At 39.0% G+C, this 106520-nt stretch overlaps 1 protein-coding gene across 4 annotated transcripts; it reads right to left on the minus strand.

Moving 5' to 3' along the window:
* Positions 1-2540: 2540 nt before the first annotated feature.
* On the minus strand, positions 2541-97889 carry LOC139161325 (ABC-type organic anion transporter ABCA8-like). 4 transcript variants are annotated; one of them, XM_070740304.1, is made up of 40 exons: positions 97762-97889; positions 95636-95915; positions 94929-95175; positions 93813-94014; positions 92736-92912; positions 89758-89858; positions 89041-89267; positions 87834-87972; positions 84911-85096; positions 84483-84615; positions 82911-83082; positions 81064-81122; positions 80431-80541; positions 77835-78010; positions 74126-74245; positions 71752-71890; positions 70522-70612; positions 67572-67711; positions 64694-64813; positions 62446-62629; positions 57128-57291; positions 55720-55847; positions 48689-48826; positions 41373-41486; positions 35977-36153; positions 33870-33983; positions 32703-32828; positions 22856-22927; positions 20864-20955; positions 19592-19715; positions 18999-19131; positions 16303-16394; positions 14789-14955; positions 14442-14517; positions 12877-12971; positions 9787-9906; positions 8557-8697; positions 5604-5683; positions 5222-5277; positions 2541-4722 (listed from the first exon to the last, which is right to left on the minus strand). In XM_070740304.1, exons 3-40 carry the CDS (start codon positions 95031-95033, stop codon positions 4645-4647), a joined length of 4869 nt encoding a protein of 1622 aa, XP_070596405.1. In that variant the 5' UTR covers positions 95034-95175; positions 95636-95915; positions 97762-97889; the 3' UTR covers positions 2541-4644. The 4 variants fall into 4 exon arrangements, 3 of the variants coding, with proteins under 3 accessions (XP_070596405.1, XP_070596404.1, XP_070596406.1); XM_070740303.1 differs by having other exon boundaries at positions 94929-95044; positions 97762-97874; XR_011558093.1 differs by lacking the exon at positions 14789-14955 and having other exon boundaries at positions 94929-95044; positions 97762-97874.
* Between the last annotated feature and the right edge of the window lie 8631 nt (positions 97890-106520).

The following is a 106520-nucleotide window of genomic DNA, read 5'->3' on the forward strand; positions in this document are numbered from 1 at the left end:
CAGTACAAATCTTGGTAGGGGAGCTCGTTCCATAAAGCCGGGGCCATCACAGAAAAGGCTCTTCCCCTAAGCCTCACCAGATGGGGAAGAGGGGAAGAGGCTTCTCTGTGGGGCCTTGGCCCTCTGGAATCAGATCCTCCCAGAGATTCATACTGCCTCCACCTTTCCGCAAGAGTCTTAGGGGCCATGTATGCCACCAGGCTTGGGGCCACTAGACTCTAGCCCCATGGCATGTGTTTGAATGTACCTGGAATGTATCTTCAGAAGAGAAGGATTTAGGGGTAGTGATTTCTGACACACTCAAAATGGGTGAACAGTGCAGTCAGGTGGTAGGGAAAGCAAGTAGAATGCTTGGCTGCATAGCTAGAGGTATAAAAGCAGGAAGAGTGAGATTGTGATCCCACTGTATAGAGCGCTGATGAGACCACATTTGGAATACTGTGTTCAGTTCTGGAGACCTCACCTACAAAAAGATATTGCTAAAATTGAACGGGTCTAAAGATGGGCTACAAAAATTGTGGAAGGTCTTAAGCATAAAACTTATCAGGAAAGACTTAATGAACCCAATCTGCATACTCTGGAGGACAGAAGGGAAAGGGGGGACATGATCGAAACATTTAAATATGTTAAAGGATTAAATCAGGTTCAGGAGGGAAGTGTTTTTAATAGGAAAGTGAACACAAGAACAAGGGGGCAGAGTCTGAGATAGTTGGGAGAAAGAAGCAACGTGAGAAAATACTATTTTACTGAAAGAGTAGGAGATGCTTGGAACAAACTTCCAGCAGACATGGTTGGTAAATCCACAGTAGCAGAAACGGGCCGGAAAGGGTATCAGGAGCAACTGTGTTATCCCTTGGGCATCTTTTGGAAGATGATGGGCTCCCCCATTACACAACTCATGCTGCCTATCCGGCCAGAGTGATGGAAAGAGGGTATCCTTGGGGCTCACTTACATCATTTCCAGTCCCAGGTCATGGGAGTGAACCTTTCCACACACTTGAGGCATGGCTTACATGGCTGGGCACAGGCCGGACATAGCCTCGCACTGCCCAGGCAAGGAGTTACGGCCATTAGTTACCCAAGTATGTTGTATTGGGGAAATTCTGCCCCATTTAGTGACCTCTGCAGCTTTCTTCATAAATATGTTAATAAAGTGACCCTTTATTACCCAGCTCGGTGTCTGAGTGTTCATTTTGTGTCCGACGCAAATCTGAGTAATTATTACCTAAGGTTCCTTGCATTTGCTATCATACATTTCTAATGGCCAGAAAATCTCAGGAACTCTTGAATTGCTGTTGGGAATTTGGGATCATATGCTGCAACATCCTGCCTGTCGGCGACTATTTCAGCTTCAACCACAACAACACAAGAGCACACAACAGATTTAAACTTAATATTAACCGCTACAAACTTGACTGTAAAAAATATGACTTCAGTAACTGAGTTGTCGAAGCGTGGAACTCATTACCGGATTCCATAGTGTCATCCCCAAACCTCCAACACTTTACCCTTAGATTATCTACAGTTGACCTATCCAGATTCCTAAGAGGTCAGTAAGGGGCGAGTACAAGTGCACTAGAGTGCCTTCCGTCCCCTGTCCTATTGCTCTTCTATATCTCCTATACCTTTCCTCTATTCCTATATCTCTTCTTCTATTCTTTCATTGATACATTCTATTCCTATATCTTCTTTTCTATTATTTCTTAGATATATTTTACTATGAGTATCTCCTCTATAACCTTCATCATGTATTTTACTATGTGTATATTGATATATACCCACTAAAACCCTCATTGTGTATTGGACAAAATAAATAAATAAAATTAAATAAATTCATCTAACCACCAAGTTGCCTTCTTTAAAAAGTCTTAATACAGAGTTTAAGCTCTGATGATGCATCCAACAACAATATTTGGATTAGGAACCAAGTTGACATATAAATGAAACATGAAATATAGTAGTTAAATGTATAAGATAACATAACATAGGATACAACAGGATAAGAGCTAATGTAAAGTATTTATGAGGATAGCAATCTTTTGACTGTATTTTTAACTAATTCTAAATTTTAAGGCAATTTTTCTAATTCTAGGGCAAGAAAATTAAAGTGCAGTTTGAAACAAATGGTACATAAATTGTGTTTAAAGAAATAACTCTGTAGCATTTCAATAACATACAAAGTAGCTATTAGTTAAACAAGTTATTTTCCATATAATGTTCAGTAATGATACAATATTATTATAAACTTCAGCTTCTTTGCCATCCAGTAAAAACTTTCATGATTATATGTATTAGTCTTTACAATCTAATAGGGAAAGAGTAAATTTCGCTGCAAATTTATCTTTCAATAAAAATATCACCCATCTTGTATTGTGACCATATTAAAGGTATGTATGCAATATATTTGATTTCCCACATCCAAGATGGAGGACTAGAAAAAACTTTCACAAGCAACATGGCTGAATTTGTTCTCAAATAATGCAGATAGGAGACCAAACGGAGCGCCTATCTATAGGGCTTTGATGTCAGAATATATAGAATAGAATAGAATTGAATTTTATTGGCCAAGTATGATTGTATACACAATGAATTTGTCTTGGTGCACATGCCGTCAATGTACATTAAAAAAAAAAGATAAGTTCATCAAGAATCATAAGGTACAACACTTAATTATTTATTCAATTTTTACGCTGCCCTTCTCCTTAGACTCAGGACGGCTTACAATGTGTTAGCAATAGCACTTTTTAACAGAGCCAGCCTATTGCCCCCACAATCCAGATCCTCATTTTACCCACCTCAGAAGGATGGAAGGCTGAGTCAACCTTGAGCCGGTGATGAGATTTGAACCGCTGACCTACAGATCTACAGTCAGTTTCAGCGGCCTGCAGTACAGCACTCTACCTGATGCGCCACCCCAGCTTAATGATAGTCCAGGTACAAATAAGCAATCCAATCACATTAGGAACCAGTCAATATAAATTATAAGGATACAAGCAACAATGTTACAGTCATACAGTCATGATGAGATTAATAGTAGTGCTTGATATGTAGAAAGGGGAGTCATAGGATTTTTTGTGCTTAGTAGTAATGAAAAATTAAATCCTTTTAACATTTTATATTGTTCTCTTTGTTTTGTGTATTTTTCCCTATCTCTATCCCCATAAAAATTACAACCACATTAAGATTTGTATTAGAATTTTTCTCCAATAGTATTAGAATTAGCACTAAGATAACTGAAGAAAACATTACATTTATCCAACAATTAAGACACAAGAATTCAATTAAAGGCATACTAGATACTAAATCTGTTAAAATTTAGTCTGTGTTATCATCAATGGACCAAAGTCCGTATCGATGTATGGGTACTTTTGAGGCCATACACTTAGTTATAAATCTCAATAGCATGTAAAACAATTGGAATAACACCTCCTCTCTAAACTGTACTAAATTTTTAAGCATAACTGTTTAGTTTCTTGAGTTACTGTGTTTCTTTAAATGCAGTTATTTTTTACAAGAATATTGTCTCTATTTAGTTACCGATTTTGTGTGCGCATAATAGTTTGAAAACTGTAACTTTGTCTTCTGGTAATTTATCAATAGACTGTTCTCCTTACAAAGAGATAAAGCACATAATATCTTCTACCCAGTCGGTGCTAATAAATATGTCTATATGTGACAAAACTGCTTTAAATCAGTAATGCTCTTTTTTGATAATTCCTAATATAAAATATAAAAATTAGGCAAAGTCTATGTAAATATGCAGTCTTCCTTAAGTCCTCCCTTCCATAAGATGAGGAAGAAAATTATCCCTGTTATTACTTCTAATCTGAAGTGAAACATCCACTTCCACTGTTTATTCAATTAGAATCCCCCAATAATCTTTTGAGATCTTTTCAGATTCCTTTGAGACGTATCACAGAGAATGGAATCCAAGGCTGGTTTTAAATCTATAAAGACAACATAAAATAATCCCTTAGATAGAACAGTATATTTTTCCTGCCAAATTGTGGTATATGGGGATTTCTCTTATTAAAAAGCCTGTTATCTTGTTTTTCTAGTCATTTCACAAGAAGCAGATTGACAAACAATATGTGATGATATACAGCTATATTATTATTTCTTAAAATGGAAGATGAGGTTGGCAGCAATATTTAGAGTATGGAATATAGAGTATATACAGTACTGTATATTTAGAGTATGGCTGTTTATATATCCACCCAATAAACACTGGGTATACATTGAATTATTATCTGAATTAGAAATATTAACAGATTCTGAGAAAAATATCCCATCTATAAATGTTTGTGTGCTAGGCTATAAACAATACATATATTAAATATATATATTTCCATTTCCAGTTTTTCTCATGAAAAACAAAATAGTGCAGAAACATTCATTTTGCCTCTCGTTGTGAAATATTAAGAAATGCTATATCTTTAGACATGATCAATATGAGGGTTAATCTAACAGACAAATTGACATACTTGTTAAACATACAGAAGACTACAGAATATCTTTTATCCATCAGATGTCCAGACGCAACATTCCCTAGAGTGTTCAACCTATTTGTCCTTCATTTTTGCTGGAGGAAGAAACTGGTGTTTCCCTTGGTTGTTGATTAGTCTTTCAATTATCTTGTTTGTGCTACAATTCTCTCCATTCAAACATTGGAGCCAATTCAAGATAATCTCGCTCATGTTCTTTACACAGTTCCAGGAATACCTGAACAATGCAATAAATCAATAACTATAAAGGAATTGAACGTACAGTACATTAGCTTTATAAACTACTAGCATTGATTCTGGTTTCTATCTAGGCACATGTGAGAATATAAAATTGTTGCACAATGGATTATAGCATCTTATCTCTGTGTTTTGCTTGAAGTGGAAACACAAAGGTAAATTTATCTATGCAAAGTTAAAGCATTAAAATATTTTCTTTTTTCCAAGGATGCATCTGATGTTTCTCGCTACAAAGGTACCATAGGTCTTAAGATCCTCCCTTAACCTAGATAAGGCTGCTAGTTTAAAATGTTTTATGAGTAGCAAATTTTCCCCTTGGCCTTTTAAAAATTTAAAATAAGTCTTACAATTATTTCAGTCATCTCCTACTCCCAAATAGTCAATATATCTTATAGACCAACTTTTTTTAATTCTAGTATGTAAGAGAGTACTTTCTCACTAAAAGCACCACTATATTATTTGAATATCTAAGCCATTACCTGTTCCAAAGTGTTCAAAGAAAAGCTGTACTCTTCAAGGCTGAAGCGTTGTTTAGCTGTGTAAATAAAATAGAAAGTCAGTTATAACTGATTGGTTTACCCCTAACTTAGGTGATAATTTGCTTTCCTTCCTCTTTTCATAATTACTTTTTCTATCCAACATATATCTCTTTACTCAGTGTGATAGCATCTAGACAGATTTTTAAGAGTTAACTTAGTGCCTCATTCAAAGTATGTTTTTGACATGGAAAATCACTCTTTTTTATTACCCTTTTTGAGAAACTCATACTGAAGACTGTTCATTGTGGGTGGTTGCCCCTGTTCTAACTGCCAGGCAGTCTGCAGGCCCTTACAAATAATTGAAAAATTTATTCCAACCTACCATCTTCTAGCATGGCAAAGGCTCTAGAAAGAGGCAGGGCATCTTCCATTGGGATCTTATAGGCCAACAATGTGGATATCCTAAGAGGAAGGGAAACCAATCATTAGTTATTAAATTAACACAAAATGCTAACATACAGTAACCAAGGCAACTTGTACTGAAAAAGAAAAGTTGGCAAGGAAGGGAATATAAGGAATAAGCCCATGGCAATATTTTGGGGTGGAGTTATGACTGTTTATTTGAGATAGAATCTGCATGTAAGATGCCTCATCTGGCAAGGAAATGGCATCCCTGTCATGGCCCCATCAGAGCAGGGTCTGAGGTGGTGCAGGAGGGGGACCCTGGGCCTATGGAAGGAAATGGTACAATCTCTATGGCCCATGAGGAATTACCTGTAAGCAAAGATGAGGCAGTCCTGGGTCCCTTGGGCTTTGGAAGAATACGCAGGGAGGAAGAGAGGGTGCCCGAGGAAGAGGAAGGAGATAGAAAGGACAGGCAGCAGAGCAGAGGAGCAGTGAAGATTTATTTATTTTATTTATTTATTTTGTCCAATACACAATGAGGGTTTTAGTGGGTGGGTATATATCAATATACACATAGTAAAATACATGATGAAGGTTATAGAGGAGATACTCATAGTAAAATATATCTAAGAAATAATAGAAAAGAAGATATAGGAATAGAGGAAAAGTATAGGAGATATAGGAGAGCAATAGGACAGGGGACGGAAGGCACTCTAGTGCACTTGTACTCGCCCCTTACTGACCTCTTAGGAATCTGGATAGGTCAACCGCAGATAATCTAAGGGTAAAGTATTGGGGGTTTGGGGATGACACTATGGAGTCCGGTAATGAGTTCCACGCTTCGACAACTCGGTTACTGAAGTCATATTTTTTACAGTCAAGTTTGGAGCGGTTAATATTAAGTTTAAATCTGTTGTGTGCTCTTGTGTTGTTGTAGTTGAAGCTGAAGTAGCCACCGACAGGCAGGACGTTGCAGCATATGATCTTGTGGGCAATACTTAGATCTTGTTTAAGGCGTCTTAGTTCTAAACTTTCTAGGCCTAGGATTGAAAGTCTAGTCTCATAGGGTATTCTATTTTGAGTGGAGGAGTGAAGGGCTCTTCTGGTGAAGTATCTTTGGACATTTTCAAGGGTGTTAATGTCTGAGATGAGATATGGGTTCCAAACAGATGAGCTGTATTTGAGGATGAGTCTGGCAAAAGTTTTGTAAGCTCTGGTAAGCAGTGTGAGATTGCCAGAGCAGAAGCTACGTAGGATTAGGTTTACAACTCTTGAAGCCTTCTTGGCTATATTGTTGCAGTGGGCTTTGGCACTTAAATCTTTTGTTATTAGTATACCAAGGTCTTTAACCGAATGGGGATTATCTGTGATAATTTGATTATTCAGTTCGTATTTGGAGTTCAGATTCTTCTTCCCAATGTGTAGGACAGAGCATTTGCTAGTTGAGATTTGGAGTTGCCATGTGTTAGACCACTCAGAAACAGCGTCAAGGTCTTTTTGGAGAGTAGTTGTGTTATCGGTGGTGTTGAAGAGTTTTACATCATCGGTGAAGAGGGCACAGTTGCTTGTGATGTAATCGCAAAGGTCATTGATGTAGAGAATGAAGAGCGTTGGTCCCAGGACACTACCTTGGTGAACACCGCTTTTAACTGGGACGGGGGTGGATATGGTGCTTCCTATTTTGACCACTTGTTGTCTGTTTGACAGGAATGCTGTAATGCAAATGCCTCCCCCACTCAATCCCCGAGGATGGAGAATAGAGGCAGAGTCAGCCCAGGGTGAACTAACTACTTTGGAGAAGGGCACCCCGACCCTCCTCATGAAGTTCACCTGGAGAGTGGAATTTAAGGAGATGCTGAAAGGAAGGGCTTTTGCCAGGAACAAATGTTGGGTTTTTTAAATTGCATTCTCCAGGCTTTGACTCTCACCTTTTGCCTTGCTTTGAGGAGTGTTTTTGCCTTGCTTTGAAGACTGCTTTGCCTTGTTTTGGGAACTGTTTTTGTCTTGCCTGAGCCCTGAAGTCTTTGCCTTTAAATCTGCCTTTGTTTTATGTCTGGATTTTTGTTTCTGGACTTGCCGGGTAATGTAGGGGCTGTTGTTTGGGGGACTGAGGGTGGAGCAGCCAGGGGTGGGTTGTTACCAGTACACCCCGGCACTCCATTCCAGTAGCAGTCCATGGATTGTGCAATTTGCACATGATGGCTCCGGTGGGGTCTTCACCAGTCCATCGTGTTCCGTCATCTGTTTTTTTTAAAAAAAATCACTTTATTTTGCTTCCTGTGCATGCGTGGAAGCAAAATCTTACAAGGGGACACATGTGCATGTGTGAATTCAGCATTTTGTTTGCTTCCTGTGCATGTGCAGAAGCAAAATCACGTGGTGGGAATGTGGATGTGCTTCATCATGATGCATGTGCAGCACACCGGTATTCAGGTAAGAGCAACCCGCCTCTGGTGGTCTTATTGGTCGATGGAGGGCCATTTTATTTAACCACTCTGAAGAAAAATAGAGAACTCTCTGGAGGTCTGCCTAACCGTGACCACCTGGGTCATGACAGTACCCAGGTAAATGAGTTTTCCACAATATTAAAACTTCCTGTTTAATGTGAGGTTGAGAGAAAGGAACATTTACACTTCCATTTACTTAAAACTCTCCTAATATATAGTAGTTGATAGTAATTTCAGAAAACAGCTTCATGTGAGAGTCTTAATTCAGCTTACAAAATGCAAAATAAAATAAATAAGGCTAAATTAGCTCTTTAATCAAAGGCTGATTCAACATAGGCAACAGATGAAAGCCATATTCAGCTGGTTAATTTGACACATCCCAAAAGAAAAAAAAAGAAAAAAAACGTCACTATCAGAATAATATGGAATGTACTAATTAATAAGGAAGAATTGAAACATTTTTTTAAACTGCAGAGTTGTTACCTTTCTTGACGTGCTGCTTGTGGGAAAATCTTTAGAATCTCAGTATTCACAAGTTCTCCTTGTTCTACTCCCTTTACTTTTATTTGCAACAAGTAATTTTTCCCAAATTTGCTTTTCAAATACTGAATTGAACCAAGGCACCTGCAGAAAGAAAGGATTATCATATACCATTCAGACATAGATAGTCCTGGCTTAACAGCAGGCATTGGGACTGGAATTTCTATTGCTAAGAAATATGGTTGTAAAGCAAGATGCCATCTGACCTTATTGCTTAGTACAGCAATTCCTGTACTCCCTGTTGCCATTGTTAAGCAACAATTATGGGTTGTTCAGCAATTAGCTCTTTCCCACTTCTTCCTGACTTCCAACAAGCAGATCATGGGCAACTAAATGGCTGCTGCCAGGGTTGGGATGTGACACTGATGGTATTTGTGAATTCTATTTTGAAATGTAGTTTATTTCCACTAGTATTTCATGCAGCTGCCCTTTCCCATGCATTCAAATGAAGTCATCGGATCTCGTGGGCTCTCCCAATGGGAAGTGGCTTTACTTAAGTAATTATTATTCAAGGTGAAGGCATACTTTGGCCCAGTTTGGGCATTTGTTCATGTGGAAGTTCTTTGCCCATAACAAAAAAACCCACTTCACCCCAGAGCACCTGCTATCTGTATCAAACATGCATAGGACATCTGTTACCATTGCCCATATATGATTTTTCTCTATGTGATGTGGTATTTGTGTAATATCCATGATATCTTCTCTAGTCTATTGTGGAATCATCTGAACTCCCATGAAACTCATTCAGTTTCAGCATTTGTCTTTGTGTCCTCACAACCCACTTGGAAATAGAAAATTGCTACTTAAGCAATTGCTACTAGAAAACATATTGATATCACCAACAGAAGAAAACAAGCTTTGATATGTTCTATTACTATACCTTCTTTTCTATTCATTCATTGACATATTTTACTATGAGTATTCTCTCTATAACCTTCATCATGTATTTTACTATGTGTATATATACCCACTAAAACCCTCATTGTGTATTGGACAAAATAAATAAATAAATAAATAAATAAAATAAATAAGTTTCCTTGAATTAAAAAATAGAAGCAGAACAAGAACTATACTTCATTCACTTTGCTTCATGCAATTCTCTTTTTGGATTTTATCTATACTTTCTCTATTTGGATAGTCTGTTACATAGGTGTAACATTTAAAGAAACCCACCTGAGTTGTCCAGACACCATGATAGCTACTCGATCACACAGCACCTCTGCTTCCTCCATGTGGTGAGTTGTCAAAATGACTCCTTCATCCTTCTCCTGCAGCATAGCGTGAATTGCTCTCCTGTTGACAACAAATGGCTGAGTATTTATTTATTTATTTATTTATTTATTTATTTATTTATTTATTTATTTATTTATTTATTTATTTATTTATTTAGTTAGTTAGTTAGTTAGTTAGTTAGTTAGTTAGTTAGTTAGTTAGTTAGTTAGTTAGTTAGTTAGTTAGATTGTTCTGAGTTCGGGTTTTGCCCTGTGTAATATTTTGCATGTCTATGTGACGTTTCGGTGAAATCACATTTCACCAAAACGTCGCATAGACATGCAAAATATTACACAGGGCAAAACCCGAACTCAGAACAATCTACATACATATACCCGTGAAAATCTACGAAAACAAATATATATATATATACACACACACACACATAGTAAAATACACGATGAAGGTTATAGAGGAGATACTCATAGTAAAATATATCTAAGAAAGAATAGAAAAGAAGATATAGTAATAGAACATATCAATGAAAGAATAGAAGAAGAGATATAGGAACAGAAGAAAGGTATAGGAGATATAGGAGAGCAATAGAAACATAGAAACATATAAGTCTGACGGCAGAAAAAGACCTCATGGTCCATCTAGTCTGCCCTTATACTATGTCCTGTGTTTTATCTTAGGATGGATATATGTTTATCCCAGGCATGTTTAAATTCAGTTACTGTGGATTTATCTACCACGTCTGCTGGAAGTTTGTTCCAAGGATCTACTACTCTTTCAGTAAAATAATATTTTCTCATGTTGCTTTTGATCTTTCCCCCAACTAACTTCAGATTGTGTCCCCTTGTTCTTGTGTTCACTTTCCTATTAAATACACTTCCCTCCTGGACCTTATTTAACCCTTTAATATATTTAAATGTTTCGATCATGTCCCCCCTTTTCCTTCTGTCCTCCAGACTATAGGACAGGGGATGGAAGGCAAACTTCAAACTTCAAAGTTTAAGCAACTTTGAAGCAGCTCCAAAGGCCTGCTTCAGCCTTTTTCTTTCTGTTCTGATCCTGCATAACTGACAGGCGCATCTTCTATGGCGGAAGGAAAAATACCCCCATCTAATCCCAAATTAATTTGTATGAAGGAATTGTAAAGAGGGGTAAGAAAACCTGCATCTTTTCCTTCTTACCCACCCCCCACCATGGAAAATGACTAAAGTCTTCTCAAGGGAGACACAAGAGTTTTCTCTTTTGATCTTTGGGATCATGAGAAGATGGAAGAGAATCTGCCATTTAGGAGGAAACCAGTTTTCCTCAGCATGAGTCAGATTCTTTATCTGCACAGATATTTTTTATTTGTTTGTTTGTTTATTTATTTTATTTTGTCAAGTACAGTATGTATTGGTGGTATACAGAGATATAATAATAATATTTATATATATGATACTAGTAAAAGAGAAACATTAGGACAGGGGACAGAAGGCACTCTGGTGCACTTATGCACACCCCTTACTGACCTCTTAGGAATTGGGAGAGGTCAACAGTCAAAGGGTAAAGTTTTGGGGGTTTGGTGATGATACTACAGAGTCTGGTAGTGAGCTCCATGCATCAACTATTGGGTTACTAAAGTCGTATTTCCTGCAGTCTAGTTTAGAGCGGTTTACTTTAAGTTTGTATCTGTTGTGTGTTCTTGTGTTCTTGTAGTTGAAGCTGAAGTAGTAGTTGACAAGAAGGACGTTGTAGCAGATGATTTTATGGGCTATGCTTAGGTCATGTTTAAGGCAATGTAGTTCTAAACTTTCTAAACCTAGGATTGTAAGTCTAGTTGCATAGGGTATTCTGTTGTGAGTAGAGGAGTAGAGGGCTCTTCTACTAAAGTATATCTGGACATTTTCTAGAGTGTTTATGTCTGAAATGCGGTGTGGATTCCAGACAGATGAGCTGTATTCAAGGATTGTATTTGTATGCTCTGGTTATTAGTGTGAGATTACCAGAGCAAAAGCTAAGTAGGATTAGGTTAACAACTCTTGAAGCCTTTTTGGCGATCTTGTTGCAGTGGGCTTTGGCAGTTAGGCCATTTGATATGAGTATTCCAAGGTCTTTTACAGAGTGAGGGTTGTCTGTAAGGTCTTGTTTATTCAGCTTGTATTTGGTGTTCTGATTCTTTTTGCCAATGAGTAGGACAGAGCATTTTTTGGTTGAAACTTGGAGTTGCCAGATGTTTGACCATTCAGATGCATAGTCAAGGTCTTTTTGGAGAGTAGCTGGGTTATTGGTGGTGTTGAAAAGTTTTACATTGTGGGCGAAGAGAATGCAGTTGCTTGTAACATGATTACAAAAGTCATTTATATAGAGTATGAAGAGTCCACATATGCTGGAAGGGTCCACATATGCTGCCTTGGGGTACACCGCTCTTAACTGGAACAGGATTAGATATGGCACTCCCTATTTTGACAACTTGTTGTCTGTTTGATAGGAACACAGTTATCCAACTAAGGAGGGATCTTAAGATGCCATAGTATTTGAGTTTTAAAAGTAGTTTGTCATGAACCACTGAGTCGAAGGCTTTACAGAAGTCAATGTAAATTGCATCTATTAATTTCCCCTGATTGAGATATGTAGTCCATATGTTTTCTCAGTGAAGGAGGATAGGAACATAATATTTTCCAACAGTGGCTGAGGTACACCTGGCAAACTGGCAACCCATAGGCTGGATGCATCAGGTGTAGCCACACCCACTCCAGCTCTGCAAATGTTGAAAATATCATGATACATCACAATATATCATGTGACATGGTCAAGTTTAATATCCATGTTCTAGAGGTATGAATTGGAAGTATTTTCTCTTGTAATATTGTTAGATGCTTTCTCTGTATTCAGGTGTAAGAAGTAATCATAGGAGTTAGATATTATTTGTAGAAAATCTCACCACCCTATACAATAGAATTAAAAGAAAAGGGGAGTAGGGAAATGGGGAGAATGAATATCTGTATTTTTTATAAGAGTGCAATTTCGATTTATAGGGTAAATCCCTGAGTCACTTACCACACCTGGCGCTTCCCTTTTGGATCCAGGCCTGTGGTTGGTTCATCCAAAAGCATCAGAGTGGGATTACCCAACACACTCAGAGCAAAGCACAGCTAAAATGTAGAACAGGAATCTTATCTTAGAAATCACAATATTTCATATAAACACAAAACAGAAATGTGAAGACATAATTTTAAAAAGATATTTATAAAGTGCTCTGCATTGCTCTACATTTTTGAATCTGTAAAGCTCCATAGGAATTAGGGGTGGGTTCTTCCCAGTTTGGACCAAATCCACTGGTGATGTGATGGATCATGGATCTGGTTCAGTCAGTGCTGGTCAGTAAGCACCACCATCTTTTTTCATGATTTTTTTGTGAAATTCTCTTTTTCATGATGGCTTTTGCACTTTTGCAGCTTGAAAAAGAGCCCTCCCACCTATCCCTGGGTTAATACTTAACCTTATTCCTTCACCCAAAGCATAGATGATCAATTCCTCAGCTGTGTTTCGGCCGATTCCAGCTACTGAGCATGCATGGAAACCAAATTGGATGATGGAATATGCACACATGTGAACAGAGCATGCGTGTGCATGCAAAATACTGCAATGCGAACCAACAAGTTAAGTAGGAACCCACCCTTGATAGGAATATGTTAGAAAAAAAGACTGCTAAAATGTTCAGTAGGCTTCAATCAACCAACCAGAAAATGTCAAAAGATCTTGTTAGTTTTACATGAAATTATCATGGACCAGGATGAATAAAGTTTTTATTAATAATGAATGCAGATACCTTACGTTGAAAACACATAAACAGCATCAAGAAATTAAAAATGTTAATTATGCCTCAGCACTCTATTAAATCCTAATATTAACATTCCTCATCTTTCACAGTTTGTTCTGGACAGCTAAAATCACCTTGACAAAACAAAATAATGAAATATGATTTCACATTTCGTGCCATGTTTAATTCTCCTACAGAAATATACCAAAATTTGAAATATTTTACAGCATGCATGAATCAAGTTAAATGGATTTTTGAGCATACTAGAGGATAATTTCCCCATCAATAATTTTTAATTGCATGCTATGCAGAACAGAACACGTGTTAAGCAAAGTCAATGTTTAATATGTTAGTATTGTTTAACTAGATGGTCTGGGTCCATCAGCTCATCTCATTATTCCCACTGTCAAACAGATTTAAAAATGTAATATTTCCAAGCAAAATATAAGGCAGTCATGTGCCATATTATAAGGTTTGATGCTTAACAAAGACTGAATCCAGGTTTCCAGGTTCATGGAATGCGGATTCCAAGCATGGCTGTCCATGCCATTAGTGCCGCCATACTGTATTAGGCATTCTCTCTTTGCTACCATCTTATTGAAATTTGCTTTCAAACAGCACCAACATACTGGACTTTTTCACACTCAAAAAGAGATCACATAATGCAAAATATCAAGCAGTAGAATGGCTGAGAGAAATAAGGGGGAAATAACAAAGAACAGCAACTCAATTGTTCCTGATGCTGCTACCAAATGTTTAGTATTTGTCCATTAGTACCAGAATAACAAAATGTTGAACTTACTTTTCTGGTTAATCCAGCTCCTAAAGTCTTTATTGCCTTCTTTAAATGCCCTCGGAATTCTAGAGCTTGAGATATTCTAAAAACAAAACAGAATTTACAATGTTTGATATATTCTCCAATGATAAACATATTAAGAAAATAAAAGACATTCCATTATAATATTGGATCATATGTGAAATTTTAATTGTGATGTTCAATAGCCAAAACAGAATAGTCAAAACTAAAAATAACCACTTAATAACTTACAATAATTAATATATTTCAGTTTTGAATGTACAAACTGACTTCTATTAATAATAAATCTGGTGGCAGGGATCTAATTATTAAACAGGGCTCTTTGTCCATACCGATTAATGGCCATAATAGCATCATCTTTCCTGATCCCTTTTACAGCTGCAAAAATCTCCAAATGTTCTTTCATGGTCAGGTTGGACCAGAGTGCATTCTCCTGAGGGCAGTAGCCAAGAGCCATATTTTCCCCTGCCACAGCTCCATCAGCTCCTTTAATCTGCACCTGTTCCAAATAGATAACATATGTATTTCATTTGCTTTTGTTCAATGTGAGAATATACTTTGAAATATCAGTGAGGTGACAAGGAATACATATGAAATATATTCCATACCAAAATAGTGCACTCAGAACCAAGTTCAGGAAAGATGAAGAGGCATAGCATGCCATAGGGCTACACTTAATCTCAAACTGCAGCTATTAACCAGAGCAAAAGATTTGACGGACAACAACATATGAAACTTCACAAGAATTTTTTTTAATAAAGTATTAACTTTAATATTTTAATAGTTTAATATAGCTTTCCAATGTGCTAGTTTAACATTATTTCATTTTCTTTATTCTCCTAAATTAAATACGTTTTACAATAAATAGGAGGAAGAGCAAGACATTCTCAAGCTTTACTTTTCGTTCTTTCCAATTCAATGATATAGAAAATATGAAATGGACTCTGGTCTTGGCCACCCATTGACCTTTTTTTCAGAAGGAAGGAAGGAAGGAAGGAAGGAAGGAAGGAAGGAAGGAAGGAAGGAAGGAAGGAAGGAAGGATACAAAGAAAACAACATTTCAGATAGAAAAACCTCCAAGTGGGTGAGTGAATTGGGCAACAACTTGTTTTGTTTTGTTTTTTGAAATGCCTTCATTTTAAAAAGCAAAGAGATTGAACAGATTATCAATTTGCTCTATGAATTAATTTCAAATCTTGAAATTTTTGGAATATACATATATATATATATATTAAAATTTTAAAAAGGCTTTATTTAAACCTTTGAATGTTGCCATCTGCTCCATTCTTAGCCACATACTCCATCCTTCCTCTTGATCATATGACCCAGAGTCAGGGTATTTCATGAGCTGGAATAGGCAGAGCAACAAGTCAGCCAATGACTAAGGCACAAGGTTTGTTGTCTGAGCCATGCCAGATGTCTTGGAGCCTGGGCGTGGTTTAACTGTTCTGTATACAAGGAGCATGTAGATGCTTGTATTAGCTAATAAATCTTCTTCCACATTGCAAGAGCTGCATGGGTATTGTATACCTGCATCATGTCTTATATTATTGTATATAAAGAAGTTTCTTCTATATAATAAATCTTGCTGAATTATTTGTTTGTGTGCTGGCTGGATCACTACAAAGTCTGACAAAATATATGTAGCCTACCTACTCCTCTCTCCTATGTAGGTATATTCACATACAAAGATATCAAGGGAAATCAAAAATAAAAGACAGACACAATATGTTACTTTGTTATACAGAAAAAAACCCCTCCAGATGCTATGACATCAGCTAGAAGAATACTAGAAGCTATTCTCTGCCAGTTCTTTCTTTTTAAAAATGGTTAAAATTACATTTACCTGTCCAGCACTTGGCTCTGTGTCTCCTGTTATCAAGTTAATTGTTGTACTTTTACCAGCTCCATTGGGTCCCAGAAGCCCTAAAACTTCTCCTACGAAATAAAATATTTCCATTAAAATAGAGCCAAGTGAACTGATAAGCAATAAATTAATAAGAACTCAATAGAAACTCATAAGAATACCAACTGGTTTATTACATTATCAATTTAATGAGTATTGGAGTAACATTTTGAGTTGTATTCAAAATATCAATGAAGAAAATCTTAAGGCAAAGAGATACAATACTCATATGTTCCTGGAAAAGAAGTGTTCAAGAATGAATGTGTTCTCGTCTGGCAGTTGTAGCCTCCCACCGCAATCCCAACTTGTACAATTCATTCAATTCCCTGTTGTAAAGATTGAGGAAAACATCCAGGAGGAAGAAGGAAGAAGAAAATTCCATTGCTTCTTGAGGTTTGACTTACATACCACATGGATGTACCTCTTTAACAAAACAAGCCTTGCTTCCAATTACATGCACACTAGTATATTATAAGAGAGAAAATGAAAGATGTTCTATTTTTGCCTTGGTTATTTTTATTTTATTTTAAGTTATTCTCTTTAATATATCAGTCAGATATGATGAATCAGTTAGAATTATTGAGCAAAAAGCTCAGTCTCACCATCCCAGCTCTGTTCTAAAATAGATAAAAATATGTATATGTTGCCATTGGATTGGGTTGAAACCTTGATAGAATGCTTAAAAATGAAAATGTCATGGAGTACTTATTTTCTTGTTTCTCTTTTTGGAGTACTTATTACAGTTCTTACAGTACTTACTTGTTCAGCCGGGTTCTATGGTATGAGCCTCCCAAAAATTCAAGGGTAAAAATTCAGACACATACTCACTTGAAAATTCAAAAACAATGTTGGTTATCACAAAATTCAAAAGAAACAAAGCACCCTTTTTGTATTGCAAAGAGCGCTTTTCCCAAAACAAACTTTTAGGCTGTAAAAACCTCTTAAGCAGTCCTTAGGTACTTAGCTAGCAGCTGTGAAGAAACATCACAGCCCTCCTTCTTCCACGAGTTGAAAAACACACACTTTGCTCTGCCTTGGTTTCAAAGTCTTGAAAAATCAACAGAGTCCTGAAATACGGTCCAAACCAGTATGATCACATAATCTCCACACTGCGAGGCCAGCATGCTGCCAATTTAACAGCAGCCCTAATTACTTGAACCCCACCCAACCATAGGTAGACTCAATTATCTCCTATGTTTAAGTTTAAGTTTAAGTTTAATCAGATTTGTATGCCGCCCCTCTCCGCAGACTCGGGGCGGCTCACAGCAATAACAATACAATGTAAAACAAATCTAATATTTAAGTTAATTTAAAAAACACCACAAATTAAAACCAATCATACACACTAGCATACCATGCATACATTTTTTAAGCCTAGGGGGAGGGAACATGTCAATTCCCCCATGCCTGACGACATAATACTTTTGAAGCTGTTCACTCCTATGCATAGCTCTATGCATGCGTGGGTCTATCATTATTTCCTCATCCAAATCTAAGGAAGATATAGGATGATTGACTTCTTCCTGGGCTGTCTTCCAAGCCCCCCTCTTCCATCTCACCGTCACTTCCTTCTGCAGAGGACAATTCACTGTCTGACTCTGTCGGCAGCAAAACAGGCCTATAACATGTTGATGTTTCCCCCATATCCACCTCCTCAGTCTTTGGGGCAGGAGCTGGGCCAGAGCTAACCACAACACTGACTTATTACAGTGACTTCCAATATTCATTTAATAACTGTTCAAAGTTATAATGGCACTGAAAAAGGTGACCCATGACTTTTTTCACACTTATGACTGTTACAGCAACCCCGTGGTCATGTGATCAAAACTTGAATATTTGGCAATTAAATCGTATTTATGATGATTATTGCTCCCCAGAGTCATGTGTTCACCTTTGGCAAAAAAACAAAGTCAAAGGGGAAGCCAGATTCATTTTACAACCATGATATTAACTTAACAACTGCAGTGATTCACTTACCAACTATGGCAAGAAAAGGTCATAAATTGGGTCCAAACCTATTTAACTTGTGAGCCGCCCCGAGTCTGCGGAGAGTGGTGGCATACAAATCTAATAAATTATCATCATTATTATTATTATTATTAACTGTCTCGCTGAGTAACAGAAATTTTGGGCTGAATTGTGGTTGTAAGTCAAGGATGAAGTATATACTTTTTGTTAAGTTTACATTAAAAAATAAGTAGAAAACTTTCTTTTTTCCAATGAATTTTATGTTTCCCAATGGATTTTATGGATGGGCATTAACTATCTTCATACACTGAAGCAAGAAAAAACCAAGTCGGCCTTATTGTCTGCTGTGTGCTATATTCACAGAATATACTCTGGTCCTCAATCATCACTCCAAAGTGGGGACTGAGAAAAGGTGTAGTGTCTGACCTTAATCGGATAACAGTTTAACTGAATTCTATGGTTCAATAATAGAATCTGATGGGAAATATATCACATTTAATCTACCCTTACAGATCATTTGCTTGGTGAAATTCTGAGCATTACTCTCCCTAATCTGACATCGGTGTTTCAAACCCCACAATTCTTCTCCAAATGTTTGCTGAACAGTGATTATACTAGATTTGTAATAGAGATGTGAGTTAAAAGAATATTGTTTATTCCAATCAAACCTTTTTTAACACAAAAGGAGACGTTTCTGGTAGCCACTTTTTTTTCTTCCTTCTTCTTTTTGAAGCAAGAAGAGGAACAAACCTTCCCCTGTTTGTATTCCTTGCGCAAGTCATGGACAATGATCACTGGTTTCTAAGTAGAGAAAAGATATTGCTTACACTATATACACATGGCCATTTTGCAGTCTTAGTTGATCTAAGTATGGTGAAATCTAAAAAAGTCCCCTATCGGTTCTGTGGGCATGGCTTGGTGAGCATGACTCAGTGGTCATGGCCATGTGACCAGGTGAGCTCAAAAGCAAACTTTCACACTTCACATACAAACAACACAAAAGCCACACAACTGACTCACATACAGTGCAAAAGCAGTTGTCTTCACACAAAATGGCCCCTGCAAAAAAGCAGGAACCTCACAAAGTCACAGAGAGTTCAAAAAACAACTGACATACTTTGCCCCAAAATAACACAAAAGCCACACAATATACAGTGCAAAAACACCCAGAAAGCAGGATTTTTCATTTAGCTATATTTCATGAGCAAATCAAATATATTATTTTTCCCAAAATAAGAAAAGCACAATAGTTATGCTATACCTCTTCTTCATTGACAGAAGCCAGTGCACTCTGAGCTCTGGTCCTTTCATCTAGGACATCGCTGTCATCTTCTTGGCTGAGCTCTTCAGGATTCTGATGGGTTCTTTTTCTTTGTGGAGAAATCCTAGGGGCCAAAGATATAGCAAGTGATTTAATATCAAAGAATAAAGGTAATTTAAATTAGGAAGGCTTTGATATGGTCAACTGACTAATCAATGAAGTATACTATTACTATCACAATTAGGAAGGTTATCACAATTAGGAAGAGCTTTTGAACCATTTTGAGATTAAATGAGAAACGATTGGAAAAATCCCTCAACAAAAATGATCATGGGAAGGACCTTAGAAAGGAAATAAACTTGATACTTTAGATGATTTCTGGCTTCTGTGTCTGCAAGAAATAGAGGACTTTTTGTCACCTGCTTCTTCCCAGATTGTAACTGGCCTTCCACCCATCTCTCCCCACAATCAAAATCATATTTTGTGGACCTTTGGCTTTCTCCCTCACTGAGCTACCATAAATGGGTAGCCTACATCTAAATGACTACTTTATTGTGGCAACAAGTTCAACCAAACAGGAGGGACCTACAACAGGTAGTCTTCAACTTACAAGCACAATTGAGCCCAAAATTTATGTTGCTAAGTAAGAAATTTTTTAAAGTGAGTTTTGCCCCATTTTACGACTTTTCTTGCCACATTTGTTAAGTGAATCACTGCAGTTGTTAAATTAGTAACATGGTTGTTAAATGAATCTGGTTTCCCCATTGACTTTGCTTGTCAGAAGGTTGCAAAAGGGGATCATATGACCAGGCGGGGCTTCCTCTTTGCCCCACTCTCAGAACGCAATCAGCAACCAGCATGTCGGCATGAGATTCGGCTTCTGTGCATGTGCTGGAATCTTGTCTGAAGACGCATGCAAGAGCATGATTTTGGTGATTTTTGCTGATATTTTTGCTTCTACACATGCGTGGAAGCAAAAAACACCGGAAATGAGTGAAATCTCACCCGCGAGATCATCCTTGTGCAAGATTTCACTTTTGGATCATGCACAGAAGCCAGCTTGATGGCATGCAATCAGCTTTATTATTAATATAATTGCTTTCATCCAACTAACATACATATCCAAAGCACACTGCATGCCTGTTACAATATATACAAACCTAAAAATGGGATCTCTTCTCATAACTGTCTGGTCATATTAATATAATTGCTTTCATCCAACTAACATACATATCCAAAGCACACTGCATGCCTGTTACAATATATACAAACCTAAAAATGGGATCTCTTCTCATAACTGTCTGGTCATATTTCTTCATGAGATAACGTAGTAAAAATATGAGGATTATACAATGCAAGTAGGGCTAAATACAAGCAAAAATAGTGTGGTTATACAGATTATATGGAACACAGTTCTGATTGGTTCAGCAGGAATCATAATAATCTTCAATTCACATTATGCTTCTATTCAATCCAAAGTGTGATTCTCTCCACCAGAGTTATAAATTACATTAGGACAGGGACGATAGGCATGCTGGTATGCTTATGCACGCCCCTTAATGACTGCTTAAGAATGGGTGAGGTCGAGAGTAGACAGTCTAAGGGAAAAGTTTTGAGGCAGTTGGGGAAGAAACCACAAAGTTGGGGAAGAAATCACAAAATCAAAGTATTCCAGGCATTGATGACTGTGTTACTGAAGTATTTTCTGCAATCAAGTTTGGCACAGTTTATCATGTTTGTATCTATTATGTGCTCATCTATTGTTGTGATTGAAGCTGAAGTATTTATTGACAGGTGTAGCAGATAATTTTATGTACTACGCTTAGGTCGGATCAAAGATGGTGAAATTCTAAATTGTCTAAGTCCAAAATTTCATGTTTGATGGTATAAGGTATTTTGTTCTGAGCGGAGGAGTAGAGGACTCTTCTCGTGAAATATCTCTGGATTCCTTCGATTGTATTGATTGGCATGAAGTTTATTGTGTGATCCTGGTCTCATAACTAAGCAAAAAGTCTGAGTTTTGAAACATCTATCTAGAAGATGTTCTCCTTCTCTGTTGGCCATTGACAGGGAAATAAAAATAATAAAAGGAACTTGTTCCATTCTTCTCCGAGCTCTGCTTTGCAACCTCTTCACAAGTTCAGATAGAAAATATTCTGTTAAATCAGGTAAACAGAGCTGGACTCAATGTAGTTGTAAACTGTTTAATGAATACAAACTGTAATGGCAGCAACTACAGTGATACCTTGTCTTACGAACTTAATTGGTTCCAGGATGAGGTTCGTAAGGTAAAAAGTTCGTAAGACAAAACAATGTTTCCCATAGCAATCAATGGAAAAGCGATTAATGCATGCAAGCCCAAAATTCACCCCTTTTGCCCCCCGAAGTGCCCGTTTTCATGCTGGTGGGATTACCCTGCAGCATCGCAAAATCCAGAGGTGGGGTTTCCCATGGAGGGGAGCCTCAGGGGAATCCCACCAGTGCAAAAATGGGTGCTTCAGCTGGCAATGGAAGTCCAGAGGTGCGGCATCCCGGCGGCAACGGCAGGTTCATAAGGTGAAAATAGTTCAGAAGAAGAGGCAAAAAAATCTTAAACCCCGGGTTCGTATCTCTAAAGGTTCGTATGACAAGGGGTTCGTAAGACGAGGTATCACTGTATATAGATTCAGGCTTGGCAGCAAAAGACGTGTGCAAAACCAACTGGTACCCTTTTATACACAGTTCGTAGTAGAGGCGTGGCTTGAAAGCCATTTGAAATTGGCGCCCCCATTGTTAGCCAATCAACGGCTAATATTAAAATTACAGCAGACATAACACATTCAGGCCTATCACATTCTCAGGAACCCTATACTCATGACAATATTAATTCCCTGCAAACCCTAGAAAGCAAATCTGCTTGCTTTCATAGTGTGCCAGTGCTATCACTTAAAAGTTGGGCAGTGTACTGTATAATATTAATGACTGCCTTTGTTTTGGCAATGGCTGTATATTGAAGTCTAGGCCAAAACTCTTCCCCTCCATCTCACATCAATGCTATACAAGTGGGTGGGTGTCTTTTGAGGGAATTCACAGGTGGAATTTCATGGTTTATGGCAAACTCCTCCCCTCGCTCTCATAGTGAATATTATTATTTTCCTAATGCCTCAGGAGGGCTAAAGAAATAATGCAAAATCTATTCCCAATAACAAAACCATTCCATTGAAAGTCTGTGTATATATACGAACATGGGCCCTGGTACTATAAATAGATACATTCAGTTCTCACCATGAAAGTAGGTATAAAGAGCTCTGTCTGATCTGAATCATGATGGTCACCAACATAATACCATTCCAGCAGCTATTTAAAAAGCAGAAGGAATAAAAAAGAACAGTTATTTTCCATATTTCTATTTCATCAAAGAAAGAGCAAACTGCCAGAGCAAATTCCAAATTCTAAATTCTTATGCTTGGGGGGGGGGAGGGGGGTGTATAATTTTTGCTGGGCAAAAAAAGTTACCAATGTTACCCTCCGGGTCCTTTTAGACCTGGAGTATAAAAGGGTTAGTTCTAGCTACTGGAACGGTCTTTTTGAATACTTTTTTCAGTAGTATACTAATTTGAACATTTCTGAACACAATGATATGAAAATTGAAATGAAAAAACTAATGCCTATTTGTTTATTTTGCTCAGAAAAGCCCGCCCCCCATTTTTGTGAACTTTTGTTCATTTTCATGTAGATTAGGCTGCAAAATCTTACTTTTTTGACCATCTTTGGCATTGAATTACTAATTTGAACATTTATGAACACAATGATATGAAAATTAAAATGAAAAAAATGATGCTTATTTGCTTAGTTTTCTCAGAAAAGGGCCTCCCCCCCACGGCTGTGTGCACTTTTTTCAATTTATAGATATAGTTGCCTGCCAAATAGAAACATAGAAACATAGAAACATAGAAGACTGACGGCAGAAAAAGACCTCCTGGTCCATCTAGTCTGCCCTTATACTATTTTCTGTATTTTATCTTAGGATGGATATATGTTTATCCCAGGCATGTTTAAATTCAGTTACTGTGGATTTATCTACCACGTCTGCTGGAAGTTTGTTCCAAGGATCTACTACTCTTTCAGTAAAATAATATTTTCTCATGTTGCTTTTGATCTTTCCCCCTACTAACTTCAAATTGTGTCCCCTTGTTCTTGTGTTCACTTTCCTATTAAAAACACTTCCCTCCTGGACCTTATTTAACCCTTTAATATATTTAAATGTTTCGATCATGTCCCCCCTTTTCCTTCTGTCCTCCAGACTATACAGATTGAGTTCATTAAGTCTTTCCTGATACGTTTTATGGTTAAGACCTTCCACCATTCTTGTAGCCCATCTTTGGACCCGTTCAATTTTGTCAATATCTTTTCGTAGGTGAGGTCTCCAGAACTGAACACAGTATTCCAAATGGGGTCTCACCAGCGCTCTATACAGCGGGATCACAATCTCCCTCTTCCTGCTTGTTATAACTCTAGCTATGCAGCCAAGCATCCTACTTGCTTTCCCTACCGCCTGACTGCAGTGCTCACCCATTTTGAGACTGTCAGAAATCCCTACCCCTAAATCCTTTTCTTCTGAAGTATTTGCTAACACAGAACTGCCAATACAATACTCAGATTGAGGATTCCTTTTCCCCAAGTGCATTATTTTACATTTGGAAACATTAAACTGCAGTTTCCATTGCTTTGACCATTTATCTAGTAAAGCTAAATCATTTACCATATTACAGATGCCTCCAGGAATATCAACCCTATTGCACACTTTAGAGTCATCGGCAAATAGGCAAACCTTCCCTACCAAACCTTCCCCTATGTCACTCACAAACATATTAAAAAGAATAGGACCCAGAACAGACCCTTGTGGCACACCGCTTGTAACCTGACTCTGCTCAGAATACTCGCCGTTAACAATAACTCTCTGATGTCTACGCTTCAGCCAGCTGCAAATCCATTGAACTATCCAGGGATTAAGTCCAATCTTAAACATAGAAACATAGAAACATAGAAGTCTGACGGGTAGAAAAAGACCTCATGGTCCATCTAGTCTGCCCTTATACTATTTTCTGTATTTTATCTTAGGATGGATATATGTTTATCCCAGGCATGTTTAAATTCAGTTACTGTGGATTTATCTACCACATCTGCTGGAAGTTTGTTCCAAGGATCTACTACTCTTTCAGTAAAATAATATTTTCTCATGTTGCTTTTGATCTTTCCCCCAACTAACTTCAGATTGTGTCCCCTTGTTCTTGTGTTCACTTTCCTATTAAAAACACTTCCCTCCTGGACCTTATTTAACCCTTTAATATATTTAAATGTTTCGATCATGTCCCCCCTTTTCCTTCTGTCCTCCAGACTATACAGATTGAGTTCATTAAGTCTTTCCTGATACGTTTTATGCTTAAGACCTTCCACCATTCTTGTAGCCCGTCTTTGGACCCGTTCAATTTTGTCAATATCTTTTTGTAGGTGAGGTCTCCAGAACTGAACACAGTATTCCAAATGTGGTCTCACCATCATTCTATATAGTGGGATCATAATCTCCCTCTTCCTGCTTGTTATACCTCTAGCTATGCAGCCAAGCATCCTACTTGCTTTCCCTACCGCCTGACTGCACTGTTCACCCATTTTGAGACTGTCAGAAATCACTACCCCTAAATCCTTTTCTTTTGAAGTATTTGCCAACACTGAACTGCCAATACAATACTCAGATTGAGGATTCCTTTTCCCCAAGTGCATTATTTTACATTTGGAAACATTAAACTGCAGTTTCCATTGCTTAGACCATTTATCTAGTAAAGCTAAATCATTTACCATATTACAGACGCCTCCAGGAATATCAACCCTATTGCACACTTTAGAGTCATCGGCAAATAGGCAAACCTTCCCTACCAAACCTTCCCCTATGTCACTCACAAATATATTAAAAAGAATAGGACCCAGAACAGATCCTTGTGGCACACCGCTTGTAACCTGACTCTGCTCAGAATACTCGCCATTAACAATAACTCTCTGATGTCTACGCTTCAGCCAGCTGCAAATCCATTGAACTATCCAGGGATTAAGTCCAATCTTCACTAATTTATCTATCAGCTCTTTATGTGGAACCGTATCAAAGGCTTTGCTGAAGTCCAGGTAGGCAATATCCACGGCACCACCTTCATCCAACACCTTTGTGACATAGTCAAAGAAATCAATGAGATTAGTCTGACATGATTTGCCTTCAGTAAAGCCATGCTGATTTGGGTCTAATAAGTTATTGTTTTTTAGGTGCTGATTTATCCTCTTTTTGAGTAGAGTCTCCATCATTTTAACTACAACTGATGTCAAGCTAACTGGCCTGTAGTTACCAGCTTCTTCTCTACTGCCCTTCTTGTGAATAGGCACAACACTGGCCATTCTCCAATCCTCAGGAACTTCTCCTGTTAACAAGGATTGGTTAAACAAATCAGTCAGGGGGGTAGCAATGACAGATCTGAGTTCTTTAAGAACTCTGGGGTGGATGCCATCTGGACCCATTGCCTTATTTATCTTTAATCGTTCAAGTTCTTCTAAGACATCGGCTTCTAAGATCACTGGAGCTGAATCCGTACAGCTGGAAGCAATGCTATATCCCTCTATAGTATTATTTTGTAATGTGTCTTTTGAGAAAACTGAACAGAAGTAGCTATTGAAATGGTCAGCGATCTCCTTATTCCCATTAATGCATGTATTATTCCCGGTACTAAGCTTCGTGATGCCGCAGTTTTTCTTCTTCTTATCATTAATATATCTGAAGAAGGTTTTATCCCCCTTCTTTACAGATTTGGCAATTTCTTCCTCTTTTGAGGCTTTAGCAGCATATATTATCTGTTTCGCCTCCTTCTGTCTCATTTTATATACCTCCCTATCAGCTATACTTCCAGACTCTTTATACCTCCTATAGGCAGCCTTTTTTTCATTGACTATAGCCCTTACATCATTGCTAAACCATAGCGGTTTCTTCTTCCTTTTACCTTTAGTTATTTGTCTTACATACAGTCCAGTGGCTTTTAAGATGGCCTTTTTTAATACAGTCCACTGGATACTCGCTCCTGCCATTTTATCCCTCCCCTTTAATTCATTATCTAAATATTCTCCCATTGCATTAAAATTTGTTTTTCTGAAATCCAATACTTTGGTTGCATTATAGGATTGCTCACAATGAGTTTTTACATCAAACCACAAACATAGATGGTCACTGCAACCTAAATTTTCTCCCACCTTGACATCTGAAACCCAATTCCCATTCGTAAAAACTAAATCTAGAATATTCTCCCCTCTAGTTGGTGTCTTAACCAGCTGTGCCAGAGCTGCTCCTGTAAAGGCCTCTACTATATTCATACTTTTGCATGTAAGGGCACTGGGGATATTCCAGTCAACATCAGGCATGTTGAAATCACCCATAACCACAATATCTCCCTTTACTGCCATTTGGGTAATTTCATCCACCATCTTGTTGTCATATTCCTCGGATTGCCCTGGAGGCCTATAGATCACCCCAATTCTAATGACAGAACCTTCTTTATTTTGCATGCAAATCCAGAGAGTCTCTAGATCTTGACACGTATTTTGAATTAGTGTTGTTTTTAGACTTTCTTTAATATAAATGGCTACTCCACCTCCCCTTCTCTCTATTCTATCCTTCCTATACAGTGTATATCCTGGTATGGATATTTCCCATTCATTAGAATCCTTAAACCATGTCTCAGTTATGGCAACCAGGTCCAAATTATCTCTAGATATTATGGCCATTAATTCACAGAGCTTGTTGCTCAAGCTTCGAGCATTTGTGCACATTACCCGAAGAACATTATTTTCGTTATTAGTTTGCCCCTTATCATCAACAACTACATCTATATTATTTGCAGCTCCCTTTTCATAAGCTTCCAAAAACTGCTTTATCCTCATTGGTCGGGGACAGAAATCCTCCACATCTGGTACATCTCTGTCCCCTTTACCTAGTTTAAATGCCTGTCCAAAAAAGTTCTGAATTCCTCACCGAGCACCTGGGTACCTCTGTATTCACTAATTTATCTATCAGCTCTTTATGTGGAACTGTATCAAAGGCTTTGCTGAAGTCCAGGTAGGCAATATCCACGGCACCACCTTAATCCAACACCTTTGTGACATAGTCAAAGAAATCAATGAGATTAGTCTGACATGATTTGCCTTCAGTAAAGCCATGCTGATTTGGGTCCAATAAGTTTTTGTTTTTTAGGTGCTGCTTTATCCTCTTTTTGAGTAGAGTCTCCATCATTTTAACTACAACTGATGTCAACCTAACTGGCCTGTAGTTACCAGGTTCTTCTCTACTGCCCTTCTTGTGGATAGGCACAACACTGGCCATTCTCCAATCCTCAGGAACGTCTCCTGTTAACAGGGATTGGTTAAACAAATCAGTCAGAGGGGTAGCAAGGACAGATCTGAGTTCTTTAAGAACTCTGGGGTGGATGCCATCTGGACCCATTGCCTTATTTATCTTTAATCGTTCAAGTTCTTCTAAGACATCGGCTTCTAAGATCACTGGAGCTGAATCCGTACAGCTGGAAGCAATGCTATATCCCTCTACAGTATTATTTTGTAAGGTGTCTTTTGAGAAAACTGAACAGAAGTAGCTATTGAAATGGTCAGCGATCTCCTTATTCCCATTCGCACCAGTTGCGGCCCTATTTGGACCGGGAGTCACTGCTCACAGTCACTCATGCCCTCATCACCTCGAGGCTCGACTACTGTAATGCTCTCTACATGGGGCTACCTTTGAAAAGTGTTCGGAAACTTCAGATCGTGCAGAATGCAGCTGCGAGAGCTATCATGGGCTTTCCTAAATATGCCCATGTCACACCAACACTCCGCAGTCTGCATTGGTTGCCGATCAGTTTCCGGTCACAATTCAAAGTGTTGGTTATGACCTATAAAGCCCTTCATGGCACCGGACCAGAATATCTCCGGGACTGCCTTCTGCCGCACGAATCCCAGCGACCAGTTAGGTCCCACAGAGTTGGCCTTCTCCGGGTCCCGTCAACGAAACAATGTCGTTTGGCAGGACCCAGGGGAAGAGCCTTCTCTGTGGCGGCCCCGACCCTCTGGAACCAGCTTCCCCCAGATATCAGAGTTGCCCCCACCCTCCTAGCCTTTCGTAAGCTCCTAAAAACCCACCTCTGTCGTCAGGCATGGGGGAATTGACATTTTCCCTCCCCCTAGGCTTATAAAATTTATGTATGGTATGCTAGTATGCATGATTGGTTCTAAATTGGGGTTTTATAAATTAATTAAATATTAGATTTGTTACATTGTATCATTATTGCTGTGAGCCGTCCCGAGTCTGCGGAGAGGGGCGGCATACAAGTCTGATAAATAAATAAAATAAATAAATAAATAATGCATGTATTATTCCCGGTACTAAGCTTCGTGATGCCACAGTTTTTCTTCTTCTTATCACTAATATATCTGAAGAAGGTTTTATCCCCCTTCTTTACAGATTTTGCAATTTCTTCCTCTTTTGAGGCTTTAGCAGCATATATTATCTGTTTCGCCTCCTTCTGTCTCATTTTATACACCTCTCTATCAGCTATACTTCCAGACTCTTTATACCTCCTATAGGCAGCCTTTTTTTCATTGACTATAGCCCTTACATCATTGCTAAACCATAGCGGTTTCTTCTTCCTTTTACCTTTAGTTATTTGTCTTACGTACAGTCCAGTGGCTTTTAAGATGGCCTTTTTTAATACAGTCCACTGGGTTCTCGCTCCTGCTATTTTATCCCTCCCCTTTAATTCATTATCTAAATATTCCCCCATTGCATTAAAATTTGTTTTTCTGAAATCCAATACTTTGGTTGCATTATAAGATTGCTCACAATGAGTTTTTACATCAAACCACAAACATAGATGGTCACTGCAACCTAAATTTTCTCCCACCTTGACCTCTGAAACCCAATTCCCATTCGTAAAAATTAAATCTAGAATATTCTCCCCTCTAGTTGGTGTCTTAACCAGCTGTGCCAGAGCTGCTCCTGTAAAGGCCTCTACTATATTCTTACTTTTGCATGTAAGGGCACTGGGGATATTCCAGTCAACATCAGGCATGTTGAAATCACCCATAACCACAATATCTCCCTTTAGTGCCATTTGGGTAATTTCATCCACCATCTTGTTGTCATATTCCTCAGATTGCCCTGGAGGCCTATAGATCACCCCAATTCTAATGACAGAACCTTCTTTATTTTGCATGCAAATCCAGAGAGTCTCCAGATCTTGACATGTATTTTGAATTAGTGTTGTTTTTAGATTTTCTTTAACATAAATGGCTACTCCACCTCTTCTCTCTATTCTATCCTTCCTATACAGTGTATATCCTGGTATGGATATTTCCCATTCATTAGAATCCTTAAACCATGTCTCAGTTATGGCAACCAGATCCAAATTATCTCTAGATATTATGGCCATTAACTCACAGAGCTTGTTGCTCAAGCTTCGAGCATTCGTGCATATTACCCGAAGAACATTATTTTCATTATTAGTTTGCCCCTTATCATCAACAACTACATCTATTTTATTTGCAGCTCCCTTTTCATAAGCTTCCAAAAACTGATTTATCCTCATTGGTCGGGGACAGAAATCACCCACATCAGTTACATCTCTGTCCCCTTTACCTAGTTTAAATGCCTGTCCAAAAAAGTTCTGAATTCCTCACCGAGCACCTGGGTACCTCTGTATGATGGATGCAAACCAACCCTCTTAAACGACTCCCTATTAGACCACCTACTGACATCATGACTTACATAGCCAAAACCTTCAGCTTTACACCACTGCCTTAACCACACATTAAACTCTCTGATACACATTGTTTTATCCTCTTGGCCACAAACCGGTAACACCTCTGAGAAAGTCACTGAATCAGTTATTTTACCCAGCTCCACACTTAGACATTGAAAATCTCTTTTTACTACATTAACATTTCTCTGGGACAAATCATTTGTGCCAAGATGCACCACCACATCAACGTTATTACCTTTACTCACAGGCTTGACAATGTTTGTAATCCGCCTCCTGTCCCTGCTGGCAGTGGCCCCTGGGAGACACCTCATCTCCTTCACCACATCCTTACTCTGTCCCAAATCAACACCTCTAACAGTCAAATCACCCACAAGAAAATGCGTCCTCTTTTTATTTCTACTAACTGCACTTGATGGTTTGGTGACACTATGTACCTCACTTAGAGCAACTTCCCCTTTGAACATCCCCTCATTCTCTGGCTGAGGGACCTTGCTAATATCTCCAACATCCTTACTATTTAAATCCGCAAGATCAGAATTTTTTGACCATCTTTGGCATTGGCATACTAATTTGAACATTTCTGAACATAATGAAATGAAAAAAAAAATGTTTTGAACACTTGGAGTCCTCCGGGTCATATGTGACCCAGAGTAAAAAAGGTTGGTTCTGAGAAAAGCCTGCCCCCCTGGCTGTGTGCAATTATTTCAATTTATAGATAGATTAGCCTGCAAAATCCTTTTTTTTTTCATTTCATTTTTCATTTGTTTATGATCACGGATGTTCAAATTAGTGTAGTAGTGAAAAAAGTATTCATAAAAACCATTCCAGTAGCTAGAACCAACCTTTTTATACTTCAGGTCTAAAAGGATCCGGAGGAGCACAAGTGTATAATGTTTGTGAACATCATTTTTTCTCATTTCAATTTTCATTTCATCATGTTCAGAATGTTCAAATTGGCCAATGCCAAAGATGGTCAAAAGGTTCCGATTTTGCAGGCTAATCAAGATAAAAATGAACAAAATTACACAAAAATGGGGGGGGGTGAGCTTTTATAACCAAAATAAACAAATAAGCATTAGTTTTTCCACTTTAATTTTCATTTCATTGTGTTCAGAAATGTTCAATTTAGTATAATAGTGAAAAAAGTATTCAGAAAAAACATTCTAGTAACTAGAACCAACCTTTTTTTACTCCAGGTCACATATGACCTGGAGGACTCCAAGTGTTAAAAACATTTTTTTTTTCATTTCATTATGTTCAGAAATGTTCAAATTAGTATGCCAATGCCAAAGATGGTCACAAAATTCTGATTTGGCAGGCTATTCTATCTATAAATTGAAAAAAGTGCAGCTGTGGGGGGAGGCCCTTTTCTGAGCAAAATAAACAAATAAGCATTATTTTTCTTCACTTCAATTTTCATTTCATTGTGTTCAGAAATGTTCGAATTAGTATACTAGTGAAAAAAGTACTCAAAAAGACCATTCCAGTAGCTAGAACCAACCTTTTTATACTCCGGGTCTAAAAGGACCTGGAGGGTAACAAGTGTATAGTAAATTGGAGGAGAATACCAGGATTAAAATAGATGAAGCTGTTAATAATTTAAGATTCTTTTGTGAGGGAAGTGGAGAGGTAGCTTTGTTTTGTAAAGCCAGTTTCCTCCAGCCATTGAACAGATCCAAAATCCAACCAACTTTCAAGTATTATGTGTCTATGGAGTCTGGGTGAATCTGGCTATTATTAGTTCAAAGAAGAACCTGTGGGGGGGTTGATATTTTGGGGATTGATAAAACTTTAGTAGAACTTAGAACTAAGACTGGGACTTGAGATGTTTGGTCAGATAGGGTGCAAATCTCCCATCTCTGTTATACTAAGATTGACCCATTCTTTTGGGCTTTCCAGCCCATTCTCTACATAGACTTAAGCAAATGGGCTTATGACTGAAGTTGACACCCATTTAAGCTTGAGGTAGGATTACAATATTGCTTTGTCTAACTGTCCACTACCCTGCATCCAATGAGGCAAAAGGAAACCAACTGACACAGAGCTCCCAAAAAGAAAGAAAGAAAAAAGCTTTTGCTAGAATTCAATTTAAAGGAAAAAATAATTAGTTAAATTTTAGTTTTGGGAAGAGACAGTCCTGCTCTTGAGAAATTATTGGTGAAGTTCTGTTTCCTGAGAAAAATTCAGAGAACTTTTTTTTACCCAATTATTGTATTTCCTGTACAAATTGAGTGGATAAAAAACTGTTTCTGCTCAGATCTAGTTTTCATAGGAGGCTATGATATTGCACTTACAAATGTAAAATTCATTATAAAAACTGAAACTGGAAACATAGGAAGAAAAAAACTTAAGAGGTGACTTGTGTAGTGCTCTAAAATTGACGCTGTCAGCAAATATACTGTGGAGAAAAACAGCATGACCTAAAATGAAAGGAAAATATTTTAATACTTTTTCACAAATGAAGTCACTTTACCAAATTTTCTTTTCTATAACCTCCGCCTTGACTTGACACATTATATGGTGATTTCAATTAAACTACTGTAGCTTTTCCATTTCATCATTGCTATCCATAAGTCAGAGACTAATTTTCTTCTAGTGTTTCCCTTTTTTTTTTGCTTCTATAAGTTACAGAATCTTTCAAGACTGATTATGCTTTTTCTGCCCTCTTGCTACACCCCAAAGAAACAGAGTGGAGCCAGCCTGAGTCTCTTCTTAATACTATCTCTCTTCCTAGAACGTGTTTGCTCCAAGGCTATTTCTCTGTCTGTCTAGCGCTTCCCTGGCTGCTCCTCAGCCCATTGGTGCCCCGTGCACCGCGGTGATGTCACTGTGGTTCCGGTGATGATGCGGGGCCGCAGGCCCCGCCCCCAAAAATGGCGGCCTCCTTCCCCACCCACGCTGCAAACACCGCCGGCCTGGTAAGAGGCCAATGGCCCTAACCATCATACACCAAACAGCAAAAATTCTGTCCCACAAAACCAATTTGTCTCCAGGGGTGGGCTACTACCCGGATTGGGGGGGGGGGAACACAGTGGGGTAGCAAAAATGGAGCCTCACCCCAGAGCACCCAATTTGCACTGAAAGATGTTGAAAGAAAGTGCAGTGCGTCCTGCATAAGCCACGCCCACAATGTGGTAGTAAAAATTTTGGTAGCCCTTCACTGTCTCCCTCGGAAACAGTGACTGCAGCTACATGCCTGGTACATGGCAGGAAGTGGCAACAGAATGGTGCAATGCGTAGCCTTCTTTTAAAGCCCCAATGCAGATCATACAAGTCCACTTTTGAAAGACAGATTCCACCTTCTAATTGGTTCTCCCAACTGGAGCCTTTCTAGCCAGCAGTGTGACCATGTAACCTTGAAGGCCACATAGTTGTCAACCAAGAATACATCAAGCTGCCTCCAACCATCCCCTTGCTAAGAAGCGGCCCCTGGCATATGGATACATTGGGCACATACTTACTAAAATAGAGGTGACCGACCAAAAACTGGCAGTATGCTTTGTTTTGCGAAATATGAAGGCGATGATGTAAAGGAATAAAACAATTGACATGCTGTAACCGATGAAAAATGCCACCTACACAGAAGAAAGCTTTGTATTAACAATTGGCTAAAAAAAAGCAAAAATATTTATTCCATTTTAATAGCTCATAGAGATGTTTTTTTAAATTCTCTTCAATCATTTATTTATGGGATTAATCTGGCGCTCAACTCCAATTGGACTCTGTTTGAGTCTTGCCTGGACAAGCCCCTACAGTTTTCTTGGCAAGGTTTTTCAGAAGTGCTTTACCGTTTCCTTCTGAGAGCTGAAAGTGTCGGACACAAGGCCATCTAGCTGGTTTTGCCTAAAACAGTACTAGAACTCAGAATCTCCCGGTTTCCAGCCTGGTATCTTAAACATTATACCAAACTGTCTCTTTTACAATAATTTCATACAATGCTTTACATATAAAGAACTTATTTACCAAGTTGACATAGAAAGTATTTTTGTTGAGTGAAAGTAATTCATTGTAAATCAATTAGTAACTATTTATGTGTACACTGCAAAGTCAGAGAAAACCCACACCCTAGAAAGAAAATCTTTGCAGCGTGAAGGAAAAGAAGAGTAGCAAAAGATTTTAGGAAATGCTACTGTAAATTGAGACTCCATTACACTACACTATTTTGAATCAATGTATTTCCTTTTATTTCTATGCCTAATACCTGGCAATATTTTTTTCCAAAGTTCTATATTCCTTACTATTTTTTCCTCATTATATGAGATGAATCAGTAAGAATGTTATACCACATCGACCAATTCAATTTACTTTTGCTTTCCTTACAGGTAGTACTCAATATACAATCACCAATTTAACAATGGCCTCAGAAAAGGTGACATGATCCATCCTCAAAGTTATGACCCTCACCCCACCCCCATCAGTCCTGTGATTGCAATTTAGATGTTTGACAATCAATTCAAATTTACAATGGTTGCTTTCTCCCTGCATGATTTGGAACCTTCTCAGCCAGCTTCTGACAAGCAAAGTCAATTGGGAAACCAGATTCACTTAATCACCATGTGACTTATTTAACAATCAGGGTATAATGCTTGGGAAATTGGGTCCTGTCATGTGAGGTCTCTCCTACTGACTGCATTGCTTAGCGGCCAAAATTCCAGTCCTGATTGTGATCTTGTGTTGAGGACTACTACTGTACTTAACTTTCTTGCTGGTGGTAGGGAGTTTGAGCAAAGCTATGGCCATGGGTATAAATGAATACTTTTGTGGTAGTGGAGGGTCCAGGGAAACCCCCTCCCCTGAATCCTCTGATTGTTTTAGTCAGCCTGTACATTAGTGGAAACAACCAGTTTCTTAATTAACTTTGTTTATTTCCAAGATATTTCCAAATCTAAGTTTGCATTTGGCTTCACTTATGGTTACCAACCCTCCAAACCCCGCCGGCCATTAACCACCACTGTCTTCTAGAGGTGATGAACTGGTTTACCTGCTGATTTATTGCTAGTTCAGGGTTGGGAAGTGGCTTTTTCAGACTGTTGGTGATTAAAGATACATTCCTGCTATTCAAAGTTTGTGAAATGAACTACAAGTATACCTGCCACTGAGCCTCAAATTTCTGTTGCTAAGTGAGAACTTTTTGAAGTGAGTTTTGGCTCACTTTACGAACTATTTTGCCACAGTTGTTAGGTGAAACACTGCAGTTATTAAACTAGTGACACAGTGGTTAAATTAATCCGAGTTCCCCATTGATTTTGCTTATCAGGAGGTTGCAAAAGGTGATCCCATGGATACTGGAACCATAAATATTAATCGGTTGCCAAGCATCCACATTTTGATCATATGACCATGGGGATGCTGCAGGGATTGTAAAGTGTGAAAAATGGTCATAAGTCACTTTTTTTCATTACCACTGTAACTTTGTTAGTTGAGGACTACCTGTATTCCAATTATTATAAAAGGATCATTGTCATTAAAAATTGCCATTATTATAAAAGGGTCACTGTCGTTAAAAATTGCAAATGTGAAAGCTGACTAAAAAAACACACACGTTAAAAATGAAGGAAATTCAATTACCAAGCAGAAAATCAAGCGGGGTATAAGCTGAGGATTTACACCTCCTATTTTTAAAAACCATGGCCAAAAAACTAAAAGAAGTAGAATGCAATGCAAGGGCATGTCCACCAGAGCTTGTCCACACCAGTAGGCAGAAGGAAAAAGTCCTGCAATCCGCAGCTGGGAGCGAGTTCTTATCTAGAGAAAAAAGGGAATGAAATTACCAAATAATGATTGAACTATTTAATTAAAGGTTGCATAAGTTCAATTCACGAATGTGACAGACATAAATACAATACTACTTTTTCCTTCCCTCCCACTACTTTCATCAGTATGTTGATACATCACAACAAAGCCTAACCGCTTTTCAAGGCCAACAAACCTGGAAAATGAAAGTTTTGTAGGCCACTACTACTTAAAGTTGTAGTAAACATGTCTTACAAGTCTGAATGCCCCTCCTTCCTCTCTCATTTCTTTCTATTTACAAATATTGTCATACCAAGACACTTAGTTACTTATATCCATTGTTTAATATTATAGAAGAAAGGTTAAATTTTATCCTAGTAAAGCTCGCTCTTGCTTAGGGCAAAACCCAAAAAAGGCTGACTCCTAGTAGATATTTTTTTCTAGATATAATCATAGCCTGTGTGGAATGAGTTGACACCTTCATTAAACATCAGCAGCAGTAGCCAAGCTCTTAAGAGAAAGACTTGTTGCAGTGTGTAGATTCCCTTCAGACCTTTACTTTGGATCTGATGACAGATGACTGTTTTTCCCAAAAAATTGCACTTAGAGGAAAAGGAGGATGGAGGACAAAAACACTATTTCTGACATTATTACTGGTTTTACTTATGAATTGACCTTTCTGGATAAACTTGTTCCTTTAATACACTTTTAGATATAAGCTCCTTTTTATAGTCTCAAGTCCTCTAAAATCTTGTTACAACAATTATATCTTTTCTTTTTTACATTGTGCATTGTTTCTCAATGTAAGATTTAATTTCTTTCAGTGTTGCATCACTCTTCAATTTAATAGTCATGTTATGACCGCCACTGTTCCACGTAATAAGCGCGCGCTCGCCCATGCAAGCAATGGGAAATCTTAGTGCAGCACTTTCAAAGTGCTGCACAGTCATGCCTTGCCGCCTGTCGCAGTCTGGCTCCTCCCCGCTCTGCCCCTGTTGAGCGCAGCACTTTCCAAATGCCACGCGCAGTCATGCCTCCCTGCCCATCTTGATCAGCGGCAGTGGTGGAAGGAAATGGTTGCCCAGGAAGAAGCGTGTTGCGGTGAAAGAGAGAGAGAGACACAGGAAGGTTTTTCTTTTTTTTTCTTTTAAGGGCAACATGGAAAGAAGGGAAATGCTGTGTGTGGTGGGTGCGCTCAGGGATCGAGGTGTAAGCATAGGTGGGCGGGCGACCCACCCTGGGTCTTCCCGGGGATCTCGCTGCATCTGAGCAAGCCACTCACACTTCTGGAGGGAGGCGTGGGAAGAGGTAGGCTGAGTGAATAATGTAGATCAGCAGTGGCAGAGTCTGCCTCCCCAGCAGGCAGAGACATTTTTTGGGGGGGAGGGGCTGGCCCCCTCTGCTCCCTCCTCTCGGCAGCAGTCAAACACCATCCAGCAGGGAAAGCTTACAAAAGCGCAGATCCCTCTTCCTCGGTTCCCCTCTATGTCCCCTTTCTTCTTCTTCTTCTTCTTCCTCCTCCTCCTCCCTTCTGCTGGATGATGATTGACCAGCACCAAGAGGAGGGTGGTGGAGGGGGCCAGCCCCTCCCTGAAGAAAATGGCTCTTTGCCTGTCAGGGAGGCGGACTCTGCCACTGCCATCACATCTGCAGCCCCTACCGGAAGAAAGTCTGCCTCTTCCCGTGCCTCCCTCCGGGTCCTGCAGTTGCTGCTTCTGGATTACAACTAGAGAAAGAAAAAGGGAGAGAAAAGAGAGAGAAAAACAGAAATGAAAGTGAGAGAAATGAGAGCAAAAAAGGAGGAGAAATAAATGAGAGAGACAAGGGGGTGAGAGAGGGAGAAGTACACAGAAATGAGAGAGATCTGGAGGGAAAGAATGGGAGAGATGGAAAAGAGGGAAAAGAGAGAGAGAAGTGGAGAGAAAGAAAGAAAAGGGGAAAAGAGGGAGGGAAAGAGAGAATTGGAGAGGAAGGAAGGAGGGAGGGAAGAAGGGAAGGAAGGAAGGAGAAATGAAATGAATGGACTGACAGAGGAAGGAAAGACTTTGGGGTAGGGTGGGGTTTAATTTTTTTAATTTTTCTCTTGACATACATTCAAACCATGCAGTGTACCATCTAATTTTCCGTGAATAAAATGCTGTATTTTTAGTAGCTAATATCAATCATCAAATAAGTTTTTGCAAAAGTTTTTTTCTAATTTTGTCATCCAGTTACATACATTTTCTTTTAAATAAATTCCCTCTTTAATATTCCTTCAAAAAGTACAACACCAATTATATTTCTAAATTATTAACCTTTATGCCAAAGTGCTTTCTTTTTTCTTTATACATTTTTCTATAAACCAAGAAAACCTTGTATGAGGTTTCAGATCAGATGTTAACAAAAGAAAATTTAAAACAAAACATAAACATATATGAATTTCAGACTTCTTCCCCACCCCCAAATAGTGCATTTACCTAATCCCAAATTTAAACATTATTTCAGCCCAACTAACATTTAGCCAATTATTTCTTACTTAATTATTAATCTTAAATTTCAGTCAATTTGAGAAAAGAAATAAAGAAAAAAATTCTAAATATTCTCTATTTTCAATCAATTAAAAATCATTAACATCATTAATCTTCCCAATAATTCTAAATTCAATTCCATTTATGCATTAATCCCAATCAGTATCACCTACTACATGTCTTATTATAATCAATACTTCTAACTTTATTAAAACAGATTGGCAATTCCTAAATTCATATATCTAAATAGAAAAAATAATTAAAGTTTAAAAAGAGCAAACAAAACAATACACCAAGCTTAATCAACCCTTCTCAAACTCCAATTTCTTTAATCTGAACAGAATTTTGAACCGAACCCTTTTATTTTTTATTTTTTTTGTATCCCTTTTAATCCCCTTTTCCATTTTATTCTTTCTATTCTTCCTTCTAGGAGGGAAGGACTTTGTTAGAAAAATAAAAGGGTTATTGGGTCAAACTTTGGACACTTGACAACATAGTTCCCTCTAAGCTGAGCAGTGAGCTATGGATCACTTAAAAATCTTCATCAACTCAGAGTTTTTCAAACCTGCCCAGAAGCCGAGAGGGAAAGAGTGAGAGGGAAGGAGAGAGAGAGGAAGAGAGGAAGAGAGAGAAACAGATAGAAAAAAGAGAGGAAGGAAAAGAGAAAGAAAAAGAATGGGAGTAAGGAAGAGAGAAAGAAAATCAAAATCTAGTTTGAAACTAGCTCAACTATTTAAGTGGCATTTTGATATTGATAGAGTTGCCCTATTATGAGCTCACTGTTATAGACACACAAATTCTCTGAGGCAAAACAGGGTGGGTTTTTTGTTTGTTTGTTTGTTTGTTTGTTTGTTTATTTATTTATTTATTTATTTATTTATTATTTCTGTGCCGCCCAGTCCCGAAGGGACTGCCGCTCAGACACTATACTTTTCCGCCCACCCCCCCAAAAAATTAGAGGGAACACTGCTTGACAACTGGTCCGTAGTTATGATGGTGGCAATGTCCCAGGGTTATGTGAACATCTTTTGGGATCTTCTGACAAGCAACTGCAGGGATTCACTTAAGGACTGTGGCACGAAAGGTGTTGACCCCCTTTTGTGACCGTATCACAAGCAAAGACAATGGAGGGGGGGAAAGCCAGATTCACTTAACAACCAGGTTTCTAACTGATCCATGACCAGGCATGAAAATGTGCCACTCAGACATTATATTTTTCCGCCCACACTGAAAAAAATTAGAGGGAATATTGATGACCGCCTTCTGCCACATAGCTCCCAGAGAACGATAAGGGCCCACAGGGTTGGCCTTCTCTGGTTCCCATTGGCTAGACAGTGTCATCTGGCAGGGCTGTGTGGGAGGGCCTTCTCTGTGGCAGACTGGTTCTCTGGAACCAGCTAGCTCTGGAAGTCCATACTGGCCCACCCTGCTAGACTTCTGGAAAGTTCTGAAAACCTGGCTCTGCGGCAGGCCTGGGGCCTTTGAGCAATGGTACCACCTAAATTTAGTTGAAAAAGATGTGAATGACTTTTATTTTATCTAAGGTTTTATACTGTTTTTATAGTGTTTTTAGATGTTGTACACTGCCTAGAGTCCAGAAGGAGTTTGGCGGCATATAAATTAAATTAAATTTAAATTTAATGAATAAATAAATAAAAGAAAGAAGAAAAGAAAGAAAGAAAGAAAGAAAGAAAGAAAGGGCAAAGGACAAAGGACATGTGCAGCAAAACCTTCACACTTGCCTCAAATATCCAGTTGCATTGGCATGATAATGTCACTATTTGCATATCATCAATTTGCCATAATCATGGTATGATAATGAAATTCTGGAAGAGCATTCTCTCAGAAATACATATGGCTTTTTCCCTTCAAATGTTCTGGAAGTCATTCAGGACCAGACTCTCTTCCCATGCCTGGGTTTAACATTTTTTGGCACCCCTCGTGATTTTCCTCAGGCATTATTTATGTAGTTTTAAACTTTTGAAATTATGTATGTGTTATTTGAAATATTTTAAGCTGCCCAAAGAGTTGTTTTTGTTTTGTTTTTTGGAGTTTGGGCAACCTTGAAATCCAATTTTTTTTTTTTAATAATACATTTGTATTAGATAACATCAGCACAAAGTCAAGAAAATTTCAATGATATTTTAAAAACCATGTCACGGTTCCAAATAGCATCCAAAATTAAATCAGAGTCCAAGGCATAGTATACCTCAAAGTTCCAATTTATTAACAGAGCTATGTTGGCACATCTATGAGAAACCCAAATCTAAAGCTATGAAGATTTCTTTACACAGTTTAAACTTCATTCCATTGTTCCCACACCCACAAGTTCATCACATTGACCAGTCGTCTTCTGCCAATGTGTCCATTACTCCCATCAGCTTCTGGACAGATACTGAACAAAGGATGACCTTGAGAATCTAGAAAGAATTTGTTATGGCTACATCTCTACATTCCTCATGCAACAGCCCCTGCCAAGTTCCCACAGCAGGAATACGTTCCGAAGCATAAAGTGTGGCAGGCCAAAGTCTCCAAGTCAACGATGGCTTCATAGCTATAATGATCAATGAGAGATAAAATCTGAATACAGATACTGTCCACCTGTGGCAGTTGACAGAACCTTTTAACTCCCTTCTGCTGTCGTTTGCAGATGCCACATGGAAGTACAATATAGGCACATCTTCAAAAAACTTTGAAGAAATCAACGAAATATAATTATTTTACCATGTAATCTTGATTGCTTCGCATTGCAAATTGTGCTGGAAAAGCAGGTAACAAAACTATCGCCGCAACCATGTAAATTTTCATAAAGATCCAGAAGACAATATTGAAATCATCCTGAGGAATAAATTAAAGTATGTTTTAATTCCATTGTGATAAAATGTCCTAATATAATAGTTATTAATTATCTAGTCAGTAAGCTTAGAAACAACAAAGAGAGGGGTGGCATACAAATCTAATAAATAATAATAATAATAATAATAATAATAATAATAATAATAATAATAATAATATGTACTTATTTTCTTTAAAATAAGTACAACCACAGCTGGAGGATCTTGACTTTCTAACTCTGACCTTTGGCCTCCCTGCTGCTCAGTTGCATGTTGCACCTTTTGATTATTGATTATGTAGTACTTTGGTGCATTCATTACAACCCCCCGGGGAAGGGGTGGGTGGGTTAGGATCGGTGACCTCGAGGGCAGGGAAATGGGGAGGTCAAGAAGAGAAGAAGGAAGGATAGAAGAGAAGACGTAATGGGAGAACCTGGGCTTTCCAAGTTGAAATGCATGTGGACTCGGAGCTGCTTGAGGAGCACAGGGAGATCTTGACTTGGCTTGTTGCCTCTTCTGCCTCCTCGCCAGCCAGGATGGCTAGAATCCTTGCTGCATGTTGGGGGCTTCTCAGGCTGCTGAGGTGGGTGGGGGGGAGGAATGGACATAGCTCCTGCATCTCCCCCCCCTCCACAGCAGCCCAAGAAGCCCCGAAAATGTGCTCTTTTTTGCAATCCAGAGGGGCTTCTGACAGGTAACCAGAAGTGTATTTATCCGAACTTTTGCTTGAGTGATTTTTAAAAATCTACCAAGCTGTGTGCATGTGCGGGGCAGTGCGGGGTGGGGTGCACATATGCGGGGGACGGAAGGGGTGTGGGCGCATGCTAGCACCCCCCCCCCCTTTTTGGCATGAGAACCAAAAATGGTTAGCCATCACTGCTCTGTGCTGTAGATGAGTCCTTTTTTTCTTCTGGAACTGCTGAGACTTTTTATTTATGATGAAACTCTTTAATTTCACATCATATGGACAGACTTAATCATAGATTCAACTGGGAAACTGTGACCATCCTACACCAAGTCAAATTCTCTCTCTCTCTCTCTCTCTCTCTGTGTGTGTGTGTGTGTGTGTGTGTGTGTGTGTATACTAGTGTCCCTTAATTTTCAAATTCAGCAAAACACACACACACACACACACATATATATTCGTAGATTTTCATGGGTACAGGTATGACGGTCTTGGTATATTCGGGTTTCTTCCCGTGTAGGATTTAGAAATTTCTGGTGACGTTTCGACGAGGTCCCACTCGTCATCTTCAGGCTGGTGCTTCTGTCCTTGTTCTAGGGTGAACACAGCGAGACCTGAGCTGCCTTCCTTCTATAAATACTGGTGGCTGGGTGTGGTTTGATGGCTCAGCAATTGCCTGCTGTGTAGAAACTTCCTGGTGAGTCAGTGGGGTAACACCTGGGGTCGTTGATTTAACTGAGGTATGCTGATTAGTTAATTATTGAGGATTAGGGGTGATATCCTGAGTAGGTGGAGCTTGCAGGCTACTTGGTTGTTTTGCAATGTGTGTCCTGAGTCTGGTTTCAGTTTCTATGGCTGGGATACGTTTTTTAATGAGGGCTGGTTTCCAGGTGTCTGGTAGGCAAAATATGAACAAGCGGGATGATACGCCTATATACCAAACCCGAATATACCAAGACCGTCATACCTGTACCCGTGAAAATCTATGAAAACAAATATATACATACATATATATATATATATATATATATATATATATATATATATATATATATATATATATATGACGGTCTTGGAATATTTGGGTTTCTTCCCGTGTAGGATTTGGAAATTTCTGGCGATGTTTCGATGAGGTCACACTCATCATCTTCTGGCTGGTGTTTCTGTCCTTGTTCTAAGGCGAACACTGTGAGACCTAAGCTGCCTTCCTTCTATAAATACTGGTGGCTGGGTGTGGTTTGATGGCTCAGCAATTGCCTGCTGTGTAGAAACTTCCTGCTGAGTCAGTGGGGAAACATCTGGGGTCATTGATGTAGCTGAAGTATGCTGATTAGTTAATGGTTGTTGATTAGGCGTGATATCCTGAGTAGTTGGAGCTTGCAGGCTACTTGATTGTTTTGCAATATGTGTTCTGAGTCTAGTTTCTGTTTTTATGGCTGGGTTACATTTGAGGGATGGTTTCCAGATGTCTGGTAGGTGGGAGGTATCATCGAAACGTCGCCAGAAATTTCCAAATCCTACACGGGAAGAAACCCGAATATACCAAGACTGTCATACCTGTACCCGTGAAAATCTACGAATATATATATATTTGTTTTCATAGATTTTCATGGGTATATGTATGTAGATTGTTCTGAGTTCGGGTTTTGCCCTGTGTAATATTTTGCATGTCTATGCGACGTTTCGGTGAAATCACATTCACCATCATCAGGCTGAAGTTTTAAGCTTCGTGTTGCTGTAAATATGGAATATATATTTGTTTTCGTAGATTTTCACGGGTATATGTATGTAAATTACTTTCCAAAACAGAAAATTTATACAGAAGAATTACTAGAGAAGCTATAGAGATTGAGAAACGCCCCCTATGCATGAATAAAAGAGATGATACGTCCCGCCTACCAGAGATTTGGAAACCAGCCTTAAACAAAAAAACATATCAGAATAATCACCATATCAATCTTTCAAGTAAGTGTGATTCCACCAACCAATCAAATCACTAAAACATAGTCACCCAATCTATTTGCTACATTCAAACCAAATCTCCACCCCCAACACTATATATAAGGAAGAAATGGCAGTTACAAACATTCCATATTTACAGCAACACGAAGCTTAAAACTTCAGCCTGATGATGGTGAATGTGATTTCACCGAAACGTCGCATAGACATGCTATATATATATATATATATATATATATATATATATATATATATATATATATGTAGATTGTTCTGAGTTCAGGTTTTGCCCTGTGTAATTTTGCATGCAAAATATTACACAGGGCAAAACCCGAACTCAGAACAATCTACATACATATACCCGTGAAAATCTACGAAAACAAATATATATATATATATATATATATATATATATATATATATATATATATATATATATATATATGTGTGTGTGTGTGTGTGTGTGTGTGTGTGTGTGTGTGTGTGTGTGTGTAGATTGTTCTGAGTTCGGGTTTTGCCCTGTGTAATATTTTGCATGTTTATGCGACGTTTCGGCGAAATCACATTCACCATCATCAGGCTGAAGTTTCCAAGCTTCGTGCTGTTGTAAAATGGAATGTTTGCAACTGTCATTTCTTCCTAATATATAGTGTGGGGGTGGAGATTTGGTTTGAATGTATATATATATATATACACATATATACATACATACATACACACACACACACACACACATTTATACATACACACACGGAGAGATGTATGTATGTATGTATATGTATATGTATACAGCAAAAAAGAAATGCCTGGAAAAAAACAACCAAACTCAGAGAACACAAGAGACCCTGCATTTCAACCCAGAGCTACAAATATTAGAAACAGAAACACAGAAGCCTGGTGGCAGAAAAAGATCTCATGATCCATCTAGTCTTCTCTTATACTATTTTTTGTAATTTATCTTAGGATGGATATATGTTTATCCCAGGCATGTTTAAATTCAGTTACTGTGGATTTACTAACCATGTCTGCTGGAAGTTTGTTCATATTCTCCTTTATTGGTAAAAGAATTTTCTATTTGGGGTGCAAATGATTTCAGTGATGCTTCTTGACTATTTTTCATTGTGGCAATTGTACAAGAACTGAGTGGGAACCATGCTTATGATGGTTGAAGAAGTTGTGCTTGCCAAAAAATTTCAAATCTCAGAACTCAGATGTAGTATTCTGCAAAGCCCACAATGTAGCAACAGCATTTAATAGCCAGAGAGCAAACAAGTACTGATGAATATAGATGTAGTTCTTGATGATAAGGAGCAAACTAATAACGAAAATAATGTTCTTCGGGTAATGTGCACAAATGCTCAAAGCTTGAGCAACAAGCTCTGTGAATTAATGGCCATAATATCTAGAGATAATTTGGACCTGGTTGCCATAACTGAGACATGGTTTAAGGATTCTAATGAATGGGAAATATCCATACCAGGATATACACTGTATAGGAAGGATAGAATAGAGAGAAGGGGAGGTGGAGTAGCCATTTATATTAAAGAAAGTCTAAAAACAACACTAATTCAAAATACGTGTCAAGATCTAGAGACTCTCTGGATTTGCATGCAAAATAAAGAAGGTTCTGTCATTAGAATTGGGGTGATCTATAGGCCTCCAGGGCAATCCGAGGAATATGACAACAAGATGGTGGATGAAATTACCCAAATGGCAGTAAAGGGAGATATTGTGGTTATGGGTGATTTCAACATGCCTGATGTTGACTGGAATATCCCCAGTGCCCTTACATGCAAAAGTAAGAATATAGTAGAGGCCTTTACAGGAGCAGCTCTGGCACAGCTGGTTAAGACACCAACTAGAGGGGAGAATATTCTAGATTTAGTTTTTACGAATGGGAATTGGGTTTCAGATGTCAAGGTGGGAGAAAATTTAGGTTGCAGTGACCATCTATGTTTGTGGTTTGATGTAAAAACTCATTGTGAGCAATCCTATAATGCAACCAAAGTATTGGATTTCAGAAAAACAAATTTTAATGCAATGGGAGAATATTTAGATAATGAATTAAAGGGGAAGGATAAAATGGCAGGAGCGAGCATCCAGTGGACTGTATTAAAAAAGGCCATCTTAAAAGCCACTGGACTGTATGTAAGACAAATAACTAAAGGTAAAAGGAAGAAGAAACTGCTATGGTTTAGCAATGATGTAAGGGCTATAGTCAATGAAAAAAAGGCTGCCTATAGGAGGTATAAAGAGTCTGGAAGTATAGCTGATAGGGAGGTATATAAAATGAGACAGAAGGAGGCGAAACAGATAATATATGCTGCTAAAGCCTCAAAAGAGGAAGAAATTGCCAAATCTGTAAAGAAGGGGGATAAAACCTTCTTCAGATATATTAATGATAAGAAGAAGAAAAACTGCGGCATCACGAAGCTTAGTACCGGGAATAATACATGCATTAATGGGAATAAGGAGATCGCTGACCATTTCAATAGCTACTTCTGTTCAGTTTTCTCAAAAGACACATTACAAAATAATACTATAGAGGGATATAGCATTGCTTCCAGCTGTACAGATTCAGCTCCAGTGATCTTAGAAGCCGATGTCTTAGAAGAACTTGAACGATTAAAGATAAATAAGGCAATGGGTCCAGATGGCATCCACCCCAGAGTTCTTAAAGAACTCAGATCTGTCATTACTACCCCCCTGACTGATTTGTTTAACCAATCCTTGTTAACAGGAGAAGTTCCTGAGGATTGGAGAATGGCCAGTGTTGTGCCTATTCACAAGAAGGGCAGTAGAGAAGAAGCTGGTAACTACAGGCCAGTTAGCTTGACATCAGTTGTAGTTAAAATGATGGAGACTCTACTCAAAAAGAGGATAAATCAGCACCTAAAAAACAATAACTTATTGGACCCAAATCAGCATGGCTTTACTGAAGGCAAATCATGTCAGACTAATCTCATTGATTTCTTTGACTATGTCACAAAGGTGTTGGATGAAGGTGGTGCCGTGGATATTGCCTACCTGGACTTCAGCAAAGCCTTTGATATGGTTCCACATAAAGAGCTGATAGATAAATTAGTGAAGATTGGACTTAATCCCTGGATAGTTCAATGGATTTGCAGCTGGCTGAAGCGTAGACATCAGAGAGTTATTGTTAATGGCGAGTATTCTGAGCAGAGTCAGGTGACAAGCGGTGTGCCACAAGGGTCTGTTCTGGGTCCTATTCTTTTTAATATATTTGTGAGTGACATAGAGGAAGGTTTGGTAGGGAAGGTTTGCCTATTTGCCGATGACTCTAAAGTGTGCAATAGGGTTGATATTCCTGGAGGCGTCTATAATATGGTAAATGATTTAGCTTTACTAGATAAATGGTCTAAGCAATGGAAACTGAAGTTTAATGTTTCCAAATGTAAAATAATGCACTTGGGGAAAAGGAATCCTCAATCTGAGTATTGTATTGGCAGTTCTGTGTTGGCAAATACTTCAAAAGAAAAGGATTTAGGGGTAGTGATTTCTGACAGTCTCAAAATGGGTGAACAGTGCAGTCAGGCGGTAGGGAAAGCAAGTAGGATGCTTGGCTGCATAGCTAGAGGTATAACAAGCAGGAAGAGGGAGATTATGATCCCACTATATAGAATGATGGTGAGACCACATTTGGAATACTGTGTTCAGTTCTGGAGACCTCACCTACAAAAAGATATTGACAAAATTAAACGGGTCCAAAGACGGGCTACAAGAATGGTGGAAGGTCTTAAGCATAAAACGTATCAGGAAAGACTTAATGAACTCAATCTGTATAGTCTGGAGGACAGAAGGAAAAGGGGGGACATGATCGAAACATTTAAATATATTAAAGGGTTAAATAAGGTCCAGGAGGGAATTGTTTTTAATAGGAAAGTGAACACAAGAACAAGGGGACACAATCTGAAGTTAGTTGGGGGAAAGATCAAAAGCAACATGAGAAAATATTATTTTACTGAAAGAGTAGTAGATCCTTGGAACAAACTTCCAGCAGACGTGGTAGATAAATCCACAGTAACTGAATTTAAACATGCCTGGGATAAACATATATCCATCCTAAGATAAAATACAGAAAATAGTATAAGGGCAGACTAGATGGACCATGAGGTCTTTTTCTGCCGTCAGACTTCTATGTTTCTATGTTTCTATGAATATGTTAACTGGAAAGTGTAAAATCAATGTTATTTTTGTAAGAGACACACTATGCTCTCTTGCTTCAGGAGTAACTTTGTGGAACTCTATCAGACTTAACATAAATACTACTCTAGCTCTGTCACATGATTCTTCTTTTAACCACATACTATTGTGTCATTAAAACAACATTCATAAAATTCAACTTCCCCATGAATGACTAGGGACAACATTGCAGGAGATATTCCTTGAACATTTTAAGCACTCCCACCACTGATGCTTCCTTTACATTTACATAACGTCCTGAAAACTATGAATCGATTATATTGAAAAGTAAACAGGAATATTTTCCTAATGGTTCCTGCAGACAAAAAAGTCATTTGTTATTCCTCTGGATCACTTACTATGACAAATACATGATTCCAAGTTCGAAGATGGGCAGTAGAATTAAACATATGCAAAAATGCATTACTGATGGTGTTGACAAGCACAGGATAGCAGTTAGTTATCTCCATGTGGCAGATAAGTGTGAACCTGTATTTCTGAACCAAGGTAAAAAGTCAGAACACAAGGGACCCAAAATAAGAACATTTCTAAAGAATATAATTTACATAATTGTAAATTTAACTACTAATAAAAGTTATTTCATTTTTTTCTAATTTGAAAAAAGGCAAAAAATATGAATGCACTTTTTTAAAATTAAGGTCTAATTTGGTCTTTGAACTGAGATCTTAATTTCCTCCCAAAATATGTAGGATCATAACAAAGGATTAGGCAGGATCAGGACAAATTAGTAAGAGTATAATTATTTTATACTTTATGTACTTACAGACCTATTTTTTTTACTTTTCTCCTTATAGAATATTAAAAAATTCAATTTAGCAGTTACTATGGCCATTCACTGTGGCCAATATATTGTGGACCTCTGGCATACGTATGCTATGTCTTTTTTTAGAATGCAAAAGAAACCACTTGATCAATTAAAAAAAACAGATTTTAACATAGTAAAATAAAAATTCATTTGGTGGCCTGGGTCGCTAGAGCCAGCAGTGACCCAGGCTTGTCACACTCCCAAAATGCCCCTGAACATAGCACATGAAGGAGCGAACTGGCAATGAAGAAAAGACACCGCCCCCCCCGCTGATTTATACAATGTTGTTTGAATCCCTACTAGAAATACTATATACTTCTATTACTCTTGTTACTGTTACTGTTCTTTAGTATCTCTCTAGGATTTGGGGTCCATTTTCGATTATGGACCAAAAAGTAGTCTTCCTTTTCTTTTGTGTTGTTATGACTCTACTAAAGTACCAGAGGGTTTTCTTGAAGAGAAGTTATCATCTCTTCAGGCAGTTATATTAAATTCCTTGATAAATTCTCAGAAAGGTGGAAAAGAACTTATAATTACTATCAAGATTCCAAGGAATGACCCCATGTCAAAACTGAACTCCAAAGCTGATTCTCAAAGAACAGTTTTTATTTAGGAGACAACATTTTAGCATTAACTGGTGGAAAGCCAATTCTGAATTTTTCCAGACTTCCCACCTCATTAAAACTGAAAGTTTCACTTTTCCCCAAAACAATAAATCATATTGTCCAATCTGGGCACTGGCTGGTTAGCTGGCAATTCCTTCCTACACTTCCAGCCAACCAGCAGTTGGAATGATCTTGACCCAGGAATGAAGCAATTAATTTTCGTTACAAGTCCCACCTCCACTTTGGCTCCAAGCTTTGTCAAGCCTGAAGCCACATGAAATAATCTCAAATAGAAAACTACAGAAAAGGGAAAAACAACAACCCCATAGCCAGAACAGAATTGACAGGTTGCCCCCCTTCATCAGAAAGAACCCTCCTACAAAGAGAGTTGGAGTACAGTGGAGCATTACAGTGGTACCTCGAGATAAGAGTTTAATTCGTTCCGGACCTGGGCTCTTAAGTCGAGCAGCTCTTATCTCGAACGACTTTTCCCCATAGGAATTAATGTAAATAATTTTAATTGGTTCCAGCCCTCAAAAAACTCACAAAGTTAGTCTAAATTATGCAGAAAGACATGTTTTTAATGAAGAAATGTACATGTATATATAAATGAATAATGAAGTTTCTTTCACTTAACTTGTAAACTTTCTTAAACTTTTAAATTTACATATGTTCAAATTCTCTGCCACCCAATCCTGTAGGACAGAGGTCCCCAACCCTTTTTGCACCAGGGACCGGCTTTAAGCGATCAAGAGAGGAATGGGTGAATGAATGGACGGAGGGTGGGAAGGAAGGAAAGAGGGAAGGGACAGGAACAGAGGAAGGAAGCAAGGAAACTTATGAAAGGGGAGAGTAAGAGAGGAATGAGTGAAGGGAGGGAGGGATGGAAGAAGGTGGGAAGGAGAAAGAAAAGAAGAAATAGAGGAAGGGAAGGTAAAAGAGAGAAAGAAAAAGAGCAAGAAAGAAAGAAAGAAAGAAAGGGGGAAGGGACAGGAACAGAGGAAGGAAGCAAGGAAACTTATGAAAGGGGAGAGTAAGAGAGGAATGAGTGAAGGGAGGGAGGTAAGAAAGTGGGAAGGAGAAAGAAAAGAAGAAATAGAGGAAGGGAAGGTAAAAGAGAGAAAGAAAAAGAGCAAGCAAGCAAGCAAGCAAGCAAGCAAGAAAGAAAGAAAGAAAGAAAGAAAGAAAGAAAGAAAGAAAGAAAGAAAGGGGGAAGGGACAGGAACAGAGGCAGGAAGCAAGGAAACTTATGAAAGGGGAGAGTAAGAGAGGAATGAGTGAAGGGAGGGAGGGAGGGAGGGAAGAAGGTGGGAAGGAGAAAGAAAAGAAGAAATAGAGGAAGGGAAGGTAAAAGAGAGAAAGAAAAAGAGCAAGAAAGAAAGAAAGACAGAAAGAAAGGGGGAAGGGACAGGAACAGAGGAAGGAAGCAAGGAAACTTATGAAAGGGGAGAGTAAGAGAGGAATGAGTGAAGGGAGGGAGGTAGGGAAGAAGGTGGGAAGGAGAAAGAAAAGAAGAAATAGAGGAAGGGAAGGTAAAAGAGAGAAAGAAAAAGAGCAAGAAAGAAAGAAAGAAAGAAAGAAAGAAAGAAAGAAAGAAAGAAAGGGGGAAGGACAGGAACAGAGGAAGGAAGCAAGGAAACATATGAAAGGGGAGAGTAAGAGAGGAATGAGTGAAGGGAGGGAGGGAGGGTAGAAGGTGGGAAGGAGAAAGAAAAGAAGAAATAGAGGAAGGGAAGGTAAAAGAGAGAAAGAAAAAGAGCAAGAAAGAAAGAAAGAAAGAAAGGCAACTTCAAAGAAAGGCTCACTGAGCATCTCTCACTCTCTCTCTCTTTCTATCCCTCTCTTCCTCTCTCTCCCCCCCCCCTCTCTCTTTCTCTTTCTCTCCCCCTCCTGGACTCCCGGATCGCTCGCGTGTGGCAGCGAACATGCTTTGGGGGTTTAGCTGGGGAGGAGAAGTAGCACCTTCCAAACCCCCAAAGCATGTTCGCTGCCACACGATTTAGCCAGGAAAGGAGCGAAGGAACGTGGAGGATTGGGGAGCTGAAAACACCCGGTTTCAGCTTTCCAATCCTTCACTTTACTTCGCCGCTAAATCGTGTGGCAGTGAACATGCTTTGGGGGTTTAGCTGGGGAGGAGAAGTAGCACCTTCCAAACCCCCAAAGCATGTTCGCTGCCACACGATTTAGCGGCGAAGTAACGTGAAGGATTGGAAAGCTGAAACCGGGCGTTTTCAGCTCCCCAATCCTCCACGTTCCTTCGCTCCTTTCCTGGCTAAATCGTGTGGCAGTGAACATGCTTTGGGGGTTTGGAAGGTGCTACTTCTCCTCCCCAGCTAAACCCCCAAAGCATGTTCGCTGCCACACGATTTAGCGGCGAAGTAACGTGAAGGATTGGAAAGCTGAAACCGGGCGTTTTCAGCTTTCCAATCCTTCACGTTACTTCGCCGCTTGGAAGCTGGGAGGGGGGCGGAACGTCTTTGGCCACTTAGCTTTTCCGCCCCCCTCCCAGCTTCCAAGCGGCGAAGTAACGTGGAGGATTGGGGAGCTGAAAACGCCCGGTTTCAGCTTTCCAATCCTTCACGTTACTTCGCCGCTTGGAAGCTGGGAGGGGGGCGGAATGTCTTTGGCCACTTAGCTCTTCCGCCCCCCTCCCAGCTTCCAAGTGGCGAAGTAACGTGGAGGATTGGGGAGCTGAAAACGCCCGGTTTCAGCTTTCCAATCCTTCACGTTACTTCGCCGCTAAATCGTGTGGCAGCGAACATGCTTTGGGGGTTTAGCTGGGGAGGAGAAGTAGCACCTTCCAAACCCCCAAAGCATGTTCGCTGCCACACGATTTAGCGGCGAAGTAACGTGAAGGATTGGAAAGCTGAAACCAGGCGTTTTCAGCTCCCCAATCCTCCACGTTCCTTCGCTCCTTTCCTGGCTAAATCGTGTGGCAGCGAACATGCTTTGGGGGTTTGGAAGGTGCTACTTCTCCTCCCCAGCTAAACCCCCAAAGCATGTTCGGTGCCACATGATTTAGCGGCGAAGTAACGTGAAGGATTGGAAAGCTGAAACCGGGCGTTTTCAGCTTTCAAATCCTTCACGTTACTTCGCCGCTTGGAAGCTGGGAGGGGGGCAGAACGTCTTTGGCCACTTAGCTCTTCCGCCCCCCCTCCCAGCTTCCAAGCGGCGAAGTAACGTGGAGGATTGGGGAGCTGAAAACGCCCGGTTTCAGCTTTCCAATCCTTCACGTTACTTCGCCGCTTGGAAGCTGGGAGGGGGGCGGAACGTCTTTGGCCACTTAGCTCTTCCGCCCCCCTCCCAGCTTCCAAGCGGTGAAGTAACGTGGAGGATTGGGGAGCTGAAAACGCCCGGTTTCAGCTTTCCAATCCTTCACGTTACTTCGCCGCTAAATCGTGTGGCAGCGAACATGCTTTGGGGGTTTAGCTGGGGAGGAGAAGTAGCACCTTCCAAACCCCCAAAGCATGTTAGCTGCCACACGATTTAGCGGCGAAGTAACGTGAAGGATTGGAAAGCTGAAACCGGGCGTTTTCAGCTCCCCAATCCTCCACGTTCCTTCGCTCCTTTCCTGGCTAAATCGTGTGGCAGCGAACATGCTTTGGGGGTTTGGAAGGTGCTACTTCTCCTCCCCAGCTAAACCCCCAAAGCATGTTCGGTGCCACACGATTTAGTGGCGAAGTAACGTGAAGGATTGGAAAGCTGAAACCGGGCATTTTCAGCTTTCCAATCCTTCACGTTACTTCGCCGCTTGGAAGCTGGGAGGGGGGCGGAACGTCTTTGGCCACTTAGCTCTTCCGCCCCCTCCCAGCTTCCAAGCCGCATTCGCCTTCCTCCGCCGCCGTGGTTCCGAGTTGGGGGGTGGGTGCTGGCAAGTCCCCCAGGTTGGCTGCAGTCTTTTAAAACAGCCCCGCCGCTTCTCAGCTGACTCCTAAAGCGCGGAAGTTCGCCTTTGGCTTTTGGCTTCAGGAGTCAGCGGAGAAGCGGCGGGGCTGTTTTAAGAGACTGCAGCCGACCTGGGGGCTTGCCAGCACCCACGAAACCGCTGCTTATGCCGGGCGGCTTGCCTGGAACGCCAGCAATGCCGCCCGGCCGATTGCCGAGCGGGGGCGGGAGGAGGCAGCGCCGCACCGGACCCTTCAGGCCGCTCCACCCGGGTCGAGCCCCATCCCGGGCGGAGCGGCCTGAGGGGTCCGGGGGGGCGCTGCCTCCTCCCGCACCCCGCCCCCACTCGGCAATCGGCCCGGTGGCATTGCTGGCGTTCCAGGCGAGCCGCCCGGCATAAACAGCGGTTTCGTGCCTCGGGCCGGGCAGACAAGAGGTCTGGCGCTCCCACAGGGAAGGGAAAAGGCGGTGGCTTAAGCCCTTCCCTGTGCTTTGGAAGCCGCCGAACGCCGTCAGAGGGGCGCGTCAGCGGCGGGAGCCGGACCCGGCCGCCGCCCCCCCCTAGCAGAAGCCAAGCCCCCCCCCAGCCGAGCCTGGTGGCAAGCTCGCCCCCAACCCCCGAGATCGAGCGCACGAAGAGGCATCTCTCGCCTTCTGCCGCTGGCCGCCCGCTCTCTTTCACCCAGCGCTGCTTTGGAAGGCGTGACGGGAAGAAGGAAAGCACGGCGGGCGGCCAGCGGCAGAAGGCGAGAGATGCCTCTTCGATGTGCGCGGACCCCCCCACCCCCAGCAGAAGCCAAGGACCCCCAGAGTGGGGCAGCAGGGGAGGCGACCGCCTCTCCACTCACCAACTGCCGGGATAGGAGCCGAGAAGAGCCGGGCTGGTTTACTTTCCTTCCTTTCCGGAGTGAGCCACTCGAACAAAGCGTCACGCCCCCCTGACGCTTTTGGCGGCAAAAGAGCCCAGCGTCGCTTCGGAAGCCGCCGAAAGCGTCAGGGGGGCGTGATGCTTTATTCGGCTCTGCATCAGCTCGGGAAGGAAGCAAAGCAAGCCAGCCCGGCTCTTCTCGGCTCGTATCCCGGATTTGAGCTCGGGAGTCGAGCAAAAATTTCTCTCCTCTCCCAGCTCGTATCTCGAGTAGCTCGTAAGTAGAGCTGCTCGTATGTCGAGGTTCCACTGTATTCCTAACCTCTTCCCCCTCCCCCAGGAAGACCTTTCAGTTTTTGGGGGTACATCATGGAATTGCTTTACTAGGCTATCTGCATTCACCTTCCAACTCTTCACCCAAGTGGCCTCCGAAATGGGGTATCCCTTCAAGTGCAACAAATACTGCAAATGACCCCTATATACCCTTGAGTCTAAGATCTTATTTACCTTGTAATGTGTTTGATTCTTGATTACAAGTGCTTGGATGGTGCCCAGTTTGCTGATTGGACTTGGGAACTCACTGCCGACTTTAATAGGCTACTGTGAAAAACCAAATGCACTTTGCCTAGTAACCTGGGGAGTTTGAGTTGTACAATGACCGGGTTGGTTACTTTCACTATAGGGAATGGCCCTAAAACTTCAAACCAAGTTTCTTCAAAGCTAGTTTTAACTTTAAGTCCTTTGTGGATCCCCCATCTTATATTGTGGTTGCAGAGATTGTTTCTTGTTGGCCTGCTCTTTATGGGATTTTGCTGCCTCCCTTATAGCTTGCTTGGTATTTACACATGCTTTTTTCAACAACTTCATCAATTTCACCAGTGACTCCATGTTAGTGGTGACTTGGGAAGGAGTCAGGCCAGTACTACTGTGTCCCACATTGTTGTATGCTACCTCATGGTAGTAACTCTGCTGAGATTGTTTCCTGATAGTTGACAAAGCACTTCAAATATTGCTCCACTATGGCAGAACAGTTTCGGAGCCAGCAGTTGGAATGTCCAAGAATGAACCAGTTTGTTTTAATTAGAAACAGCCCCCCCCCCTTTTGGTTTTAAGCTTTGTCAAGCCTGAAGCCATGTGAAAGAATGTAGAAAACTACAGAAAAGGGAAAAAAGGGGGAGACAGAACAGTTTCGGAGCTGGCAGTTACCTTGTTTTCAATGTCTACTTTTATGGCCCCATTGTGAACCAGCTGGTCACTGACTATGTCACCAGAGATGACGTCCATCAGGATGTTTTGACTTTTCAGTGCCTGGATAAAATTATCAATTTTTTCACCTGGAAAAGAAAAAAAATGATAAAATGAATTTGCAGAGCAAACAGAGAGCATCCAAACAATGAACAATACGGAATTTAAATGAAATTATATCTGTAAAGCCATTAGGATGGAAAAATATTGGCCTCCAAATGTTGCTGAATGAAATTTCTCAGCCAGCATAATCCTCCTTAATGAAGCTCATATAAGGTACATTTCTTACACACTGACTTTATGTTTTTAAGCAGTAATTTAGATTTGTTGTAAATTGTTTTCACTTTGTTGTGAGCCGCCCCGAGTCTGCGGAGAGGGGCGGCATACAAATCTAAATAATAAATAATAAATAAATAATAAATGATAATATAATTCAGTAGGTATTGTCTCTAGGAAATTAAATATGCTGAGGGCGCCAATCACTATAAGAAGATACACAACTTTAGAAGGAACAATTTTAGAAAGGTTTTCTAATTATTGAGTTGTCCATGTTGCTTAATACAGTATTTTATGAATGATAAGCTGGTTTCTAAATGCCTTTTAAGAATAAGAGAGATTGCACAATTTGCTCAATGAACTGACCCTCCACTGCAGTATAGACATTTTCTGCTCCTCTTTTTAAAATTTGTGTTTTGCAAACTAGCACTAAGGGCAGAGATTCCCAATTTGAAAATCATAAATTGTGGTACTTATGCATTTTAGATATTTTAAGCCAACAAACTGCTGAATTCTAAATTGCTAAAACATGGTTGAAACTGTTTTGGAGCAAAATGTATCCTAGCTCAGCAAAGGAATGGGAGGGAATCTCCTTTTAGATTTATTGTACTGTACCTGAGCTAAACTTTTTGTTATAGTTCAGGTATCCTCTTGAGGTTTCAGTGTGAGATTCAATTTCTTTGTCACCCAATCCCCTCTCTGTCTTTTTTGCCTTTTCTTTCTTTGGCTGGTAGAAAGGGGTTGGATCTCCAAGCATAAACCACTTGGATTCATCCTGATTTTCTCCAATCAGATCATTTTAAAATAAGACTGTGCCCAAAGTTCTTAAAAGTGGTATTATTTAGCAATGCCTATGAACAGAGATGGTTCAGTTTAGAATTCTACTAGGTCTTACTCTTGTATCCTGAAGCTAAATATAAAAAAATCAGTAAGGCACCAACTATCTCACCAGTCTCTGACTTTATTCTTCAGCAGGTTTAAGTTCAGCTCATGTTCATGAGAAAGTTCTTAAGCCAATTTAGGAGCCAACAGAATTGAACCCCAGTTAGGAATATCATAAAACAATGTCTCAAATTTTGTTTTGCATTCTTACCTGTATTATTAAGGACCAGAAGTCCTGATGTCCATTTGAAAGACTGTTTCCCTGGCTCAAAATAAAGCCCAGGATGAATCTCTTCATAGTGAAGATTGGACGAAAGAGCATAGCTTGCAAGTTGGAAAATATAAGGTGATGATAAAACTGCAGTAAGTAGTAGCCTATGATAATGAAATACTGATTAAGTATAGGAAAAAAGTGAAGTTTGATCAGTTCCATTCCATTGCATTTATAACATTAGGCATTATAGAGCAGAAACATTTGATAATGAATGAAGTGTGTTATCAGAATTCTTGAAGGACTGGAGAGCAACTTCAGTCATCCATAAAGATTCCTATTTACTGTATTTTTCTGAGTATAAGACACACCTTAGTTTTGGAGGGGAAAATAGAGGAAAAAGTCTACCTACCAGGTATTTATCTGGCTAGCGTTCTTAGTCTGGTCAAATTCAGCAGATCATTTTATCCCTTGGTTAGGGCTGGAAAAAAATCTTATTCAGAGGGCATAGCACTGAAACCAAGCCTACAAAGACTTAGGGCTGGGAAAAAAACCTTCAGAGTAAGAATGAAAAAATCCTGCAAATCGGGAAGGTTGTTAGCACCTTGTTAGGGTTGAAACAAACTTTTTTAAATGGGAATAGCAATGAAAACAAGTTTGCAAAAGACTTAGGGCTAGAAAAAAACTTCAGAATAGTAATGAAAAAATCCTGAAAGCTGAGAAGATCATTAGCACCTCATTAGGGCTCGGGAAAAAAACTTGGAAAAAGCTACATTCGGACCATAAGATGCACCCAAATTTTCAGCCTCTTTTTGGGGGGGGGGGGTGTGTGCATCTTATACTCTGAAAAATACGGTATATCAAAGTTTTAAAATGTTTTGTCAGATTGCACACAGTGTGACTATTTTTGAGACAATCCAGGAGCAAAATACAACAAACATATAGTAGTTTATTTACAAGGAATATATATACTGCTCAAAAAATAAAGGGAACACTCAAATAACACATCATAAATCTGAATGAATGAAATGTTCTCATTGAATACTTTGTTCTGTACAAAGTTGAATGTGCAAAAGTTGAAACATCATTACCCTGATATGTCTTTAAGAAGCAAAGTAGTTTTGTTAAAGTAGAAACCAAAGTAGATGTTTACTACTTGCTGAGATCTCCTTTTCTGTGCTCTGTATATAGAAGGAAGCCGTAAACAAATCCTAAAAATTACTTTGGTCAGATCTACCAACACTACAGTAATCTTCTGGGGAATTTCATTGAATGAATATTCTATTCATAACTAAGTACAGGTAGTCCTCACCTTACAACCACAATTGAGCCCAAAATGTAATTTATTAAGTGAGTTTTGCCCCAGTTTACAACCCTTCTTCCTATAGTTGTTAAATGAATCATGGCAGTTGTTCAGATAGTTATACATTTGTTAACTATCTAATGTAATCATTGACTTTGTGTTAGAGCTTCCAGAAATCCAAGGCACCAACTATCTCACCAGTAAAGAATTCAGTAGGATTTGTTTATAAAATAAATTTCTTTATATACAGTAATAGAAAGCATGATGCATGTATACAATACCCATGGAGCAGAAACCAGAACCAGAAATCACAGAAGCACAGAATCAGCATAATAATCTATATATCTATCTCTATTTCTACCCCTATTTATATCTCTATATTTATTTATTTTTGTAGATTTTCATGGGTACAGATATGAAGGTCTTGGCATATTTGGGTTTCATCCCGTGTAAGTTTCAGAGATTCCTGGTGACGTTTTGACAAGGTCCCACTCATCATCTTCAGGCTGGTGCTTTTGGCTTTGTGCTAGGGTGAACAAAGCGTGATCTGAGCTGCCTTTCCTCTACAAATATTGGTTGGTGGGTGTGGAGTGCTGGCTCGGCTGCTGCAAGATGTGTTGAAACTTCCTGGTTAGTTGGTGGGATAACACTTTGAGTAATTGATGTAATTGATGTATGCTGATTAGTTGATGCTTGCAGAGTAGGGGGGATATCCTGAGTAGTTGGAGCCTGCAGACTAGTCAGATGTTTTATAATGCATGTCTGTGGTGTAACATCCTGGGTTTTGGTTTGGCTGCGAGTTTGTTTTCTGGTCATGTGTTTATGGTGTGTGTCAGTTTGTTTTGGGTGTGTGTCAGAGAGGGGTGCAGCAGTTTATTTATTAATTGGATTAATTGGAGTTGAAGGCGCTGCTGTGGTTTGGCTTCTCAGTGGTGGTTGTATTTGGTCTGTAAGTTGGGTGTGGGTTTGGGTCTGGTGAGGGTGATTGGTGGTGGTATCCTCTGTTGTTCTGGGTCTGGTTTTAGTTTTCATGTCTGGGATACGTTTCCAGATGTCTGATAGCATCACGTTTATTCATATTGTGGGGGTGTTTTTCAATTTCAAAGAAGCAATATAAATATGCCAGCTCTAGGCTGGGGTAGAGTAAGTGCTGGGGTAGTTTGGAAGCATAGCAAGGAAAATGAAGTTCAGTGATACCTCTACCTACAAACACCTCTACTTATGAACTTTTCTAGATAAGAACCAGGTGTTCAAGATTTTTTTGCCTCTTCTCAAGAACCATTTTCCACTTACCAACCTGAGCCTTCAAAACTGTAACTGGAAAAGGTAGGAAGAAGCCTCAGTGGTGCCTCTCTGGGAATCTCCTGGAAGGAAACAGTGCCTCCACCTTCCCTGTGGTTTCCCTAATTGCATGCATTATCTGCTTTTACATTGATTCCTATGGGGAAAATCGCTTCTTCTTACAAACATTTTTATTTAAGAACCTGGTTAGGGAACAAATTAAGTTCGTAAGTAGAGGTATCACTGTAGCTGGAACAATTGATTAATGCCCCCTATCCCACGGGGTGAAATGGCTGTGGGAGCCTGGAGTCTCCCCTCTGCGTTGGGGGGGGGGCTCTGTCTGGGGGTTCTGTTTCTCTTGAACCAGACTCAATCCTCCCTGGAGGGGAGGTGACACAGGGGACACTACAGAGGGTCTGGTTAGGGGTTGGCATACCCCACCAGATGAATCGGCCTAGTCTTGCGCCGGCGGTGGTGTGAAGCCAGCCAGGCAGCCATTCCTGAGCAGGCACCAGATGCGGAGACAATGGAAAACAAGTGGTAACACCTGGAAAGAGGATGATTCAAAGCACTGGCAAGGTGAAGAAAAGATCAAATGATGTGCTGGTGAGTGAGGACGGCCAAAAGGATTTCAAATTTATTTTTTTAATATTTTTATTTTTAACGGAACTAAAGTTCCTGGAAATGGAAGCAGAAGTGGCTATTTAGTGATGGGGCGAATAGCAAAAAAAGCTTCAGAATGCAGCAAACTGCCCAAGATCGGATTACTAAGAGGTTTAACGATTTTCAATTTGGATTGTTAAATTGGAGACTAAATTACTTCTTTCTTATTTTTATTATATTTTTATTTATTTATTTATTTTATTATTTAGATTTGTATGCCGCCCCTCTCCGCAGACTCGGGGCGGCTTTATGGAAGCTATTTTATTTTAGCTTTATGGAAGCTATTTTCTCTTTCTTTTTTACATTAAATGAAGAGGAGTATTTTACACTGAGAGATATGAAAGACTGCCATCTTTTGGTTGGAGGACCTATTGCAAGGAGTTATTGTAAAGATGTTTCTAACAGATGCTGGCATTGGTGGAGGTGTTATGGCTACATATTTATTTTTGTGAAGAAAGGAGGTCGTCAGCTTCAGTTTGGAAGGAGGGAATTTTTGAGAGATGAGATAACTGAACTGACTGAGGATACATTGGAAAATATTACCGGAAAAGAAGCTTAAGGTACTATAAGGAATATGGATATGGAAAATACAGATGGCAGCAGTAGTGTTAAAAAGAAGAAGTCTGAGTCTTACTATAAAGTTATAAATCTACAAAAGAATAAGACTATGCAAAATGATGAACTGGAATTATGGGAACTAAATAATGAATTTTAAATTTAATTGGAATTTTATTATAGGAAAATACATGGGAAAAATGAATATAGAAATGGGTGATAGGATTGGGAAATATGGAGGGGAAGTGAATCTGCAAGAAATATGTTATGTATGTAACAATGTTCAATTAAGATGTGTTTTGTTTTTTAATTTTTTAGGGATAAACAATATAAAAATGGAATGATAAAATAAGGAAGAGAAAATTGAAAATGGTTATGATTATTAAGAATGATTAATATTTTTAATATCTTTAGTATGAGTAGGAGAAAGGTGGAAAATTTTGAGAAGGAATCTCATATGTGAGAAGGTTTAATCAAAAGATAAGATTGCTGATAAGATAGGCAAAGTCTATGAGAATAAGGTATGTGGATGAATTATGATAATTATGATATAATGGGATATAGGATTTCTAAAATTCTATTATTAAAATAAGAAATAATGTTGATTACAATGGTTGTCTGCTATTCTTTTTTCTAAGAAAGTTTTCTAACATAAAATATGGTTTAGGTTTAATTATAAGATAAGCAAATATCATGTAATTATGTATAAGGATGAATTATAATATAATGGGATAATAGAATTATCAAAGTAAGAAATAAGAAATAATGATGATTATAATGGATGATTTTTATCTTTTTTTATCTTTAAGGAAGTTTATTAATGATGATATGTAACATCGATTCTAGGAATACTATAACTACAAAATCTAAGTAAGGTTTTGGAGTTTGGATTATAATATGTAGTTTATGGCTTTCTGTAAATGTGCAGAAAGTTATAAATTATGTTAATACAAAATGGAGTGGGTATGATGTCTATATTACGGTTACAGTGATTTATTTTTGATTAGGTTATGAGGTTTTTATTTGATTAGAAAAGAAGCAACTTAAAAATTGTATTAGTTAATAGCACTTAAAATATACAAAAGAAATTTGAGTAATTATTCTTGTCCAGATGTCAATTGTATTTGAGGCAGCATTGGATCGATCATGAATACCACAGTTAAAAGAAAATATTATTGTAATGTATTTTCAGATTGATGGTATGTTATTTTGCATATGTCATTGGAGTGAAAAATAAAAAAAATTCTTGCCTTGCATGCCCCCTATCTGAGATCATTTTTCTCTTTCCAAACTTAGAAGGAGAAATGCGAAATATCATTAACTTCTCTTGAACTTTCTTCTAACCACTGTAGGTTTGCAACTTTGAAGGGTTACTAAAACCTGTTTTTTCTTTACCTTACTCAAGGTTAATGGAGGCAAATTTACTCTGTAATCAGAGCCTATGATCTAGTCTTCCATACTAGTCTTTTGCATTAAATATAAAATGGATAAATTGGTTTTTTTTAAAGACACTCACAAGGCTCCCCATATTTTGCCCTCTCTTTTGAGACTTAGAAAGTGCATTCTTGCAATGGCGTAAACTTGTTGTCTCCAGAGCTCTGTGCCTTTCATGGTCACCTTTCCCATGTCTGAGAGCATCAGCTGATCCTGTTCTGTTTCATCCTTCCCAGCCGCTTCCCCTCCATGAAGAATTCCATAATCTAAAAGCATTTTCAAAGTCAAACCATTATTTTAAGTCCAACTGAAGGAAAATCTTGTTTATCCATGCTTGCTCTGTCCCCTTACCACATCCTATTCTTCCTATTGGCTATCTCACCTGTTACTGAAAGATCAGTCCAGCACAGGAACTTGCAACCTTAAACACTCCAAGAGTCACTTGGGCCCGTTTCCCATAGAAAACAAAACACTAGGACCCACAAAACCAAGGTGTGCATGGCCAACTTGATGTTACTCACTCCCACCCAGTCACATGACAAACTGCCCCTCCCAGACATGCCTCTCTTGGTTTTTTTGTCTCCCCATGTTTTCTATGGGAAATAGGTATTGCCCTATCTCTATCCCTTTCCCTCTCTCATCTCCCTCTCTCACCCCTCCCTCCAGTGATGGGCTCCTATGGGTACGGTCAGGAATGCAGTACTGGTAGCAAAATTTGGAACTCCACCCCAGAGCACCCAATTTGCACTGAAAGATGTTGAAGGAAAATGCATAAGCGGTGTGGTAGTAAAAATTTTGGTAGCCAGAACTGTTCCTTTTAGGCATTTTTAGACAGAAATTAAATAAAGAAGACAGATACCTTATTATCCAAATACTGACTGCCGCTAGACTAACATATGCCCAACAATGGAAAAAAGAAGATATCCCGACAAATTTAACTATTATCAGTAAAATTATGGAATGCGCTGAATTATCCAAAATAACAATGGAAATACAAAACAAAAATGATTCTGAGTTCTACAAGGCCTGGGAGAAATGGTACAGATGGCTATCTAATCTTAAAAATAATAAAACAGAAACCAACTAAAACTCCTTATCCTACACCAAAAGAAAAATATATACAATAAAAATACCGACTAAAATCAAAACACACGCTCTGTCTAAGTTTAATCCAACCGATATCTATCGACAACCTACTAACAACATAACTCACAAGTATCTTTAATACACAAACTTAATAAATATAACCAAAACTAAGTTGTCAAAATATATACGCCTGCTATCTAGCAGGTACTACCCCCCCTCCCTTATCCCATCTAAAACTTCTACTATATCATCTATCTCTTAACACATATATCAAAGCACTACTTTATCCTTAAATTAACACATTTCATAGATATGAGATTAAATAATTACGAATACTGAATACAATGTAAATATCTATAGATAAATGCTTGAAATGAATATACAACAATTTATATATGTAATTATGTAAAAAGATCTCTTGTTTTGCACCCCTCTTATTCTTTTTGTATTCCTATTCCCCTTCCCCATTCTTAATAAATTAATAAAGTATATTTTTAAAAAAATTAAAAAAAATTGGTAGCCCATCAGTGCCTCCCGCTCATCTCTTTCTCCCTCTCTGTCTATTTCCTTCTTGCTTTTTCTCACTAAAAAGTACAGTATTTTAGCTCTCTCTCTCTGTCTCATCTATCCGCCGTGAGATAGAGGGGAGAAGAGAGAGTGCTGCCAGGGGTAAGTGGGGCAGGGAATGGGCTCCAGAAGGAGGAGGGAATCCAATCTCCCCCATTGTGAAGGTGGTGTGAGAGAAATGGCAGGACATGAAGGGGGTATTGGGTCTTCCCTCCAGCTGGGCTATTGTGTTCGGCACTCAGCAGGGGAAGGGAGCAGTTCTCCATGCCACCCCCTTCTTTCTCTTGGCTCCGCCAACAAGGGAGGAAGAAGGCCAGGCTTGGGGGATGGCACCCACACAGAAAGATCCACTCCCTTCATTCTCTTCCAGCAGTCTTTGCAACAGCAAATCTCCCAGGTGGAATGCTATTGCTGCACAAAGGCAAATGCAGGGATGCACAAAGGCTCCAACCATGCCACTGCCACAATAGGACGATGGCTCTTTTATCCCTCTCCCATGACAGGATGATAGGGAACCAGGGCAGAGGGCCCAAAGAGCCCCCTGCAGCTCTGGAGCTGCAGATTACTGAGCCCCAGTCTAGCACCTTCCTTGAGTTTTCTGATAGTTCTCTGCCCAAATACACCATTTTCTCAGCAGGAAGCCTGAAAATAATACAATACTGAAAACAATACTCTACCTTCTTCCTTCATATTTTCATTTCCTTCTAGCCTCAAGAAGACATCTTCCAGAGTCGTCATGGTAACTCCATAATTAATGACCCCTAGGTTTCTTTGAAGATCCATATCACAGAACAAATCTATGTGTTGGGCAAGATAAAACATATCTATTGACACATTCTTTCCACTTAAAGGAAAGGAGAAAATACTCGTTGGAATTTTGTGTAATTTCATTTAATTGAAAGAAAGTGAAATGTTAGGTGAACTGTTCTTAAGATTTGCTTTTAATGTTTACTTCCTGAGCCTATGAAAAACCAGTTGTAATATGATTGAGAAAATTAATCAATATATCCAAAGTGACACCTTTTCAGAAACATAAAAACAATCAATCCAATAAAGGTAAAGTTCATTTTAAAAATTTGGTTTATTTCACTCTACCTACAGAATCTTTTTTAAAAAAAATACTATTCTTTGTTTATAAAGTGATTGTTCGTAAACCAAAAGATAACACTGTCTCTTGACTGCCCAGGACAGAAAAAGAGATTTAAAATATAATGGAAGTTTTTATTTACTAATTAATAGACAATGGTATTATGTGATTATATAAAAAGCAGACTAATTTAATAAGAAGTATGCTGGTTAATTTAGTGCAGAAACTTCATCAAAGGATTGTGAAATGGACATTAGATAATATGCTAGCATTTTTAAAAGAAAATCCATTGAAATCATTGTATTCTTTAATATATTCATTCCTCCCAAAGCAACTTTATTTCAGTAGATCACTAAAAAGTACAGTATTTGGAAGATACATATTAATTTAAACTGAGCCTGGGAATAAACTGAGCTCCTCCTGTCTTAGCTTATACCAAGGAAGAAGTATATATATATTTTCTCTCTCGAACCACCCTGGTATATCCTACTATGAGAGGGAGCGTACTGCTTCCCTTTTGCCTCTCAGCCCCCCCAGAGGCCATATCCAAGCCAGTTAAATTTTTATAGCCAACAAACTATATTCTATGTGTAACATATTTTTGCTGATAAGGAAGTGTAGGTGTGTGTGTGTATATATACATATATACACCAGAACAAGGCCGAAATAGCGCTATCCTAGTCTCCCTTAATTTTAAATATTCAGCAAAAATATGTGATATATATATATATGTGTGTGTGTGGGTGTGTGTGTTTCCGTAGATTTTCACGGGTACAGGTATGACGGTCTTGGTATATTCGGGTTTCTTCCCGTGTAGGATTTGGAAATTTCTGGCGACGTTTCGACGAGGTCTCACTCGTCATCTTCAGGCTGGTGTTTCTGTCCTTGTTCTCAGGCGAACACTGCGAGACCTGAGCTGCATTCCTTCTATAAATACTGGTGGCTGGGTGTGGTGTGATGGCTCAGCAATTGCCTGCTGTGTAGAAACTTCCTGGTGAGTCAGTGGGGTAACAATTGGGGTCGTTGATGTAGCTGAGGTATGCTGATTAGTTAATGGTTGTAGATTAGGCGTGATATCCTGAGTAGTTGAAACTTGCAGGCTACTTGATTGTTTTACAATGTGTGTTCTGAGTCTGGTTTCTATGACTGGGATACGTTTGAGGGCTGGTTTCCAGATGTCTGGTAAGTGAGAGGTATCATCCCGCTTGTTCATATTTTGGGGATGTTTTTCTATCTCGATGGCTTCCATGATTATTCTTTTGCTGTAGTGTTCTGTTTTGGAAATTAATTTGGTACTGTCGAAATCAATTTCATGTCCTGTAGCTTTGACGTCAACTACTCAGGATATCACGCCTAATCTACAACCATTAACTAATCAGCATACCTCAGCTACATCAACGACCCCAATTGTTACCCCACTGACTCACCAGGAAGTTTCTACACAGCAGGCAATTTTACAACAGCACGAAGCTTGGAAACTTCAGCCTGATGATGGTGGATGTGATTTCACCGAAACGTCGCATAAACATGCAAAATATTACACAGGGCAAAACCCGAACTCAGAACAATCTACATACATATACCCGTGAAAATTTACGAAAACAAATATCTTACCTCTACGGGGAGGACACTTTCCTACTTCCATTTTACAACAGCACGAAGCTTGGAAACTTCAGCCTGATGAAGGTGGATGTGATTTCACTGAAACGTCGCATAAACATGCAAAATATTACACAGGGCAAAACCCGAACTCAGAACAATCTACATACATATACCCGTGAAAATTTACGAAAACAAATATATATATATATATATATATATATATATATATATATATATATATATATATATATATAATGTTTTCATAGATTTTCACAGGTACAGGTATGAAGGTCTTGGCATATTCGGGTTTCTTCCCATGTAGGATTTAGAGATTTCTGGTGATGTTTCAATGAGGTCCCACTCGTCATTTTCAGGCTGGTGCTTCTGTCCTTGTTCTAGGGCAAACACAGTGAGACCTGAGCTGCCTTCCCTCTATAAATACTGGTGGGCGGGTGTGGTTTGATGGCTCAGCAGCTGCAAGCTGTGTTGAAACTTCCTGGTTAGACAATGGGGTAACAGCTAGGGTCGTTGATGTAATTGATGTATGCTGATTAGTTGATGTTTGTGGACTGGAGGTGATATCCTGAGTAGTTGGAGCTTGCAGGCTACTTAGCTGTTTTGTAATGTGTGTCTGGGGTGTGGTTAATATGAAATGTTAATTACGAACTTGATTTTTAAATGGATTTTATTATGTTTTAATTGTATGTTGCTCAAAGGATCGAACTTAGGGTAATACCAAATTTTATCTGGCTTCATTTCAACCTTCCTCTGTTGTCCAGGAAAGGATGGTTCATATGATCTCAACTATTTGGGTCCTTTAAGAAGCTACAGTTAAATTCATTTTGTTTATACAGCTTGAAAATTACCTGAAAACGTATCCACATTTTGTAAGGGCAGGATATAGCTCAGTTCATTCTCACGTTGTCCTGATTTTTTTGCAGCAGGGATGTGGTGTTTGACCAGTGATGTTATCCTCTCAAAGTCACAAAAATCATTTATATGCATCCTATTGATATTAAACAAAAATTTAGGTCTGAAGCAGGGGTGAAATTCAGTAGGTTCTAACAGGTTCTGGAGAACTGGTAGCAAAAATTTTGAGTAGTTCAGAGAACTGACAAATACCACCTCTGGCTGGCCCCAGAGTGGGGTGGGAATGGGGATTTTGCAATATCCTTCCCACAGGAGTGAGGAGGGAATGGGGATTTTGCAATATCCTTCCCCTGCTGCACCCACCAAGCCACACCCACAGAATGGGTAGGGAAAAATTTTGAATTTCTCCCCTGATCCACAGCAAAGTCCAATTTATTCAGAGTATTCAATGAACCCTTTCAACGAAAAATAAAGTTCAGCTTATCTCATGCATCCATGAAGCAACTTAGTGCTGGTACCAGAGTTGACTTGCTACAATTAAAACATTTTTTAAATAAAATAGGCTATAGCCTAGCTTACAATTGTCTCACTAATGCATCTTCCTTTATATTTAATTAAAACAATAGCATATAAAAATCTTTGTTTTCTTTCAAATGCACTTTAAACCAGATTTGATTGGAGTATATGTGATATACTCAAAACATTTGGCAAATATGAAAGTAGATCATAAAACATATTTTCATCGTTTCACCTTGAAGGCAGGGTATGTTAAAGTATATTTATATTGGAATTCAAAAATACTGGATTCTTAAAAGAATTTTAAATAATGACTCATCTTCTTACATTAATTTTATAAAATGAGTAATCCTGTTGGATCAATAGTCCAGTATTTTGTTTCCCATAATACCTAATCAAGGGCTTTTGGGAGTTTTGCAATCAGTGTACAGCCAAATGATATTCCCAATGATATTTGGAGGCAAAATTGAATATTTAGAATTCATAGCTCTTAGTAGACTTTTCCTCCATGAATTCATCTATTCCTTTTGGAAAAAAAATTCCAAATTAAGGACCATCACCATCTGTTAAAACAATTAATACCTACAGGTTAAGGATGCATTATCTGTTCTGAAACCTCTTCCACTCACTTCTAGTCCTAGTGTTTTTCAGTGGATCAAACTTTTCCTGTATGTGCCCTCTGTGCCATTCATAATGTTAAATCCCTGAGTTGTCTTTTTTCTCCAATACAGTGTTCCCTCGATTTTCGTGGGGGATGCGTTCCAAGACTGCCCACGAAAGTCCAATTTCCGCAAAGTAGAGATGCTCCCTTTCTTTCCTTCCCTCCTTCCTCCCCCTCCCTCCTTCATTCCTGGTTTTACTTACCCACAGAACCCACAGTGGCAACAGGGCGGCAAGCAGGGGGCTTTGCTGCTTTTGCTGTAGTGGCGGCGGGCAGCAGTAAGGCTCGGGTTCAATTGGAGCGTACCAACGCTCCGAGAATTAAAGGGGTGGGATCAGAAGGCTGGGGTGGAAATGGAGCTTTTATTTAAAGAAGCAGGACAGTTGAGGTGGAGTGGGGAGGAGGAGAGTTAAAACGCACAGTATTGTACACCGGGCAGCTCCAGAAAACCCTTGGTGTGCAAAAAAACCATAGTGTATTTTTTAAATAATATTTTTTGAAAAAACGTGGTATAGACTTTTCGCGAAGTTTGGACCTGCGAAAATCGAGGGAACATTTTATAGAGTACTTTACATTATAGCCAAACCTTACAACAAAACTCAACACACAGAAACACACATTTCTACTTGTCCTCTTCTGCACTTTACCCAACTTTATCATATAGCTTTCAAAATATAGTGACCCAATTCTACATAGTATTAGAGATACATTTTGTCTGATTCATCTTGTCCTATGATGGCAAACCTAAGGCACGCGTGCCACAGGTGGCATGCAGAGCCATATCTGAGGGCACATGAGATGTCGCACTATGTCAGCTCCAGTATGCATGCACGTGCTGGCCAGTTGATTTTTGGCATTCCGGAGGAGGAGGAGGAGGTATTTTTCACCTTCCTTAGGCTTCAGGAAAGCCTCCAGAACCTGAGGAGAGTGAAAAATGGACCCAACAGTCCAACCATCTGTTTTTTGCCATCACAGATTCCAGAGGCTTTCCTGAAGCTTGGAGAAGGCAAAAAGGACCTCTCCCTCACTGTCTGGAAGACCAAAAATAAGCCAGAATCAGTTTTTCACCATCCAGAGGCTTTGGAGGCTTCAGTACACATGCAGGTGGGGGGCAGCATGGGGAGAGTATGTGCGCATGTGCAGGGGGGTGCAGGGCATTGCATTATGGGTGTGGACAGAACAGTTTTGTCCCCCAATCAAATTGAGCCGCTCTGTTTTGAAGTCTTGCCTTTGTGAGGCCCTTCTATACATTTCTGCACACATTTAATTGATATGACTAGTGGAAACTCCAAACTTCCTCTTCAAGTATGCTGCTCAGTGTCTTTCTTACTTACAATTCAAGCACACCTTCAAACAAACTTTAAATATATTTATTATTTCACTATTTTTATTCTTAATATGGTTCTATATTACTTTTCTCCATTTTGTTTTTGCATTTAATTAAATTGCCTTAAAGTGTCTGTATTTCAAAATTGAAAAGCAAAATGTAAATCTGAAAAGAACAAATGAAGGACTGAAATAATTGATTAAATATTCCAGCATAAAATTAATATTAAGCTTTTACACTACAACAAAAGTATATCCATAACACTAATACTCAGCCTTCCATCTTTCCGAGGTGGGTAAAATGAGGACCCGGTATGTGGGGGCAATATGCAGGCTCTGTTAAAAAATGTACTATTGCTAACGTGTTGTAAGCAACCCTGAGTCTAAGGAGAAGGGTGGCATAAAAAATATCGAATAAATAAATAAATAAATATTACTAGTACCTTAAATGATAGCCAATGCCCCATTTTTTCTTCAAGAACAGGGATGAACCAACACATTGAAGCCTCCCATGTGAGATTATAGCTTTCCTGTCTACAGAAAGAGCAAACAGCATTTTTTTGTTTATCTCATTTGATAATAAACTCTATTTTCCAAATTCAATGATTAGAACGGCCCCCACCCTCCTTGTCTTTCGCAAATTACTCAAGACCCAGCTTTGTCACCAGGCACGGGGGAGTTAGGATATTCCTTCCCCTAGGCCATTACAAGTTATGTATGGTATGTTTGTGTGTATGTTTGGTTTTTATAATAAGGGTTTTTAGTTGTTTTATTAAATTGGATTGTTGCATGTTGTTTTTTATCATTGTTGTTAGCTGCCCCGAGTCTGCAGAGAGGGGCGGCATACAAATCCAATTAATAATAATAATAATAATAATAATAATAATAATAATAATAATAATAATAATAATATAATTGTTGGAGATTTAGTGGAGTTGATACAGAAAATAAAGCACTGGTTTGGCATAAAATATTCATAGTGATTGGCATAGGATTCGACCTAATTCTTACTGACATAGAAAATGAGAAAATTAAAAGTAGACAAGCTACCTAGCATGCACTTTTAAGATAGGATGAGCTAACAGTGGCTAAATGGTAACTTTTACATATCCACATCAAAATGTTTTTATTTGAGATTTCATTGAATTGGGGATGGGAATAGAATCATAGAGGTGGAAGGACTTTGGAGATCTCAGGGGAAGGGCAGTAGGAGGGATAGATAGATAGACAGACAGACTGACAGACAGACAGACAGACAGACAGACAGACAGACAAATAATATCTGCAGATAGAAAAACCAATATACAAGTAAAAAGAAAGGAAGTAACATTGACAGATCTAAAAAGTAAGTAAAAGTAAAAGATGAGTAAAGTAAAAGATGAGTAAAAGGTTCAATGGGCTTAGTAGGGGAGAGAGGAACAGCTGCAATGCATGAAAATTCTGAAATTGGCAGGAGAAGCAGACTGATGCATAGTGTGTGTTATATGTGTGACTGGATTTAAGAAGTTACATGGATCATCTGACTTAGTGCATTTGAATAAAATACCTTTCTGATCGATGAGAACAGAAGGAGAAATAATGGTAGGTGAAGAAATAAAATTACAATAAGTACTATTTCTATAGTTTCTCTTGGTTCCTACATTCTGATCTACTTCAGTGTGAGGTCTGCTCACCAGAAAGGATATCAGCTTCATCCATGAACTGGGTAGTGAATAAAATGACTCGATCTGCTTTGCGTTCATTCAGGAGAGACCACACTTGGTGTCTAGAATACGGATCCAATCCAGAAGTTGGCTCATCTAATAATAATACCTAGAGTAGGCATTTGATTGCATATCTTAAATTCAACACATTAAAACTTTACATAGCATTAATTGTTGGTGTATAGTTTCTCATTGTGAAGACACAATAATATTGCAGTTTGGGGCTTTTGAAATGACATTTAGAAGATTTTATTTTTATAATAGAAAATAATTCTATTAAAATGATTGCAAATTTGATTTAATTTGCAAAAGTCAAGAAAATATTAGGAAGGGGGTCGAGATGCTAAAGCTGAAAGAAAGAGAAACATCAAAATCAGGGATTGGATAACAGAGTGGACTGACAACAAGTCAGTCGAGGTGACTGGGGCCCGTACTTGTCCACCTGTCTGGGAAGAGTTTGATCTGGTGACACCTGATGAAGTGGACAAGGCCATTGGAGCTGTGAGCTCCGCCACCTGCTTACTGGATCCATGTCCTTCCTGGCTGGTTTCGGCCAGCAGGGAGGTGACACGGAGCTGGGTCGCTTCTTTGGGGAGGGGGTCCTTTCTGGATCCCTACAAGGAGGCACTTGTGCGCCCCCTCCTCAAGAAGCCTTCCCTGGACCTAGCCATTCTCAACAACTATCATCCAGTCTCCAACCTTCCCTTTATGGTGAAGGTTGTTGAGAATGTGGTGGCACTCCAACTTCAGTGGTCCTTGGAAGAAGCCAATTATCTAGGCCCTCAGCAGTCAGGATTCAGACCCGGCTACAGCATGGAAACTGCTGTGGTCGCATTGATGGATGATCTCTGGCAGGCCTGGGACAGGGGCTTGTCCTCTGTCCTGGTGCTTCTTGACCTCTCAGTGGCTTTCGATACCATCGACCATGGTACCCTTCTGCGCAGCTGGAAGGGTTGGGAGTGGGAGGCACTGTTCTTCAGTGGTTCTCCTCCTACCTCTCCGGTTGGTTGCAGTCGGTGTTAGTGGGGTGCCTCAGGGGTCAGTCCTCTCCCCCCTGTTATTTAATATCTACATGAAACCACTGGGTGAGATCATCCAGGGACATGGGGTGAGGTATCATCAGTATGCTGATGATACCCAGTTGTACAACTTCACCCCATGTCCAGTCAACGAAGCAGTGGAAGTGATGTGCCGGTGCCTGGAGGCTGTTGGGGTCTGGATGGGTGTCTAAACTAAAGCTGCTATGTCCCTTTAGGTCATTGCTGGAGGCATCAAATCAAACTCAACCCAGATAAGATGGAGTGGCTGTGGGTTTTGCCTCCCAGGGACAATTCCATCTGTCTGTCCATAACCCTGGGGGGGAATTATTGACCCCCTCAGAGAGGGTCCACAACTTGGGTGTCCTCCTTGATCCACAGCTCACATTAGAGAACCATCTTTCAGCTGTGGCGAGGGGGACGTTTGCCCAGGTTCGCCTGGTGCACCAGTTGCGGCCCTATCTGGACCGGGACTCACTGCTCACAGTCACTCATGCCCTCATCACCTCGAGGCTTGACTACTGTAATGCTCTCTACATGGGGCTACCTTTGAAAAGTGTTCGGAAACTTCATATCATGCAGAATGCAGCTGCAAGAGCAATCATGGGCTTCCCTAGGTATGCCCATGTTACACCAACACTCCGCAGTCTGCATTGGTTGCCGATCAGTTTCTGGTCACAATTCAAAGTGTTGGTTCTGGCCCTTCTTGGCATCGGGCCAGAATATCTCTGGGACCGCCTTCTGACGCATGAATCCCAGCAACCGATTAGGTCCCACAGAGTTGGCCTTCTCCGGATCCCATTAACTAAACAATGTCGTTTGGCGGGACCCAGGGGAAGAGCCTTCTCTGTGGCGGCTCCGACCCTCTGGAACCTGCTCCCCCAGAGATTAGAACTGCCCCCACCCTCCTCGCCTTTTGTAAGCTTCTTAAAACCCACCTATGCCACCAGGCATGGGGGAATTGAAACATCTTCCCCAGGCCTATACAGTTTATGTATGGTATGTTTGTATGTATGTTTGCTTTTAATAATGGGGTTTTTAGTGTTTCTCTTAAATTATTAGATTTGTTATATATTGTTTATTATTGCTGTGAGCCGCCCCGAGTCTTCGGAGAGGTGTGGCATACAAATCTAATAAATAAATCTAATAAATGAATGAATGAATGAATGAATGAATGAATGAATAAATAAATAAATAAATAAATAATATCTATGCAAGTCATCAGTAAGGATGAAAGCACTGCATTCATACACACACACACACAAACACATGCACACACAGGACTTTTTGCGTAATAGTGGGTTTACCTGTGGCTCTCCTAAAAATGTAATCCCAAGAGATAATTTCTTTTTCTGTCCACCACTTAAATGGTTAGCCTGGGTGTTTTGGATGGCCTTGATGTCCAATAGTGTCAACAATTTTTCAACCTGTAATATATTGTATATAAATTTCATTTATTTTGCACTTCTTTTTTAAAAAGTTTTTTATTTTTATTTTTCTCCACCATACATCAAATAGTTACATCACCGTAAAAAAAGCATAATAAAGAATCACCAAAAATATCTTCCTTTAGCTTCAATCTAAATCATTACTATCAGTGTCTGCCAATCTGAGCATCCATTATCTTTTCACTCAACCATCCTTTCCCTTCCCTTTCTTTTCTCCCATCAACTTTCTTTGACTTTCTCTCCTCCTACTTCCTCTCATTTCCTGAATGAAATATCTCTAATTCTAACAATTGTTTATTGAAATAGACTAACAGTTTCTTTGTGCAATCTTATAGTCTTGACAAAGCTTTTATTATTGTGTTATTATTTTCAATCTAACATTAAAATTTATCTTAGATGTATAATCTTTATCAGTGCTGCCTGCCTGCTCCCTGCTATTCTGGTCACCTGGGTTAATAATTGTTCTACTCTCGGGTCTGCATTCTGATTAACCAATCCATCTGTATTCCATTTCTCAAAAGTTTGTGCAGATTTTAGTTCGCTCTTCTTTGTTAAAATGTCCTTATACCTTGGGATATAATCCCAATTAACTTGACTTGGGTGTGATAAGGTTTCAATAAGAGATATCCAATGTGGCACACTCAAATAATGTTCAGATTTTATTTTTTCCCATACTAAGTATAGTGAGTTTCTAATTGCATGCATCTGGAAGTAGCTACGTATTTTATTCTTGCCATAGAAAATAAGTGCGTGCCATCCCACTTGTAAATCATGTCCCTTTAAATCTAAGAGTCTCATATTTTCCAATAAGATCCATTCTCTGATCCATATCATTGCTGCTGCTTGGTACTATAACTCCCAATTAGGAAGGACAAAGCACACGCTCACACACACACACACACCGATTTTCACATTTTGTAACATTTTCATGTTTATTTGTGGTCTTTTCCCTTGCCAAATAAATTTCAGTGTTGTTTTATTCAGTTCATTTACAAAAGTCTTGTCTATTTCTATAGGTATTGTTGCAAATAAGAAGAGTAGTCATGGTAAAATGTTTGTCTTTATTAGAGCAATCCTACCCATCAGCGATAACTGAAGATTCTTCCATTTTTCCAAATCTTTCTCTTAAATAATTATCTTCTTTAAATGTTGCACATCTCGCTGTAAGCTGGAGCCCTAAATATCTAGTTGTTTTCATTATCTGAATATGTAAACTTTCAGCTAAATCATTCTTTTGTCTTTCAGTCATATCTTTAACTAACATGTTTGCATTTTTCTTCCACCTCCCATATTCTCTGATTTCTCTAATTATCTCTGTTTCTGATTTTAGGATAACTTCTAGAATAAAGACTAAGTCATATTCAAATGCTTGTAGCTCTTACTCCTCCTTTTTAATTTTCATTCCTTTGATTTCCTTAGTCTCCCATATTTTTCTTGTTAGGACTTCGAATGTCAACACAAATAAAATAGGTGATAATGAGCAACCTTGTCTAGATCCTTTTATAATGTCAAATTTCTCTGTCATTCCTCCATTTATCACTATTTTTGCTGATTGGTTACTATAGATTATTTTTATGATATCTATAAATCTTTCTCTAAAGTCCATGTATTTTAATTGTTGTATCATTAACTGCCAATTCATGTTATCAAGTGCTTTTTGCACATCCAAAAACATTAAAGCTATCTTTCTGATATTGTTCATAATATCCTAATGTATTCAAAATTATACACATATTGTTTATAATTTGTCTTTTCTGTAAGAATCCATTCTGAGCCCTATGTATAAAGTCATTGAAAAATTTGTTAAGCCTACTTGCAATTATCACCGCAAATATTTTATAATCCACATTTAATAATGAGATTGGCCTATAGTTTTTCACTTTTTGCAAATCAGACTTTCTTTTTGGGTCAAAGTAATACAAACTTCCTTCCAGGAGTCCGGGAGTTTGGCTTTCTCATTTAATTCATTGTATACTTCTTTCCTCTCTCCATTTAATCATTATGGGGTTGTGATTTGCCCAGGTACCAATTTCTCTATCTATTGTTTGTATATCCACTCAATAGTTCCAATTTGGTCTGTATCATAACAATTCTTGATTATGACATGTGACTACTAGAATAGAAAATAATTATTAGGGTATTTTGCATTTCTTACCTAGAAATTCAATCTCTTAACTGAATGAAAGAAATGAGCAGGCAGCCCATATATTTTATATACTTAGTTTTAAATGTATGTTTGGATCTTATTTATGTTGCTGCTCATCTCTGAAACATTTTAAAATTTTGTTGACTATTTAGCTTGGATGTTTTCAGTTGTATTCATCTCCCAACAGGTAAATAATATTTCATCGTAAATCAATATCAAGTGATGAAAGTTTAGTCTTTTGTACTTGTTCAGACAGACCATATACCTAAAATTTACATGGCCATAGTTTGCACATCCTTTTCCTGAAGAAACCAAATTACATTCTACCACATTTTTTTCCTTCAGAATTCTCTTGACTTCTTTCCCAGAATTTAAAAATAAGCTTTGGCTTATCCATATTATTTTCATTGCTGTGGAAGTGGCAGTCTACCTGTAGGTTGTCAATTATTGTAAACAATACAGAAAACCTATCTTGTCATTATATTGACCCAACCACCTATTTTTCTGCTGTATTTAAGTTTAAAGTTTACCTGCTTTACTCTCTGTGTATACTTATTCAGCTCTTCTATTCTAGCTAAAAGCAAAAGGTTAAACTAGCAATCAGGTGCTCACCTGCTTGCTTGGTATGATCTATCTGTATACTGTATATTAACCTTCTACTAGTTAGCTATCTTTGGGGTAAATTACATTGTAATGGTGTATACAGCAATTTTGTTATAAATAATAAACGGCAAATTCAGAGAGAGAGAGTGCTTCTTAACGCCAGGCAGCTTTGCTCATCCCAAAGAGATAATTCCAACCTGGACAAAGCATTGCTCAAGTAATCATCTCTTTGTGTCTGTGATTTCTACCCTACCTCTTAATTGGCTAACAAACCTTGATCCAATTGGGAGATAAATGGTCTATTACAGGGTGTTTTTCAATTTGGAATGGTAAACAAAATAAATAAGTTTTAAATATTTAATCAATCAATTAAGTGTAGGAGATAATCAGTCTGAGCCCGAGGAAATGGTCAAATGGTTCATAAGTAACAAGTCCCTGTGTGCCCGCAAGCGATCTAAGTCCAGCCCATCTTGAATGCCTTGCTTATCTCCCATTCATTTCCCTTGCCTGTTAGTTGGTCAGATTCTTGTAGAGAGCTTAAACTTGTAATAAATCTTTATACTCATATGAATTGCTTGAATCTTGTGACTTCCCCGGTTGATATTAAGTTGATTATCAACACATTTGTTCTATTGATTCCAAAGCATAAATGAACTTTTGTAGAAAGGACGGACTAAAATCAGAGGAGAATAATGTTATCAAATCTAAAGCAGTGAGGTCCTACAATGGAAGAAGTAAAAAGGGAGAAATATAGAACATAATCACCTTTACAACACAAATCTGTGCAGGACAACAGATTATAACTGAATCCATTATTACCTCTTTTTCTACAGCACTGGATGGTATCCCTTTTATTTTAGCAAATGTCGTTAAGTTTTCTTTCACTGTTAAAAATTCAAATTGAATATTCCATTGTGGACAGATAGCACTTATTTCCCAAATCTTTTCCATCTGTTCCTTTTCACATACATTACACTTGAATATGGATGCAAAACCTGCATTAGCATTAATAGAAAAGATTACATAGAGAATTTTTCAACTAAATAGGCTGCTATTATTTTAGTATATTATGAATCATACAATAGTATAATAAATGTAATGTAAACTACTCCAAACTTGATTCGGCCTGCATTTCAAGTAGGTTTTTCTGTTGTTTATCCAATTTATTATAATATATACTATTAGTGACTGTCTCCCTAAGGCTAGTTTTAACCTTAGTACTAAAGGGTATTGTTATCCCTTCCACCTCAACAAGGGCTGGTCTCTACTGCAGTCTGGGAACTCTCCAGGATACCATGGAGGGGAAAAGCTTTCTCCAGCTTCCCTGCTGCACCAGGTGACGCCATTCCTCGAGAAGAATGCTCCAGTTTTCATTACTCATCCCTTCATCACCGAACTCTATGCTTGGAGCTACAATTAAAACAGTGTGAGCTTAAACTCGGGATTGACTTCTGGTGACTTCCCCCACTGGTCTTTGCAGTCTTCTTGGTAAAGTTTCAGAAGTGATTTGCCCTTGCCTCCTTGCTAGGGCTGAGAGGACGTGGCTGGACCATAGTCACCAACCAGGTTTTTTGCCTAAGGCAGTGCTTCTCAATTATTTTCTGTTATGTCCCCTGCCCCAAGGAAGAAGTAAACATTTCACGCCTCCCCAACTCTCCAATCTGGGCCCCAATGGAATGTTAATGTTAACATTTATTATATTACTTATTATAAGCTGCACACAAACTATTGGCTGGGGAAGGCTGCTCTACCCACTTACATGGGAGGAAGTCCCACTGAACTCAGTGGAGCCTGTTTTTGGTTAGCCAGGCATAAGCTACTGTGATTAGAGCCCTCTGTTGACACGAGGCCAGGCCAGTTCAATCAAGCCAATGTTTTGAGGTCACTGGCCTGGCTCATAAGCACCGCCTCTGCTGGGCATTCACAGCGAATGCTGTAAAAGGAGGCTTTAGGGTGCCTTTCAAAGCTTTCTCCCAGCTGCAGAGAATCCTCTTCCTTGTCCAGCAGTAGGTTCGCCATGCAGTTCATGGCTACTGCAGCCTCACCTTGACTGGCCCCCTTCTCTTCTGGGCTTGGAGCACTGTGCAACTAGGAAAACACTCCACTTCCTAGAGCGGCCACACATATTCCCCTTCCTAGAGTGGCCACACATATTCCCCAGGGTCACAGACAGCCCCATTGCTCTGTGCTCCCCAGTGGGGCACACCACTGTTTGAGAAACATTGGCCTAAGGTAAGACTACAAATCCCAGTCTTCCGATTTCTATAGTGCCTTAACCAGTGCATCAAACTAGCTCTCCTTTAAAGACTACTGAGAAGAAAATAGCTAAACATTTTTCAAAAAGACATCAGTATAAATCTGCATGTTGGAAAAATGCAATGTCAGTGCTAAAATAATACAGATAGTTCTTGACCACAACCAAACCCAAAGTAAGAAATTTTAAAGTGGATTTTGCCCCATTTTACAACTTTTCTTGCCAGAGTTATTCAGTGAATCACTGCAGTTGTTAAATTAATAACATTGCTGTCAAGTGAATCTGACTCCACTATTGACTTTGCTTGTCAAAAGGTCACAAAAGATGACCAAGTGACCACTGAAATCATCATAAATCTGAACCAGTTGTCGGAAATGCAAATGTAAATCACACGACAATGGACATGCTGCAACAGTTAAAAGTGTGAAAAATGGACATATGTCACTTTTTTCACTGCAGTAAGTTTGAACGGTCAATAAATGAATTGTTGGAAGTCAAGAACTATCTGTATTTAACTAGGATTGTGTTGTTCAAATTACAAACTGATGTAAAGGAATTAAAATAATTACTGCCCAATATATCAAGTTTAACAAATATAGGAAATCAACAAAATTCTTAAATCTTAAAAATCTTATGTTAAAGAAACTTTGAAAACTTCAAAATTGAGTTTTACAACTTCATATAAACAACAACAACTCTGGCATAAGCCAGTAAAAATGGTCCTTGTCAATCCTTGTCAAAGGATATCAGCGGACATTTGAAAACCATTGGAATTGACAAAATCTCCACCTGTCAATTGCAAAAGGCCGCATTACTGGAATCAGCATACATAATTCACCGCTGCATCATGCAGTCCTAGGTGCTTGGGAAGCACCCAACTGGTGATGAAATATGAAATCCAGCATAATGATCTCGGTTGCTGTGTTGTATTGATAATAATAATAATAATAATAAACTACTTATTAGTCATAACAATTTATAGATTATACTTCACTAGAGAACAATAGTATTGAAGTTTTTCCAAAACACCTACTTGATTATTATGAAAAACAGGAAATGGGACTAAGCTGGACTATGATCAGATCCAACAGGGCTGCACTTTTTAAATGTACTTTGAGATTTAGTTGGCATTTGAGTTCATTTTAAAGTTTTGATTCTTACCATCAGATGGTTTGGAAAGTCCACTGAGGATGTTAAGTAATGTGGTTTTCCCAGATGTGCTATGACCAAGTACTGCAGTGATCTGACCTTCATAAATATCCAAGGACAATCCTAATATATAAAGAAGTCATGTTTACTGTATATATTAAATGATCCACCGAGACAGGAGAAAACATCAAGTTTGTCATATTTTTGAGTTTTTGAGTTTTCAGAGAAGGACGGCATACAAATCTAATAAATAATAATAATAATAATATTTTTTTATCCTGAATTTTATAATTCCTACTGGTTCTAGTGCCAGTCATTTTTTCTTTTTACTGGCATTCATGCAACCAGTTTTCCCCAGGACTTCCTATCAAGATATGGGAGGAAGTTAAAAATCAATTTGCCTTTCCTTTTTTCAACCAGTGCCCAGGAGGCTGATGGAGCATGTAGAGATGAAGGTGTAAAAGCCCTGGAGACTGGTCAGAAAGATGACCTTTGAAAGTTATTTAAATGTAATTCTTAAATTTAAAGCATCTCAGGAAGTTTTTCGTACAAGAAGAGGAGCAGAAATGCCTGTGTTTGAGCTATTTCTGTCCTATTTCATAGAATCAAAGCAATAATATATATTCTAAAGTGCAGGTATCTTACCTTTTAAAGCGTCTGTCTCTGTGCTTTTCATTTTATATATTTTTTTAATGTTATTTAGTCTAAAAAATAGTGAAATATTTGTCAGTACATTCTTCTTACAAATTTCAGAATCACTCAAATTATCACATTGAAATAGGAGGATATTAATTTAGCATTCATTATATCACAGTAAATATTAGACATGGGATGTATTTTCCTCTTGTATATGTCCAATACATCTAATAAAATAAATATAAAAATATAATATAAAAATATAACAAAAGACAATGCAAGTAGTACTCAGGCTAGGATAGCACATCGCTAAGCAATTGGTTGCAATGTTTAACACCAGGACCTTATGGGTCATTAAGTGAGGACCTCATGTAGCATCAAGCAAGCGGAAACTGAGAGTTGGCACAACAGGGAACACACAACCAGATAGGGAAAAAAGCAATGGAAATGTAAGCCATTTGTAAGAAGCCATTGGGGAGGGTGGAAATGGCATTCATATGATCTTGAGATGCTGCAACCATCATAATGATTATCAAGTGGCTAAATTGTGATCATGTGACCTCAAAGGTGTTATAACAGCCACAACTGCAAGGACTGGTCCACCTCATTCAGCACTGTCACAACTTGAAATGATTGATGAACAGATGGTCATAAGCTAAAGCTGCTATGTCCCTTTAGGTCATTGCTGGAGGCATCAAATCAACCAAGGGCCTAGAGCTGATGACACACCTCCCCCTGTAACTGCAGTTCCTGAAACAGCTGCAAGACCTATGTGTTCACCCGTTGCCGGTTCATCCCTCTCAGCCACACCACTGGTTGACTCACTAGTTAGGCCGCTGGCCTCCACAAGCATCCCAACGTGGATTTCAAGTCCCAACACTCCATCCACAGCCTCTCCAGTGCTGAGTGTTACTCTGCAAGCTGTTCCTATTGTTTCCCAAGTGTTATGCCATTCAACTAGGTTGCGCAAGTGCCTAGCTTATCTGGGCCACAATGTTTGTGTGTGCCGGCGGGGAAGGGTATTACGTCCCTTCAGGATGTTGCTAGCTGCACTGCAGCTACTGATTGGTTACAATCAACTGCTGAGCAGGAAAACTTCGGCCTCTCATTGGCTGCCATGCGGACAGCTGCATATGAATTGCACTGTCAGACTCAGCTGAGGAGATTCTGTTCTGAGCAGCTTCGTTTGGGTTTCTGTTGTGTGGTTATTCATTCGAGCCTTCTTTAAAGGCTTCAAGTTGAATGACACTCACCTCACCTCGTTATTTCTGGGATTCGGACACAACAAAACCAAACCTGTTGCAGCAGAAAGGTATTTCTTTCAGCAAATTATTTTCTCCTTATGAATGAATCCAGGTGTGGGCTTCAAAACCTTTAGCGAGGGGTTCTCTGCCCAGTTGCTGGGTGTGTGTGGCCTTGGTAGGTGTGGCCTAGTCGGCCTCCTGCACTATGGTGAAGGGGCATTTTGCCCTCCCTGGGCTCCTTGAGGCTCTGGAAGTGCAAACATGGCTTCATCAGGTTATGGAGGTTGTAAACAGGCCTGAACTATTGGTAATCCTGTTTTTTGCCCTACCCAAGCCTACACCCATACCCTGCACTTACCTACATCCAAAACAGGCCACAGCGGGACTCCTGGGAGGAGAGGGAAGAGGTGGGCAGGGCCAGCCAGGAGTGGGATTTGGGGGTTCTTTGAACTGCACAGACTTTTAGCTAGAGGTTCTCTTGAGCCCCTCCAAATCCCCAGCAGCCTATCCCTGAATGAATCTCCCCCAATGTCCTCTGAGAACAGAACCTATAAGTAAAACAAATTTACAATATGCTGATACTATTGAGTGTCCAAATTCAATGACTCTTACCTTATGGCTTCCTTCCCTTCAAATTCAGGAGGCACAGGCTCTACATTGTCACTGAAGATACTCTCGTGACTCCGTTCACTTGTAGGAGCATTCCCAGTACAGGGGATTTTTGGCTTACACCAATAGGTCTTCTTCAAGAAAAACAGCGGAGGATAAGGCACCCCATATTTGTCTGAAAGTATTTTACAAAGAGCAAGTTGTCATAAGTCCAAAATATATGTAAATTCTCAATATTTACATTGAATATACAATAAAGTACAAAGCTAGTCTTCTTTGTTCCTTTGTAGTATTTTTGTAACTGTGAACCAGACAATAAACTGAATTGATGCAGTCAGTTCAGTTCCCTACCTAATAAATCATAACCTACATCAAAACTAAAGAAAGAAGAAAATAGACCCAAGCAACAAACAGAAATATATAATTCATTTTAGAATTCTTGCTAATCTTAATACCTATAACATTAGCAGACAAATCTGCATTTAGCACTGGTAAAACTAAGGCCAGTAACCCACATTTTGTTTGCCTGCGAATGTATCTGAGTCAATATAGTCATTACCCTTATAACTGAATCTATCCAACTTTTATTGATTTTTCTTTTCTCTTTTCTTTTCTCTTTTCCAGAATTAGAATTATTTCCAGAAACCTAGGTCTTTGTGGAATGTGTCCAAAGTGAGTATTCTGGATTGATTTGTTTGTTGATTCATCTGTTTGTTTGTTTATTTGTTTGTGGTATTTTTCATGCCCCCTCTCTTAACACCACAGTTTAAAAATGTTAGGTACTGTTCCTATCCTGCTTCTTAAAAGTCCAAATTTCCCTAGAACTTGTGTATTTGTGTACCTTGGTAGAATATTTACTAAAAATAGGAGCGTGAATGGAAATATTTTAAGATGTGCAAATGTTGGTAGAAAAGTATTGGGTGGAATAATTCCGTTGTGAAGATGCTTGTCAAGAGAAGCAGAAATTGCTAAGTATAAAAGCAGGTTCTTCCAATTGGGTAGATGTAAGTGGGAGCTAGATATGTCAGAAGAAACATAAATGCAGTGCAAATAAGTGATGAAACAAGAACCTAAAAGACTCAGAATGACTGATTTGTAAGAAACCAGTGCATTGGAATTGTTAGTCAAGTAGGAAAAATAAATGGGAATGGAATTGCAACACAAAAATGAGAAGTCAATGTAACTGATGAACTCCACAAAATGACTGAGGTTTAGAAAACAAAAGGAAACTTTACTTTCTCTCTTGTCATCCACCTTTAATTTCATTGGCTTACTCTATTTTACACCATTTCTATACTTTGCATACTACTGAATTCTTTAAAACCGCCTACAACTCATACAGGTATGCATGGTATGTGAACAAGATTGTTGTATTAGGAGCTTCAGATGAATCCCAGACAACTTCAACTTAAGAAAGATGGAATACTTGCTGTCTCAACTTTGTTATTTCTTGCCTTTTTTCAGGCCAATTACAGTTTATTCCTAATTCAAAAATGATTCTGAGATAATGAAAATCAACTTGCAGAAATGAAAAGAAACTTGCAAACTATAATATATTCTCAGTAATATTCTTACCAGGCACAACCTTATCAAAATAGATAGCCAGCAGCATGTATAAGAGGCTGTCAATAAGCAAGCAATAACCATACGGTTCCAACATTAAATCATTAAAATCAAAAGTCCTTCCATATTTTTGAAAATAGAGAACCTGCATAAAAACAACAAAGTTTATTTTGGTAAATCAAATCCTCATAGGAAAGAACAAAGAATTGAAATGAAACTAACTGTTTAGCAAGTTAAACCATTGATCCTATTCTAACCTTCTTGGAATGGAGGCATGGGTCTAAGCAGTATGAAGGAAGGATGTTTACTATGTTATGTGTTCCTATCAAAATATATTTGGAAGAGAAATACCTAAGCTGCCAGAGTGAATGTCAGATGTGTTTCCCGTTAGTTGATTAGGAAGATAGAATTTTGAAGTAAAATACTGTCCATCACTTTACCTTTGAAATCCCAGCACCAAAAGCAAATGGACAGAAGATGCTCAAAATCAATTCCAAACTTGGAGGTAGCAACCTGATTTTCGTAGTAAGGTTGAGGGCTCCCAAACAAAAAGTCAAGATGAAAACAGCAAAGCTAGTGGCTCTGGGTTTCTTTAGGAGAGAGCTCAACATGAAACAGAAACATATCTGCATCAGAAGAAATTGCCAGTTAGTATAGTCTCTACAAATATGCAAGATATAATGAGTGAATTATTGTTCTATATTTATATGTAGTTGTTGCACCCTACATTAAAAAGATAAATTGGTGCAGTAGATCTATGATGGAGAACCTATGGCACACATGCTGGAAGTGGCATACAGAGCCATATAACTGCTGTTGCTCTTCAAGGTTCCAGAACACAAGCCAGCTGGTCTTTACACGAGTGCCAGAAACTGAAAAATCAGCCAACCGGTGTGCATGTGCGTGCTGGGAAGATGATCTTCTGGTTTCTATCATGTGCATATACGCTGGCCACCTTGTCTCCTTGTTTCTGGAGTGCATGCATGTGCTAAGACCAGCTGGCCAGTGTGCATGCACATACAGGAAAATGGAATATCATCTTCCTGCACGAGCACCGGGTGGCTGCTCTTTAGATATCTGGCACTCCTGTGCATGTGAAGATCAGCTGGCCAGCACACTAGAACCTGGAAGAGCAAAGGGAGAACAGCTGCCAGCAGGACAGTGGGCCAGGGCTTCCTTTCCTCCCGACCCGAATGGGCTTCTTGCATGGTCCCAGCCCTCCACTGCGGCATTGACATGTGTCCGTGGTCCGGAGCACCTGGCTAACTCGGGCACAAGCAGCAGAGGTGCAAAGGTTTGTTGCCTCAGCAGATGGCTGCCCTGCCCACTGCTCCTGCCACTGCAAGGGGGCAGCAGTGTTCTCAGGCTGCCACTTCCAGCTAGAATACTGGAGCAGCCAGGATAAAAAGGAGGAGGAGGCACCATTGCGGAGACAAGCTGCCCAGGAAGGCCAAAGGAGAGTGCAGCTCCTCATGCATGGAAATGCCACCAGGGGGTAAAGAATTAGCCTGGAAATGGGAGGGAGCTGTGCTGACTTTTTTTTTGTGACAGGCTGGGGGTGCCTCATGGCAGCCAGAGTTGGGGTGAAGCTCTCTCGCCTGCTTGTCCCTCAAGGCAAACCCTGGGAATGCTGGCACCTTTTCCCTCCAAGGCTGAGAAGGCACTCTGGCTTTCCAGCAGAAGGAGGCAGCATTCCCTGCCCAACGTTTTCTCCCTGTCTGGGACTGCAGAACTGGATTGTCAGTGGGGATGTCCCACCACCCCAATTGGGACTGGGGGGCAGGCAGGGGGGCAGAGAGGGAGGTGCGAAGATTCCCAAAAGGCCAGGTGAATGTGTACAAGAAATCACAAGATCTGCTTCTCCAATTTCCGGCATGCACACGTGCTCCCTCCCATTTTGGCACTTAGTGCCAAAATGGTTTGCCAACACTGCAGCAAATATTTGCTGGCCAGGATTTAAACTGAATTGAATTAATAGAAAAACAGTGAATAATGCCTTGCTGTAGCCACATTTCCCACAAGGTTATTATATCTCTAAAGAGGAGGACATAACATCCAATCAAACTGTAAATGCTCAAGATAAAGAGAGTTAGAAAATCAGCAGTAGAGTGCATTGAGTCCTTTTGAGTACCATCAGAAGTAGGGTCCATTTGAGTCCATATTATCTGGGTGCTGAGACATTCAGACAACATGAAAAGACTGTGGGGACCACAAATGGAACATGGCACTTATTTCTGAGTCATTCTGTGTCAAGTGGACCAATTTTAAAGATCATTCCAAACTTACCATCTCAGAATTTGATGCAATTTGGCACATAGTTTTTTTAATGATATAAAACTATGCTGTGCAAAATTTTAGTTCAAAAGACTAAAAACTGGGAGTTCTAGGAGACTTCAAGTAAAGGATTGCAAAATGTGGAGTCGGCAAAAATGACATTTTGGGCCAACTTCCAGAAGCTGTAAACGTGGCAGTTTCAGTAGTATGTTGGAGATATCTGGAGAACCTGCACACCTTGTAAGGCTTTATAAACGGGCAAAACCCCATGTACCTATTCCTCTTACTTTTCAGGTTCAAACTTTGCAAAAAAAAAAACCCATCAAAAATGAATTTACAGCAATCTTCAGGCTGCTCTAGTTTCAAAACTACTTGGCCTTTCAGGTTGATTTTTGGCAGGTGTACTCAGTACACAGCTGCAATGAGGACTTCCAATTTGCAGCACTTTCCTTCAAGTTGTTAAAAAATATAAGAATTCAAAGTTGGTATTTAATGGGTTTTTGCCAAATTTTGGCTATCTTTGATGCCCTGTTTGATCCTGTGGGGCAGCTTCAATCCTCTTCAATTTAACACTACAGTAGTACCCCTAGATACGAGCATAATTCGTTCCATAAGGGAGCTTGTATCTCGAGACAAGTTGTTTTTCCCCTCCGAGATAACCAAAAGCAAGGAATCTTGCGCCACCTAGTGGACGCTCGGCTCGTATCCCGAATTTCAGCTCGGAACTAGAACAGAAATGTCTCTCCCCTCCTGGCTCATATCTTGAAATGCTTGCATGTAGAGCAGCTCGTATCTAGAGGTACTACTGTATTAAAAAAAACAGATTCTATTCTTTACGAATCAGAAAATAGAGCTTTCCATTAAATGGAATCATCTGTCCAGATATGCTTTCATTTAACCGGTATCTCCAGGATCCCCCAAACTATCTCCATGTTTGGGTGCTTCATTAAAAAGAGAGCACATTTGAGAAATAAATGTTTTAATATAACCTTTTAAAAGATTCTTCTTCACATGTCCTCCAGCAGAAGAGGAATTTTTATTGTATCAAACATATCACTTTAACTGAGAACAGGAAGGCCCAAGACTTACAGATGAAATGCCATAAAGGAAAACCAGGACAAATAAGACGGAATTGCTGCTTAGGTGAAATAACATATCTTTCAGACAAAATGTCAGCACTATGCTTGGAATTGAGATGTACACGATGTAGAGCAAACCCCAGGAGAGCCTATGAAGAAAAAGACATTGTTAACCTTCTTGTTAACATTTATCTGATTTTTATCCACCTCCCCTCAATTATTTCTTCATTTAGCTCAATATTATGGTTCTTGCCCACAAGAGAAAATAACATGATTGCAGGAAAGGCATCTCTTGTTCCGTAAAACAGAGACTCTTATTAAATGGCATTTGGCAATCATGTATGTTTAGGAACAGCAGCCAAATATGAAGAAGAGTGGAGGCCTTTGATAGCCGTCCCATGACCCCTTGGTCTACACCAATTTAAGGAATGACAAAAATAAAAATTATTATTATATTCTTTAAATGTGTTGGCTGTCCAACACCAAGGAGGCAAGGATGACTCTTCCAAATACAGATAAAGCAGATCTCTCTCTCTCAATTCTTCCCAGATTGCAGAGTCTTTGGCAGATGTAATCAAAGAATATCCACATAAGGTGATACACTTTGTGGGGTTTTTTCTTTTGCTATTCAGAGCAAGGATTTACTGACTTTTCTTGAAAACTTTTTTTCTTTTTGGTCAGTGAAAGGACTCTAAAAAACAGTTCCACAGCTTTCAATTTTGGGCATCTTTTTTTGTTTAGCAGAAGAGTGACATCCAGAATACTATTTGACTGGTGTGCTGGTCCGGCCAAAATTGATCCAAGTGACCTAGGACTTGGTCAATCCTAGCTGGCTGGAAGCAGTTTTTTCAAATGAGCAGAGGATCCATTTTTGGAGTAGACCCAAATGACATTATACCTCTTCCAGCCCCATCCTTAAAAACATATCTGACCAAAGGAAGTAGAACATAACATGGAGCTACTATTTACAGCACCAACTCCATGATCAGAGCTTCATTAAATTCTGTGCTGAGCTTTCTGGCTGGCATGGCTGAGCAACAGGAAGACCCTTAAAAGTGGCTTTTCTGCTACTCGCGGCCAGTTACTGAAGCTGTCCTGCTAATAAAGTGCTGAATCATTCTCCTTCCCACGTGCACTATCTAACAGATTCATCCGTTTCTTTAAAACCTGTTGGATCCATCTGAGAAAAGGAGACTGCAGCGAATTTCATAGCTCACCAGAATGCTGCATCTTGTAGTCCCATTGTCTTCATCACCACCTTTAATTTCCGTTTCTCTCTTGTAAGAGTTAGTGCCAAGAAATACATAAATGGAACAAAACACAGTGACAGGGACCAAAGGAACAGACCATTTCCTATTTCAAATCCCACTGTAACAGAAGGTGATTTCATACGGATGCCATTGATAGAAGTCATTTCTTCCCAAACAGAGCGATTGGTGATCCTCTGAAAGAAAAGACATTGAAATTACTGATAACTTATTCCATAGGTAATTTTCCATGCAACCTGGATAACTAAATTATAAAGGGGGAAAATGATTGAATTTCTTAAAAATGTATGTGTGTGTGTGTGTAAAATTGTTGACCTAATAGAGGAAGCTAACAATGATCAAATACTGGAATCAGGAAGAGCACATACTTAGGAAAAGGAAAGCACTTGAGTATACCGAGTAGATTAGAATGAGCTCTATTCTACAGCCTAGGGAGATCCAGAGACAATGAGTAGAATAGAATAGAATAGAATTTTATTGCCCAAGTGTGATTGGACAAACAAGGCATTTGTCTTGTGTGATACACAATTTGTAGGATAAAGAACAGCTCAGTAAATCAAAATATATAATTAAAGGAACAGAAAAGTCATTCAAACCAAACTGATCAAATGTCACTGCCACTGCTGCAGTTAAAAGTAAGCCCTATCCTTTTTACTTTTTACTTACTTCAATAAGTGCACTGTCGATGCTAGATTGCAGTGAGACAAAGCCTTGAGTCCAATACATCGGGTTTTCACAATCAATTAAGGAATAGTTGTAACATGTATCTACAAAAAAGAAGAGAAGCAGACTTTTACAATATTATATGTTAAATCTTATAAATTAACAGTCTCTATTAATCGGGGGAAAGTTGGGATTTCATTGGACTGGATGATCTCCAGGAAAATGATTCATTGCACTGAGGCCTTAAGGAAAATAGTCCATCAGAAGCACCAAATTTCCCTCTCTTCTTAGAGCAGGGATAGGCAAAGTTGGCTCTTCTATTATTATTATTATTATTATTATTATTATTATTATTATTATTATTATTATTATTAATTAGATTTGTATGCCGCCCCTCTCCGAAGACTCGGATTCTTCTATCTTATGTGGACTTCAACACCCAGAATTCCTAGCATGACTTTGCCTACCCCTGTCTTAGAGCAAAGAGAGGAAAGAATTTTAGTTTGCTTTTTACCTACTTCACCAACTTCCTCAGGCATTTGAAGTACTGGAACCAGCCAAAATTATCTTACACAAGAGTAGGACAATATCACTCACCAACATCTTGAACAATGCTCAGCATAATACATCCTCCTATCTAAAGTCAAGAAGAAAGTGGGAGCTGTTCTTAATTCTTCTTTCCAGTCAAACTATTTCTTGACTCTAAGTTAAGTGCTGTCATGATTGAACTAGGTCAGACCTATTACAGAAGCATATTTTCTTGGGGAAAAAATAAAGGTCAATCATGAAAAAGCAAATCTGAAAGAGGTCCATAATATAAAGAAAATTAATTTTTCTGTTTATAACTTGGCTTTACAAACCAAGAAAATAAATTAATTAAACCAAATTAATCTAAGGAACAGATTTCTGAAACAGGACCATCCTTTATAATAAAGGCTATATGGACCATTGTAAATATATTACATATGTGCTTAACCTATTGGTACCACATTCAATTTGCTTTTATGTTTTTCCTGACATATCAATTCCCACATTCATTTAAAAAAGGTGGACAGGAATGTGTTCTTAGCCATTTTTACTTCCTTTGACAAACATTCATTTCTTGCCAGACAACAAACTAGCTCCTGCCTTCCAATCAGCATTTGCACATTATTATCATTGCTATTAAAGTTAATAAAACAACTAACCACAAAGCAACTCAAGGTGACATACAAAAAAACCAAACAGAGATCAATAATAATAATAATGAAAGAACAATGCCCACACTGAAGAAAATAAAAAGTATTAAAATACCAATATTTGGTGCAAGTTTTATAATCCACCCAATCTGAGATCTTGACAATAGAGTCAAGTTAGTAGAGCTTTATTTACAGATCCTCTCCATTTGTTTTTCTATCTTTAACAAACATTCTAACAAAGCACACAAATTCATTTACTTGCTTTATTTTTTTGCCATTTATTTACAACTTGCCAATTTCATTGTGGTTCACATGATTATCTTGAGGTTTGATACATTGATTTCAAGCTCACACTTTTTACTGCTATTATGCAATCTGTCTAACATTCAGTGCAAATAATTCAAGTTCTCAACCAATAATATAGCATTCCCTTCATACATTCTCATCTCCATCCAATATGCTTCTAATGCCACAGCAATCATTCCTTGCAGCCTAATTCTAATCATTCCATTGGGTACTCTTTGCTTTTTTTAATTTCCAAAATACTTTTTTATTTTATCAATTTGTTCTCCATTTTCTCTGCCTTTTAAAATCATAACTGTTTCCTGTTTCTTTTGTCTATATTCTTTGCAATATTTGTTTCTTCTCTTTACAGATTACACAGTATCTTTCCCTAATCCTAATATTTGTAGTGTTCTCCTACCACTTTGTTTTTGAGGAATTTTGTTGTCTGCTTTTTCGCAGAGGAAGACGAAGCAAGCCTGTGTCTTGTATGTATTTTTTTTTAATTCACAGGTTCCTTCACACTATCATTCCAGTACAGTACTCTTTAAAATTCCCAGTTAGCATAATTTCAAACATATATTTAGTACTTCGTAACATAATTCTCCTTACTGTGTTCAAAGTAACTACTATCTGTCTTGATTTATTTCTCTCTTTTTTCACTACTTCCTCTCTTTTCGATTGGATGAGAATCCTAACCTTAACCCTTAAATTTAATCAAGCAGGACTTATAGTTTCTTTCTTGCAGTCATTCTCCTTTTCCTTTTTCTCTTCCTTTAGTGTTTCTTTCCCCACCGCCAATATCCATGGTGACTACATGGATACAATCCATATGCATCCACGCAGCATTTCCAAACAAACCAATCCCCTAAATGTGTTTAGGGTTTCCTATACCAAGAATAAATCGGCTCAGAACAAAAAACTGCTGCCTACTTAACAAAACCAACAGCTATCCACAGGACGCACTTTAGACACTATTTTTTCTTTTTAAAAAAATCCAATCAAATTTCTTCAGATACAATGGATCCTTAGTCTGCTGGCTTGGTATGATGTTGTTCATTGCTTTTCCAATAGACCGGATCATCACCCAAATAAGAGCATGATTTGTTTCTCACTCATTCTCATACCTAAGGAATGAGGAAAAAACAGGATTTTGTTCTGTGCCATGTTGCTCTTCTGAGGGTTAATACTCTGATTTTATAGCATAAATTGCATTGTTATGTCTCCAATAAATAAGCATGAAAATAGTGTCGTTTAAAATCTGCACATATCTGTATGTGTATGCCCACCCCTGATAAAAACATATGATGCTACATTTGCATTTGACTTACGTGTAAACCTGTGTTTATCAGTTTGGACAACTTTTAAGATGTGTGGAGTTCAGTTCCCAGAATACCTCAGCAAATTATGCTGAGCAGAATTCTGGGAGTTAAAGTCTTCACATCATAAAATTGCCAAGGGTGAAAAACGCTTCTATAGATGTATGGAAGTCTGGAATGAAACACAGCCATCTTGAATTACCTATAAAAGCAAATCCTTTGTGTGGTATAACTGTTCTGTAGTGAGGAAATCGGAGTCGATAGGACATTTCATCTTGGAATTCAACTCCAACAATATCAAAGAAGTTGTTGTACACTGATTTCATGGCCTTCTCATCTTTTATGGCCTTTTCGTCTTCCATCACTTTTGTCTCAATACCTTTAGCAAAAAAATCATATCAGTAAGTGAAATCCTACGTAGGCCAGGGAAAGAGAAATGTCTTTGCATGCTGATGTTTTATTTTCTATACCAGCTAACAATTTCAAGGGTTATTATCAAAAATTTGGCCAAAAGAATATTTAAAAACTAGACTAATATTTAAGCTTGTAAGATGAACTCTGTTGATACCTAAGTTAAATAAGGAAAAATGCATGATTGAAGGGTTCCTACAAAGCTTTTCATTCATCTATTTGAAAGTTACCTTGACCTCCAACATATCTCCATGCATAGTATATTGGCTGGATTGACCCATCATACTAGTCTACAACCCAGCCTCCAAGTTGTTTAATTTTTGCTTCTCACATTAAAAGAAACAGGGCCACAAGCCATCTGAAATCATGTTTTATTGTCAGGTTATACAATATCACTTGATCATAACATATAAAGAACATCATAGACAAGCCACAGGTAACATGATATATGAACCCAGTCATAATCCATATACCAGTGGTATTTATTTATTTTTATTCTGCCTTTATTATTTTTATAAGTTATTCAAGGCAAAAAAAAATCTAATAGTCCTTCTTCCTCCTATTTTCCCCACAACACTAACCTGTGAGGTGTGTTGGATTGAGAGAAAGAGTGACTGGCCCAAAATCACCCAGACACTTTCATGCCTAAAGCAGGACTAAAACTCAGAGTCTCCTGATTTTTAGCCTGGTGGCTTAACCATTAGACCTAACTGGCTCCCTTGCCACTTTGTTTAAATTGATGTGCTGTTTCAACAACAATGGAAGATATCTGCAATCATTTTTCTCAATCAAAACTCAATCAAAATGAATCCAGCTGAAATTAGTATCTATTGAAGTCTTTGAAAACATTTTAACAAATACTTTATACCTTTTAGAGGAGAGATAGTTTCTATTTTCTTCATTATTTCTCTTGACATCTTAGTATTTGGAGCATACAGAAGTTTAACTCCAGTAATATTAAATGAAGGTTTTCCAAGGAAGGCATGAGGTATTTCATGAACATTTTCAGATAAAAACTTATATCCTTGTAACAGTATTATACTGAGGAGTAGCAGGGTAGAAAACCATTCCTGGAAATATGAAATAAGTCCAAATTATAAATGCCCAATACAGACATTTGGAATGATCAGAGCAGGGCAATTATATTTTGAACCATAGGCATATCATTGGGGATTGACTCTAATGAAAATATAACAAAAGAAAATCTAGGATTTTGAATACATGCACACTCTCATATCATGCATATATGCACCTGTATGTGTGCCTTTTGGCATCAAAAATTTCCGGGTTTTTTGTTTCTGTGCATGCGCAGAAGCAAATGAACAACAACAGTATTTTTTTACCAGAATTGCTCTGGTTGCACGTGCATGCACATGCATGCCCAACAGTAATGGAGTGAGCCTACGCGCTCCATTTCCACTGCCGGAATGGTGTTTCCCCCCGTTCTGAGTCCTGCCCATCACTGGTTATCTCCCAGCCAGTTCGAGCGGTGCCTCTACCAACATCAATCGAAAATTCTGATTTTGTATGTACAAAGTACCTTCAAATTTATTTTAAAAGTGTTTGAATTAAATCCTGTGTTCAGGGAGGCTTCTTGGTTCCGATTCAGTGGGCCCAAAGCAGAACACAGTCAAGTATGGTTGTCTGTCTCTAAGCTGAAGCTGATCCCATGCCATCTTATTCTGTACCTTTAGCTTGCCTGAAATGTTCTATTGATGACACAGACCATTAGCACAGCCTGTTGCTGACAGAGAACCAAAAAACACAAAAACATGAGTACCTTCCCCTGTTTCCAAAACCAGTGTTATTCATCAAGTTGTAAAATAAGCACAACACAAATTCTTTTTAGTCCAATTTTTGCATCACATTCACAACTTTCTCACATTTAGAAACAGAGAAAGGAAACCAGAAGAAAAGGAGTAGCGGGGAGTGAGGAAAGGGTTGGTTGTTTCCACAGAAGTGAAAGTGGCTGTTTGGCACTTGCCTGAAAACTCTGCATTCTCATCCTCCATTTCAGAATTATATTTTTCCACAAGAGTGCAGCAGTCTGTTGGCACAAGTTTCTTTTTCGTACGTACTCTGTCTGCATGGTAAGGCTTGCTTGAAATAAAAAAGAAATCCACTAAGAAATCTTAACATCAAGCAAGCTGTAGTGGGAGGCACAGGTTAAACCTTACAATCCCCCTCCTTTCCTTGCTTATGGGGTCATGTTCTGTGCATCTATTTATTTCCTAAACAGATCGATAAAGATTAACATCATGCAGGGTTTTTATTTAGAATTATTTGATCAAGAGTATTTAGGCAAGCCTCTTTTTCCTTAGCTAAATACAATAGAATAGATAGACCACAAACATTTTTAAAAAACAAATCTCTGTATAGAATTCCCATCTACCCCACTGCACTTAGTAGCATTTCCAGCTGTCCAAGTAGAAATCTATACTAACAATGCAGAAAGCAATATTCAGCAAATATCTTTCTTTTAACATAATTTTATCTGACACAGTTTTACTCAGAAGCAGGATCCACTTCAACAAGATAAATCCAGGCAAGGCATATGGAGATTGAGTCAAACTGAACTTATAGTAGCTTTCAGTGAGTTAAATTGCATAATGCTTGAAATCTAAATAGTATTCTGCATAACAGGATTATTGTTTTAATGCAGTCAGGAAAAAGTAACAGAAAAATGCTTACCTTAAACAATTTGAACAAGAAATGGGGGAAAGAAATTAACGATAGCTACAGAATCAACCCAGTGTCCATCTGGAATGTGTTTTGTTTGGGGAAAACAAGCTACAAAAGCTTACTATTTTTTCATGTCTTCATTCTTCAATTAATTAACCCAGAAAAAAAGGCCGAGTTTTTCACAATACTTCGATGACTTCATTTTTCCTCCTCCCATTTTTCCTCTGCCGATCAGCTAAACAGATTTCTTTCTTTTGAGAATTTCATCAGTGTTGACAAAGCTGCATCTCTGAAAAATAACTTACCGGTAATTATATTCCAATTTGAGAGAGACAAAGAACTTTTTAACATTTACATTTTTTTCTGCATCTATCTGAAAAATGTGCGTTTTTAAAACACAAATCTGGAAATAAGATTAAGATCATTTGAGCTTAATCAAATGTTTAAGCTTCGCTGTTGATGTAAAACTAAATGATTAAGCTTTGCTGATGATGTAAAACTATTCAACACCACCAACAATGCTGCTATCCTACAAAAAAAACCCCTTGATTATCTGTCAGAATGGTCAACAATTGGCAACTCCAAATATCAACCAACAAGTGCTCTGTCTTACACATTGGCAAAACAAATCAGTAGATAGTCTAAGTTTAAAGTTAAGGGGGTTAAACACATACACCCTCTATGTTTAAATACCCTCCTGCGTTAAAATACCAGCATAAAAAACAATTAAATCAGAATATAAGATGATATATCTCTTATCCACCCTGGCATAATCTCCAGTTCTTCTGATATAAGGAAAAAAGTTCTATTGTCCTACTTCCTAAAAAGTCCTGAAAGTCCTGAGCTAAAAGTTGTCTTTTCCTCTTCATGGGGGAAACAGATGTAGGGGGGGCACTAACATCCTCAGTCTTGATATCCGTAGACTTCTTCTTATTCCATCCAAACAAAGGGTCCATAAGACAATAATGGACTTCCCAGCACTCATGCACAGTGTTGAAAACTTGGCTTTTGCATGTGCTCAGAAGAAGAAAATCAGGATTTTTTTAAAAAAAAGAAATGGTGGTGCCCATGACCATTGTTAGTTTTATTGTTTTGTTGGTTTGTTGGTTTATTGGTATTATTATTTATTAGATTTGTATGCCGCCCTTCTCCAAAAATTCTGGGCGGCATACAAAACTCGGGACGGCTGGTGATGTCATCATGACATCACTAGAGGGTTGCTACCAGTTCTATAGAACCACTCCAAACTGGGAGCAACCCACCCCTGGCTCAGACAGCCTAATTGTCCTTAATGGTGCTATTAAATGTGTACCAACTTTTAACATCTGTCCATCTGTAACTGACTAACAATATACTGAACTTACTTTTCTGCTCAATCTACTTGCTAAGGTCTATTCTAAAAACAAAGTTAAAATGACAATGCTTGATCTATTTCTTATACTCCAACCATAAAGAAACACATAAAGAAAATAAAGAGAATGGTAGTAAAATAGTGGATCATATCAGGAGGCAATAAAATATCTGTAGTGGGGATTTCATGATTAAAAGGATATTTTTGCCCATACCAATTCATGGCCATAAGAGCAACATTCAATATTATTTTGATATCTGCATAAATTTCCAGATACATTTTTAACATGGTCAGGATGATCACAGAGCTTTCTCCTGAGGAGAGTAGCCAAGAAAGCAGCAGCATTTTCTTCTGTTATAGCTGTATTATCCCTCATAATTTGCCCATTACAAATATATGTTGTATAAGAATCTTATTTCCTTTTGTCCATTTTTTCCCTAGAGTTCACTGGAAGTTCATTGGATATTTTTTCCAGGAATTTTTTTTTATTTTTTCTCCACACCAATCACATATGCAATATAATATAGTATAATATAAATCTTAAAATACAATGCAATAATATTTTTTTTAAATTGGGTATTCATAATCCATCCAGTGCTACCTCCGGTACTTTTAACAACTGGATAAAAGATAATTATTCAAATTTCTTATATGCATTTAAAAAGCTATTAACTAATACAGTTTCTTTTAGCTGCTTCTTTTCTTATTACATCTGATCATTTAGGCCGTCATGCTTTAATCTCCCCAATATATCCTTAATATCAATTTCATATATATTTCTTACCATTACGAGTTGAAGTTGAAGTTCATTAGTCTTAAAGCTGTCGAGTTTGAAGACCCTTGGGTTAGGGATTAGGGTGCAGTGCAGGGTAATCAAACTTCCTGAGCTAGTCCTCCACTAACTGTGGCTACTTTGCTTTTTAAACCTTTTAGCTCTATTTAGCCATAAAGATTATCACCGGAGATTCAGGAAAGGAAGTGGGAGGGACAAAGTTGCAGTCTTTTGAGAAGGAGGGAAAGAGGAGCTGCTTGTCTCTCTTCTCCACCACCACCACCACCACCCACCACCACTTGCAGAAAAGATTGAAAATGACCTAACAGGAAAAGTATCTCCTTCTGTAGTCAGGGCAAAGCTGGGGGCTGCTTTAGTCCGATCTCATCCTGGGAAAGAGAGACTGAAGTCCAGATCGCTTTAATACTAGAGAGGTTGGTGAAAGAAACAGTGTTGACTTCAAGTTTCTTTCAGTGTGATAACTGGAAAGGGTGGTGAGGTTTCTGTGCACTAACCTCCACCCCAGGCACTGGAAATTAAGCCTTGCATTTTCTCCGGTGAAGCTGCCATTTCGATCACTTACTTCAGTATCTCCTTTCTGATTGGTGGTTGGATCAATCTCTTGGAATACCACCAATCAACTGTCTGTTGCCACCAATTGTGGCTATTATCGCTGTCCCACCAACTCCCTTCCCCCTCCCCTGGTGCAGCATTCGGTGTACAGGACGCACTCAGTTTTTGACCCTCTTTTTTTGGGGTGTGTGTGTGTAAAAGGTGCATCTTATATTCCGAAAAATACAGTATGTGCCTCCCAACGCTCAGCTGATTGACTTAAGCTGCAGGCAAGCCCACCTGCTAAAAAGAAAGTGGTACTAAAGCTCACAGAGGCCAATTGCTGGCAGGAAGAGGAAGGCAGAATTTTATTTTCTTGTGCTAATCAGACTGTGGTGAAACTGGCTGTTTGTTGTTTTCCTCAAGGAAGTAAGTCAATAACTATAAATGCCTGTAGAATGTTCAAATTGTTAGACTTTCTAAAGACTGCTTTATTATTGTTCTAGACAACTTAACAAAATGAAGAAGCTTTTTAAAACAAATGCTTGTTCTGAAGAGGCCCAGTGCTATTGTATGTTATTTTAAATAGTAGAAAATTGTTTTTTCCTTTTTTTCCCTCCCCCCAGACTAAGGTGCGTCTTATACTCTGGTGCATCTTATACTCCAAAAGCAGGAACTGGAAAAGCATGAAACAAAACCAATTCATCTATAAAGAATAGAAAGCTGTGAGATAGGAATGGAGGGTGGAAAGGGGTCTAAATATCCCCATCATGATATAGCCTTCCTAGTTATATCTAAACCTAGAAAAACAGACTGCTTCCTCTCTGAGTCAAGATGATGACTGACTGGGCATCTGAGGGTTTAAATGCCATTAAAAACAAGAACACTATACATAGTTTAACCATCATTTTTGATTATGAAATCAGGAGGGGAACCAAAATATCTAGAAGCTTGAATTCTAACAATACCAGAGTGATTAGTCCCAGACTAGTGAGGACTCATTGAGAGCAACATCATATCTATGCTAAAGGAGACTGTTAAATCACTGCACCGGAGACTTCTGTTTATTCAAAGCATCTTTTATTCGCAAACGTAACAACCAACTGTTCTTCTCAATAGCAACTCCCAACAAGGGCAACGGCTAACCCGTTGCCCTATTTATACTTTTTCTTATGCATGGGCTTTTTAACTGACAATCGTTTAATTTTGGCGGCAACCAAAATTTAGCAGCGTCTTAACCAATCAGTGATTTTCTGTATTTCTTTAAACGAACACAACAGAGACCATCAATATATGTGTGATGAGTACAGTGGAAGAAACAATAAGGCTGATTTGCCAGTGTCCATTTCCTGTACAATGTCAGAAACTACCACACAAAGAATTAGTAATAGCTGTAGTAGTGGCTGGTGGTCAACCTATCAACAAATAGAAATTTCAGGCAGAAAATTGGTAAGCAGCAATGGAGGATCAGCTTGATATTTCCATGCTAAATGAGGAGGAGATTCTGACTGATGTCATTTGGTCATTGTTGTGGTTCCGTCTGAGGCCCCTCCGGGAACGGCTGACCTTCTGTCGGTTTCCAGCTCAGAGGGAGAGGCTGAGGAACAGGAGGTGCAGACAGACGAGGAGGAGGAATCCCAGGCTGAAGAAGAGGGAGGACAGCCAGAGTCCCACCAGGGGGAGCTCTCCCCAGCAAGCAGCCTGGATTCCTTAGAGCAGGGGTAGGGAACGTTGGCTCTTCTATGACTTGTGGACTTCAACTCCCAGAATTCCTGAGCCAATCATGCTAGCTCAGGAATTCTGGGAGTTGAAGTCCACAAGTCACAGAAGAGCCAACGTTCCCTACCCCTGCCTTAGAGGAAAGTGCACAAGCCATAATTGATCTGCGACAACGAAGAGCTACTCAGAGACGGAATCAATTGGCTAAATACTTTCAGCATTAAAGTGGCAACAGCTGGGTTTGGGTGTGGTGCTCTTGGGAAAGGCTAAAAGGCAGACCCACCCTTCCTGGCTTGTGGAGTTTTATCTTTGAGAGTCGTGGGACCTGACTGTGAACTTTGGCGTCTTGGAATCCTGGTTTGTGCCTTTGACTATTGAAACCTTGGGGGTGTGTGCCAGCAAGAAGCTTGCTGTATTGTCTGGACATCAGGACCCTGCTGTACCGTATTATATCCTGTCTGTTGGGAAGAACAGGTTTTCCTCTGTGCTTATTTTTTCCAGTTATAAAATATTTTTGGCTTTTACCAGAGTGTCTGGCTGTTTTTTCCAGTTGGTGTTGAGGTCTGGGGGAACCCAGACAGAACAGTCATTGATTGCATCTGTCCAAGCAGTGTCATTGCTATATTGTACGCTTCCTGTTTATGGAAGCACTGCTGTTTTTTTCTTTGCTTTTCTGGCAAAAAAACAAGATGATCTTTTGAATGGAAGTGTCCAGCTCCACTCCATTTCATGCTTAAGATATCAAAATGTAGTTGATTTATTTCATCTCGTATTATGTTGAGCTTTCCCACATTTATGCCCCTTATGTTCTATATTCCAGCTATATGTTCTGCCTTTGTGACATCAGCAACTAGATGTCCCAAAGGCTTTAAAGTAGCTGCATCATAAACATCATTAATGCTTAGAAATATTTTCAGCTCTTTCTCAGTAACATGGAGTGCCATCCACGTTGTCACCTTGGTTCAGCCATGAATGACTGAGTGTATGTATGGTTTGTTACGGGGTATCAAATGTACTTTTATATTGCTTTTTATTCTTGTTATGATTGTAATCTATATTTTTATATTGTTTTAAAAGCCGCCCACAGTCCATTTGGAAATGAGCAGCATATAATAATAATAATAATAATAATAATAATAATAATAATAATAACAACAACAATAATAATAATAACAATAATAATAATAATAACAACAACAGTTGTTATTATTATTATTATTATTATTATTATTATTATTATTATTATTATTATTAATTAGATTTGTATGCCGCCCTCTCCAAGGACTCGGAGCGGCTCACAACATAATAAGTAATATAAATATCAACTCAATCTGTATAGTCTGGAGGACAGAAGGAAAAGGAGGGACATGATCGAAACATTAAAATATGCTAAAGGGTTAAATAAGATTCAGAAGGGAAGTGTTTTTAATAGGAAAGTTATTGTGGTTGGCTCTGGCCCAGCTCCTGCTCCAAGGAATGTGGAGGTGGATGTGGGGGAAACATCCACATGCCCCAGACCTGTTTTGCTCCTGATAGAATCTCCCGATGAAGGCTCCTCTGACGAAGAAAGTGTGAGTAGCAGGGAAGGGGGGATTTGGCAGACAGCCCAGGAGGAGATCAATCATCCTTATCATCCCTGGATTCTGAACAAGAACTTATGACAGATCCACGCATGCATAGAATGATACATAGGAGAGAACAACTGAAGGATTATTACATGAGATAAGTGAGGCCACCTGTGGTTGGGTTGGGCTGCTGTAATTAGTGCTACAGATAAAAAGAAAGTGTGCTGGTTTAGCCTTGTAGAAGTTTATCTGATTCATAGTTGGTCAAGATCATGGTTTTGCTGTTTCCCTGTTCAAGACTGTGTGTGGACTTTCTGGACTTTGGAATTTGGACTCAATTTCCCAGTTAATGGGTGAGAAATTGGATTGCATTTAACTTGTGCCTTGTGTATACCAGAAAATCCCTTTGACATTTAAAAAGGGAGTTTTTCCTGCTTTTCTGTTGATAAAGACTTTTACTTTTCCTTCTATCGTTTGGTGTGTGTCTTTCTGGACTAATTACCCAGTAATTATGGGCAGTTGGGACACACTGGCAGAACAGAAAGTGAACACAAGGACAATGGGACACAATCTGAAGTTAGTAGGGGGAAAGATCAAAAGCAACATGAGAAAATATTATTTTACTGAAAGAGTAGTAGATCCTTGGAACAAACTTCCAGCAGATGTGGTTGGTAAATTCACAGTAACTGAATTTAAACATGCCTGGGATAAAGATATATCCATCCTAAGATAAAATACAGGAAATAGTATAAGGACAGACTAGATGAACCATGAGGTCTTTTTCTGCCACCAGTCTTCTATGTTTCTATGTTTCTAATATGTCATATAAATATTACTAAATAAATAAATAAACAAACAAACAAACAAATGAACCACTAGAGAAGGGATGCAAGGAATGTTACAGGTCCCATCCCCTAACAATATATATTTGGTGGGACCCAGAAGAAGGGCCTTTTCTGTGGAAGCTCCCTCTTTCTGGAACATCATCCCTCTGGAAATTAGATTGGCCGACATTTGGCACTCTTTTGAAAGGCCCTGAAGACGTGGTTCTCCTAGAAGGTCTGGGCAGTGGTGGGATTTAGCTAGTTTGCACCAGTTCACCCTAGCCATTAGTTAATGGCTTGGGTAGTTTGGAGAAACAGCTGAAAATAAAGTGCAAGAGAGAGTTTTTTCCTTCTCTTGGGTCAGTTAATAGCTCTAGACAGCCAGCCAAAAACCACTTAAAAGTTTACTTAGTTGCAATAACAGCCCATACATGCCTTGAATAAAGTCAATAAACAACAGCAGGTAGGGAAATACCCGGGAAATACCCATCAATTGTCCATCCAGGGATGGGATTAACTGCTTCCCTTCAGGAAGGACAAGATCATTCATTCGTTCATTCATTCATTCATTCATTCATTCATTCATTCATTCATTCATTCATATTGCTGACTATTCTCAGAGAACTGGTGGTTACATTGTTTAATCCCACCACTGCAATGTCATGGTGTTGTAACCTGTTATGCCAGGCTTCTAGTTAACAGCCCCCAGTGAGAGAGGAATGCAAAGTCAAACACACACATGGCAGCTCAGAAGAAATAAAAGTAGTTTATCTGAAACAGTGTTAAAAGCACACATGTTTAAGCAGAGTCAAATTTCTCTCACCCAGCTGTAATGCAGCCAAAAGTAGGAACAAAAGAGAGCAATTAAGGCAGCTGTGATTCTGCACAGCCCCCCTTCTTTGAATCCACAAGAGTTAACTGTGAATTATCCAAATAGTCAACAGAAGTCCTGGAATAGTCCAAACCTTGGCAATGATCCTTCTCCAAATGAATAAATGCCCACATGCACACTCCCCAACACCCGTAATTTATCATCAACCCCATTAACCTAATTGCCTCAGCAACAGGTGTTCTCCTTTATCACTGACGATACATGTGCAGATGGTCCCTTCTAGCCATGAGCCAGCGCATAAGGGCATCTATCCACCGATTCTCCTCCGAGTCTGACATCTCACTAATGAGGTCATTAAATAATGGGCTGGCTGCACCTATCTCTCCATCTGATTCTGATTCTCCACTGTCTGACCTTGGCAATGAATCTTCACTATCAGACGCTATTGGCAATAATACAAGTCTCTGTGAACCTGAGGATTCCCCTCGACCATCATCCAAATTCCCTGTTGCAGGAGCTGGCCCAGAGCCAACCACAACACCACCAAGGAAAGAATGTGGGAATCAGGCCTTATGGGAAGGGGAGTGGCCCCACTGCTCTGGAACCAAGATACAGACTGAAGGGAGCTGTGCTTTTGATGTGGCAGCTCCACATCTCTAAGATGCTATTGGTGCGAAGCTCCTAGAAAAACCTACGTGTGGAACAGGGGCAGGTATCAGTTGCATTTTGCTACCAGTGTGTATTAGCGCATGTGCATGTCCCACTACAAAATTTCACTTTCATACGTGCTCAGGACGAAATTACAAGCCAAAACACAGCTGAGGAGCTTTGGACGAAGAATAAAGGTCAGCATTAACATGAGCGCGAATGGGAGGATTTTTTTTCCAACATGGAGAAGCCATCTAACCTGGGGGGGGGGGGAATCGCTGAAAATTACATCATCACCGGGCTCCTATCAGTCCATAGCATTGGAGCACACTGGTAGGAACCCACCATTGATGTGGAATCTACATATATAACACAAATAACTTCAAATCCACTTCAATATCACCTGCAGATTTCATTGGGGAGAAAAGACAAAGCAAACAAGCGAGCAGAGTGCTTCAAATCCATTTCATAATCACATGTCTGGAAAAATTATGCTAGAGATCCCATTCTGCTAATTACAACCCAATTGAGTAAACAACTGAAATGCTGCAACATTGGAGCTCAGCCCTGGCCATGGATTTCTGGGCTGCTCTAGGCATTTTGAATTCCAAACTGATATGATGCCAAGTTTCTTATTGTTCCTTTTAATTCCTAGTATTCAAGTACTTAAGCAACATTATGAAGCATTACAAGATTAATATGACTCATGAGAAAACATTAGACTAATTGAATAGCAAGGAAAACACTCCCATTAGCCTTTGCAGACAACGGCAATGTTATGAAGATCTACTCAGAGGAAGGCCCACTGTTTTCCGGAAGAAATAATAATAATAATAATAATAATAATAATAATAATAATAATAATAACAACAACAACAACAACAACAACATAGTTGGAAGGGACCTTGGAGGTCTCCTAGTCCAACCCACTGCTTAGGCAGGAAATCCTACACTACTTCAGATAGATGGTTATCCAACATCTACTTTAAAACTTCCAGTGTTGGGGCACTCACTACTTCTGGAGGCAAGCTGTTCCACTGACCAACCATTCTGACTATCAGGAAATTTCTTCTTAGTTCTAAGTTACATCTCTCATTGTTTAGCTTCCACCCATTGCTTCTTGTTCTGCCCTCAGATGCTTTGGAGAATAGGTTGACTCCTTCTTCTTTGTGGCAACTCCTGAGATACTGGAACACTGCTCTCATGCCTCCCCTGATCCTTCTTTTCATTAAACTACCCATGCCCAGTTCCTGCAACCCTTCTTCATATCTTTTAGCCTCCAGTCCCCTAATCATCTTTGTTGTTCTTCTCTGCACTTTTTCTAGAGTCTCAATATCCCTTTTGCATCATGATGACCAAAACTGAATGCAGTATTCCAAGTGTGGCCTTACCAAGGTCTTATAAAGTGGTGTTAACACTTCACGTGATCTTAATTCTATCCCTCTGTTGATGCAGCCTAGAACTGTGTTGGCTTTTTTGGCAGCTGTTGCACGTTGCTACTGTCAAGGAAGGATGCATGTATAGGATTAACCTAATCCATGGTAAGAAGTGAGGCTTCTGAGTGTAAATTATAGGGCCTACAATGTCCAGGTTTCAAATGTCATTATGTTTATGTCTGAGAGAATTATGGAATTAAACTGTAAATCCCATATCACTTGAAATGTGAGTCATTTCAACCAATGCACTTCAGTTCAAACACAGAGAAGGAGTGGTACCCGCAGGTGGACTTCCATTGATATGATCATCTCTAGTCTGGGCTTCCAGCAAATGAGGCAAGATGACAATGATATCTATTTGCAAAATGAGGAGAAGAGATTATTAAAAAGCTTAGTTGAGGGAATTCTTGACTACAGTATCTTTTCTTGGAAGTAGAAAAATAAACTGATTTTTAAAAAAACAAAACATTTTTAAACATGGAAGAAATTTTGCACAATCCTCCAAACATATATAAACATGCACTTCACACCAGTAATGCCCCCAGAAGAAGTGTATTAATGAATAATTACTCTGCTAATTTTCTGATCTGGGAAGAGCAACCTCTGAGTAATATTTTGCTATCATTTATGTCCTCCTTTTACTATGATGTTGAATCTGAATTCAAATATTCTTGCCCCTTTGAACTAAAAACAGAAATAGTAATAAGCACTACAACTGGCATATCACAGTTACAACAATCTCTCTCAAATCTTCCCTTACTCACATCTGTCAACATTAATCTGAGTAATTATTACCTAAGGTTCCTTGCATTTGCTATCATGCATTTCTAATGGACAGATAATCTCAGGAACTCTTGAACTGCAGTTGGGAATTTGGCAGCCTGAATTCATCTAATCACCAAGTTGCCTTCTTTAAAAAGTCTGAATGCAGACTTTAAGCTCTGATGATGCATCCAACAACAATATTTGGATTAGGAACCAAGTTGGCATATAAATCAAACACGTGAAATATAGTAGTTAAATGGATAGATTAACATAAAATATGATACAACAGGATAAGAGCTAATGTAAAGTATTTATGAGGATAACAATTTTATGACTGTATTTTTTACTAAATATAAATTTTCTAAGGCAATTCTTCTAATTCAAGGGCAAGAAAATTAAAGCGCAGTTTGAAATGAATGGTACATAAATT

This window comes from Erythrolamprus reginae, chromosome 2 (assembly GCF_031021105.1).
Source record: "Erythrolamprus reginae isolate rEryReg1 chromosome 2, rEryReg1.hap1, whole genome shotgun sequence".
In the NCBI taxonomy this organism is placed as follows: domain Eukaryota; kingdom Metazoa; phylum Chordata; class Lepidosauria; order Squamata; family Dipsadidae; genus Erythrolamprus; species Erythrolamprus reginae.

Bases quoted from the DNA above. Each gene is read 5' to 3' on its own strand.
- LOC139161325 (XM_070740304.1), bottom strand. From the start codon at position 95,033: ATGCAGACAGAGTACGTACGAAAAAGAAACTTGTGCCAACAGACTGCT. The intron at 89,268-89,757 runs GTAAGTAAAAAG...CTTTTCTTTCAG, and splicing joins TCGACAGTGCACTTATTGAA to AGGATCACCAATCGCTCTGT. The intron at 62,630-64,693 runs GTAGAGTATTGT...AAATGCTTTTAG, and splicing joins TGAAAATATGAAGGAAGAAG to ATTATGGAATTCTTCATGGA.